General features: G+C 42.4%; 1 long non-coding RNA gene across 3 annotated transcripts; it reads left to right on the top strand.

Moving 5' to 3' along the window:
- Positions 1–56,543: 56,543 nt before the first annotated feature.
- Positions 56,544–143,965, top strand: LOC147365822 (uncharacterized). 3 transcript variants are annotated; one of them, XR_015132833.1, is made up of 4 exons: positions 56,544–56,976; positions 77,172–77,471; positions 134,955–135,117; positions 142,698–143,965. It is a non-coding gene; the product is annotated as an uncharacterized LOC147365822 (long non-coding RNA). The 3 variants fall into 3 exon arrangements; XR_015132834.1 differs by lacking the exon at positions 134,955–135,117; XR_015132832.1 differs by lacking the exons at positions 134,955–135,117; positions 142,698–143,965 and adding an exon at positions 90,875–91,629.
- The last annotated feature ends 214 nt before the right edge of the window (positions 143,966–144,179 follow it).

Here is a 144,179-nt window from a genome sequence, read left to right as displayed (position 1 = left end):
TCTGACTTTTTGCAACCCCCATGGACTGAAGCACTCCCTGCTTCCCTTTTCTTCACTATTTCCCAGAGTTTGCACAGACTCATGTCTGTTGAGTCAGTGATGCTGTCCAACCATCTTATCCTCTGTCACTCCCTTCTCCTCCTGCCCTCGATCTTTCTCAGCATCAGGGTCTTTTCCAATGAGTTGGCTCTTTGCATCAGGTGGCCGAAGTATTGGAGCTTCAGCTTCAGCATCAGTCCTTCCTATGAATATTCAGGGTTGATTTCCTTTAGGATTAACTGGTTTGAGCTCCTTACAGTCCAAGGGACTCTTAAGAGTCTTCTCCAGCACTACAACTCAAAAGAATCAATTCTTAGGCGCTCAGCCTTCTTTACGGTCCAACTCTCACATTGTACATGACAACTGGAAAAACTACAGCTTTGACTATATGGACATTTATTCATTCAGATAATGAATCTACACTAAAATGTTGCATCTTTTGGTGGGACCATGATCTTTTTTACTGGTTTTTTTTTTCCTTATCTGTATTTTAAAAATTTGCTATCAAAAATTGTCCAAGTAATAAATGAATTTTGGAGAATAAATGAGTGTTTTTCCATATTCAGAGGATAAGGTTTTAATATCATGAATCATGATGTGTCTTAGTAGACCTGTGGCCTAATTTCTGCCAGAAAAAAAATTAATCATAATTACAAAACCAAATTCATCTTTTTGGTCAGAGGTTCCTCTCTTCTCACTGATGTAGCTAGTGTCCCTTTAGTTGATATTTCATTCATTCTGTTGTCTAGAGTGAATTCTGCAGTTTATTTTAGCCATGTACCAGGAAAGACCATTGATGACAGACATTCTGTGTTTGGATGCCTCCATGAGATTTCTTTATGTAACACAGGTAGGCTTTGATTACTCCAGCTTTCAAAGTTCTTCAAATTAAAGGTTATTATAGACACACTTTATGGCATGGAACTTCAGTGCCTCAATTAGGTGTTTAAGTATGTATCAAAATGCCTTCAAGATTATTTCCTTAGAATCTCTATCCTCCTGTGGGCAGTTTCAGTTCATCTCTGAAGATGGTGATGGTGTTGGGATGGGGTAGCTATTACATGGTTTTTGTTTGTATCATAGCTCAAGTCCCATCTCTTGAAACGTAAAACCACAAACATCAACACAGTGTCCAAAAGGCGTTAGGTCTCACTTACAGTGAGTGTAGGATGAATGTCTGCTGTATTTCTCCAGGTGGGGAGCAGCTTGAGATGCAGATAAGAGACCTGCTGTGAGTCCTGACTGCATCACTCATTAGTGATGTGATCTTGGGCATTACTAAGCCTCCCTCAATTGCAGCTTTCTCATTTGTAAAATGAGGTTAAACAGGGAGCCCATTCTGGCACTCTGTGATGAACTTAGAGGGGTGGGATGGCTGGGAGGTGGGAGGGAGGCTCAAATGGGAAGGGATATATATACAGTTATGACCGATTCTCATTGTTGTACAGCAGAAACTACAGAACCTTGTGAAACAATTTTCCTCCAATTAAATAAATACATTTTAAAAAGTAAAATGAGGTTAAGAGCACTCACGTTAAAGGATCATTGGAAGGTTAAATGAAGTAATATAGACTAAATCCTAGCACAGGGCCAGGAAAGGTTTTAATACCTCAGGTAGGAGCTCAAAATATGTTTTACATCATTTCAAAATAGTGGACTGCTTTGTTTCTCTTGAAAAGACTGTGGTGATATCTTGGGGTTCTTATTCCTTATTTTATAAATAAGGAAACTGAAGATTTGAGAGGTCATTCATTTCCTTTTATTTTATTTTTTAACAATGTCTCATGTTTGGGTGTGTGTTCAGTGCCGTGCTGTGGGTTCAGTTTTAGAACCAAGACTACAACTTCCTTAGGAATATATGGCAAAACTAATACAATATTGTAAAGTTAAAAAATAAAATAAAAGAAAAAGAAAAAAAAAAGGAATGCCTTTAGCTTCAAATAACAGAAAAACTGATGAACACTGGCTAAAAAATGAATTTATTGTTCTCATATCAAGATGTCTAGAGATAGCCAGTGGCTGGCATTGGTTCATTTTCTCAGTGGGGTCATCAGAATTCCTGGCTTTTCCTGTCCTTCTGCTTTACCATCCATGACACGTTGGCTTTTCTCATCCTCTCATGATGGCAACACGGCTGCCATGGCCGAGTGCTTTGTGGCATTTGAAGGCCAAAATTGGCAGATGGTGGGTGGGTTGACCAGACCTATGTTCCTTGATATCAAAGACTGTCTGCCCAATATCTGAACAAAATGGGGGATCTGTTGGATAAGCAATGGTAGAATCTGCCAGAGTCTCCATCTCCTGACACCCAAGCCATTGCGTCTTCCTCTCTCCTGTGATGACCCTGTGTGCTGATACTACCCCGTTCCCTAGTGTATTCATCTAGACTCTGTTATCTGGCCTATTTTCCATAGCACTTCTGACAGACACCCTACAGACAGGATTGCTGAGTCTCTATTTTAAATAAATCTATTCACCAATTAGTTTAAAAAAAAATACTGTTATGTCTTCCTTTTTACCCCCAGAGTTCCAAACATTAAAAAAGCCAGTAAACCCTGAATGTTTGATGAGTGTCTTTGGTTTAAAGCCAAGCTATTAAAATTTCAATATAACTTAAAGTTTATTGAAACTTGTATATAGTCATACACATCTGTAAAATGAATCTTATCTTTGAAACCATTAAAGAAAAAGCCAATAAACCCAGATTATTTATTAAAAACCCTCCTATGTTGCCAGAACCCACACTGGAGTAAAGAAAAATATACTTCTGAATGCAATTTATTTTTCTTGATGCAGCTTTAGGGAGATTCTTGTTATAGTTCAATTTCTTCTGCTTTCTTTGCTATAGTGTATTCCTCATGAGTTCATAAGACAGAGAATAACTACTGAGGACACAGCTGTGGTCCAGTCAAGCTATAGATTTCAATATTCCTGTAAAAGCATAGTCAGAACTTAAGACAAGCCAGGCTATATATCTATAGGAAATGCTGCTGCTGCTCTTAGTAGCTCAGTCGGGTCTGACTCTTTGCTACCCCATGGACTGTAGCTCACTAGTCTCCTCTGTCTATGGGCTTTCCCAGGCAAGAATACTGGAGTGGGTTGTCATTTCCTTCTCCAGAGGATTTTCCTGACCCAGGGATCAAACCTGTATCTCCTGCATTGGTAGGCAGATTCTTTAACCACTGAGCCACCATGGAAGCCCATATGTATAGGAAATATCCGATTTAAAAAAAAAAAAATCACTGGAAAACTGTTACTTTGTACAGGATTTTGCTGCCTGAAAGGACTGAGTATAGGAAGTTATTTTAGAAATAAGATGATACAAGTTACTTTAGCAAATATTACATCATATTTATTCCAATGAACAGGGTAACAAGGTTGGATCTTGAGGTTCTCAGTAAGGCCTTGCTAACAAGAAACCATATGTGAATGTAATTATTAACTCATTTGGAATTTCTCTTCTCCTTATCTCCTATCTTACAGTGCCCAATATTGCAATTTTTTCCAGCATTCATGATCTTGGAGTTCTGCCTACATTTCTGGTAAATCTTTTTAAGACTCAGGATTGCTCCAGGATTTATTCTTTTGAAATCTATTATGAGGGTTTCCTCTCTGCTAACCCCATGGTGTGTGTTCTTTCTTTCTTTGTGTTCCCATAGCTATTTCCACTGTGTCTTTCAAGTAGCACAATGCACTGATGAGGGGAGGGAAACTGGCTGAGAATGCTGAAGATTGGAAAATTGGGTTGAAGCCAAAAAAGTGTGACCCTGGCCTGTTTTTCCCCCTTTACTCATCTACTTGCTCAGATCCCTGAAGAGGGGAAAGACTGAGTCTGAAGAAAATATGAGAGGTCTCTTTTGTCAATGAAAACACGTAAAGACAGGTTTGCACATTTTAAGCAGTATTATTCCATGGACAGAGGAACTTGGCGGGTTTCAGTCCATAGGGTCTCAAAGAGTCGGACAGGACTGAGTGACTAACACTATTAATATAGCTATTCAGTATGATGACAGGAAGCTCTCTCAAGCAGATCCAAGAAAAATGATATGTGTGGAAACAGCAAATCACCCTTAGGATTTTTAAAAGGTTAATAATAGTAATAATAATAATGTTCGGGTTCTCCCGCATTTACTTCCTGGCTCACAGTATTTTCCATCTCAGGTCTACCCTTTCTTATCTTCAGAAAAGAAGATTTGGGTTTTCTATTTAACTAGGTACTCATTAAAGCTAAGCCAACAGCAGGATGCTTCCCTATCGGAGGAAGGGGGGCTCTAGCCAGGAAAAGGACAGAGCTTCCTGAGAGCAGCCTGGGGGGAGGTAGAGAGGGACCCCAGTGGGGGGTTAACTTTTCAAAGCTGCTTTTCCCTTTTGGAGGAGAAAGAGGCAGATCAGAGGGCTGAAGTTCCCTCACAGCACTTCTAAAACCTACTTAGGATTTTATCACTACCCAACCAAGACGACAGTGTACAGCTGGGGTGCCCATTTCAGTTGATTCAGTTGAAAAGGAAGAAACAGGGGACCCACTTACAGATTTGGAAACAAAAGCCCAGGACTGGAACTGAGAAGGGCCTAGGTGATTATCACCATCATCATCTTCCTTTCAACTGAAACGTTTCATAGCTTTGCTCACGCCACCTTAGGAATGTCTGGTGGGGATACCCAATAGCTACCATCAGTGGTTACTTCTGGGGAAAGGTCATAGGACGTCAAGGCGCTGCAGGGACTTTGACTCTTGGAGCTTTTGATAAAGCTAAGAGTTGGACACAACTGAGCGACTTCACTTTCACTTTTCACTTTCATGCATTGGAGAAGGAAATGGCAACCCACTCCAGTGTTCTTGCCTGGAGAATCCCAGGGACGGGGGAGCCTGGTGGGCTGCCATCTATGGGGTCGCACAGAGTTGGACACGACTGAAGCGACTTAGCAGCAGCAGCAGCAGCAGCATGCATTATTTTTACTTTCGAAAACTAGTGATTTGACTTCTAAACTAGTGAGCAGACATGGTGATTTAAATGAGCTACTTTACTACTGTTAAAGAGAGGTGAAGAAAAGGAATAAAGGAAACCCTTTTTCTAGAGCAATGGTCCCCACCCTTTCTGGCACCAGGGACCAGTTTCAGGGAGGACAATTTTTCCATGGATGTGGCGGGGGAGGGGGGGAGGATGGTTTCAGGATGATTCAAGCACATTACATGTATTGTGCACTTTATTTCTAATCTTTATCGAGGGCTTCCCTAGTGGCTCAGATGATAAAGTGTCTGTGTGCAATGCAGGAGACCCGGGTTTGATCCCTAGTTTCGGAAGATCTCCTTGAGAAGGAAATGGCAGCCCACTCCAGTATTCTTGCCTGGAAAATCCCATGGACCACGGAGCCTGGTAGGCTACCATCCATGGGGTCGCAAAGAGTCGGACACAACTGAGTGACTTCACTTCACTTATTTCTAATCTAGTGCTGCCGCTAATCTGACAGGAGGTACCAGTCCATGGCCCAGAGATTGGGATCCCCTGGTCTAGAGATCCCCCTCAACGGTGAGACTGACATACCAGCCCTATCCATTCAGATAGAAAGATGAACATGATGGTAGCCACTGAGAAGCAGGGGAAGTTGAATTTTAATGCAGTTCTACAAATACAAATGTGTTACATTGGATTTCTTCTTCTTTTGTTATCTGTTCAGGGGTTTCTTCATTTGCTTTTGATGGGTGGTATAGCCTTCCTACATCTGAGAGGAGCTTTGGGCCTGGTTTTCCAGAATCCCACTGTTTCACCAGGTTCCTGAAGCATTCCTCCCACAGGGTTGCATGCACAGTTTCAGTGGGATTTCTTTTTTCTGTTTCAGTTTCTGCATGTAAATCAAAAAGTAAAAAGCCTGTGGGTTGGAATGAAAGAACATGGGGAATAGATGTATCTCCTTCCATTTGGGAGCTCTGAATACAAATCACTGTCTAGGGCTGAGGAGAGGGAGAGAGGAGGGTGAAGAATAATATGGGATCAGTGGGCATAGCCTCATTTTATAATTAAACATAGGAAACTTTGATTGTATAGAGATATTTCTCATAGATAATGGTGTGATGCCACAAGTATTTCTTGATTTCTACAACTGAAGTTTTTTGTTTTTTTTTAAAGAAATGTGGATCTCCTTGTTTTGTAAATCATAGAGCAATTTATGGGCCCATAAGGAGCTCCCTGAGCAGAGGACTCTAATTAGGAAGGTTTTTGTAAAACTCATTTCTTAATTATCTCTTCACTTTTCTATGCCTCAGCCTTTTTCATTCTACTTGTTTTCCCTTCTCATCAAATGGACTTATTTATACCATTCTCATCTTAGAACAAAGAGAGACCCCCTCCCTGGCAAAACGTCTCCTCCAGCTACTACCCTCTCCTCTCCTTCACAGCTAGATGGTTAGATGGTGAGTAGAGTGCTCAATCACCCCAGTTTGCCTGGGGCAACCATGGCCATGGACTTCCAGTGCATAAAACTAGTACATGCCTGCGTGCTCAGTCGTGTCGGACTCTTTGAGACCCTATGCACTATAGCCCGCCAGTGTGTCCTGTGTCCATGGGATTTTCCAGGCAAGAATACTGGAGTGGGTTGCCATTTCCTTCTCCAGGGGATCTTCCCCATCTCCTAAATTGTACCCCCATCTCCTGACTCTCCTGCAATGGCAGACAGATTCTTTACCATTAAGTCACCTGGGAAGCCCTTCAAAAGGATGGTTGCTCCTTCACCGAACCAGTACTCTTTCCCTAGGTCAAGGACTCCTCCTTGATATGAAATCCAATGAACATGGTTTCGATTCACTTTATCAAACCCTCCAGTATTCTTTCATCCTACTGGAATGTTCTTCTTCTTGGATATTTTCCTCTCTGGACTTCATTACTTCATTCTCCCCCAGGTTTACTCCTACTCCTCATTTTGTTTCTGTATGTAAGTGTGTATATATTTTGAAGTATAGTTGGTTTGCAATATTATTTTAGTTTTAGGCTAATAAGATAGTAATTCAATATTTTATGGATTATACTCTGTTTAAAGCTATATTAAATATATACAGAATATGAGCTATATTTTACTGTGTTGTATAATATATCCTTGTTGCTTATTGATGCATAGTAGTTTGTACCTCTTAATACCTCACCTTGCCCCTCCCCACTTTCCTCTCTCTACTGGCGACCAGCAGTGTGTTCTCTATATCTGTGAGTCTGCTTCTGTTCTGTTCTGTTCATTTGTTTTATTTTTTAGATTCCACATGTAAATGATAACAGGTATTTGTCTTTCTCTGTTTGACTTATTTCATTAAGCATAGTACCCTCTAGGTCCATCCACATTATTGCAAATGGCAGAATTTCATTCTTTTTTATGATGAGTAATTATATGTATCAGTTTAGTCGCTCAGTCCTGTCTGACTCTTTGCCACCCCATGAATTGCAGCACGCCAGGCCTCCCTGTCCATCACTAACTCCCGGAGTTCACTCAGACTCACATCCATCGAGTCAGTGATGCCATCCAGCCATCTCATCCTCTGTCGTCGTCCCCTTCTCCTCCTGCCCCCAATCCCTCCCAGCATCAGAGTCTTTTCCAATGAGTCAACTCTTCGCATGAGGTGGCCAAAGTACTGGAGTTTCAGCTTTAGCATCATTCCTTCAAAGAAATCCCAGGGCTGATCTCCTTCACAATGGACTGGTTGTGTGTGTATGTGTTTAATTATACATATGTATGTATAAAACATTTTCTGTATTTATCCATTTGCTGAGGGACACTTAGGTTGCTTCCATATCTTGTTTATTGTAAATAATGCTGCTATGAACATTGGTGTGCATGGATCTTTTCCATTGAGTGTTTCCATTTTCTTCCTTCTTGTTTCTTCTCATTCTTTTTTGTATGCTCACCATAAATTTTAGGAATCCCAGGTTTGGACTCGTCTTCTCACTCCCTTTGGGATTGCATTCATTCATTCAAATATTTCTTGAATTCCTACTGTAAGTAAGGCAGAGTTCCTGCTCATTGAACTTATAGTCCAGAGGTAGCAACTTTTACGTATGTGCTAATGACCACTAGGACTAGAAGTCTAACCCAGATCTTTCTTTCTATGACTCATAGAACCAATGCCTGCTGGACGTTCCTACTTGCATGTCTCAAACAGAATTGTTCCTCTTTCCGTCCCCATCCAAACATTCTCTTTGGAGACTGGTGTTCTGTCTACTCAGTCACCCAACAGCAACTTGGGAGATCTCTTGGCTCCTTCTCCTTTAGCTTATGCATCCAGTTTGTCACCCAAGTTAATTGTATCTTTTTGAATCTGACTCAGATCTGTCTTTGATGTCTTCTGTTCTCAATGTGTCCACCCTAATTAGGCCCTTGTCATTGCTTGCTTTGTAACTGTTGTTCTTGCTTCTACACTGGCCCTTTTGTTTTTTTCCGTATATTTCCCAAATATGTCTAAAATGCAAATGTAATCATGCCCTCTATCCAATTAAAAAGCTCGGTCCCCTGTTGCCTCCTGACAGTATCTAAACTCTGTGGCATGATGTGCTAAGCAACATACCAGGCACACGCAGCACGCTATGCTCTGTTCTTCACACGCTTCCTTACCGGCCAGATTGTGCATTTATAAATAAGTACTAAGGTGTTCCCTGAACATGGTGGCTTCTCCTAAGCCTTTGTGCCTGAGGCTGCTCTTCCTTTTCTTGGAATGTTCTTTTTTCTCTCAACTAATTTTTTTTTTCCTTTAAGACCTAGGAGTGTCATGTTGACAGGAAAGTGTTATTCACTCAGTCATGTCTGATTCTTTGTGACCCATGGACTGTAGCCTGCCAGGATTCTCTCTCCATGGGATTTCCCAGGCAAGAATACTGGAGTGGGTAGCCATTCCCTTCTCAAGGGGATCTTCCCAACCCAGAGATCTAACCCAGGTCTCCCTCATTGCAGGCGATTCTTTACCACCTGAGCCACCAGGAAGGCCTCATGTTGACTAGAAGCCTTTGCTAAACTACCAGTGTGGGTGAGGTAACCTCCTGTGAGACTTCCTCTCACAGAGGACTCACCACACATGCTAATTCCAGTATACTCTAGGCAGTCAATATTTGTTTATTGACTGATTAATTAATGAATAGTGAACATAATCTCCTAAATGTTAGAACCAGGGAGTTGTAATGTTAAAAGGGATCTTACTGAATATCTAATTTACCCAGGAAGAAACTTAAACTAGTCATAGTTCTCATGAGTCCTATTCCTTTTCTTTCCATTATTTCCAAAATTTATAGTTTCATATTTCTCATTTGATTAAAGTAAGGTATCTTTGTTATAGAGTTTTGCTAGAAGGTGACCAAAGTTACCTCAAAGCATTAATACAGTGACTATCAGAGGAGATACAGCATATCGGTACTACTAACTCATCAATTCCGATATATAAATGCACAAATATGTCCTACCAGTACTTAACAGCCCACTTTTCTCTCATGACATCACAATTTAAAAGCTATTCTTCCTTAAAAGAGAGCAGATAATAAGTATTTCTCAGGTAGAATTTTCCTTTTTCTCTTCCCTTTTCATTGCAGTCTTTTTCTTATCATTATCATCATTAGTAGTCAGATAATTGAACCAATGAGCAAAAAGCTCACTGACACATCAGAAACCAACCAAAAAACTACAGCATGGGTTGGTGGGCACGTGTTTAAGAAGTAACAAATATGATTTGGCAGGCACAGCCTAGAATAATGGCAGGAAAACAGGAACATAGTGATTTATAACTAAGAGCCACTAAAAAGAAAGGGAGGGATTCTATATTCAATTTGATTGAAGAGACCAACACAAGAAGAAAGAAATATGAAAAAATACAATGTCTGAAAAAGATGTTGGTAAGCAAATTTGTGAAGAAAAATAAGAAATTAAAATACAAATATCTAACATAGGCACTACTTTAAGAGTGTTACACATGTTGTAGATTCTTGTAACAACCCCATGTATTTTATTATCTCAGAAGAGAAAACAGCCTTAGAAAGCTTCAAAAACCTACTGAATCCCTCACAGATTTCACACTCAAGTGGTCCATTACTATTTACAGTTAAATAATAATTAACCTTTATAAAATTTTTAATTTTCAAAAGAATATCCATACATAATTTTATTAATCCTCAGAAGAGTCCTGTTATTATTCCTATTTTTAGATAAGGAAAGGGAGCCCTAGGGAGGTTAGGACTCAATCACGGTTGCTTAAACCTACTTGTAATCATGTACAAGTAGGTTTTAAACCCAGTCAGCTTCTTCGACTACGGCATGCAAGCCTCTAAGAAGATAAATCATAACTAAAAATGGATAACGGAGACAGGCCCAAATCCCTTAAATTCATTTTTCTCCACAAAAATATGTATTTGTTGACAGCTTTATTGAGATATAATTCACATGCCATCATGTTTTTCCATTTAAAGTACACACTTCGATGGTCTCTAGTATATTTGAAATTGTATATCCATCACCAGATTATAGTTTGGGACCATTTCAGCACCTCCACCCACTGAAACTCCACTACCATTAGCTGTCATTTTATGTTGTCTCCCACCACCCAATCCTTAACAAATCCTTAACAATCTACTTTCTGTCTCTATGGATCTGCATTCCACATAAATGGAATCATGGAATATGTCTGGCTTCTTTCCTATTGCCATATTTTAAGGTCCATTCATGTGGTAGCTGTACTTCTTTCCTTTTAGTGGCTGTGTTGTGTTCCATTGTATTCCACTGTCTGGATATTCCGCATTTTATTTATGCCTTCATCCATTGATGAACATTTGCATTGTTTCCACTTTTGGATTATCATGAATACAATGCTATGACTATTCATGTACAAGATTTTGTGTGAAAGTTATGCATTTTAAAACAAATTCCTGTTTTCACAAGTGTCCTAATGGCTAGTCCCACAGAGGACTGGCCTCATGAAATGCTCTGGAAAACAGACCAACCATTTCTATGGTCAAATAAGTTTGGTTCAAAATAAACCCTCCTTTGCTCCTTTAGAGTCACATTCCACAATAAAAGGACTAAGAAAACCTGCTCTAAGGAAACCTGCTTAACTTCTTTGGCTAGTATTCCTCCAACTTTTATAATACTGGAACCTTCCTTCACAGAACACTAGTAACATTCTGAGGAACTGGTACACTAGGGAACACATTTTGGGAAAGGCTGCTCTAAATATTTAGCAAAGAGAGCCTCTTGGGAAGTGAAGCAGAATGCTTGGCACTCGTTCTGGGATGCTCCCTTTCCTTCATGTGATCCAGCATCTTTGCCTATGACACCCACTGTATAATAATGGCTCCATTTCTATTTTGGGTTGGGGAAAATAGGTTAAAATTTTCTCTTAAAATATGGCTTTTTGGGGGTAAAAATAGTCAGCAGGTTGCTCTGACAGTATTGTCACTGTCTCAGCAGAGTGCAGGGTTAGTCAGTGACTGTCAGTGCTAGGATATAGATGCCCTGACCACGTGCTTCACACCATTGCCATCTCTGCGATTTCCCTAGCACCTGGCAGAGGGTTTGGCAGAGAGTCAGCACTCAAACTGTTGATGAATGAGTGTGTGTCGATGATAAAAATGTGTTGGGACCCAGTGTTTCACAGATGAAAATACAATCTCCCACAGGACTGTGAGGTTTTCCCAGGTGGTTCAGTGATAAAGAATCTGCCTGTCAATGTAGGAGATGCAGGTTTGATCCCAGGCTCAGGAAAATCCCCTGGAGAAGGAAATGGTAGCCCACTCCAGTAGTCTTGCTAGGAGAATCTCATGGACAGAGGAGCTGGTGGGCTGCAGCCCATGGGGTCACAAAGGAGTTGGGCACAACTGAGTGATTAAAAAACAACAAAGGACTGTGATTTGCTGAAGTTAACATAGCTGCTAGCTGTAGCACCAGAACAGGTCCAGAACACACCAGTGAATGGGTTCCCTGGCTTGCAATTCTCTATGCTCTCTGATATGAACATCTTTGGATTAAAAAACTTATTTATTAAACTAAATTTCAGATGAAACTTTTAAAATGTTTTTACATTATTTATTTATTTTAGTGAAAAAGGCTTGAACAAGGCTAACAGGGAACTGTGCCAAGAAATCAAGGTCTGAGGTTTTCCTTCCTTGGAGTGATGCAATCTGGGAAAGTAAGCCCTGGTCCCCATGGGAGGCCAAAACTGCCAGGGCCTAAGTAACAAACAGGGAAGAGAAATACGAAGACCACAGATGAGAACTGGATGGCAAACATCATGTAGCGTTTTGTTGGGCTGCCATGCATTTTCAGCACTACTTTTTTACACACCCAGTTTTCTGAGTGGCAAAATTATCATGAAAAGAAAATTGTCTAAATATGTTCCATGCTGAACACCTTGCAAAGATGAACAGCTTGCTTTCCCTTCGTGTTTTTCCTGGGTCACTCAGCCTTGCTATCATATGTGAACCAGGCTTTTTTTTTGAACCAGGCTTTCAACACTGGAGAAAAACATCACATATGTATTAGAGGAAACTATAATCAAAACAAATTAGACACCCAAAGAAGAATAAGGCTGCTTAAGTTATTCACTGATATTCATAAGACAACTCTCAAAAATCAATCAGTATCTATTTTTACGGCTTATTGTATAGGCCGGCCGTCAGTTATGTCCGACTCTTTGTGACCCCACAGACTGCAGCCTGCCAGGCTTCTTTGCCCATGGGATTTCCCAGGCAAGAATACTGGAGTTGCCATTTTCTACTCTAAGGAATTTTCCCAACCCAGGGATCAAACCCATGTCTCCTGCATTGGCAACGGATTCTTGACCACTGAACCAACAGGAGATAGGGCCTCTCAGGTGGTCAGGTGGTGCAGTGGTAAAGAATCCGCCTGCCAAAGCAGGAGACATGAAAGGTGCAGGGAAGATTCCATGGACAGAGGAGCCTGGTGGGTTACAGTCCATAGTGTCACAAAGAGCCAGAGGTAACTGAGCATACGCACATCTGTTTTTACAGGAAGACACTGTCATATTGGAAAGTAAATGTAAAGCTCAGGAATCCCTTTTGTGTCTCAGAGACATTGATTTTGATTCTGTTTGCCATTTCAGATATAATTTTAATATACTTGATATGGAAAACTTCAAGTCAGTTGATTTTGTAAAGCATTTTTTGAATCATTTTGCTCCTTTTCACTAGAAGTTATGAAAGTGCCAAACAGTTCTTTTGGGTTTGTCTCTGGGTCCCCAGATTCACCTTCGATTTATTTTCCTGAGCCATAACTGAATACCTAAAATAGAAGTTCCTTTTCTGGAAATGAGGATCAGATGTGAAAAGCAATCTTTCTACCATGTGTTGCAGAAAACCACTAGCATGGATGCCGATTATAAACCAGAGGTCAGTGCCCTTTCTGGGGTGGAGAACCGCTGTTTCCCTTCACCCCCACTCCTCTGTCCAACCCTGGCCCCCTAGCCAGCAGAGGAAAGGGATTTGATCCTCACCAGTAGAATTAGCTGGATATGGCCCTGGCCGTCTGACTCTGGGAAATGGGCAGTTTAATCCCTACATGTGGCTTTCTGTAACACTTTTCCTGTGCAGTTTTCTAGCAGTGCAGGGGCAGTTCCCATCCTTTTTTTGCTTACCATTGCTAGGTAATCCTTTTTATTATTCTGATACCCGAGGAAAGAGATTTAGGTAAAATCACATCTGACAGGTGATATAACCCCTCATTAGAGACAGCAACATCTGTAAGATTGAAATGAAGACTGGGGAAATGTGCTGAGGTGGAGGATGGCTGGATTTGGAGCGACACATTTCTGCTTTTGCCTTCTTCATCAACTGACTCTGCTAGGAGTCACCTCTGGGGAGGGCCTCAGTCACTTCTGGAGGGGGGCCTCAGTTTTTCCACTTGGTCAGGTGGGATTAACTCAGCCAGCCCTGAACCAACTCATAAAATTGTCAAGAGAATAATAATAACCTCATAGACTTGCATATCTTTAAAATCATTGAAAAGAATTGTACAAATATGACAGATATAAGGAAACATTTCATGCAAGGATGGGCTTAATAAAGGACAGAAACATTAAGGACTTAACAGGAGCAGAAGAGATTAAAAAGTGGTGGCAAGAATGCACAGAAGAACTATACAAAAAAAAGGTCTTAATCACCTGGATAGCCGTGATAGTGAGGTCACTCACCTAGAGTCAGACATCTTGGAGTGTGAAGGACCTTAGGCAGCATTACTACAAACAAAGCTAGTGGAGGTGATGGAATTCCAGCTGAGCTATTTCAAACCCTAAAAGATGATGCTGTTACAGTGCTGCACTCAATATGCCAGCAAACTTGGAAAACTCAGCAGTGGCCACAGGGCTGGAAAAGGTCAGTATTCATTCCAATCCCAAAGAAGGACAATGCCAAAGAATGTTCAAACTACTGTACATTTGCACTGGTTCCACATGCTAGCAAGGTTGTGCTCAAAATCCTTCAAGCTAGACTTCAGCAGTACGTAAACAGAGAACTTCCAGATGTACAAGCTGGCTTTCAAAGAGACAGAGGAACCAGAGATCAAATTGCCAACACTTGCCAGATCATAGAGAAAGCAAGGGAATTCCAGGAAAACATCTACTTCTGCTTCATTGACTTCATTCACAGCCTTTGACTGTGTGGATCACAATAAACTGTGGAAAATTCTTGAAGAGACAGGAGTACTAGATCACCTTACCCATTTCCTGAGAAACTTGTAGTCAGGCCAAGAAGCAATAGTTAGAACCGGACATGAAACAACTGACTAATTCAAAAGTGGGAAAGGATTACGACAAGGATATCACCCTGTTTATTTAACTTATATGCAGAGTACATCATTCAAAATGCTGGGCTGGATGAATTCCAAGCTGGAATCAGTATTGCCAGGAGAAATATCAACAACCTCACATATGCAGATGACACCACTCTAATGGCAGAAAGTGAATAGGAACTTAAAGAGCCTCTTGATGAGGGTGAAAGGGGAGAGTGAAATGCTGACTTGAAACTCAACACTAAGAAACTAAGATCATGGCATCTGGTCCCGTCACTTCATGGCAAATAGAAGGGGAAAAAATGGAAGCAGTGACAGATTTTATTTTCTTAGGCTCTAAAATCACTGCTGATGGTGATTAAAGCCATGAAATTAAAAGACGCTTGCTCCTTGGAAGGAAAGGTATGGCAAACCTAGATAGCGTATTACAAAGCAGAAACATTACTTTGCTGACAAAAGTCCATGGTCAAAGCTATGGCTTTTCCAGTAATCATGTATGGATGTGAGAGGTGAACCATAAAGAAGGCTGAGTGCTGAAGAATTGATGTTTTCGAATTGTAGTGCTGAAGACTCTTGTGAATCCCCTGGACTGTAAGGAAATTAAATTAGTCAACCCTAAAGGAAATTCAGTTCAGTTCATTTGCTCAGTCGTGTCCGACTCTCTGCAACCCCATGAATCGCAGCACGCCAGGCCTCCCTGTCCATCACCAACTCCTGGAGTTCACTCACACTCACATCCATTAAGTCAGTGATGCCATCCAGCCATCTCATCCTCTGTCGTCCCCTTCTCCTCCTGCCCCCAATCCCTCCCAGCATCAGAGTCTTTTCCAGTGAGTCAACTCTTCGCATGAAGTGGCCAAAGTACTGGAGTTTCAGCTTTAGCATCAATTCTTCCAAAGAAATCCCAGGGCTGATCTCCTTCAGAATGGACTGGTTGGATCTCCTTGCAGTCCAAGGGACTCTCAAGAGTCTTCTCCATCACCACAGTTCAAAAGCATCAATTCTTCGGTGTTCAGGCTTCTTCGCAGTCCAAGTCTCACATCCATACATGACCACTGGAAAAATCATAGCCTTGACTAGACGGGCCTTTGTTGGCAAAGTAATGTCTCTGCTTTTCAATATGCTATCTAGGTTGGTCATAACTTTCCTTCCAAGGAGTAAGCGTCTTTTAATTTCATGGCTGCAGTCACCATCTGCAGTGATTTTGGAGCCGAAAAAATAAAGTCTGACACTGTTTCCACTGTTTCCCCATCTATTTCCCATGAAGTGATGGGACCAGATGCCATGATCTTTGTTTTCTGAATGTTGAGCTTTAAGCCAACTTTTTCACTCTCCTCTTTCACTTTCATAAAGGGGCTTTTGAGTTCCTCTTCACTTTCTACCATAAGGGTGTTGCCATCTGCATATCTGAGGCTATTGATATTTCTCCCAGCAATCTTGATTCCAGCTTGTGCTTCTTCCAGCCCAGCGTTTCTCATGATTTACTCTGCATATGAATTAAATAAGCAGGGTGACAATATACAACCTCGACGTACTCCTTTTCCTATTTGGAACCAGTCTGTTCCATGTCCAGTTGTAATTGTTGCTTCCGGACCTGCATACAGATTTCTCAAGAGGCAGGTCAGGTGGTCTGGTATTCCCATCTCTTTCAGAATTTTCCACAGTTTATTGTGATCCACACAGTCAAAGGCTTTGGCATAGTCAATAAAGCAGAAACAGATGTTTTTCTGGAACTCTCTTGCTTTTTTGATGATCCAGCAGATGTTGGCAATTTGATCTCTGGTTCCTTTGTCTTTTCTAAAACCAGCTTGAATATCTGGAAGTTCACGGTTCACGTATTGCTGAAGCCTGGCTTGGAGAATTTTGAGCATTACTTTACTAGTGTGTGAGATGAGTGCAATTGTGCAGTAGTTTGAACATTCTTTGGCATTGCCTTTCTTTGGAATTGGAATGAAAACTGACCTTTTCCAGTCCTGTGGCCACTGCTGAGTTTTCCAAATTTGCTGGCATATTGAGTGCAGCACTTTCACAGCATCATCTTTCAGGATTTGAAATAGCTCAACTGGAATTCCATCACCTCCACTAGCTTTGTTCATAGTGATGCTTTCTAAGGTCCACTTAACTTCACATTCCAGGATGTCTGGCTCTAAGTGAGTGATCACACCATCGTGATTATCTGGGTCATGAAGATCTTTTTTTGTACAGTTCTTCTGTGTATTCTTGCCACCTCTTCTTAACATCTTCTGCTTCTGTTAGGTCCATACCATTTCTGTTCTTTATCGAGCCCATCTTTGCATGAAATGTTCCCTTGGTATCTCTAATTTTCTTGAAGAGATCTCTAGTCTTTCCCATTCTGTTGTTTTCCCCTATTTCTTTGCATTGATCGCTGAGGAAGGCTTTCTTATCTCTTCTTGCTATTTTTTGGAACTCTGCATTCAGATGCTTATATCTTTCCTTTGCTTTCTTATCTCTTCTTGCTATTTTTTGGAACTCTGCATTCAGATGCTTATATCTTTCCTTTTCTCCTTTGCTTTTCACTTCGCTTCTTTTCACAGCTATTTGTAAGGCCTCCCCAGACAGCCATTTTGCTTTTTTGCATTTCTTTTCCATGGGGATGGTCTTGATCCCTGTCTCCTGTACAATGTCATGAACCTCAGTCCATAGTTTATCAGGCACTGTATCTATCAGATCTAGTCCCTTAAATCTATTTCTCACTTCCACTGCATAATCATAAGGGATTTGATTTAGGTCATACCTGAATTGTCTAGTGGTTTCCCTACTTTCTTCAATTTCAGTCTGAATTTGGCAATAAGGAGTTCATGATCTGAGCCACAGTCAGCTCCTGGTCTTGTTTTTGTTGACTGAAATTAACCCTGAATATTCACTGGAAGGACTGATGCTAAAGCTGAAGCTCTAGTACTTTGGCCTCCTGATGCAAAGAGCCAACTCATTGGAAAAGACCTTGATGCTGGGAAAGATTGAAGGCAAAAGGAGAAGGGGATAGAACAGGTTGAGGTGGGTTGGATGGCATCACTGATTCAACGGACATGAATTTGAACAAACTCCAGGAGATAGTGAAGAACAGGGAAGCCTGGCATGCTGCAGTCCATGAGGTGGCAAAGAGTTGGACATGGCTTAGTGACTGAACAACAGCAACAACAGATATTATTGGTTACTATGTCAAAGTCTTTGAACTATGCTCTTACAATTTTAACAAAGAGATTTTCAGAGAATAGTAGTCTCCCTCATGTACAACATGTAACTTTAGAGACTCACCCAAGTACATTGGTGATTAAGGGAATATTCGTGGAAGGTTATGGACTTTGGAAGGACACGGACTTTGGAAGGACACCGACCTGGGTTTGAGGCCAATCCTCATAATGTTGGGCACATTATTTAACCTCAGTTTCCTCAAAGGTAAATTGAGGAATCTTTGCCTGCTTTACTTTACTCTGGTAGAGATTCAGTGATATAATGTATTAATATATACAGCACCAGTGAAGTTAGCCTGAGTTTCATGGAGCCATTGGGTCCGGGAGATGTAAATATATACATCACCTTGCGGAGAAGGACTTGGAACCCAGTAAATTTCATTCCTTTCCCATTTTGCAGATTCTTATGTAGAGACAATGCTCTGCTTTAAATTAAACACAGGAGGAATCTTTATTGTGGGTTGGTCTTGGGTTTGACTGAGACTATAATACAGTTTGTCCCATCCACATCTGACATCTAAGCTATTTGGCTCTCACTTAACCAACAAGAAAACTTCGGCACTATGGATCCATGTTGGAGATCTGATCATGAATTAACTCATTGAGCATATTCTAAGGGCTCAGCTGATTCATTTAATATTTGAGAGAGAGGATACATTCGCTATAAAATCTAGGGAAATGCATAGTTCTACCCTTCCTGTTTAATATAATCACAAATGCACACATCCAAGTGGCAGAGATGAAATGTATCTGTTCCGTCCAGCCTTTTTGTGGATGAAGAAGCTTCAGGGACTTGCTGATACGGAGCCCAGGCCTGACTCCCAGGCTTGTACTTTACAGCTGCCGAGTGTCTAAGCACCATGAGCCTCAAAAGAGCCATTTACTTAGCTTATTCTTTCCTCTCTTCCTTCCAGGAATTTGTTATATGGGGCAGGATACATACTTGCAGTAAAACCTTTTCAAGTTTCGTTTCATGAAAAAGCCTGGTGCCTCCTAGAAAAAGGCCTGTTTTTTTTTTGTTTTTTTTTAAAGCATCTAAACCTAAAAAGCAAAAAACCTGCAATGTCCTCTGGAGACCTCAGAGCTGACGTCAGGGCCCAGTTACAGAGACCAGCTCACCTCAGTGCCTGGGAGCATCTATTTCTCCCCAGCCCTTCGGTGGTGGTCTCTGTTTTGGTTTCCTAGTCATGTGTTTAGCTTAATCTGATAAGCTACCTCAAATCCTTTCGAAAGTAAGCAGGTTGTAAATCCTAGATACATAAGACTACCACAAGCCTGGCTTCTGGCTCCTGACAAGGACAGGGACCTGTAACCTACACCCTACCCTCGCCTCCTAGGTGCCTCGTGACTGTTTGTGTCCCCACTTCCGGAGCCTGGCTTACAGTCCTTGGGCAGCTGTGAACGCACTGGGGATAAACAGTGTCCCAACAGTTTGTTTTCTTCCCTGAAGATGGGACAGGTGGGGAGAGGCAGTGTGATCGTTAGAAACATACCTTATTATTGGGCTTCCTGGGTGGCACTAGTGGTAAAGAATCCATCTGCCAATGCAGGAGACATAAGAGATGTGGGTTCAGTCCCTGGGTCAGGAAGGTCCCCTGGAGGAGGGCACGGCAAACCACTCCAGTGTTCTTGCCTGCAGAATCCCATGGACCGAGGAGCCCGATGGGCTACAGTCCACAAGGTCGCAGAGTGAGACACGACTGAAGTGACTTAGCACACAGCACACATCAATCTCACCAGAACCCCCCACCTTCTGTCCTCTTTGCAGAGTTGGATGACAAGTCGCTTGCCGTATGAATTAGCCCTAAACAGATTCCCGAGCCTGAAACTTCATCCAACCCAGCAGCCAAACCAGAACTTGGTGGCAGCTCTGAACTTTTCTTCTGTGTCCTCTGACAATCTCTTGATCAGTCCTATTATTCTCATCATCTAAACCAGTGGTTTTCAAGTCTGGAGATGCATTAGAATCACCTGGAAGGCTTTAACACCACGGATGCCTGGGACACATCTATACACATTCTGATTCAGTGGTCTGGGGGTGGGACCCGGGCAATCCATATTTTCAAAACTCCCCAGAGAAGTATAGGGGTCAGCCAGGGTTGAGAACTGTTTGTCTCAACCCAACGTTAACCAATCCTACCCTTTCAATAAAGATGGCCATTTTTTTGGTCATGGTCTTGCAATGTCTCTCTTGGGCTATTGCAACAACCTCGAAGCTGACTTCCTACCTCCTGTCTTTCCCAAGCCATCAGTAATGACACAGTTTATCTCTTTGTCACACTAATTTGACCTTTTAAAGACTCATGTCCCAAAGTTCTCCTTTCCATCATGTGGAAATCATATCTTACCTGCAGAATGGCAATCATTAACACTCATTCAGGAGTTACTAAATGCCTAGGCACTGTGCCAAACATAAATATTTTATTTGATCCTCACAGCAACATAGTGAGGTAAGTAGTGGCATTATCCCCATTTTACAGAGAGGAGATAGAGCTTTCAAGAGGTAAGTACATTGCTCGGTTTTAGGCAGAGTATGTGATGAAAGCAGAATTTAAGTGCAGGTGTATCTGTACTCTTAACCATTAAAATGTTTTACCTTTTGTTTAGGTTAAAGATAGAAGAATGAAAGGCTTTGAGGAGTCTTCCCATTCTGTATCAGATTTCCAATTAATTCCCCCATTTACAGCCCCATGCCTAACTCCTGGCCAGGCTATGTATAGCCTCAAGTTTATAGCTTCTTCTTTTTATTTGGAAGGATAAAAGAGGCTTACATTTGAAAGTACAAAGAGAGTAGGAGAGAGGACATTAGCTGATGAAATATTTCAATCATGTTTTAAAAGCCAGAAAAAGGATAGAGGAGAGTTGTCTGATATAGCTGGGCTGAAGTTGCCGAATCTTAAGAGACAAGCAGGGGGTACCAACAAGGAGAGAGTAGGATAGTCCTGTAGAATCCTGGAGAAGCTCTGAAATTGAGGACTCTAATATAGGAGAGGGTATGGGGAGAAGTTTAAGAATTTGTGAACAGTCTATCTACTCTGCTTCCAGCCCCATTGTAATAACTTGGCAGCTATGTAATCGTTACTCCATAGTCAGGAGGCAGATTTATATTTTGGAGAGAGAAGAGGAGAGAAAAGGCTTAGGATTTGGAAATAACATACACAGCCTGGCCAGGGGTTAGGCATGGAACTGTAAATGAGGGAATTAATTGGAAATCTTCATTCAGAATGGGCAGACTCCTCAAAGCCTTTCCCGAATGTTCCTCTGAATGCAGTATCTTTCAGACAAGAAATAGGAGGATTCTTTGCTAGAGACACTGAGCATTTCCCAAGAAAACATGGTCACATATCAGCATTTAGAAGATCATCCCTCAAAAAAGCATAATTACCTAACCCAGCACCCCAAGTGGATTTCATGGGGAATGGCCTATGAGAGGGGAGTCCTGTATGAGAGTCCTGTTGCTGCTATAACAAATTATAATTGGCCTTTTGCATCTGTGGGGTCTGTATCCACAGATTCAACTAAAGGGAAGGTGGAACATATTTGAAAAAATTCTAGAAAGTTCCAAAAGCCAAAACTTGAATTTTGGTTCCAAAAACCAAAACTGGCAATTATTTACTTAGCATTAACATTATATTTACAGCTACTTACATATAGTTTACATTGTCTGAGGTATTATAAGTCATCTAGAGATGATATAAAGTATATGGGAGGGTGTGTGTAGGTTATCTGCAAATATTATGTCATGTTACATTAAAGACTTGTGTATCCACAAATTTTGATATCTGAACGGGGCTCTGGAACCAAAATGGAGTGGATACTGAGGATGACTGCTCTACAAATTTAGACTATTCTAAAATAAAACGGTTATTGAAAAAAATGTGTTTTGGGGGTGGAGTAGGAATGAAGTTGTGGGGTAGAGGCTTCTTGAAAATTATATTTTTAAACCATGTATATATATATTTCTAAAATATATATTTATATATATATATGGCTTATCGTCTTTTCTTGTGTTCTTCTTCTGGAAAGTCTTCCATCTCTGCCTAGTGAAATATGTCTCAAATATTTAAGACCCAGGTCAAATGCTAAGGTTTTTGAAGTTTGTGCCAGCTCCCGCAAGCAAAATTAATCACTGCCCCATACTGGGTTACCTTTGCCTCTTGCACTCACTGCTATTATAATTATAGATATGTCACACTGCATCATTACTACTTGTTTAGTATCTGTCTCCCCTACCAGGATGTGAGTTCCTTGAGGGCAGAAATTGTCTTATTCATCTTTTTATCCCCAGAAATAACACAGTACCTGGCTCATAATTGATATTCAAGAAATATATATTGAGTTGATGACTAGAGAAAAATGAATCAACAAGTGAATAAATTAATGGGAGGAGCAATTTACTAGAAAGTCAGGGTTTACTTTCATCCTAAGGTCTAAGAAAGGAGACAGAATTGTACTTAATTTTCCTGATAACTATGAATACTATTAAGTCTTAGTCCAAATAGGGGATCAGATCAAGAAAATTACTGTCTTGGTACACAGAGAGGGAAGAAAAGCTGGTGCCTCAACATTGGGCTTGTCCGCATACAACAGTGTATTTGAATTTAATATAAGCTAAAAATATAACTTCATACTATATTCATAATAAAGCAAGATAATGTACTCACCAAAATTATGAAGAAAATACTATTTTGTCTATTAAAATAATAGAATAAATTACCTGGGACAAAGCTGACATAATGATACAAAATATACAAAATAAATGTTTAACAGCTTTTTTTTTTTTAGCAGCTTTATTCATAATTGCCAAAACTTAGAGTCAACCAAGATATCCTTCAGGAAGTGAATGGATAAATAAACTGTGGTACATCCAGACAATGAAACATTATTCAGTGATAGTAAGAAATGAGCTATCAAGCCATGAAAAGTCATGGAAGAAACTTGAGTGAATATTATGATGTGAAAGAAGCCAATCTGAAAAAGCTGCATGCTGTATGACATGACATTCTTGAACAGGCAAAATGATACAGACAGTACAAAGATCACTGATTGCCAGAGACTGGGGTGAAGGGTTAAAAAGTGGAACATGGAGGATTTTGAGGGCAGGGGAAATGCTCTGTGATACTATAATGGTAAATACATGTTATTATACATTTGTTCAGATCCCTAAAACATGTAACACCAGAGTGAACCCTAAAGCAAACTATGGACTCTGGGTGATTATCAGGTGTTAATGTAAGTTCATCGGTTATAGCAAATGTTCACTCTTATGGAGAATGTTGATAACGGGGAGACTATGCATGGGATTAGAAGCAGTGGGTATATGGGAAATCTCTGTACCGTCCTCTCAATGTTGCTGTGAACCTAAAACTGCTGTAGTATTAAGCAGTATTAAGTGAAGTATTAAGTATATATTAAAATCATCTTTTCCAATAAGTGCAGTGAATCTAGCATAGTAAGAGCTAGAAACTAGCCTTGTTTAAACACCAATTTAAAGCCTGCTTTGCCAAGTCATATATTTCTACGGTGTCTGACTTCCTATTTCTTTTAGAATAAAATTCTGTCTTCACCATGGTCTCTAAAAGCATCCGAGACGTGGCCCCTTCTTGCTTCCCTCTGTCCTCACTTTTCCCCTCCCTGCTCTCCTGACCTCTTCCTTGACCACCTTCTGCTCTTGCCTGTCTCAAGAGCCCAACACATGCTCTCTTCCTGCTGTGCTCTTCCCTACTGTTTTACACATTGACCATCTTTTCTATTTCAGCTCAAATGGCCCCTCCCCAGGGACACTCTCCCTGGCCACCTTATCTCAAACAGCACCACCCCAAGTTGCTCCTTCTTACATCATTCTAGCTCCTTGATTACATGTATCACACTTGGTAATTATTATGCTAATGTATTCCCTTGTTTTTAAGATTTCAACTTTTATTTGTTTGTGTTTTGTCTGTCTCCATGCTAGAAAACAAGTACCACCTCAGCCTGAGATAGCTAGCATGTCCTGAATCCAAGTTTAAAGGCTGAGGTCTTCATGACCCTGTGCTGGGGGTCCCTGGAGAGGGATCAGGGAAGGTGTACAAAGAAAGGAAAGATGCTTGACTCAATATTCTCTCTTTAGTCCACTGAGTGGCCCAGGTCTGAGAGAGGCTGTGCCTCAGGGATCGTTATTAGGGATTCACTATTTTTTTCCTCTTTGGGTATAAAACAGTTGTCTCCCAATCCATAATACGTGCCCTAATGTGTCGTTTTCAGACATTCAAATTCGAATGACTTTTCAGGAATGCTTCATGTGCAAACCTAGGAGACCAGCCTTCAGTTCAGTTCACTTCAGTCACTCAGTCGTGTCCGACTCTTTGCGACCGCGTGAATCGCAGCACGCCAGGCCTCCCTGTCCATCACCAACTCCCAGAGTTCACTCAGACTCACGTCCATCGAGTCAGTGATGCCATCCAGCCATCTCATCCTCTGTCGTCCCCTTCTCCTCCTGCCCCCAACCCCTCCCAGCATCAGAGTCTTTTCCAATGAGTCAACTCTTTGCATGAGGTGGCCAAAGTACTGGAGTTTCAGCTTTAGCATCAATTCTTCCAAAGAAATCCCAGGGCTGATCTCCTTCAGAATGGACTGGTTGGATCTCCTTGCAGTCCAAGGGACTCTCAAGAGTCTTCTCCAACACCACAGTTCAAAAGCATCAATTCTTCGGCGCTCAGCGTTCTTCACAGTCCAACACTCACATCCATACATGACCACAGGAAAAAACATAGCCTTGACTAGACGGACCTTTGTTGGCAAAGTAATGTCTCTGCTTTTGAATATGCTGCCTAGGTTGGTCATAACTTTCCATCCAAGGAGTAAGCGTCTTTTAATTTCATGGCTGCAATCACCATCTGCAGTGATTTTGGAGCCGAGAAAATAAAGTCTGACACTGTTTCTACTGTTTCTCCATCTATTTCCCATGAAGGAGACCGTCCTTAGGGGTGACAAATGCCTGCATCTCAGGCACTTAGCACAGTGGGGGGTGGTTTCTTGCCTTCTTTACTAGTCCTTCATCTTGCATTCCCATTCTGCTGCTCCCGGATCCCGTGTCCTGACATTTCTGCGAGCTGCAGAGAGAATTTCTGAGCCAGCTCCTTCTAATAGGAAACACACCTTCCTGACTTGGGCCCCAGCAGAGGAGGCATTCCCAACTGAACAAAAATACATGCATCGTTGTGCTTTCTAACAGAGCTCGCTTTTTTAACCCTTTCACTGTCATTTGAGCCACGATAAGAAAAAAGAAAAGTAACAGAGGGAAAAATCGTCTCTCATAAAAATGATGGCAACAAATTTAAGATTCAGAAGACAGGAAGAATCAATGCGAACTTACAGCAACGGTTTCCAATTGTCCAAATAGCTGTCTATGTTCCTTAGTTTTAAAATCCTTAGATTTTAAATACTGTGGTAAAGTACACATAACACAAAATTTACCATGTTAATCATTTTAAGTATATAGTTCGGTGACTTAGTATAGTCACATGGTAGTGTTACCATCACCACTGTCCATTTTGATTGTTTCATCCTCATAAATGGCAACTCTGCACTCACTACACAATAACTCCCCTTCCTTCTCCCCCCGAGTCCCTGGCAACCACCATTCTGTTTTCTGTCACTATGGATTTGACTGCTCTAGGTATCTCATATAAGTGGAATCACATAGCACTTTTTTTTTGGTGACTGCTTATTTTACTTACCATAATGCCCTCAAGTATCTTCCATGTTGTAGCATATGTCTGAGTTTCCTTCCCTTTTAAGGCGGGATAACATTCCATTGTAAGTGTATACCACATGCTTATCCATTCATCCATCAGTGGGCACTTGGATTGCTTCCACCTTTTGACTACTGAAAAGCATGCTACTATGAACAAGGGTGTACAAAAATCTGTTCAAGTCCCAGCTTTCAATTTTTTGATATATACCCAGAAGTGGAATTGCTGGAGCACACAGTAATTCTATTTTAAAATTTTGAAGAACTTGTTTTCTATTAGCATCCAAACCATTTTACATTTTCATCAACATCACACAAAAGTGTTAATTTCTCCACACATTTGTCAAAACGTGATTTTCTTTTTCTCTTCCTTCCCTTCCTTTTTTTTTCCTTTTTTTATACCTGCAAGGAATTTTATTATTTTTTTAATTTTATTTTATTTTTAAACTTTACATAATTGTATTAGTTTTGCCAAATATCAAAATGAATCCGCCACAGGTATACATGTGTTCCCCATCCTGAACCCTCCTCCCTCCTCCCTCCCCATACCATCCCTCTGGGTCGTCCCAGTGCACTAGCCCCAAGCATCCAGTATCGTGCATCGAACCTGGACTTGCATCTCGTTTCATACATGATATTATACATGTTTCAATGCCATTCTCCCAAATCTTCCCACCCTCTGCCTCTCCCATTGAGTCCATAAGACTGTTCTATACATCAGTGTCTCTTTTGCTGTCTTGTACACAGGGTTATTGTTACCATCTTTCTAAATTCCATATATATGCATTAGTATACTGTATTGGTGTTTTTCTTTCTGGCTTACTTCACTCTGTGTAATAGGCTCCAGTTTCATCCACCTCATTAGAACTGATTCAAATGTATTCTCTTTAATGGCTGAGTAATACTCCATTGTGTATATGTACCATAGTTTTCTTATCCATTCATCTGCTGATGGGCATCTAGGTTGCTTCCATGTCCTGGCTATTATAAACAGTGCTGCGATGAACATTGGGGTACACGTGTCTCTTTCCCTTCTGGTTTCCTCAGTGTGTATGCCCAGCAGTGGGATTGCTGGATCATAAGGCAGTTCTATTTCCAGTTTTTTAAGGAATCTCCACACTGTTCTCCATAGTGGCTGTACTAGTTTGCATTCCCACCAACACCTTCCTTTTTTGATAGTTCCATCTTAATGGATATGAAGTGGGATTTCACTCTAGTTTTTATTTGCATTTCCCTAATGATTAGTGATGTTGAGCCGCTTCTCTTGTACTTGTTAGCCACTTAGATATCTGCTTTGGAGAAATGTTTATTCGAGATCTTTGTCCACTTTTTATTCAGGTTTTTTTTGGTATTGTTTTTGAGTTATAGGAGTTCTTTGTATATTCTGAATATAAACCCTTTATCAAGCATATGATTTGGAACTATTTCCTTATTTCATGGTTTGTCTTTTCACTCTAGGTGGTATCCTTCAAAACATAAAAATTTTTAATTTTGATAAAATCCAGTGTATCTATATTTTCCTTTTTGTTGCTTGTACTTTTGGAGTCATATCCAAAAAATCACTGCCAATTCCATGTTTTCTTCAAAGAGTCATATAATTTTAGCATTTAAGTTTAAATTTTGATCTATTTTGATCTGATTTTTGTATATGGTATAAAGTAAGGATCCAACTTCATTGTTTGTCATGTAGGTACATGCCGTAATGAAATTTCTCTTCCCTACCTACTACATTTATATTTTCCAACTGCTTTTCACTGGCTAATAGGAAATCTATTTTTTCCATCATGGGGAAAAATAGCTATATAGCTGAGTGACTATATAGCTGAGTCCTCTTATTAGTTTGAATTTTTCAGTCGAATGTCCTAGAATTTTTAGGTAGACAGAAATATTATTTGCAAATACCTTATGAGATTTGGGAAACATTTGTTTTTAACCATGTCTTACTGAGAAGATGAACTTTCCTATTTTCAATAAAGAGAGGTTGTGATTAAAGTCAAAGATATATCTCTTTGAATTGTGTATCAGTTACTCTGGCACATCACAGCTCCTCTCTCTAAATATACTTCTAGCACCTGCCCTACTCAAAGTGCAGGCTCCAGACCAGCAGCTGCAGCATCACCTGGGAGCTTGTTAGAAATGCAAATCTTTGGGCTCCACCCCAGATCTCCTGAATCAGAATATGCTTTTAAAATCCCTGCATAATTTGCACGCATGCTAAGATTTGATAGTAGTGCTTTAGAGATTAATGAAATAGCATCTCTTCCTTTCCTTTTAAGCTTTTCTTCCATTTCCCAACCGCAAGTCATTAGGTACTATAAATCCTAGAAAAAGGTCTTTCAGAAAGGGCAATATATCAACACATCTTTGACAGGGACACCAAGAATATGCAACGGGGAAAGAGTAATCTCTTCAGTAAATGGTGCTGGGAAATTGGATATCTACATGCAAAAGGATGAAACGGGACCCCGATTTTACACAACACCCAAACATTAACTTGAAATGGATTAAAGACTTAAAGTATAATACTTGAAACCATAAAAGGCCCTGAAGAAAAATAGGAAAAAGCTTCTTGACATTGGTCTTGGCAATGATTTATTTGAATCTGACATGAAAAGCACAGGCAACAAAAGCAAAAATAAACAAGTGGGACTACATCAAACAAAACCCTTCTGTACAGCAGAGGAAACAGTCAACAAATAAGAAGGCAATCCATGGAATGAGAGGAAACATTTCCTAGCCATTTATCTGATAAGGAGTTAGTATTCCAAATATATCAGATACTCATAAAATTCAATGGCAAAAAATCCCAAATAAGTGTATTTAAAAGTGGACGAAGGAACTGAACAGACATTGCTGCAAAGTAGATATGCAAATGGCCAACACGTAACATGGAAAGGCACTCAACATCATTAATCATCAGGAAAATGCACATCAAAATTAGAATGCAATAGTGATATTTTCTTTCTTTGTGATATTTTTGAGGCAGTGCTGGCCTCATAAAATGAGTTCAAAAACACTCCTTCCTCTTCGATTTTTCCTTGGAATAATTTGAGGAGGAGAGGTGCCAACTCTTCTCTAAATATTTGGTTCTGGACTTTTGTTTACTGAGAGTTTTTAGATTACTGACTCAACTTCATTACTGGTAATTGGTCTGTTCATATTTTCTACTTCTTCCCGAATCAGTCTCTAGAGATTGTGCCTTTAAAATTTTGTCCATTTCCCCCTAGGTTGTCTATTTTATTGGCCTGCAGTGGTTCATAGGCCCTATATTACAAACCCACAGCTAACATCATACTCACTGGTAAACAGTATGGCACTCTCTGGGGTATAAACCATTATTGATCTTACATCTGGGTCTCCCTTCTAGAGTATCCACAATGTTTATTTCAGAAAAACTGAATTTTGAATTATAAAAATACATTAACCAAAAATGGGTGAACATATGTGCTTTTTTGACAACTAAATGTAGTCCCGGAGTCCCGCCTATATCATGGAAGGGAGGGAACAGACAGTCTCTAGACAATCTGAAAGTGTATTAAGTGGCTGTGTCCTCAGGGTTAAGCCTTGTATTCAAGAACCTGCTTGGTGGTCTCAAGGACAGCGGAGGTAATTCTCCCTTTTCAAGCTCTGGCTCTTTTCCCTTCCCCTGCCCATGTGCCCTTTCGTCCAGCGTTTGCCTGGCCCCAGAGCCTGGAGGCCCCACGGGAGTGTCAGATGCCAGGAGAAGACTAGAGTCCTGAACGATGATGTCTTCTCCGGGAGCTGAATCTGCAAAATAATCAGGCTTTCATCTTCCTGGACGAACAATCCTATACATTTCTCTCTTAGGCTCTTATATCCAAAAGATTGCCTGACCCAGGGCGGGAAGGCAGAAGGAGGGGGGAAAAAAGTACGTAATATGGCATAAACATTCAGCTGGTGGCTGCAGTCGAGTGAAGGCCCGTTATACTTCGGGGAGGAGCGGCTGATGAGGGGATGTTTGAGGATCAGTTTTGGAAAGGGTCACTTCAAAGTTTAGGCTCTAGAGTCAGACTTGCAAGTAAGTTTAGAAAATATCCATCACCAACCAAACAGGAAGCCTCCCTGGGGCTGTCCTCTCTGAGCCGTACCTGACCATTCATTCACTCATTCAACATATTCAAGTGCCTGCTAGCACCAGATACACACCCAGGACTGCATCCTTTGGCTCAGCTCCCAAATCTGTGAGTTCAGGCAGATGTTGGGTTTCTGGGGCTGCTGGTCACCAACTTAATTAAAAGCCTGGTTAAAAAAAAAAAGAACACCCCATTTCCCAAGCTTTCCCTGCTCTGAGGTAATTAAATGCATATCACTTGAGGAGAATCAAAACCTGCTTCGTTTTGTGTTGATAAGAGCTAGCTAGTGGTAAGTACTTGTTTTGTTGTACAAGTGCTTTTTAATTCTGCATTTAAATTCTGAGAGTCCCATAGATACTATCATTTGGAAACATGACTCTAAAAATAACAAATTATAAAGAAATTATAGCACAATAAGTATTTTTATCACTTTTTATGGTTTGCAATCAAGTTGACAAATTAAAAAATTGCTTGAGTATTAAAAAAAAATCCTGTAATTAGTCCTCTTGTTTTCCATCTTCTTGAAAGAGGATGAGCATTGCTGTGCATGATGCTTAACTATCAAGGAATACGTGAGAGGAGTGGTATCTTCTAGCTGAATAACCTTTATTTTAAAAAATCTTCATAATGGACGGGTGCCTTCTTGAAATAACTTTCAGCAGTGTTTTATGAAACTTTCTTAAACATAATATAATCAAATACACACCTTAAAGGTGCCTCTTCAGCTCTCCACTATTCATCTCTGACTGTTATCACCAGAAATCCATTGTGGGCGGGCCCGGTCATCTTCCCAGTGGGACTGACCCCAATCCACCCTCCTTTGCCTTAACACCCCATTGTGTCTCTTCCATTCATTAATTTATTTTCCTTAAACTTTAATAAAAACAGATTTAAATAATCAACAAGAATGATTAATAGTCTAGGAGGGCATCTACTCACCATAGTTTCCAGAATTATAAAAAAACAATTTATTTTTAGTTTATTAGGTAAACATTTCCAGAGCAGTGACATTATTTAATGTCTGCGATCGATGACATCAGACTTTTGGAAGGTCCATGGTCACAGTCTAATTTGAAAGTTACAGTTAGAATCTGATGAAATCACAGTGGGTGTTGCAAGAGGCACCCTTACTGAAATTTGAAGATTATTTTGAAACTGCTTAGTTAGTATATTCTTTTAAGTATATATTCCTATGTACTGCTCATAAATTATAATTAGCATGGATGTTCTTTCATACCATAAGTATTGTCAATGTCTTTTGTAAATACACATTTACTTCATAATTGCTCCATGTAACTGAACACCAGCCACGTACATGATCACTTTAACCACCTTACAACTCTGCCAAAGACTAAATTACAAAGGGAAAGGTGGGATTCTTTTCAACCAACTCTGTAATCCTCCATCAGGTACATTGCATTGTGGGATGTTTAGAATTCCAAGTTGTTCATTTCAATTTCTGTTTGATCTATGTACATTGTATTCATTTAATCTTCCTCTCTCTCCCTCCTTCTCTCTCTTCCTTTCTTCCTCCCTCTCTCTCCTCTTTTCTTTCCTTCTCTTTCTCTCCTGACCTCTAAATGTCAGGTACTGTTCTATGTTCTAAGAATATGCAGAAGTGTCAGAAAACAGTTTCTCAGAAGACGTCGGTTCAAATCCAGTTAATCAATGTCCTCAATTTGGAACAACTCAAAATGAGCCATATATTATTGAGCGGGAGTTGGCAACCAATCTTGTGAATAAATTTATATGCATCACAACTTCTGTGTAGCATTTCTAGGCAGGAATTTCATGTAATTGTGGGTGATCACTATTGGAAATTTATTTAAAAAGGAGAAATATTTTTGCCTTTTTTCATCTAAAGAGATGACGTGTTTTGAAATGTGCAAACTCTGACATGCTACAGAATGTAAAACGTTTTTGTTGCTGTTATTCATCAACACTGAGATGCTCTGATTTTTTCTATTTCTTCAGACTCTTGATCTGATTTTTTTTTTTCAAAGACAAATATAGGGGCCTTATTGTTTTGGAAAGTAGCACATAGATGAAAGTAATCTTCACCAATAGAACCTGGCCATGGTGAGACCTGAACTTTTCCCTCTCATTCCTTTCTTGGATAGTTACAGTCTCAATCCTGTAAACTTTCTTCAAAGACGCTATTTAAAGGGAAACTACAACCACGTGGCTCAAACCATCCCTGTGAAATAGACACTGGCAATTCTATAGTATTTGGTTTCAATTACACAAAAATAAACACAAATTATATCCATTTAACTTTTATTTTAAATCATCTGCTGAGATTCTAGTCTTCTAGAAACTTAATTGTATATCAGATAACAATCCAAGTTAGAAAGATTATAGGTATAATGTAGGGCAGGGCAATAAAATGAATGAGGAACATTTTCTATAACTGTCAATGGAAACGAAATCCTTAGAAACAACTAAATGACTTTGGCCAAGTTAAACCTTGGCCAAACCAACTGGAGTTGATTGGTGATCTATTTGTGTAACTAGCTCTCCACATCAAGTGTCTGTTATGTATTGGACTCTTGACTATTGAATGACAATGTCCTTCACTTACCTGTTTAGCTACACTGGTGATCTACCTATCTACCGTATTTCCTGGCATTCTAAGGTATTTTTTTGGTATGTATCTGTTAGGATGTAGGTTTGGCTGCAACTGACAGAGACTCAAAGTAACAGTGGCTTAAATGAAGATAGAAGTTTTTCTTCTATATAAAAGTCCAGGGTGGTTAAAAACTGTCTTCCACTAAGTCATCAGTGGCCCCTTCTCCTTCTGCAGAGTCCAAGGTGACTTCACCCCTGTCTGTATTCCAGCCAACATGGAGGAGGCAGGTGAAGGGACTGCCATATCCCTTTAAGGGCACAACCCGGAAGCCACATGCATCACAACTGCTTGTATCCTCTCACTCTAAGTAGACCGTATAGTCTACCAGTGACCATCTGGCTACAAAGGACATATAAAATGTCTATATTTTGGTTGGCTATGTGCTCAGCTAAATAATCAAGTCCTACTAAGACAGAAGAAGGGGAGAATCAATATTAGGGAGCAACTAGTGGTTTTTTGGAGAAGGCAATGGCACCCCACTCCAGTACTCTTGCCTGGAAAATACCATGGTTGGAGGAGCCTGGAAAATACCACGGATGGAGGAGCCTGGTAGGCTGCAGTCCATGGGGTCGCTAAGAGTCAGACATGGCTGAGTGACTTCACTTTCACTTTTCACTTTCATGCATTGGAGAAGGAAATGGCAACCCACTCCAGTGTTCTTGCCTGGAGAATCCCAGGGACGGGGGAGCCTGGTGGGCTGCCGTCTATGGGGTTGCACAGAGTCGGACACGACTGAAGCGACTTAGCAGCAGCAGCGGCAGCAGTGGTTTTTTTTTTTTTTTTTTTTTTACTAAATATCGTATTAAATACTCACCCATCCTCAAGATCAGTGCTATATACCAATAGTTCTTAAAAATATGGCTCTCAACAAGCAGTATCAACATCACCTGGGACCTTACTGAAAATTCAAAATCTTGCACACTACCTTCCCCAAACTTCTAAATTAGAAGCTCAGGTAGAACCCAGCAATATGGGTTTTAACTGGCTCTGCAAGGTGATTCTGATGCCTCTAAAGTTTGAGAACCACTGGACCAGGGTATGCTGTTTTTCAAAAGCTACCTGGGAGGCCAGGCGTTAGAGGAGGAGGTGAGTTGGGAAGGAAAGACTCAGCAGTGGTCAGCTTCTGATCCTTGACTGCTCTGATCCCTATGAGGTCACCTCTTGTAAATCCCTCATCCTGAGGCTCTGTTGAGGGACCGGCAGCCAGGGCCATGCTGTGTGGTGGGAAGGCTATGGAATGACAGGTGGTCTTTCCGAGCTGCGCACTTAACCTTTTTTGACCTGCTTTTCTTCTATATAAAATGAGCTGGGGGATGAAGAGGGAGAGCAAATGACCTTGTTGATCTCTTCCAGCCCTGCCACCTCATGGTTCTATGCATTGCTCTGCTGGCTGCTGGAGTCATAGTTTCATCCTTTTCCATCAACAGCTCAGATGGTGCAGCATGAGACTTAAAAACAAGGGCCAGGCAGGTTTGGGTTTGAATCAAGGCACCTCTGCTTGCTGGTTGTCTGATCTTGTGCCTGTCGCTTAGCCTCTCTGGCTCTCAGTTGCCTCCCCTGTAAAGTGAGGGTAATAAAGTTAACTCATCAGACTGCTTTAAGGATTAAACACTCTGTTTGTATATATGTAGGGGACTTCCCAGCTTGCACTAGTGGTAAACAACCACCTGTCAAAGCAGGAGGTGTGGGTTTGATCTCTGGGTTGGGAAAATCCCCTGGAGGAGGGCATGGCAACCCACTCCAGTATTCTTGCCTGGAGAATCCCATGGACAGAGGAGCCTGGTGGCCTAGTGGGCTACAGTCCATAGGGTCACAAAGAGTCGGACGTGACTGAATGACTTAGCATGGCATGGCACTGTGTGTAAAACCCATAGCATCATGCCTGGTATGAAGTAAACACTAAATAAATGGCTGCCAGTGCCATGGTATATATTTTGCACCTCATTGGGATACATATAGATGGAACAATTGCTTCTTCTCAGGAATCTCTTTTTGTGGATAATCTCTTTGTTATGATTATTTTCCTTTTTGTGGACTTACACACTTCAGAAAAGAGAGACCAAGGTGATACATAATCTTCTGGAAATCTGAAGACTTCTTTATGAAGAAAAAGACACAACCTCCTTGGTAAAACCCTACACGTTGTACATCTAGAGATCTCTCATAGATACAGTCTCCCTTGAACTTTCCATAAAGGGAAAAGCAACATCATTCCCATTTTACAGGTAAGGAAACAAAATCTTAGGAAGACTAGGTGGCTGTAAGAAGGTTACTCAGAAAGTTGATAGGGAGCCTATATTCAAATACTCATGTCTGAGTATTATCACTTAGCAGAAACCAAGGTTTAGCGATATTGTAAAAAAAAAAATTGTTCTTTTCTGTTTCTCCCCATAGCCTTTAGACTCATTGCATCTCCCAGTTCTCACATTATCTTTGGATTCCCAGCACTTCATTTGGCACCTGGCGTGGAACAGGTGCTACACAAATGGCTGTTGAATGACAAAAATGAATGAAAGAAATGAAGCTATTGGACTGTGCATTCCATGCAAGACTTTTTTTCTTTTTGCAAGTGTTTGGAATCATGGCACATGCTTTATAGATGGAAAGGCTTTCTCTGTTACCCTGGAAACATGGCTCAGCCTGCCCCTGACCAGTCCATTGCTTGCCAGCATGGATGGATGGATGTGGTCAGGTGGGTATCTAACTCTCCACCTGTCTTTCCTCCTCCTCCTTCCCATTGGAACTCACCAGCCTCAGGCATCCTTCATGGTCCTTGAGTTATTTTTGTAGGTGCTCTGCAGAGCAGATGTTCCTGAGTGGGCATCTGCCTTCTCTTACTGTAATATCTTTTATCCAAATGGCCAAGTAGGTTGCTGATGTCCCTTGGCTCTAAAGCTGAGGGAAGGGGAAAGGCAGAGTCCATGTAATGAGAGAATCTGCCTCTCTGACATCACAGCTCCCCCTCCCACCCTCTCAGACTCCCCCTCCCCAGTGGCGTCTGTCAGCTGGTGGCCAGACACTTGAACAGACTTTGCCAATTAGAGAAGTCACACCTCTTAGTTGACAGGTGCACTATTGTGCCTGGGCCCCCAGCAGGGAGCCATATGGCTTTCAGGAGAAAGAGTTTCCAGAAAGGAACAAGGGAGTACCCCCAAGGGCTACTGCTATCACGGGAGAGGCCCCTCTGAATGCTTCTCTCAGGTAAGGATGCAGGATGAGCTGTAGTTTCTTGAGGTTGTAATTTGGAGGTATTGTTGCTCCATCTCCAGTCATCTTTCATTCTGAGGGAAGTTACACTGAATTTGTCTTGGCAGAATTAAAACCATTCTGTGGTTCTGTTGTTTTTTATTTCCCCCCACCCCTGTCCCCCACATCCACCTCTTTGGGTGACTCTGAGTTTAGTCATCCAGTACTGGGTAAATGAAATGGGAAATACAGTAATAACTTCTTACAGTTGTGGAGAGTTTTATAAAGCCCCCTCACCTCCCCAGGGTAAGTCTGAATGAATCAGGTAGACTAAATACAGCATTTTCATTTTAAGGTTAATGACACTGGGTTCCAAGAGGATTCAGTAATTGGTCTGTCACCAGGTGGCGAAGAAAGAAAGCTGGACTGAGAGTCTGGATTTCATTCCTGCTAGTTCACTGGCTGGTGGTAAACCTGGATCGCTCACTTACCTTTTTGGCATCAACTTTCTCATCTGCAATTCAAGGGAAAAAAATATCCCTGGGGTCTTGTTGGATTCCAAGAGTCTTTATTTCCGAGGCTACTGAGTTTATAAGTGACCTGAATGAGATTAAACCATGTAGTTATGTCCTGCCACAGAAATCTATCCTTAAGGGAGTTCATTTTTTCCCCTTAATTTTATGATGGAAAATTTCAAACACACAGAAGTAAAGAGAATAGTATAATGAATCTTCATATGCTGTAAACTAGCTTCAACATTTTGCCCATCTTGTTTCCTGTAGCCTTAAAAAAAAAAAACTGCCATATTTTAAGAGTAAAGCCCAAATATCAAATTATTTCACCTGTATAAATCTTAGTATGCATCTCTAACCTATTGAGCTGTTTTTTAAAAAATAAAGCCACCGTGCTATTATCAATGCCTAACAAATTCACCACTACTCCTTAATAATTAAGTTAATTAATAAAATAAAAATCACCATGCTACCCTATTCAGATTTGCTTATTGCCTCAAAGATTTTTTTTTTTTTTTGTAGTTGGTTAATTCAAATCCATTTGCAGAGAAGTTCCACACATTATATTTGGTTGTTGTTGTTTTTTAGTTGCTGAGCCGTGTCTGACTCTTTGTGACTCCATGGGTTATAGCTCGCCATGCTCCTCTGTCCAGGGAATTCTCCAGGCAAGGATACTGGAGTGGGTTGCCATTTCCTTCTTCAGGGGATCTTCCTGACCCAGGGATCCAACCTGCATCTCCTGCATAGGCAGGCGGATGCTTTACCACTGAGCCACCAAGGAAGTCATAGTTGGTTGTTAAGATTCCTCTAAATCTCTATCATCTCATCCCTCCCTCTTTTTTCTTCTTCTCATGCTATGATTTGTGGGAGAAAGCAAGTCATTTGCCTAAAGAGTGCCCTATATTCTGGATTCATCTAATTGCTTCTCTGTGGTGTCATTTAACTTATACCTCTGTCTTCTGTGTTTCCCGCAAGTGACTAGTTCAATCCAGAGGCTTGATCAGATCCCTTATTCAATTTTTTAATGTCTAGGTGGTGTGAGGTACTCCTATTGCATGTAAGGTCTGATTGGTTCTCTTTTTTTGTGTGTGATTTTGAGACTGGGATCTATTAGAAGATTCAGACACTATCAAAGGCATGCCTCCATGAAATTATTTTTAAACTGCATTTTTCTGTTGTATTTAGAAAAATGTATCTGCCTTTATCCTGTTCTTTTTTTTTTTTTTTTTTTTTTACAATTTTCAGCTTTTTCCTACTGCCCATGGTAGATACTCATTTTCTTTCTCTCCTACCACCAAAATAATAAAGAAAAATGAAAAGCAGTATTCTTAAAAAACAAAAACAAAAACCTTCAAATGTATACCCAGACATTTGATTTGGTGTAAGGACAACCTGCTGCTCATTACAACAGTTATTGACACAAATGAATTTCACAAAGCTGTTTTGTAAGCCTGAAGGTGGAAATTCTTAAACGTTGTTGAGGATTTATATTTAGTTATATTTAAGTAAATTATGTGAATGAAGGGCCTGAAGAAAATAATAAATAGCACATTGCTGTTAGGAATGCAGTTAAGGATGTTTTATTTATTTATTTCATTAAGGGTGTTTGGAGTGTCCTTTTGCTCAGCAGGCATGCTTCAGGTTTTGTTTCCTCTCTATGCCAGGATAGAAGCGTTTCTGGGGGGCAATGATCTGGAGGTGGGCAGTGCAGCTGGGCTGGACGGCACTTCTCATTGGGGAACCTGGCTGGGAATCACATGCTTTCAAGTGGTACAAATGGCGCTGGAGTGGCATCTATTACTTGTGTATTGTCATTATATGAATTTAGATCAAGCCCACTGATAAACTTCACAAGGCACATGCTGTTATGGAGAAAGCAGCAGGAGCCTGTCAGAGTTACTTTGAGTCCTCTGTAATTACAGTGGGTCTTACACACATATGTGTGAACCCATACGTTCACTCCCCTATGGAAAGGCAACATGCTTTTTAAAGGAAGTTTATTACAATAATAGATAGTTGAAGCTGGTTTTTAAAATACAATCCTGTCCTTTTTGCTGTCCTGACAGACTAGTTCCCTGCCTATCGGCCCTTTCTTTACTCCCTCTTCCTTTCTTCCTTTTTCTTTTTCTTCTTTGCTTTTAAGTCCTAGTTCTGCCCCTTGCAACTAGTGTGTGATGCTATGTGAACACAAAACTCTCAATCGAGGAGACTCGGTTGTCTCTTCCTTTCAGAGGTGTTAATAATACCTACCTGGGGATTAATTGGTAGGATTAAGGAGATGGATTATTTTTGAAGACCCAGTAAATTGAGAAGCAGTATGCAAGTCCATTCTGAAGGAGATCAGCCCTGGGTGTTCTTTGGAAGGAATGATGCTAAAGCTGAAGCTCCAGTACTTTGGCCACCTCACAAAAAGAGTTGACTCATTTGAAAAGACTCTGATGCTGGGAGGGATTGGGGGCAGGAGGAGAAGGGGACGACAGAGGATGAGATGGCTGGATGGTATCACCAACTCGATGGACATGAGTTTGAGTGAACTCCGGGAGTTGGTGATGGACAGGGAGGCCTGGCGTGCTGCGATTCACGGGGTCGCAAAGAGTCGGACACGACTGAGCGACTGAACTGAACTGAACTAAACTGCTACATTCTAATGGCATTGCTCCCGCCTCTTATTCTGCCAAAACTTTGGTGTTTAAAGCTCTTTGGTGGTTTCCTCTCTCTCTTGATGTAGAGCAGACTCTTCAAAGGACTTTCAAGGTCTGCAGGTCCCAGCCTCTCTTTCCTCTGCACCTTGCTCTCTCTCAGTCCAAACTTCCGGACATCCTGAACTTCATTTCAGACACTTTGTCCTCTTCCTGCCTTTGCACATGTTGTTTCCTTGGCTTGAAGCATTGTCCCTCATCTCCTCCTCTTTGCTTGGCTAATGCAACCCCAAAGTTCATTTCTGCTTAGATATTGCCTCATCTGTGACACTTTCCCAAATCTCCAAAAACCGTAGGGTACTATCAGAGCACACTTATCACCCGTATTGTCATTCTTTGTTTACTTGTTCCTTTCTCCCGTAAAACTGCGACTTTTTGGAAGGCAGGAATCATTGCTAAGACATTTATCTTTGTAGCTTAATTTCCCAGCTCAGGGTATAGCACATAGATGGCGCTCAATTTATTTGTTGTGTGCATGAATAAAGCACTAAGTTCCGACCCTTTGGAAAATTGATGGCTTTCTTCTCCAGCTTGTTTTTCATGCTTTAGAATTACCACCCCCATTGAGCACAGCCCTGTTTCCTACTGTAGACAGTTTGCCCCTCATTACATCTGGTCTGTTCTCTATTTTGTGTGTGTATGTTGTTATTATTCTGAATTGTAAGTATAGGTAGATCAGGAATTCCAACCCTATTTTATTAGCTATCTACTGCTATGCAGCTAATTACCCCAAAATTTAGCAGCTTACTTCAACAAACATCTCACACAGCTTGCCAGGATCAGGAATCTAGGAGCAGCTTAGCTAGGTAATTCTGGCAGTCAAGGTGTAGACCAGGACTGCAGTTATCTGAAGACTTGACTGGGGCTAGAGGATCTGTTCCCAGGATGGCACATCCACATGGCTGTTGGCTGGAGACCTCCGTTCCTCCCCGTGTTTACCACTCCATAAAGCTTTGCAGGTGCCCCCACAGCACAGCATGTGGCTTCCTTCAGAGAGAGGGACCCAGGAGCAGACTACAAAGGAAGCAGCGGTGCCCTGTGACGGGGGCTTCAAAGTCTCACACTGTTACTTTTTTTCTTTCAAGTTTTTTTTTTTTCTATTATTTTGGGTTTTTTTCTGTTCGAAATGAGTCACCAGGTCCAGCCCACACTCAAGAGGAAGTGAACTGTGGTCTGAGAATATGCTCTGTATGGTTTTAGTCCTCTGAAAGTTAAGACTCTTTTAAAGGCCCATTACGTGATCAATTTTGTAACTCTTCCTGTATGCTTGAAAAGACAGCTGTTGGGTTCAGTGTTCTATATGTGTTTCCCAATCGCTTGTTCATATCTATATGCTTACTAATTTTCTTTTGTCTGTTTGATCAATTGATTACTCTGAGAATCATGTTAAAAATCTACCAGGACTGTAAATTTGTGTATTTTTCCATGTAATTCTATCAACTCTGCGGGGTATATTTTAAGATAATACTGTTAGGTGTACCAACACTTAGAATTGCTGTATTTTCCAAGTGAATTTAACCTTTTTCCTGTACAGTATTTCTCTTTATGTCCAGTCATGATTTTTGGCTTATTTTTGCCTTAGGTTTTTGAAGTCAATTTTGGTGACATTAAAAGCAGTTTTCTTTTGATTAGCATTTGCCTGGCATGAATCTTTCATCATTTCAAGTTTTTTTGCATTCTTGTATTTTAGAGGTACCTCTTGTTAGAAATATATAAGTGGATTTAAAAAATCCAGTCTGACTTAACTTCTTTTATTGAAACATTCAATTTAATATAATTATTGATATATTTGGATTTATTATAAATCTTATTTTGATTTTATGATGTCTTACTTTTTCTGTGTTTCCTTTTCCTCCCTTCTTGTCTTCTTTTATATTGATTATTTTTTCTCATTACATTTTTTCCTCTATGAATTTGGAAGCTACTAAACACTATATTTCTATTATTTTAGCACTTAATCTGGAAACTTTGCCATGCATATTTAGCTAATCAAATTTAACATTCTGCAGGTTCAGTGATAGATTCTAGGTCCCTGTTTCTTTTTAATTATTCTGCTTGGGTTTCCCTGGGCTTCTTGAATATGTAGTATCTTTCATTAGTTCTGAAATCTTCAGTCATTATCTCATCAGATTCTGCCTCTATTCAACCAGTCTCTCTTTTGCTCTCTTTCTAATAAGATGTATGTTAGGCACTGTCCTCACTATATTTTCTATGACTCAGTTTCTTTACTGCTTCCCCCCCCCACCACTTTGTACCTCTTTGCTTCATTCTAGATAATTTGTTCAGCTTCTAGTTCTGTAGTTCTCCTGCTATAACTTTTCTGCTGTAAACCTATCCATTGAGTTTATAATTTCAGTTATAAACTTTTCATTTTTGGAAATCTATTTATTTTTCTAACTATCTCCTTGGTTATTTTAATAGCCTCTTGCTTCAGTTTCAGCTCAGGGATTTTCAGGCTACCTGGTAGTGTGATTTGGGGTTAAAAAAATTTAGGTGAGAACAGAGTATAGTATGAATTAGCAGGGATTATTCCTCCATTGTACTCAGTGCTAAGTTTGAGACAGGTATTTTTCCTCTCAGTGTCCGTACCAGGGTGAGTATATTTCTGGTTTAGCCTGACACTGCAGCCTTCTAGGCCACAAAAACTAGAGATCAGTCTGACTGGCTTAGCAGGAAAAAAAAAAAAAAAACGAAAGAGAGAAAAGATTAACTTTCAAAATACTTTAAAAACAGAAAAAATACACCAACTAATTTAAGCTGTTAACAAGGCATTTATTTAAATGAAATAAAGTGATGCAGGGCCAAACTTCACACAAAACAAAAACTGAAATGCAGCAATTATAGATAGCCAAGAGCAATTATCAGGAAGATTTTTTTTAAAGGAAAGGTACCAGCAGTTACGACAGCAACCAAGTTTCTCTTAAAAAAGAAAGAATAACATGATAAGGCTTGTTTTAGAGGAGGGCTCAACAAATGAGAAATCACAAAGTAAGCGATCCTGACACTTTTCTATAATATGACTGCCTCCAGGGAAGAGACTATTTCTGCTTAGATGAATTCTTTTTGAATTTGCAAGCCTAAGAACTTTACGTCATTTGAGTGGGGCCGAACACTCATAGAGCACAGGGACCACCATTCGGACCCCTCTGGAGACCTTCAGGAAGCACTGGGCAGGGGCAGGGGTGCCCAGTCCAGCCCTGAGCTGCAGCATCTGTGTGAGGGGCCCAGGAGTGGCGGTGGGACCTGAGGGTGTCTCAGCAAGTTCTTCACTAGCAATGCTCGCGTGGGGATTCCCATAGTTTGAGCAGTTTTTGTTTCCTCAGCCCTGGCAGAACTGCTCATTGAGCTTATTTTTCCTGTCAGCCCTTTCTTTTGTTAGCAAACAGGTCCCCTGACATCATTTAACCCCGGAAAGGACATTGGCGATAATAACAGCAAAAAAACTGGTTAATACTTCCTGAATGTTCATCACATCTCAAGCACTGTTCTAAGTGCTTTGCTTGTATCATTGGGTTGGCCAAAAAATTCACCTGGGTTTTCCCATAGGTGGTTATGGGAAAAATCTGAATGAACTTTTTGGCCAACTCAGTAACTCATTTGATTTATAACAATCAGAGAGATCACCTCATATCTAGATAAAGAGACATATCCCAAAGCTATGTTTACCTAAGATCTCCCCAAAAGGATCTCTAATCAAAATCCTAATGCACTTTGAGATTCATTACTCTTTTTACTACAACGGAGCGACACTCAGAGAGTAGATAATGCACTTGGAGAATCTGGCTCGTATGTGTGCAAATCTATTTATATACACATACATATAAATATATGACACCTGTAATAAATGAAGACTATAGGCCAAATACTTCCTAACATCTGTAAAATTAAAAAACAACAACAATACAACAGTAGCAAATTTCCTCTTAAATTTACCTGGGAAGCTGCTTAAAAATATAGGAGTTACCTTTGTCTTTTCTGTTTCATTTAGGCAACTCACCAGAGGTTTCAGTTAGAGGATTTCTGTGTTCTATTCCTTGCCCTCCTGTTGAAATATTTTATTAAACACATATACTACTTCTCATATATTCGGCACTGTTCAACCTTGGTTAACTTTATTAGCTCTTTATCAGATGCTTAATCCTCATAATGGTCCAAGGAGGAGGCACTATTGTTCATTTTATTGATGAGGAACTGCTCTGCAGAAGTTAAATAACTTCCTAAGGTTGCCTGAAGTTAAGGGCAGAAGCCAGACAGCCTCACCCCACTGCCCACATAACCTCACCACGTCACCTCTCCCATCCATTTGGTTAAGTCAAAGTGTGTGACTCTGAAAGTATGTTGGAACTCCCTGATAAAATGAGACATGATGTTGTATTGACTTTGGTTGGCGGGGGCAGGGAATCCTTCTCTTGCTTCACTTTGGTAAGCTCTCATCCTCTTCAGTTAATGGGTGTGCTAATTCCCAGCACATACTTTGCATTGTTGAATGAACCCTGCTTTGTACCGGACAATGGACAACCCATCAGAGCCTCTGGGCTTCACATGGCTGCATGTCTCTCCTTTAAGCATCAATCCCTTTACTCAGACCCTGTCTACTGGCAATTGGCCAGTGTCTTACACTTCTCAGGAGTGACTATTATGTAGCATCCTTGGACGAGCTGGTGTCTATCCTTGGATGAAAGTCACTTTCAACAGTGATAATGATAATCTTCCCCTCCTCCTTTCATCTCCTTGCTCCTCAATTATTTTGTATTAAAATAGCATTTACATTTAAACAGGAGAGATGAACTTCTCTGTCTACTTCTGCTTCCTGGCTGCTACAGCAAGAGGGGGACTGACTTCCCAGAAGTGCACACCAAGTTTAATATTCCCAGAGCTTCAGTTCATAGGCATTTTTGTCATTTAGCAAAGATGTTTCCATTCACCAGTGAAGAAGTTTCCTCAAGCAGGTTTAGCACCAAACATGACTCAGGTGGTGGGAACGACTGTCTCTAGGTGGAGGAGGGAATGGCAAACCAGTCCAGGATTCTTGCCATGAGAACCCCATGAATGGTATGAAAAGGCAAAAAGATATGACACTGGAAGTTGAGCCCCCAGGTCAGAAGGCATCCAATATTGCTACTGGGGATGAGCAAGGGCAATTACTAACAGCCCCAAAAAGAATGAAGTGGCTGGGCCAAAGAGGAAATGATGCTCAGCTGTGTATGTGTCGGGAGTGAAAGTAAAGTCCAATACTATAAAGAACAATATTTCATAGGAATCTGGAATGTTAGGTCCATGAACCAAGGTAAATTGGATGTTGTCAGGCAGGAGATGGCAAGAGTCAATACTGACACTTTAGAAATCAGTGAACTAAAATAGATGGGAATGGGCAAATTTAATTCAGATGACCATTATATTAACTACTGTGGTCAAGAATCCCTTAGAAGAAATGAAGTGGCCCTCAGAGTCAACAAAAGAGTCTGAAATGCAGTACTTGGGTGCAAGCTCAAAAATGACAGAGTCATCTCAGTTCGTTTCTAAGGCAAACTATTCAACATCACAGTAGCCCAAGTCTATGCCCCAACCGCTGATGCTGAAGAAGCTGAAGTTGACAGGTTCTATGAAGACCTACAAGACTTCTAGAACTAACACCGAGAAAAACAAAAAACAAAAAAACAAAACTGTCCTTTTCACTATAGGGGATTGGAATGCAAAAGTAGGAAGTCAAGAGATACCCAGAGTAACAAGCAAGTTTGGCCTTGGAGTACAAAATGAAGCAGGGAAGAGGCTAACAGAGTTTTGCCAAGAGAACATACTGGTCATAGCAAACACCATCTTCCAACAACATAAGAAACAACCCTCACATGGACATCACCAAATGGTCAATACCAAAATTATAGATGGATTATATTCTTTGCAGCTGAAGATGGAGAAGCTCTATAGAGTTAGCAAAAACAAGACCTGGAACTGACTCTGGCTCAGATTATCAGTTTCTTACTGCAAAATTCAAGTTTAAATGGAAGAAAGTAGGGAAAACTACTAGGCCTTTCAGCTCTGACCTAAGTCAAATCCCTTATGATTACACAGTGGAGGTGACAAATAGATTCAAAGGATTAGATCTGGTAGACAGAGCACATGAAGAGCTATGGACAGAGGATCATAACATTGTACAAGAGGCAGTGACCAAAACCATCTCCCAGAAAAAGAAATGCAAGAAGGCAAAGTGGTTGTCTGAGGAGGCTTTACAAATAGCCGAGGAAAGAAGAGAAGTGAAAAGCAAGGGAGAAAGGGAAAGATATACCCAACGGAATGAACAGTTTAAGAGAATAGTAAGGAGAGATAAGAAGACCTTTTTATTTTATTTTATTTTTTTTTTTGCCTTTTCTTTTTTTTTTAATTTTATTTTATTTTTAAACTTTACAATATTGTATTAGTTTTGCCAAATATCAAAATGAATCCACCACAGGTATACATGTGTTCCCCATCCTGAACCCTCCTCCCCCCTCCCTCCCCATACCATCCCTCTGGGTCGTCCCAGTGCACTAGCCCCAAGCATCCAGTATCGTGCATCGAACCTGGACTGGCATCTCGTTTCATACATGATATTTTACATGTTTCAATGCCATTCTCCCAAATCTTCCCACCCTCTCCCTCTTCCATTGAGTCCATAAGACTGTTCTATACATCAGTGTCTCTTTTGCTGTCTCATACACAGTTTTATTGTTACCATCTTTCTAAATTCCATATATATGCGTTATTATACTGTATTGGTGTTTTTCCTTCTGGCTCTTTTTAAACGAACAATGCAAAGAGATAGAGGGAAAAATAGAATGGGAAAGATGAGATCTCTTCAGGAAAATTGGAGATATCAAGGGAAAATTTCATCCAAGGATGGGCACGATAAAGGACTGAAATGGTAAGGACCCAACAGAAGCAGAAGAGGTGGCAAGGATACACAGAAGTGTACAAAAAAGATCTTACTGACCCAGATAACCATGATGGTGTGGTCACTCACCTAGAGTCAGATATCCTGGAGTGTGAAGTCAAGTGGGCCTTAGGAAGCATTACTATGAACAAAGCTAATGGAGGTGATGGAATTCCAGCTGAGCTGTTTCAAATCCTAAAAGATGATGCTGTTACAGTGTTGCACCCAATGTGTCAGCAAATTTGGAAAACTCAGCAGTGGCCACAGGACTGGAAAAGTTCAGTGTTCATTCCAATCCCAAAGAAGGGCAGTGACTAAGAATGTTCAAACTACCATACACTTGCATTCATTTCGTGTACTAGTAAGGTGTTGTTAGTTACTCAATTGTGTCCGACTCTTTGGGAATCCATGGACTATGGTCCACCAGGCTCCTCTAGTAAGACTATGTTCAAAATTCTCCAAGCTAGGCTTCAACAGTACATGAACTGAGAACTTCCAGATGTTCAAGTTGGATTTAGAAAAGGCAGAGGAACCAGAGATCAAATTGCCAACATTCGCTGGATCTTGGAGAAAGCAAGGGACTTCCAGAACAACATCTGCTTCATTGGCTACACTGAAGCCTTTGACTGTGTGGATCACAACAAACTGTGGAAAGTTCTTAAAGATATGGGAACACCTGGCTGCTGAGAAACCTGTATATGGGTTAAGAAGCAACAGTTAGAACCAGACGTGGAACAAGTGACTGGTTCAAAATTGAGAAAGGAGTATGTCAAGGATGTGTATTGTCACACTGCTTTTTTAACTCATATGCAGAGTGCATCATGCAAAATGTGAGCCGGTTGAATCACAAGCTGAAATCAAGATTGCTGGGAGAAATATCAACTTAAGATATGCAGATGATACTACTATAAGGTCAGAAAATGAAGAGGAACTAATGGGCCTCTTGATGAGAGTGAAAAAGGAGAGTGAAAAAGCTGGCTTAAAACTCAACATTCAAAAAACTAAGATCATGACTTCTGTTCCCATCACCTCATGGCAAATAGAAGGGGAAAAAGTGGAAGCAGTGACAGATTTTATTTTCTGGGGTTCCAAAATCACTGTGGACAGTGAATGTAGCCATGAAATTAAAAGACTTTTGCTCCTTGGAAGGAAAGATATGACAAACCTAGATAGCATATTAAAAAGCAGAGACATCACTTTGGCAACAAATGTCCATATAGTCAAAGCTATGGTTTTCCAGTAGCCATGTATGGATGTGAGAGTTGAACCATAAAGAAAGCTGAGTGCCAAAGAATGGATGCTTTTGCACTGTGGTGCTGGAAAAGATTCTTGAGAGTCCCTTGGACTGCAAGAAGATCAAACCAGTCAATCATAAAGGAAATCAACCGTGAATATTCACTGGAAGGACTGAAGCTGAATCCTTTGGCCACCTGATGTGAAGAGTTGACTCATTGGAAAAGACCCTGATGCTGGGAAAGATTGAAGGCAAAAGGAGAGGAAGGTGGCAGAGGATGAGATGGTAGATAGCTTCACTGACTCAACAGACCTGAATGTGAGCAAACTCCAGGGGATAGCGAAGGATAGGGAAGCCTGGCATGCAGCAGTCCATGACGTGGCAAAGAATTGGACCCGACTGAGCAACTGAACAACAACAAGAAGGAAATCTCTCCTAATACTAAGTACAAGCCTAGTTCATACAGATGACTCCTCTCTCTTCGTATAGTGCTGACCCTGGGAGGTGCCTTAAGGATGACCAGAGTGAGGCCTTTCTGGGAAGAGTAAAGAAACTGATGTCCACAGAGGCCAAAGGACTCAGTCAAGGAACACATTGCAGCAGCACAACCAGAAGTGCTGGATATCTTCTGTTCACCTGTCCAGGTTCACTGTCCACTGCCCTCTATCCTGCTCTCCACCCGGGAAGCTGACCCATCTAGGCTATATCAAGAGACTCTCTTGCTTCTTGGTTTGGCCAGTGGGAGATGTGGGAAGAAGAGGAGGTACCTGGATAAGGTTAGGTTTTATTTCCTAATTTGCCTTGAACTAACTATATCCTTGGTAGCTCAGATGGTAAAGTGTCTGCCTGCAATGCAGGAGACCCAGGTTCATTCCCTGGGTTGGGAAGATCCCCTGGAGAAGGAAATGGCAACACACTCCAGTACTCTTGCCTGGAAAATCCCATGGATGGAGGAGTCTCGTAGGCTACAGTCCATGGGGTCACAAAGAGTTGGACACGACTGAGCGACTTCACTATGTCCTTTCCCTGAAGGCATAGCTTCTCTCAAGTTGGCCTGCAGTATTCTCTGGGTATAATCACTGCCTGTGAAATCTGCTTCCTCAAGTCCTCATACTCAATACACAACTTTCACCTTCTCCCAAGAATGTCTTTGTACTGCGTGTATTTGCTATATTTTTTGTCTTACTTCAACATTTTCCTGCACACTTCCAATTCCACATTTACTTTTACTTCTCTTTCTTAAGCCTCATGCATAGCTTGCAAACGCTCCCCTGTTTATCAGCTGATTGCAGACTCCTTGAGAACAGACAGGGCCTTTGCATCATGATTGGGACTGTGTCGGTCTTACTCCTGGTAACTGGCACAGCCTGGCACGGAAGTATGGATGTGTTGAATACATGAATGAATCAGTCTTTGATTCCTGCAAAAAGACTGATACAAAGTAGGACCACAAGATATGTCTCTTAAGTTAAAGAATTGTTGTCTCAGTTCCATCAGCTCCATAAATAGAGAGATGTTCAGATGTCTCTGATAGCTGTATGATTTTGAGGAAATCATGTCTCTGAAGCTTCCTCAACTCTACAGGGAGATAAGTGATATCCAGGCCTGTGTTTTCCTCTTAGTGATGGTGAAAGAATTTAAATGGAATACTTGATGCAAATGGAATGCCTTGAGATTCTTGGAAGAGAAAGAATCTATTTTCCAGAAAAGATAGAATCTAATAAGAACTCTGTGTTAGAGAAGGAAAATGTTGCTTTGTCAAATTGTGTATTTTACATTAAAGTAAGTAAAGGAGTCAGTTCAGTGTCTGGCATGGATTAAGTACTTTGTAAATGCTTGCTATAATCTTTCGTGATTATTCTGCAAAATTTGACTCTGCTATTAGCCAATGAATTGAAGAATTTGTTTGTCATTATATTATTAAAATGGAATGTTATGTGCTTATTTGGAGCATTCTGTGCTGATTGTATCATTGTTATATTAATAAAAATTACATAAAAATAATTCATGTGGATATGTAGGTATATGAGTGGATGTGGGGTGAGTGGGGATGGGATTTGTTGCAGAAGATGTAGCAATGGAATAAAAAGAAGGAAACAGGTTGTGAAATAACCCATTCAGGAAACTTGGCAACTTATTTGCATTTTGGGGTTTTTGAAATTACAAAAAAAATTCTCATATTGCAAAATCAATATCTGTCTATTATAGAAGAATTTTCAAAACATAGATAAAGAATAAAAAGGAAAGTACTGTACCTAAAATCCCATCATAGTGAACATCTATTGACTTCACCTTTCCCCTGGCTTCTTTCTCTGGTGCACTGCAGAGTTCCCACTGCATGCAGGATTTATTGCTGCAGCCGCCAGGATGGTGGTTCCCCATGACCTAGTCTGGCCAATCAGACTCTTTCCCCTGGAGAACTGAATCTGAGAAAACACACACACACACTTACACACACTCACACACACCAATAGACTGAGCTGACTTTTACTATTTTTTTTTAAAGTCGCTCAGTTGTGTCCAACTCTTTGCGACCCCATGGACTATACAGTTCATAGAATTCATTCTCCAGAATACTGGAGTGGGTAGCTTTTCCCTTCTCCAGGGGATCTTCCCAACCCAGAGATCAAACCTAGGTCTCCCACATTGCGGGTGGATTCTTTACCAGCTGATCCATCAAGGAAGCCCAAGAATACTCGAGTGGGTAGCCTATCCCTTCTCCAGCAGATCTTCCTGACCCAGGAATCAACCCGGGGTCTCCTGCACTGCAGGCAGATTCTTTACCAACTGAGCTACCAGGGAAGCCCTTTACTAGTGCTATAGCTTACTGGAGACCATCCTGTCATTTCTGTCACCTGGATGCCAGATCCAGGTGGTTCCTGCTCTACCCAAAGCCAGGTTGTTCAGCTTTCTCTTCCTTCTCTGAGTTACTTCAGCTTCTTCCAGTAAATTCTGCCCTCCGCCCCACCCTCACAATAAGTTTGCCAGAGTTAGTGTCCATTGATTCCTAGTAGGCATTTTACTTAGAGAAAATTCCTATTAATACCTTTGTTTAAATACTTCAATTCTTGACTTCCTATGGATTAGTATATGTTATTAGCAAAAGCTCTTCACATGCCCTTGGATTGCAAGGAGATCAAACCAACCAATCCTAAAGGAAACCAGTCCTGAATATTCATTGGAAGGAATGATGCTGAAGCTGAAGCTCCAAAACTCTGGCCACCTGATGAGAGGAACTGATTCATTGGAAGAGACCCTGATGCTGCGAAAGATCGAAGGTAGGAGGAGAAGGGAACGACAGAGGATGAGAAATGGTTGAAAGGCATCACTGACTCGATGGACATGAGTTTGAGCAAGCTCCAGGAGTTGGTGATGGACGGGAAAGCCTGAAGTGCTGCGGTCCATGGGGTCACAAAGAATCAGAGATGACTGAGTGACTGAACCGAACTGAACTGATTCACATGCATAATACTAAATCTCATCTTATGTCAATAAATAGAATTCCTCTATATCATTTTGATGATTGCATGATGTCTCATCATATATGAGTTGTATCATAATTTATTTTCCTATAGGACACTCAGGTTGCACTCAACTTTTCAGTAAGAGAAATAGCTAAAACCTTGCATGTGTTTGTGGTTATTTCTTTAGGATTGAATTTCCAGACATGTAATTGTTTAGATAAAAAGTAGGGACATTTTAGAGATGTTAGATAAAAACTGTCAATTTAAACCTTTCTGGAGGTTTATTCCCTATCTCTAATCCTATGAAAGTGATGTCTGTGTCTATTTTATCATCATCCTCTCTGTATCCACCACAGGGACTGGAATAGCAATATTGATTTAATGATTAATAAACATTTATTGAGTACTTATTATGTGACAGAAACGGATATGTGTATCAATTAACTGTGACAACTATTATTTATAGAGAAGTTAAATAAGTCACCCAAAGCCCTCCAGCTACTAAGTGCCAGGGCTGGATTTGAATACGCAATTTAGCTCCAGAGTCTGTGCTCGAAACCATGAAGCTCTTCAAGGGCTCTTCCGTGACTGACTGAATGATCCTTTGTGTACCAGTTGAAACATAACTTCCTCAGAGATGATTTCCCTGGTTCCCCAACCAGACTAGATCTTTTTCTTCTGTGCTACTTAACGCTCCATACTGCTCTTTCACAGGACTTAACCTTACTTGCAATTATTTATTTAACATCTCCCTTCTCCACTGTAAGATCTGTGAAAGCAGGAGCTGTGTGTATGTTCACAACTGCATTTCTAGGACCTAGCCCAAGATGCTCATGTATTTATTAATCAACTGATTGACAACTGAGCAAATGAAGGTGGGAAGCAGCCAGAGGATGAATGCACGTTACTTCTACCTTCTACTTCGCAGGATCCAAATAGCAGGCTGGTATGGAGTTAGGCCCTTAATGGTTCAATTGCAGTCAACCTATTTTTTTTAAGAGTTTAAAAAGCTTGTTTATTTATCCATTTTTGGCTGTGCTGGGTCTTCGTTGCTTTGCGGGCTTTCCCTCGTTGCAGGACACAGGGGCCCCTCGCTAGCTGTGGCTTTCAGGCTCCTCGCTGTGCTGGCTTCTCCTGCTGCGGAGCACGAGCTCAGGAGTCGTGGTGCACTGGTTTAGTGGCCCTGCAGCATGTGGGCTCTTCCTGGACCAGGGATCTAACCCAAGTCTCCTGCATTGCAAGGCAGATTCCTAACCACTGAACCCCCAGGGAAGTCCAGCCTGTCTTTCTGATTTCACAGAGTTCAGGTGGTATGCAGCTGCCTTTAGAGGTCGGCGTGCTGATATGAATTCCCATCCAAGGTAGAGAAAGAGCGAAAGATAGCAGGAGGGGCCACAAGCCCCAGAGACTGATCAGGGAGGTGAAAGTCTACCTTCAGTCTCTGCTGAGATTTAAGAAGCAATTTGTCAAGCAATAAGGGTTATTTGCTGGGCAAAAAGATACAAAAAACAGACTATGTAATAGTTATTATTTTTTACACACACAAAAACCAGTATCAAATATATAAAGCACGGTTCCTGACTAGAGTATAAGAATGAAACCACAGTTGTAATGGAAATTACAGAAGTCTTTGACAGATCGTTCTAATAAGGTACTACCTCACATTCATTAGGATGATTACCATCAAAAAAGAAACAAAATCACAAGTGTTGGTGAGGATGTGGAGAAATTGGAACCTTTGTGCACAGTTGTTAGGAGTGTAAAATGGTGTAGCTGCTATGAAGAAATGATATGGCAGTTCCTCAAAAATTAAAAATAGAATTACCACATGATCCAGCAATTTCACTTCTGGGTATATACTCAAAAGAATTGAAAATAGGGGCTCCATTATTATTTGTTCACCAGTGTTCATAGCAGCATTATTCCCGATAGCTAAATGGTAGAAGTAACCCAAGTGTCCCCTGGAGAAGGGAATGGCAACCCACTCCAGGATTCTTGCCTGGGGAAATCCCATGGGCAAAGGAGCCTGGTGGGCAACAATTTGGGTCACAAGAATCGGACATGACTCAGTGACTAAACAAAAACAACAACCCAAGCGTCCACTGATGGATGAATGAATAAACAACATGTGCTATATATGTACAATGGCATATCAGTTAGTGCTTAAAGGAAGGAAATGCTGATACATACTGTGACACAGATGAACTTTGAGGACATTCTGTTAAGTGAAGTAAGCCTGTCATAAAAGGATGAATACTGTATGATTTCACTCATGTGATGTACCTGAAACAGTCAAACTCATAGAGACAGAAAGCAGAATGGTGGTGGCCAGGGTCTGGGGGGAGGAGAGGGTAGAGAATTATTGTTTAATGGGTACAGGGTTTCAGTTTTTCAGCGTGAGAATTCCGAGGATGGGTGGTAGTGACGGTTGCACAGTGATGTGGATGTAGACGTGCCACTGAACTCTATGCTTGAACATGGATAAGACGGTACATTTTGTAATATATATTTTGCTTCAATTATAATTTTTGTAAAAGGTCTTTGACAGAAAAGGTTAGATTTTTTTTTTTAATTTTAGAGGATTTGAATAAATAGGCATGTAAACTAGGCATGGAGAAAACTTTGTATAGAAACTGGTATGCCTATGTTCTCCTCTAGGAGTTTTATAGTTTCTGGTCTTACGTTTAGATCTTTAATCCATTTTGAGTTTATTTTTGTGTATGGTGTTAGAAAGTGTTCTAGTTTTATTCTTTTATAAGTGGTTGACCAGTTTTCCCAGCACCACTTGTTAAAGAGATTGTCTTTAATCCATTGTATATTCTTGCCTCCTTTGTCAAAGATAAGGTGTCCATATGTGCGTGGATTTACTCTCTGACATACATCACAGCAGGATCCTCTATGACCCACCTCCCAGAATATTGGAAATAAAAGCAAAAATAAACAAATGGGACCTAATTAAACTTAAAAACTTCTGCACAACAAAGGAAACTACTAGCAAGGTGAAAAGGCAGCCTTCAGAATGGGAGAAAACAATAGCCAATGAAGCAACTGACAAACAACTAATCTCAAAAATATACAAGCAACTCCTACAGCTCAACTCCAGAAAAATAAATGACCCAATCAAAAAATGGGCCAAAGAACTAAATAGACATTTCTCCAAAGAAGACATACAGATGGCTAACAAACACGTGAAAAGATGCTCAACATCACTCATTATCAGAGAAATGCAAATCAAAACCACTGTGAGGTACCATTTCACGCCAGTCAGAATGGCTGCGATCCAAAAGTCTACAAGCAATAAATGCTGGAGAGGGTGTGGAGAAAAGGGAACTCTCTTACACTGTTGGTGGGAATGCAAACTAGTACAGCCACTATGGAGAACAGTGTGGAGATTCCTTAAAAAACTGGAAATAGAACTGCCTTATGATCCAGCAATCCCACTGCTGGGCATACACACTGAGGAAACCAGAAGGGAAAGAGACACGTGTACCCCAATGTTTATCGCAGCACTGTTTATAATAGCCAGGACATGGAAGCAACCTAGATGTCCATCAGCAGATGAATGGATAAGAAAGCTGTGGTACATATACACAATGGAGTATTACTCAGCCATTAAAAAGAATACATTTGAATCAGTTCTAATGAGGTGGATGAAACTGGAGCCTATAACACAGAGTGAAGTAAGCCAGAAAGAAAAACACCAATACAGTATACTAACGCATATATATGGAATTTAGAAAGATGGTAACAATAACCCGGTGTACGAGACAGCAAAAGAGACACTGATGTATAGAACAGTCTTATGGACTCTGTGGGAGAGGGAGAAGGTGGGAAGATTTGGGAGAATGGCATTGAAACATGTATAATATCATGTATGAAACGAGTTGCCAGTCCAGGTTCGATGCATGATACTGGATGCTTGGGGCTGGTGCACTGAGAAGACCCAGAGGGATGGTATGGGGAGGGAGGAGGGAGGAGGGTTCAGGATGGGGAACACATGTATACCTGTGGCGGATTCATTTTGATATTTGGCAAAACTAATACAATATTGTAAAGTTTAAAAATAAAATAAAATTTAAATAAAAAAAAAAAAGAAAGTGGTATGCCCATACTTCCCCATTGTCCATGGAATGCTTAACAAATCTGATCACATGGCAGACCATGAGAATCAATAAATTGCCATAAAAATAAGTTATTCAGGCTGCATTTTAAACCAACTTATAGAATTACTAGGAACTACCAGTCCATTCTGAAGGAGATCCGCCCTGGGATTTCTTTGGAGGGAATGATGCTGAAGCTGAAACTCCAGTACTTTGGCCACCTCATGCGAAGAGTTGACTCATTGGAAAAGACTCTGATACTTGGAGGGATTGGGGGCAGGAGGAGAAGGGGACAACAGAGGATGAGGTGGCTGGATGGCATCACTGACTTGGTGGATGTGAGTTTGAGTGAACTCCGGAAGTTGGTGATGGACAGGGAGGCCTGGCGTGCTTCGATTCATGGGGTCGCAAAGAGTCAGACATGACTGAGTGACTGAACTGAACTGAACTGAACTGAATAATACATGAGATGAAACAAACCAAAACAGAATGACCAGTCAGTATCAGAGAAGATATTTTCAATACCCCTCTGATCATCTCCCAGGATGGGACCAAGCCCTTCGCTGGTGGTGTCTGTCTTACCTAAGATAAGAAGGTACTTGTTTTTCCTTCTGGGTGACCTGTGGTCGATACTCAGTAACTGGGGAGTTGAGAATAATAAACAGCACATAGAAAGAGGCAAGGGGTATAAGGAATAAATCATTTCAGAAGAATTTTTCAGACAAGAAGGAAAACAGTTTAAAGGAATGAGGGAATAATTTCTAGGTAGTAATAATGACTAATATAAAGAACAGATTGGTGCTGAGAGTTGAAGTAAGTGAAGCAGAGAGAATCATTCCCACAAGTCTTGGACCTGTCATTCCATTTGAGGTCATCCTAACCACCGTGTTCAGTATGACATGTGAACTTCTAAAGGGAAAAAAAAAATTCATTTTGTGATTTTAGAGGGCAAAATTTGTTTGGCAGGAAAGAGTTCCTTCATTGTATCCCAAGGTCTTTCAGCTTCTTTCTTATCTCTCTGATTCTCCCAGGGAACTCCGCATAAAATGGCACTTGATAAATGCAGCCAACTGAGACTCATTCCCCAAATGAGTCTAACAAGGCATGTAATTCAATGATGTCTTCTTACTTTGAAAAGTATGAAGTGCTACTATGCAAAAGTGGAGCATTCATTTGTCACATTACTGCAAGGAAAAATATCTGTCAGATATTCCTAAGAGCTTTTCTCCAAGACCCTTGGAGAACCTCACCTCAAAGAGAACCGTTGCTTTTGGCTGGGGCGTCAGTTTTCTAATCTGTAAAATCGGCAGCAGCATGTTGCCCAAATCCTGGTTTTGTTTTTTGGAAGTGGCAAAAGGGGCATGAAAATACCCCAGTCACTCTGCAGGGTTTTACTTGGTTCTGGACTGTTCTCTACTGACCGCCTTGTGGGACACTGTTATAAACGTTCTCTCTTGGAGGGTGGTATACGGAAGTGTACAAATCCCCGGTTCTTAAGAGAAAAACCATACAACTCTCAGAAGTGTACTCATGAACTCAAGCTAGTCCCTAGTTCTATTTGCATAATGTGAACATTATTGATTTTTAACCCCCATGGGAAAAAAAAGGACAAAATATGAACACGTACACCAGGCTGCTGTTCCTCTTAAGCTGTTAGCTTTATTGGGCTGGTTTGTCGTTTGTCTGCTAGTGATGTGTGGGACTCTCCTCACTTCACTTCCCTTCGTCCCTCTTCAAGGGTTTCTCTTGTGATCTCTGCCCATCTCCCAACAACCTTTCCCTCTCTCAGTACAGCTGCTGATTTCAAAATGCTGAGCCCTCTTCTGTAGGAGCCTGTCCCCCTATCATAGCTGATGGATGGGGTTGGATGCCTGACCCAAATTAGCCAATCAGAGTTTCTCTCCTGAGAATGTAAAGAGGGACAGAGATAGGTGGGGACCAAAAGTTATGGGAGCTGAGCCCTGTGTGGTAGGCAGAATTTTACATAGGGCACGTGTAATATGATGAGAAGCTGAGCTTCTCACTCCCACAATTGCTGTGTTACGTGGCAGGGTTGACCTTAAGATAAAAGACTCTCAGGTGAGCCTGATCTAGTCATCTGGTTCTTTCAAAGCAGCAGGAGTCAGATTTGAAGCACGAGGGACTTTGCTGGCTTGAAGATGGAGGGGGTCATAGGGGAAGAAAGTGCTGTGGCTTCTAGGAGCTGACGGAGTTTCCCAGCTGAGAGCCATTGAGGAAGTGGACACCTCAATCTTATAATCACAAGGACGTGATTCAGCCAACAACCTGAAGGAGCTTAGAAGTGGACTTTCCCCTCAAGCTTCCAGAGAAGACCCCAGCATGGCTGACACCTTGGCTTTGGTCTTGAGCAGAGGACAAAGTTGAGCTGTGCCAGACTTCTGACCTACAGAACTGTGAGTTAAGAAACTTGTGTTGCTTTAAGCCACTACATTTGTGGTAATTTGTAATGGCAGCAATAGGAAATTAATGCACAGGTCACAGGGCCATTGCAATACATTTGGAGGGGGGTATGACCTCCTGCAACCAAGGGCCTCAGCACACCCAGCCCCCATTCCTTCCTTCCTTCCTTCAAGTTCTTTACTTGGTTCTAAAAGTATCTTTTCTAAAAATTTCCCTTTTTCTGCTTAAGTTAGTAGGTTTGATTTTCTGTTGCTTATAACGAAGGAGTAACAAAATGGAGTGTAGACTGGTGTGACCTGCAACAACATTGTAACTGTTCCTGGCAATGTTGCCATGTGAAAACTCAGGAGAGATTAAATGAACTCTGGGGAGTCTCGGAATTTTAAACAGATTGAAGGTTATTGAAAAAATCTATTATTTTGTTGAATATTTATAATTGCATTTTGAAGATATTTCTTAGATGGAATGGCAATATTGACTTTGGTCTACAGATATGCCCAAACACATAAACCCAAATGGTTGTTCACTAACAAGAATATTTTGCAATAGGGCTGTTCATTTGGTAGGACACACACTCGGAAGCTATAGATTTGTTTACCTGAGGTAAATAGCTAGGTGAAGCCAGACCACAGTCTGGGGCTTCAGGAATTGGTGTCCTCCCCACCTCCACCCAGTTCCAACTGGCTGCCTGCAGCAGAGCACAGACCCCAGTAGGGACCATGCCAGCGTGGCCTCTGGCCAGGCAGAGTGTGGGAAGAGAGTGACAGAGATGTCCAGGTGCAGACAGCTGGCTTGGCAAGGGAGAAGCGGCTGATAGAGAGGAAGAACAGAGGCAGCCATGAACACTGTCCAGAGCCTGGGACTCTCTGCCCATGCCTGGACTCCCCAGGCTGCAGTGGCCTGTCACCCTCCAACCTGGAGGGTGGGTCATGGGTAGGAGGGCACAGACAGTCAGCTCCCTTTTCAGTCTGCTGCTTGAGGGTGGGGCTGGGAGTGGGATAGAAGTAGTGTGGAAGAGAAAACAGCCAAAGGAAGATGCATTCCATTTAACATTCATTCCGTAATGAAGTCCCTCTTGGCTTGCAAACAAAGTCCCTCTTTGCTTGTTTGGAGAGGAGAGCGAGACTGAGGTTCATGAGATTTCCTTTCAGATGTTCCTGCAAAGACCACCAAGAATTAGGGGGGAAATTTTTTTTTTCCCTAAAATGTCCTTGGTGCAGAAAGCATGACTGAGTTAGTTACAGACAATGAAATACAGTCCTTTCTGGGTGGGGTCAGTGGAAAAAGGAAGAGAATAAGGCCAAGGGCAAGGAGGAGAGACTGTGTCAAGCTGTGTATAAGCAGGAACAAAGTGTAACTGGATCATGGACATTCAAAGAGGGAGCAATTCTAAAAAGAAGAGTACACTTCAATTTGGGGAGGGGGTCTCCTTTGAGCACAAGGACAGAAAACCCAGATTGCTTATACAAGGTTTATTTGGTGCCCTGTTAACCAGCTGGTGCAGACTGGAGCTTGCAGGCTTAGCCTGGCTGCCTGGGGACAACCCTAGCTAATGTCAAACTGCAGCCAAGCCTCACGCATAATGAGGTGAATTTGGATAGAAACCCGGCAAACTGCTCCTACTTGTCTGCCTTTCTCTGCCTGGGTTTTGCTTTCTCTTTGCCCTCTAACTAGTTTCTTTAAGTCTCAGTGTGTCCATATATAGTATTTCTTCACAGTAGGAAAGAAGTACTAAATTGGCTGAGTTCCTAGCTGAAAGTCAATCTTGGCCCTCCACTGATAGGAAAATCTCTTATCAACCATAACCCCTTTCCCAAGAGAGCCTATAGATCAGGCATGTTGCCATCTTTCAGATCTTTCTCCAGGCTGAAGGTAACTAGAGAACCATCATTTTAACTTAAAGGATATGTTTTCTGATGGACTGACCAAGGAATTAAAAATATTTGTGATTTTTTTTTTTTTTTTGCTCCTGTACATCTACTTAACATGTTTCATCCATTTACTCCTCTCACATCAGTTTCTTTGACTATAAAATGGAGACACTAATTCCAATCATTTCCCTCATAGTTCCAGACAGATTTAATGAATGTATATGGACCATATAAAATAGTTTTTTTTTTTTTAATACCCTTCCCCTATCCCCATAACCACATATACGTTTCCTGCACTATTCGACGGAGCTTGAATGTACTCATTGTGGCTTTAGCCCTAGCAAGTTTTGCTCCTTAAGGAAGAAAACAAGTTATTATTCATGGCTGACTTGGGTTGTCTTTTGCTCTATGGTGCCTTTGATATTTCAGAAGCCTTTCACTCTGTTGATCACAGCAATCACTTAACCATTTAAAATGCTCCATGGGTCTTCTGACACCTGGTTCAACTCACATTTCTCAGTGTGCTTTTAGATGGTGTCTCTGGGGATGTGTTCTTCTGACCCATTGAGTCAATGCTTTCATCAGCCCCAGGGCTCTGCCAGGGAGCACAGTTCCTCTTGCCTGCTCCAGCTCTTACTCATTTAATTGAGAGCAACGACAGCATGTGTTTAGGGAGAGGAGACCTCTTAGTATTTTTAAAATGGTGAGTATAAAATCTGTATTTTGATATATATAGTACTATAGAAAGATTTTCAGTTATAAGGGAAATTAGTTTTGAGATTGCTTTATGGATGGGAATGTAAGAAAGTCAGAGGTGAAATGTTTCTGCTCTTTCTAGTTCAAAGAAGGGGCTAAGGCAGGCGTGTGTGCGATCCCACATCCACTGCTATGCACAGAAGGGGGTCTCATCTCTCCCTGCCTCCCTCCTCTGCCTGAAATATACATCAGTGGGGGAATGCTACCTTGGCACGTGTCGTGGAGGGGTGGGGGGGTGGAAGTGAGAGCGTGGCATCACAACCGCCATGTTCCCAGGGCTGTGCATGGCTGGTGGGGAATTGGGGAGGGAAGGATTGACCCCTGGCACTTGCACCTTGCCTGACCCATTGCAGGCACTCCATGCGTATTTATGCATTAATTTGGTTTAGAGTCAGAAAAGTCATCCTCTTTTGTTTAGTGAGTCCAAGATTCCTAATCTGTGAAATCTCTTGCCCTGGATACTTACTTCATGGAGTGGTTTTGAGAATAAATGTGAAAAAGTCTGGACCATAAAACACACCACACATTTATGGTGTTTCTCTTAGATCCAGCCCTTGTTGGGAAGGCCATGATAGCACAATTAAAGACAATTTGTAAACCATCTCCTAAATGGCCTCATTGCATGAGTATAAATCTTGTCTACACTTCCCCACACACTCTTGATGTTGTCCTCTCACAGCTGGTTTCCCTACCGCTTATGGTACCACAGTTTATGGGATTGGGTGAGAGTCAAACACAAATCACATTCTTCCCAAGTGGCCAGGCTCTTCTCTTTCTACATTACCTATTTCAAATGTTCTCCCCTTGTCTCATTTGCTTCTGATCTAGACATATGTTTGAATGGTTTTTTTTTTTAATTGAATTTTTCCTCACTTAGGACATTTTCTTAGGGGTTCCCTGGTGGCTCAGCTGATAATCTGCCTGCAATGTGGGAGACCTGGGCTCGATGGCTGGTTTGGGAAGATTCCCTGGAGAAGGGAATGGCTACCTACTCCAATGTTCTGGCCTGGAGAATTCCATGGGTTCTCAAAGAGTCAGACATGACTGAGCAATTTTCACTCACTCACTCACTCAGGACGTTTTCTTATAGACTTTAATTCAAAAATTAATATATGTAGTTGATCAAAAGAGCGCCTGGCACATAGTAAGTACTGTGTAATAGTGACCTTCTACTAACACTTAATGGTTGCTAACCTGAAATGTGTCCTCAGAAAGGTCTTCTCTGATTTCTGTATGTAAAAACAGTACTGCCCATCATTCTCTGCTCTTTGCCCTGTTTTATTTTCTTAATAGCACCTTTCATTACAGTATATCCTTTGTTGCTTATTATCTGACTCCCCCATTAGAATGCAAACTCTGAAGCCAGATTTTGGATCTGTTCTGTTCACCTCTCTTCCTAATGTCTCGTACATATTGGGCTCTCCATAAATATTTATTGGCTGGACAACCATGCAGAATTTTCTTTTTCAACTGGTCAGTGTTGTTTCTGGAGCTAGCTTGTACTGGCTTGTAAGAGTCAATTGTTGTGGACACAGAGGGGGAAGAAGGTGGGGGGATGAATTGAGAGTCGTATTGACATATATACACCTCCATGTGTAAAACAGATAGCAGGAAGCTGCTGCAAAGCACAGGGAGCTCAGATCGGTGGTCTGGGATGACCTAGAGGGTGGGACGGGAGAGTGGAAGGGAGGCTGAAGAGGGAGGGGATATATGTACACATACAGCTGATTCATGATGTTGTAAGGCAGTAACTAACACAACATGGTAGAGCAATTATCCTCCAACAGAAAACAAATTTTAAAAAATTGTAATGGATTACAATTCACTTTCAAAGAGGAAGTCATGAGTCTATATTGATATAAATTAACAAACTCAAAGTTTAATGAGAAACAGCATTCCCTGCCTCCTAAAATTTCAACTGATGTGATTTCTTTGATGGGTTATAATTCATTATAATCAATACTTATTTGATTGCTAAAAAACAAACAAAAAGAGCTGAATAATTGTGTGCATTTCTTCCCAGCTGTGTGTTTGGTGAGCCTGAAATCAGTCCTCGTGGAGGTGTTTACACCATGACAATTGGCAAATACTATAAATCAACACCTGCTTCCCCTTGCTTCCCTCCAGTCAGTTAACATTTACCAGTATGCCCTGGTTTCTAAAGAACCAAATCAACTACAGATCTGTTACACCGTTGGAAGGGCTGCTGTAGTGGATTAAAGATGGTCACAGATTCTTTGCTATTCCCCCTTGCTTGGCAGTAGAGTCTATTTATCCAACCCTAGAACTTTGGCTGCCCTGTGACTGACGAAGAGGGTACAACGGAAGTGACCCTGTACCGATTTCAGACCTACTCTTTAAGTGAAGAAAAGTGACTGGCAGCCTGTGCTTCCTTCTTCTTGGAACTCACTCTGCAGTGGGGCAATCCAAGCAGTTTTGGGAAGAAGCCCACTTACAAGAGAATTGAGGTCACCAATGATCTTTGACTGAATGGTCAGTGTCAACTTGCCAGGTCTGTGAGTGAGACCAAGGTGGGGGTAGACCCTACAACACCAGCTGGCTCCACAGTGGTTGCCTTGGGGATCAGAGATTCCCACCAGAAGCTGCCTAATCTGCCAAAGAGTGAGCACATAAACAAGAGTTTTAGGTTAAGTCACTAAATACTGGGGTGGTTATATGGTGACAGACAACTGAAACAGCTGGGTAATAAATTCTTTGTGGGTGTCAGGAGATGGTTGGGATTTGGTAAGTTCTGTCTGGCTGGATTCACTTACAGTCTAAGCCTCAGTCAGTGACACACATTCACAAGAGTAACTTTGACAACAATTAGATGCTATATGTTTGTATTTCCCATAGTGAAAAACAAGTCTGGTAGGTAGGGTCAGAAGGTTTGCTGTTGGATTGGATGTGAGGATGAGGGGAACGGATCAGTTCAAGATGACTCCTAGGTTTTTGATCTGGGAAACTGGGTGGATGGTGGTGCCATTAATGGTGATTGGGAAAGATTGTGGAAGAGTAGGCTGTGACAGGGTGGGGGCATCAAGCATTTCCTGCTGGTTACGCCGAGTTTGAGGTGCCTATTAGGCAGCCCCAGCCTGTGTGAATGCTAAGTCACTTTAGTGGTATCCAACTCTTTGCGACCCTAGGGACTACAGCTGCCAGGCTCCTCTGTTCATGGGATTCTCCAGGCAAGAATACTGGAGTGGGTTGCCATGCACTCCTGTAGGGAATCTTCCTGACCCAGGGGTTGAAACTGAGTCTCTTATGTCTCCTGCATTGGCAGGCAGGTTCTTTGACCACTAGCACGGCCTGGGAAGCTCCAGGCAGCCCCAGAGGAAATGTCAAGTAAGTAGTGAGAGATATGCACCTGAACCCCAGAGAAAAGTTGGCACTAGATGTATAAACTGAGGTATAAACTGAGGTATGAACTGGCTTGTAGGTGATATTTAAAGCCATAGATCTCAGGGTAGGCCGAAGAGGAGATTAGAACTAAGCTCAGGAGACTTTGGGGTTGAGCAGAAGAGAGGACTTCCCTGGTGGCTCAGATGGTAAAGCATCTGCCTACAATGTGGGAGACCTGCATTCAATCCCTGGGTTGGGAAGATCTCCTGGAGAAGGAAATAGCAACCCACCTCCAGTATTGTTGCCTGGAAAATCCCATGGACAGAGGATCCTGGCAGGCTACAGTCCATGGGGTCGCAAAGAGTTAGACACGACTGAGTGACTTCACTTTCACAGAAGAGAGGAAAACAAAATTAAGAATGAATGGCCAATAATAAGATGAAACAAGATAGTGTAGTATCCTATAAGCAGTGAAAACATGCTTTAAGAAGGACGGACATGATGTATTAGGTAAAATGCTCCTGAGAGGTGGAATAAGATTGAAGACAGAATTATCCATTGGGTTTTAGCCAAATGGAGGTCATTGGAAACCTTCATAATATTTGTTTCAGTGCTTTGGTGAGGATAAAATCCTGATAAGATGCAGAATGGAGCGAGAATTATTGAGAGAGTGGGAAGTGTAGAAACGGAGACATCACGCAGGGACAACTTTTGAGTTTGGCTGTGAGCAGGAGCAGAAAAACAGGATGGGGGCTGGGAAAGGATGCATTTAAGAGCAGGGCACATTTTAGAGTAGGTGTGCATGCAGGCTGTTGGGAAGGAGAAGAGAAAATGGTGATTCATAGGGGAGGGATCATTTTCAGGATGAGGGAGACTGTAAGCAGTCTGAGAATATGGACAGTTCATTCATTTTGCATTAGTAAAGATGTAACATGCATACTGCCTATAGATAGGTTGTTAGATTTAGTAGTGGAACAAAGAAATCAAAGAGAGAATCCAAGAAAATTTGATTCTCATCAAATTTTGTCTATTGGATGGATGAAATAAAAGTTCAGCTCATCATCAGAGGGTGAGGAGGGGAAGCTGCTGTTGGTGATTTGAAGACAGAAGAAAATGTGACTGAGTTACCTTAGATAGTGAGAACATCAATTTCCTAGACATCTTTTAGGATTACATTATCAGTGTGAATGAGGTGAACCCCCAGTTGAAGCTTTGGTCATAAATTTAAAGTTAGACCAGTTTGCAAGATGGTGCGTTTTTCTCAGCTACATTCAGCAGGAAGTGAAGCGTTTAACTGGAATTGGAATTTTATCAGACAATAAAATGAACAGAGCAAGCAACAAAAGAGTTATGAATGTGGATATGGATATATAAATGTGCATGTGTGTTTATGTATAATTGTATAACATGGGATCAAAACTTGGTCAATAGTAAGGACAGAGGTAAAATAGAAGGGGGCAGAAATGTGGGCAGGGATAGAGAGAGAGCAGAACAGTGATAAGTCCAGTGAGTCGGGATCCCAGTGGGGTAAGACATGTTGGAGGGAGGACTCTGGAGTGAGTGAGCTGGAAAGACAAGCAGTAGTCAGAGAGTGGAGGCTTTAACCTGAGATATTAGAGGTGATGCCCTCACTGGTGGTGATGAGCATGGCATATAACCGTGGTAGTAGGTGGCTAAGGTAGGGTGGAAAAAGGTTTTTTGGAAGTGAGGAAATGAGAAGCCTGCAAAGCCAGGGCAGGAACGATAGAAATGTTAGTAGAAAGGAAGAGTTGAGCCCCGTGTTAAAAATCAGTCAATGAAGGAGAGTGACTTGGGAATCAGTAGTTGAGAACACCGAGGTGTGGGGGTGGGGGCAGGTCATGGGTGCTATAATCTGATGGCATGGTCTTTGGAAAGAATTAAGATTTTTAATAGAGAAGAAAGCAGATGTGGTGGGGAGGCAGCAGTGGAGAACCAGCTGTGGCTCTGTGTGAGAGGAGGGAGGAACAGCAGTCTCCACTTGCACGCGCTGCACCGGAAGCTTCATGCTCATTCCTATGAGACCCAGGGCTCCCTTTTTAGAGAAAGACAAATCACATATGAGATCATTTATACTGTGGAATCTAAAATACGACACAAATGAACCTATCTACAAAACAGAAACAGAATCTCAGATGTAGAGCACAGACGTGGGTGCCAAGAAGGAGGGGGTTGGGGGTGGGATGGAGTGGGAGGCTGGGGGTGGCAAATGTAAGCTTTTATATATAGAATGAATAAACAACAAGGTCTTATATAGCACAGAGAACTATATTCCATATCCTATGATAAACCATAATGGAAAAGGATAAAAAAAGAATGATATATATGTATAACTGAATCACAGCAGAAATTAACACAACATTGTAAATCGACTATATTTGAATAAAAAATATTGATTAAAAATGCTCCTCTTCTATAACAAATATTCAAATATTCTGAATATTTGAATATTCAGATAACAAATATTCAAATATTCTGAAATATTCCCTAGTTGTAATATAATGCAAAAAAAAAAAAGGATAATAAGTTAGATAATTTCATTTGAAAATGGAAAAAATGTTTGGTCATGACTCCACTAAAAGACCTAATGAAGCTGTTTGCTCTTTGGATCCGTTAAGGAAACACTGTGAACAGGACAGCAGCAGAGGCAGAGCATAAGAGGTGTGTAGCCTTCTTGGATGTGATTTTCCAAAATGTTGTACCACTCATAGAAGTTGCACAAAATAAAGCATAGTGTTCCCCCAACTTAACACGGAAGTTTTATTTCTGAAAAATTCAGCATATTTTAACACTATATAAATAATCCTTTGGGTTTATATGTAGAAGAGAGTTAAATTCTAGCTTCAGATGATTATAAATGGTGTCCTAAGTTACAGGTCCACATGGCAGGATACAGAGCAATTCCTCACTGCGAGGGACTGTTGCGCTCAAGGCGACAAACCCGACCCCTGGCGGAAGGAGCACCCAGTCACTTTGATGATTAACATTTCCAGTTTCTAAAATACTTGCTGACCACTGAGTTAGAATCACTAGGTAAGGCTCAGAGATAGTGTCAGGGGTACAAGGTGATTGCTGCCGACACCTCACGGGCTCCAGAAGACAGACTGCAAGGCGTTGGAGGTGGGGGTAGAAGGCTCAGTGATTCAAGGGGACTTTCAGAACTCTGGGGCTGAGCCTGGGAGAGCAGGAGGCTGGGCTTTCCTGGTGATGGACTTGAACAGAGACGTGAGCGCTGACAGGAGCCACATCCGGTGGTCTCTCAAGGGAAGCTGGGAAATCAGGTCAAATTACAGCTTCCTCTTCAGACTGGCCCTCACAGGCAGACTGCTGTGCAGAGGAGGGGCTGTGCTGAGTCCCAGCCCTGGGGTCCCTCAAGGGAGCATTTTTTCCCCCCACGTTTCCTCGCAGTTTTCATAGTTGTCAGCTTAATGACTGCATAATGTTCTGTGGTGCTGCTATTCCATGAATTATTAAACCATTACCCTGAAGTTGGAAATTTAGGTTGTTTCCATATTTTTGCTATTTAGAATTTGTTGCAGAGATTGTTGTCAAGTGTATTTCTTTTTGCTTCAGCTTATTTTTAAATTTTTTGTTGAAGTATAGTTGATTATGATAGTTTTTTTTAAAGATAAACTATCTAATTCATTATTTGAAATTTATTATTTCTACTTTTCCCTCCCTGCTATTCTCTGTGAGTGTATGTGATCTGTATACAGATTTCTTTTTTCTAAGTTAATTTTTATTGGAATATGGTTGCCGTACAATATTTCTGTAAAAAAAGTGAATAAGCTATATATACACATATATCCCCTGTTTTCTGGATTTATACTGCCTAAAGATAAACCTCTAGAAGTCCATGGTCCCAAACACCTTTCTAATTTTTTTTATGCTGTCATTTGCTATCCAGAAAGAGGTTTTTAAAACCAATTTACAGTACCATCAGAAATTGTGAGCATATTGATTTCACTGCAATCTCATCAAAATTAAGTGTCATTTAAGCTTTTTCTTCTTACATTAGTGGTTACAAGATGGAATCTCAAGATTGCTTTTAATTTAGGTTTTTGAATTATCAGCAAAAAAAGATATTTCTGTGTTTGTTTACTCTTTGTTATTCTCTATGCATACCTTTGTGCATTTCCCTTGTAAGATCTCAGTGTTTTTGTTCTATATTTGTATGAGCTCTTCACAGAACACATTGGTCACACATACACACACACTGTTTTCATTATTGATACAAAATTCTCATTTCTATATTCCACCTCTACCCTATGCTACCAGTCTGCTTTTCTTTTTGACACTCTGCTTTTGAAGAAAAGCTAGGCAGTATTCAATTCATTATTAATCAGTTGTGTTCCTAAAACAGAGGTTCTCAACTTTGGCTGTACACTGGAATCACCAGGAGAGCTTTAAAATCTATTGATGCTTGGGCTTCAGTTCTGATTTAATTGGCCTGGGTATTGGGATTTTTAAAAGCTCCCCAGGTAATTCTAATATGCAGCCAATGTAGAGAGCCATGATACTAAAATTTGTAAACTGTTTATTGGGTTAAAATAAAGTGGGAGGAGGTAGGTGGATGAAGGGGTGAGCATGAGCCTGCAGGGGTGATGAGAGAGCAAGTTACTGTGGAGGGGAGAGGTGGCAGTTGGAGTCCAGGCTGCACACTGGCATAAATAAGTCTGGGTATATTTCTTGGTCCTAGTCAATGCCAGCTTTCTTCTGACTTCATCCAGAATCAGGCTGCCCACTTTTTCTGATTTCCTAACACTATCCCTTCTTATGTAGTCCTTTCCTCTAAGACCCACTGTGGGACAGAACATACTCAATCTTGTAACTTCATTCCCATATGCCCAAGTGTGAAGCAGTCATGTGGCTTTTAGAAGAGAATTTGAGAGTAAAAGGCTCTCTCTGAGGATTTTCCATGGAACTCTCTGATCCCTTTTCTCTTTTTGATTTGCATTTTGGAGACAGGCAAAATATATGTCCTGAATGTCCCCGGTTTTTACTAGCTTTGGCTAACAATGAGATTGCCTTGACCCTGAAAGCCTACCTTTTGCTGGTTTGTTGCTCCCACTGACTGATAAGGACTTCACAAATCCCTGGGATGTGTCTCCTTTGTGCGTATAAGCAAGTCCACTCACATTCTTCCACTTTAGCCTTCTCACTGATATCAACCCTTGCAAACTCACTTGAAGATGAAACTGCTCTGTGAGGAGGATCTCTGCTGCCTTGGGTGCGACCAGATGGCACTAGTGGTAAAGAACCTACCTGCCAATGCAGGAGATCTGACAGATGCGGCTTTGATCCCTGAGTCGGGAAGATCCCCTGGAGGAGGACATGGCCACCCACTCCAGTATTCTTGCCTGGAGAATCCCATGGACAGAGGAGCCTGGCAGTCTACAGTCCACAGGGTCGCAAAGAGTCAAACACGACTGAAGCGACTTAGCACAGATTAGCACAAGACCATCATATAAGCATCCACATTTCAGAATAAAGCCTGACCAAGATGCTACTGGGTTCCAATGTGTGAACTCTGGAATGAGGCATAGGAAGGACTTCTAGAGAAGGTGATGAGGAAATGGGACCAGGCTGGCACTTCGGCCAACAAAGCAGATGCTGGCATGAGGGGGCCACCTGATTCCTGTTGTATTCCCTAAAACTGTACCCTAGCTTACAATGCATATGTGTTAAGTTTCTCCCGTCGTGTCCTAATTTTTGTGACCGTAGGGACTGTAATCTGCCAGGCTCCTTTGTCCATGAGATTCTCCAGGCAAAAATACTGCAGTGGGTGGCCATGTCCTCCTCCAGGGGATCTTCCTGATTCAGGGATCGAACCCATGTCTGTTATGTCTCCTGCACTGGCAGGTGGATTCTTTACCACCAGTGCCACCTGGGAAGCCCATCTAGCTGACAACAGGCAGTGGCAATTGCTGAGAGCAACAGAAGACAACAGGGAGGTAAGGAGGTGGAGAAAGAAAACCCCATTGCCACCTCCAGGGATCTTAGACTACCTTAAAAAACCATGTCCCTGGAGGGAAGATACTCTGTCTTGTTTACTGTGTACCTACACTGTTTGGTGTAGTCTCCAAAGTAGGGAACACTTAAATAATTGCTGAATAAGTCCACTGAGTAGGAGGAATTCCTGAGTTCTACTCTACTGCTTATATTGATTTGTTGGACTTTTCTGGCCAGTTGAATTACCACAGAAGCCTTCTTTCAGAGTTTTAAAAATGATGGACTTTTGCTCCGAAACTGTGTCAGGGGAAATAAAAGCAGAGTTCCACCACCTAAACATTGAACTGATCATTTACTACTTGAATCAATTGGTAGCATTCTGCTTGCTGATCTGTGGAAGAGGGATGATATTGGCCATTTTTACAAAGCTGTGTGAAAAATAAGAACTGTTTGGAAGTAAAAATCAGAATTAACTGACGTACACCTAATTTATTAGCCTGAATTAACCAAATGCTACTTGCTACCTCTCTTTTGACTTGGATGACAAATAGATAAACACAAAATAAATATTAGATGGGTTTGTATATTAAATGTATACTTTATATTTTTTGGAACAACTTCTAGAGGATACTTTGGAGGAAATAAAGGTTATAAAATGCCTTTGAGAGTTTTTAATAACAAATATTGTAGGAATCTGAATCATCAAACTGTATTTTGTGTATATAACTAATGTATATCTATACATTTAAGACAATTTTAATAATAAAGATAAAACAAAAAGACCATATTTTGCTTAACCATTATTATCCAAAAAAATGTAACCACTCAAAATGTTTATTCTCTGCTTCTCCTAGGAAGTTTAGATTTCATTAAAAATTATACACATGTAAACCATCAATGTCTAAAGTCTTATCTTCCAAGATTTGCCACACACTTATTGTTGAGATCATTGAACATATTTTGAACAAGAGCTTTTATAATCAAAAGCAAACAACTTGGAATATTTAGGAATTGAAAACTTTTAAGCAAGTAATTTTTTCAAAATAGAACAATCATGTGATGTTTGAGAAGTTGCTCAGTTACTGTAGATTTAGAGTTCTATTTCTTAGAGTACAGTTCAGTTCAGTTCAGTTCAGTTTAGTCGCTCATTCATGTCCGACTCTTTGCGACCCCATGAATCGCAGCACACCAGGCCTCCCTGTCCATCACCAACTCCCGGAGTCCACCCAAACTCACGTGCATCGAGTTGGTGATGCCATCCAGCCATCTCATCTTCTGTCATCCCCTTCGCCTCCTGCCCCCAATCCCTCCCAGCATCAGAGTCTTTTCCAATGAGTCAACTCTTTGCATGAGGTGGCCAAAGTATTGGAGTTTCAGCTTCAGCATCAGTCCTTCCAATGAACACCCAGGACTGATCTCCTTTAGGATGGACTGGTTGGATCTCCTTGCAGTCCAAGGGACTCTCAAGAGTCTTCTCCAACACCACAGTTCAAAAGTATCAATTCTTTGACGCTCAGCTTTCTTCACAGTCCAACTCTCACATCCATACATGACCACTGGAAAAACCATAGCCTTGACTAAACCAACCTTTGTTGGCAAAGTGATATCTCTGCTTAGAGTACAGTGGGCTAGGTATTTGCACACTCACATTAAAATAAAATTTTGATAATATGTAGTCTGAAATATTTTTTAAAGCATAGAAGAGTTGTTGTTGTTGTTCAGTTGCTAAGTCGTATCCAAATCTTTGCAACCCCATGGACTGCAGCACACCAGGCTTCCCTGTTCTTCTCTGTCTCCTGGAGTTTGCTCAAACTCATATCTGTTGAGTTGTGATGCCATCCAACCATCTCGTCCTCTGTCATTCCCTTCTCCTCCTGCCTTTCATCTTTCCCAGAATCAGTGTCTTTTCCAATGAGTCGGCCCTTCATGTCAGTTGGCCAAATATTGGAGCTTTGGCTTCAGTGTCAGTTCTTTCAGTGAATATTCAGGGTTGACTTCTTTTAGGATTAACCAGTTTGATCTCCTTGCAGTCCAAGGGACTCTCAAGAGTCTTCTCCAGCACCACAGTTTGAAAGCATCAATTCCTTGGCACTCAGCCTTCTTTATGGTCCAACCCTCACATCTGTATATGACTAATGGAAAAGCTATAGCTTTGACTGAATGAACCTTTGTCAGCAAAGTGATGTTTCTGCTTTTTAATATACTGTTTAGGTTTTTCATAGCTTTTCTTTCAAGGAGCAATAGTCTTTTAATTTCATGGCTGCATATGCAGTGATTTTGGAGCCCAAGAAAATAAAATTTCTCACTGTTTCCACTTTTTCCCCATCTATTTGCCATGAAGTGATGGGACCAGATGTCATGATCTTAGTTTTTTGAATGTTTTAAGCCAACATTTCACTCTCCTCTTTCACCCTCATCAAGAGGCTCTTTAGTTTCTCTTCAATTTATGCCATTAGAGTGGTATCATTTCCATATTTGTGGTTGTTGATATTTCTCCTGGCAATCTTGAGTCCAGCTTGTGCTTCATCCAGCCCAGCATTTTGCATGATGTACTCTGCATACAAATTAAATAAGCAGGATGACAATATTCAGCCTTGATGTACTCCTTTCTCAATTTTGCACTAGTCCCCTGTTCCATGTCCGGTTCTAGCTTTTGCTTCTTGACCTGCACACAGGTTTCTCACGAGGCAAGTAAGGTGGTCTGGTATTCCCATCTCTTTAAGACTTTTCCATAGAAGTGTTAATAATATTGTAAAAAAATTACTAGGCCAATCTTAAGTGAAGGCAAAACAACTGAGAGGAATGTAATTTTGCCCTAAAGTTATTTGGCAAAAGCTGCTGAAGCCAGCAAGCTTGGGTTTGTTTTAATAGTCCAAGAGACTGAGAGGACTTAGAACAAAGCCTATCAAAAGTAGGGAACTATCTGATGAGACCCTGCCCATAAAACTAGGACCCCAGAGGGCTAGATCCTTAGGGGAAGGGTCAACCAGAAATGAATGTACACTTCCTACACCTACCTCCAGTGGACTGTGAAGAAAGTGGTTTTGGTTCTGACGAGAGCCAGTATTGGAAGGGACTGGCCTTAACACATCTCAGCCCACAAAAATCTGCCCTGGTGCATTTTTTAACACACATTTTATATCATTTGGGTAGTTAAACTTCCAGCCTAAATTTAGATTAAAGTGGTCTGACGGTGGCAGTGGCCTCGGGCAGCTGGGTAGAAGCAATAAGAAATTCTCTCTGGATGAAAACATCTTCATAATAGGCCACAAAGAAGTCCCACAATTAAGTTTCCATGAAAAATGAGCTGCTCGCAGTAAAAAATAACTAAGCACACAAGGAAATTGGCACCATGAAGGAAATCCAATAGGAAAACAGATAGAGAAACAATATCTACAAAGGTTTCATATGCTTCAAGGAATATAAAACCACCATGCTTACTATATTTAAAGAAATAAAAGACAAACTTGGAAATATCTACATGGAATAAAAAATCTTAAAAATTAGCCAAACAATTTTGAAAAAAATCCAAGTAGAACTTCTAGAAAAAACAGAATTGGAATTTAAAACGCATCATATGGGTTAAAAATACTAGATGAAATAAAAAGAGAATTAGTAAATTGGAAGATAATTCAGAAAAAAATTACCCAGGATGATTTTCTTTCTATTTATAGCATCAGATGCAGTGCTGTGTCTTGTATGGAAGGGATAAATGATAGCAGTAGACTTTTCTGCATTAGAAATTGAATGTGGCACCTATGTGTACAGTGAACACGTGTAATCCTGGCGAACTTTCAATGGTAGATGAAACTTTTAACTTTGCTTGAGATTATAGTTTGGTTTTTGACTTTTACCAATTATCTTCCAAGACATCAAATGTCCAGCATTTACTCACTCTTCCTTTCTTTCTTCTTTAAATTTCCGAGTCACTTTATAACTTTGTAATATTTAGTCTACCTTGGATTATGTACCAGTTTCTTACTAGACTGAGGTCAGGGAATCTACTGATCCACTGTCTGGCCTTGCAGGTACTCCAAGACATACCTCTCACTTGAAAGAAAGAAAAGCAAGAAGAGAAGGGGTGAGGGATGGAAGAAAGAGAGTCAAGGGTCGGGAGAGAGAGAGAAAAGAAAGTGAGAGGGAGGAGAAAGCCTTCCTAACTAAATATAGGGTGACTATAAATGACTTTTTTGGAAGAGAATGTTTCTAGAAGAGGATAAGGAGTATATAAAATAAACTCAGGATTATAAATTTTGCAAAGAAATGAAAGAAATGTGATTTAAGTGGAGTTTGCAGATGCTGCAGGTTAGGAGGAATGCAATATCAAAAAGAGTCAATTACATGCAAAAGGACCTAAATAAAAAAAATGGATTGGAAAGGGTAAAATGACTTCTCACTTTGAAGTAGAAAATTATGTATCTGTAGGAAAATAACTTGGGAGACATAAAATTATCTAAGAGTGGGTAAAACCTGCAAAGAAATGTAAGCATGAAAAAAATGACATTTATAATGTTAATCAGACTTCCCTGGTGGTAGTGGCTAAGACTGCACTCCTAATGCAGGGGCCCAGGATTGAACCCTGGTCAGGAAACTTGGAGAAGGCAATGGCACCCCACTCCAGTACTCTTGCCTGGAAACTCCCATGGACGGAGGAACCTGGTGGGCTGCAGTCCATGGGGTCGCTTAAGAGTCGGGCATGACTGAGCGACTTCACTTTCACTTTTCACTTTCATGCACTGGAGAAGGAAATGGCAACCCACTCCAGTATTCTTGCCTGGAGAATCCCAGAAACAGAGGAGCTTAGTGGGCTGCTGTCTATGGGATCACACAGAGTCGGACATGACTGAAGAGATGCAGCAGCAGCAGCAGCAGGAAACTAGATCCCATGTGCAGTAACTAAGATCTGATGCAGCCAAATAAATAAACATTAAAAAAAAGCAATTATCCTTCAATAAAAAAATAATTTTTTGTAAATTTATTTATTTTAATTGGAGGCAAATTACTTTACAATATTGTAGTGGTTTTTGCCATACATTCACATGAATCAGCCATGGGTGTACATGTGTTCCCCATCCTGAACCCTCCTCCCACCTCCCTCCCCTCAGGGTCATCCCAGTGCACCTGCCCTGAGTGCCCTGTCTCATGCATCAAAACTGTACTGGCGATCTATTTCACGTATGATAGTATACATGTTTCAATGCTGTTCTCTCAAACCATCCCACTCTCGCCTTCTCCCACAGAGTCCAAAATTACATCTGTGTCTCTTTTGCTGTCTCACAGATAGGGTCATCATTACCATCTTTCTAAATTCCATATATATGCGTTAATATACTATACTTGTGTTTTTCTTTCTGGCTTACTTCACTCTGTATAATAGGCTCCAGTTTCATCCACCTCATTAGAACTGATTCAAATGTATTCTTTTTAATAGCCAAGTAATATTCCATTGTGTATATGTACCACAGCTTTCTTATCCATTTGTCTACTGATGGACATCTAGGTTGCTTCCATGTCCTAGCTATTGTAAACAGTGCTGCGATGAACATTGGAGTACATGTGTCTCTTTCAATTCTGGTTTCCTTGGTGTGTATGCCCAGCAGTGGGATTGCTGGATCATAAGGCAGTTCTATTTCCAGTTTTTTAAGGAATCTCCACACTGTTCTACATAGTGGCTGTACTAGTTTGCATTCCTACCAACAGTGTAAGAGGGTTTCCTTTTCTCCACACCCTCTCCAGCATTTATTGTTTGTAGACTTTTTGATAGTAGCCATTCTGACCGGCATGAGGTGGTACCTCATTGTGGTTTTGATCTGCATTTCTCTGATAATGAGTGATGTTGAACATCTTTTCATGTGTTTGTTAGCCATTTGTATGTTTTCTTTGGAGAAATGTCTGTTTAGTTCTTTGGCCCATTTTTTGATTGGGTAGTTTATTTTTCTGGTATTGAGTTGCATGAGCTGCTTATATATTTTTGAGATTAATTCTTTATCAGTTGCTTCATTTGCTATTGTTTTCTCCCATTCTGAAGGCTGTCTTTTCACCTTGCTTATAGTTTCCTTCATTGTGCAAAAGCTTTTAAGTTTAATTAGGTCCTATTTGTTTATTTTTGCTTTTGTTTCCATTACTCTAAGAGGTGGGTCATAGAGGATCCCGCTGTGATTATGTCAGAGAGTGTTTTGCCTATGTTTTCCTCTAGGAGTTTTATAGTTTCTGGTCTTACATTTAGATCTTTAATCCATTTTGAGTTTATTTTTGTGTATGGTGTTAGAAAGTGTTTGAGTTTCATTCTTTTACAAGTGGTTGACCAGTTTTCCCAGTTCCACTTGTTAAAAATAAATTAAAAAAATAAGTAACCAATAAAAAAATTAATAATGCTAATCATAACTACCACTTAGTTGAGCTCTTTGTATATACCAGTTACTGAGCTGGTCACTTTGTCTACAGTATTCCCTGAATGCTCCCAATCACCCTGTATCAGGGATTAGAATCTCTTTTTTTTTTAAGTTGAAGAAATGGGTGCTTAAAGAGGTAAGATAAGTTTCCCAAGCTTGCGTCGCTATTAAGAGGCAAAGCTAGGATTCAGTCTGAATTGCTGAGGTTCCCAAACCCTTGCTTTCCCCTCCACCACATGTTTCCATCATGTGTAACTGTAGTTAGCAACAAAGTGGTGACAACCGAGAAGAGTTTCCCAATAAAAGTTGATCAAATTCAGGGAACTGACCTAAGATGTTTAAAAAAGATGGAAAGTTCAGACCAAATGCAAAAATTAAAAATCTCACTTCTTTGGTGAATTCTGGAACTGCCTCTCAGGAAATGTAAATTCACATTTGACAAAGCAGATAATATACCTTGTAGGAGGAAGGTATACAGGGATTAGAAAAGCAAGAATGACTTGGTAAGCGAAAAAAGTTAAATGTTTAATGTGGAAACGATTATAGTGAATAATGGCAGGAAGGAATTATAACAAATAAAAGAGAATCCATGAATCCTCACTGACTAAGAAGTTTATAAACAGTGGGAAGGTAAACCATTTTACAGAAGAATGTCAGCTAATAAATGTGGATGCAATGATAACAGAAAGACACTGTTTTATATAGCCATGGTATTAATACATTCAGGGAAGAATCATCAGTGGAAGATAAAATAATTGGGTGAAAGACCATGGGGAAAGAGAATACCTACATAGTCTCAAAGGATCCATTGATAATAGATTTCTCATTAATAACAAAGAGAAAACAATACCTTTACAATGGAGAAATCTAGTGGACACCACCTTAATCACACGATCAAACATCACTAATAATGAGACAAACAAGCATTGTGTGTGTCTTTGATGTGATATAATAAGAATACAGTATCCCTGTGTGTTAAGTTGAACCACATTTAATTGCTGATATCTGACTCGTTTTGGTCTATAAAAATGACAATTTCACTTGATTCAAACTAATTTCTGGTGCATCACATGAATTTATTTCTGAATAAACAACTTGTGCTCATTTGCTTAATCGTGTCTGACTCCTTTGCTACCCTATGGACTGTAGCCCACCAGGCTCCTCTGTCCACAGAATTCTCCAGGCAAGAATACTGGATTGGGTTGCCATTTTCTTCTCCAGGGGATCTTCCCACACCAGAAATAGAACCCAAATCTCCTGTGTTAGCAGATAGATTCTTTACCATTGAGCCAATAAGGAAGCCCTTGAAGAAACCGCTAGACAAATGCAAATTGAAGTCATTCTGCAAAATAACTGACCTGGATTCTTACAATGTAAATTTCATGAAAGAATTTTTTTTAAAGGCTGAGGGAACTCCTTTAGGTTGAAGGAGACTAAAGAGACATGATAACCAAATACAATGATTGCTACCTTTTCAGATCCTAAATTGGGAAGGAAAACTCAGCTATGATGAATATTATTGGGATAAATGGAGAAATCTGAATGTAGGCTGTATTTTATTAGATAATAGTACTATGTCAGTTGTGAAATTTTATGAGTATGATCATTGTACTGTGGTTATGAAAGAGAGTGCCTTTGTTATTAGAAGATATATGCCGAAGTATTTGGGGTGAAGGATTATAAGAGCAGCAAATAATTCTTTAAAGGCTTGCAGGTGCTGCACAAAATGAGTGTGTATGTGTAGGTATCACGCATACACAAAAAGAAGGCATAAATGTGGCAAAATATTAACAACTGGCCGATCTAGTTGAATGGTATATGCTATTTAATTGTGCTTTTCTTTCAACCTTCCTGTAGGTTTGACCTTTTTCAAAATAAAACTTTGGAGGGGAGAAAAAAGAACTGTCATGATTTTTATTCAGAATATACATGCTAGGCTTTTGGGTGCTTTCCTGAATGGAATCTTTTGACACTATGACCAGCTGTATTGTGAACGGGATAATTTTTAAAAAGACGGAGTTGAAGTAGAGATGACGTCCCTTACCCAGAGGAAAACGATGAGTTTCCACTTTGCTGCTAATGGAATCGCTAAGCACCCTGTGGCGTGTCGGTGCATTTGTGAATGGAGCCTCACTTTGCGCAACGACGGAGCTGCAGGTAGGCACTCTCTTGGGTGTCCATGAATCCATCTTCATCTGTGCATTAGTATAAAGCTCCCTCAGGGATTTAGAGATTTTTTTTTTAATATTGAGTTTTACTTGGATCTTAGAGCTGTTGGGAAAATTATGAATTTGTAGAACAACTGCATAATTGGAATTAAAAAAAAAATCTCTTTAGTAAAAATAGAAACATCTAGCTCTCCAATTTAAAAAAATTAGGGTCTTGAGGACTTAGAGCAGATGCTGCGTCCCTACTGCGCCTTGGCCACCCTGACCCCTGCTGTGAACCCAGAGCAGAGCAGATGGAAAAGCCTTCCCTCTTTATGTCCTTAGAACTTCATCTTTCCTGAGCATCTCATTGTTACTGTAGCTGGAGTTTGCCACTCCTCATGCCAGGCTTGCTGCCAAGACTGTCTTTGTTTTCTCCCTGGCCTTCAGTCAAGGTTTGGGTTCTTTGCAAGCATTTCTTCCCGTCTGCTCTCCCTCCGTTCACTCTTTTCCTTCTGTCTTGTCAGCGTTCCCTTTGTCCTTTTGGCTTTCCTGCTCTCTCTTCCTGCCAGCAAGTCTGTGCCATTTCCCTCCCATTCCTGATCTCACTTTCAATGTAATTCCATTTCTCTGGGAGACAGAAATAGATGGATGAAGGGGCGAGTCAGCCTTTATAGCACACACATGTACCCCCTTCCAAGATGATAGTGAAATAAAAGGTTATTTAAAAAGAAAAAAAAAAAACCTCTCACCTGGAGTTTTGATTTCTGTAAAAAACTTCAACAGTCCTTTTTCAAGAGTCATATTAATCTTCAACTATAGGCTTGTGGTGTTTAGCAAACAGATCTGGATTAAAAATTAGTTTCACTGCTCACAATGTGAACTTGGATGAGTTATTTCCCCTTTCTATAGTCCTGGCATTTTGTTTATTTTAAATCTGAGAAATGGGTATGATGATAGTGCCTTTCTCAAAGGGTTGCTTTGAAGAGTGAATGAAATGATGCATTTAAAGTATCTGGCAGAACATGGAAGCAGCCTAAATGTTCGTCAACAGATGAATGGATAAAGGTGTGGTACATATATACAATGGAATATTATCAGCCATAAAAAGAAATGAAATCGGGTTATTTGCATAAACATGGATGGACCTAGAGACAGTCATACAGAGTGAAGTAAGTCAGAAAGAGAAAAACAAATATTGTAGATTGAAGCATATATGTGGAAGCTAGAGGAATGGTAGAGATGACCTTATTTGCAAAACAGAAATAGAGACACAAATGTAGAGAACAGATGTATGATACAAGGGGTAAAGGGAAGGGATCAGAGGAGTTGGGAGATTGATATTGACACATACAGACTATTGATGTGTGTGCTCCGTCTCTCAGTTGTGTCTGACTCTATGGACAGCAGCCCGCCAGGCTCCTCTGTCCATGGGATTTCCCAGGCAAGAATACTGGCATTGGTTGCCATTTCCCTCTCCAGGGGGAGAAGGGAACATAGACGACTGATGGGAACATACTGTATGGCGTAGGGAGCTCTACTTAACGCACTGAAGTGACCTGAGTGGGAGAGGGTGTGTGTGTATGTATGGCTGACTCCTTTTGCTATGCAGTAGAAACTAACACAACATTGTAAAGCAATTATACTGCAATACAAATTAGTTTAAAAAACTGAAACATAAAAAAATAAAGTACCTGGCAGAGGGCCTTGCAGACGGTAGCTCTCTGTAAAAGCTTGTGCTATCACTGACTTCTTCAGGCCATCAGTGTCCAAAACCATCAGCCACAAGTGATCTCTTCCCCCTTGAGACCCCTGGCCCAGCTCTGACACTATTTATTATGCTGTCCTTTATTGCTTTTCTGCCTGCCTTTTCTTCCCTTCCCACCATTCTCTTTCTCTCTCTTTTTCCTTTTACATTCTCTTTATCTTCCCCATCTTGTTTTCTCTTTCCCTCTTCTACTCTCCCACAAAGACTTCAACAACACACCCAACATAAAAATAGTTGAAGACTATTTTAGCAATAGTTGAAGAGAAAATAGGTGAAGGGAAGATGAGGACAGAGATGTCATAAAGCCAGAGTTAAGAGGAAATGTATGACTGCATAGTGTGGATATACATAATTGCTAGTTGAGGTACCATTTTACTGAGCTTCCTGGCAGCCAAAGGAAAAGAGACAAAAAAAATTAGGAGTAGTGAGATTAAGGAAACATATAGAAACTGTAGTTCTTTTTCTGAGCACTTTTGTGGATTCTTATAAAAGGAACACCGAGTAATATAAATAAATGATGTCTAGCATAACAATGTGTCTACTTTCATAATAGTTATGATGATAAACTTCAGAGAGTTGTTTCTTGTGATGCCAATAAGACTGAAGATATAAAGCTGAGGTTCAATCCTGTAAACACATTTTTACAAGGAGTTAAAATAGCCTGCTCAATGTCGGCAATCCTCCAAGGTCTGGCATGCTGCAAGGACACAGTTTAGAGTAGAAAGAGGAATAAACAGGCTCGTGTCCTTCAGGCAACCCTCTATAGATCTTATCTCTGTCAACCAAGCTTTTGAAAAGGATATGAAAGAATTCAAGGCAAGGCCCTGAGTTATGGGTACCCTCTGCTGTTGGTGAAGGACAGAGAGATGTGACTGGATGATCAGGCAGGTGGAGATTAACACTAAGGTCCTTTTCAAAAACTGAAAATTAAGAGTCAAGCAAATATACTTGCCTAAACAGAACGATCCCATTTCTGTGTGTAGAGAGTTGAATGTTTACCTGCAGGCAGGGTCAAAATAGTCTTTTGTTCTGACATTGGATGATTTTTTATGGTACATTATTAAATATGAGAGAAGTTGTATTCCATTGTGAGGACAAAGGGCACAGATAAATGTACGAAAAAAAAATACGCCAAAAAGTCTGTGGAAAAAATCTCTGAAAAGTGGGATTCTGGGTGATGTTTTTCTTTCCTATGCATTATTCTATAGTAAGCAGATGTTATTTTAGCTATAAGGAAAAAATAGAGCAATGAAGTTTGTTTTCAGAGAAAAAAGTTACCCTGAGCTTCTTTGACACATGGATGAGAAGCTAAATGCAGCCACAAAGTTCCACAGCACTGGTTCTAAACTAGCTGTGTTTTGGAATCCCCTTGTTGTTTAGTTGCTAAGTCATGTCCAACCTTTTGCAACCAGGGAAGCCCTTTAGAATCCCTTCAGATCAGATCAGTCACTCAGTCGTGTCCGACTCTGCGACCCCATGAATCGCAGCACGCCAGGCCTCCCTGTCCATCACCAACTCCCAGAGTTCACTGAGACTCACGAGTCAGTGATGCCATCCAGCCATCTCATCCTCTGTCGTCCCCTTCTCCTCCTGCCCCCAATCCCTCCCAGCATCAGAGTCTTTTCCAATGAGTCAACTCTTCACGTGAGGTGGCCAAAGTACTGGAGTTTCAGCTTTAGCATCTCTTTAAAAGATAGTGATGGCCTCAAAGGCACATGAAAAGACATTCAACATCACTAGTTATTAGAGAAATTCAAATCAAAACTACAATGAAATATCCCACCGCCCACCAGTCAGAATGGCTGTCATCAAAAAACCCACAAACAATGAATGCTGGCGAGAGTGTGGAGAGAAGGGAACCCCACTATACTGTTGGTGGGGATGTAAATTGGTACAGTCACTATGGAGAACAATATGGAGGTTCCTTAAAAAGCTAAAAATAGAGCTACCTTATGACCCCACAATCCCACTTCTGGGCAAATACCTGGAGAAAAACATGATCCAAAAGGATACAAGCCTCCCAATACTCATTGCAGCACTGTTCACTGCAGCCAGACAGGAAGCAATGTAAATGTCCATCGACAGAAGAATGGATAAACAAGATGTGGTAAATATATATGATGGAATATTACTCAGCCATTCAAAAGAAGGAAATAATGCCATTTGTAGCGATGTGGATGGACCTAGAGAGTATCATAGTGAGTGAAGAAAGTCAGACAGAGAAGGAGAAATATCATATGACATCCCTTATGTGTGGAAACTAAAAAGAAATGATACAAATGAACTTACTTACAAAACAAGAAAGAGATTCACAGACTTAGAAAATGAACTTATGGTTGCTGGGGGACAGGGATAGTTAGGAACTTTGGGGAGGTCATGTACACAGTGCTATATTTAAAATGGATAACCAACAAAGACCTACTGTATAGCAATGGAACTCTGCTTAATGTTACGTGCCAGCCTAGATGGGACAGAAGTTTCAGGGAGGATGGATACGTGATGTGTATGGCTGAGTCCCTTCGCTGTTCACCTGAAACTACCACAAATCGTTAATCAGCTATACGCCAATACAAAATAAAACGTGTAAAATTGAAAAAGTTAGTGATGGTCTGGCCCCACTTCAGATCAGCTAAGTTAGGATCTCTGAGAGTGGAACCAAGAATTGGCATTTAAAAGAATCCTAGGTAGTTATGCGCAGTTGGGTTAAGAGCCACCACACCATGCTGTAGAACACACCCAAAATCATTGAACCCTGGACAATGTTCCAAGCAGGTGTACTCATTCTTGGGGTCTATATGGCCCTCCGCCATCTGTCCTCTGCTCTCTTCTCTCACATCAGCTTTCACTTCAGTCTTATTTATTCAGCTCCCAGAGCAGTGTGTGGCACATAGTAGGTTCTAAATTTAAAACAAAGTAGGACTGTATATTGTCACCCTGCTTATTTAACTTCTATGCAGAGTACATCATGAGAAACACTGGGCTGGAAGAAGCACAAGCTGTAATCAAGATTGCAGGGAGAAATATCAATAACCTCAGATATGCAGATGACACCACCCTTATGGCAGAAAGTGAAGAAGAACTAAAGGGCCTCTTGATGAAAGTGAAAGAGGAGAGTGAAAAAGTTGGCTTAAAGCTCAACATTCAGAAAACGAAGATCATGGCATCCGGTCCCATCACTTCATGGCAAATACATAGGGAAACAGTGGAAACAGTGTCAGACTTTATGTTTTGGGGCTCCAAAATGACTGCAGATGGTGACTGCAGCCATGAAATTAAAAGACGCTTACTCCTTGGAAGGAAAGTTGTGACCAACCTAGATAGCATATTCAAAAGCTGAGACATTACTTTGCCAACAAAGGTCCGTCTAGTCAAGGCTATGGTTTTTCCTGTGGTCATGTATGGATGTGAGAGTTGGACTGTGAAGAAAGCTGAGTGCCAAAGAATTGAGGCTTTTGAACTGTGGTGTTGGAGAAGACTCTTGAGAGTCCCTTGGACTGCAAGGAGATCCAACCAGTCCATCCTAAAGGAGATCAGTCCTGGGTGTTCATTGGAAGGACTGATGTTGAACCTGAAACTCCAATCCTTTGGCCACCTCATGCGAAGAGTTGACTCATTGGAAAAGACTCTGATGCTGGGAGGGATTGAGGGCAGGAGGAGAAGGGGATGACAGAGGATGAGATGGCTGGATGGCATCACCGACTCGATGGATGTGAGTCTGAGTGAACTCTGGGAGTTGGTGATGGACAGGGAGGCCTGGCGTGCTGCGATTCATGGGGTCACAAAGAGTCGGACATGACTAAGCTACTGAACTGAACTGAACTGAGGACTGTATGAATCTATGGATATGGCAACTTGACTGTGGCCACAGAAAAAAATAAACATCTGTGTTTAAGTAGCACAGTTTTCTATGAATTGTATTGATATTGTTTGGTTTTGATGTCTCAACTGATTTTGGGTATTACTGAGAATAAAAAGTGTCGTTTTTTTAAATAGTTGATTTAATCATTCTTTTTGTAATCACTGGATATGAGGACCATTTAGTCATTAGGCCAATTTTTTAATGCAAGACCAGAATGTATGCTTCATGAATACAGGGTCTGCCTTTCTTACCACTATATCTCCTCAACCTAGGAAAGTGCCTGGCTTGTAGTAGGCAGCCAGTGAATATTTGCATTAAATAATAATGAGTGTAATATGAATATAGAGGAAAGTACTTATTTCCCATGTGATAGGTTAGGATTTTTGTTTGGGGGTGAGGTAGAAGCTATGCACACACTCATGCAAAAGTAGTATCCAATTACTTAGACAATTGTTGAACAAAGACATGACTGAAAAGTTATAAAATCATGTTGAGATGTTGTTTGAAAATCCACCTTTTGTATGAGAGGATTGAATAAAGCACAGCTGGCAGCACCCTGGCCCCAACATGGCCGCCAGAATAGTATTTAAAGAATGGAAGCCAGATCATGTTTCTCCTCTCTTCAAGACTTTCCAATGACCTTATCTCACACCATATACAAAAATTAACTTAAAATAGATCAAAGGCCTAAACATAAGAGCTAACACTATAAAACTCTTAGAAGAAGACAGAGAAGGAATGCTTCACAGTGTTGGATTTGGCAATGGTATTTTGTATATGATACCAAAAGCAGAGGGATCAAAAGAAAAAATTGATAAATTAGAATCCACCAAAATTAAAATCTTTCGGACATGAAAAGCATTATTAAGAGAGTAAAGAAGTAATTTCCAAAACAGGGGACAATATTTGCAAATCATATATCTGAAATAGTATTGATCTCCAGAACATATAAATAACACTTACAACTTGACAGCAAAAAAAACAAAGAGCCCCATTGAAAAAGAGTCAAAGGACTTATAGCTGTTTTCCCCAAGAAGATGACAAATGGCTGGTAAACATGAAAAGGTGTTCAACATCACTAACCTTTGCTGCTGTTGTTATTTAGTCACTAAGTTGTGTCTAACTCTTTTTCAACTCCACGGACTATATCCTGCCAGGCTCTTCTGTCCATGGAATTCTCCATGAAACAATACTGAAATGAGTTGACATTTTCTTCTCCAGGGAATCTTTCCAATGCAGGGTTTGAATCCAAGTCTCCTGCATTGGTAGGTGGATCCTTCACCACTGAGCCACCTGGGAAGCCCTCATTGGTAATTAGGGAACTCTAAATCAAAAGCATGAGATACCACTTCACAACCATTAGGATGACTATTATTAATAAAAATATACATACACACACACACACACACAGAAAATAGCAAGTGTTGGTGAGGATGTGGAGAAATTAGAACCCTTGTGCATAGGCGGTGGGAATGTAAAATAATGCAGCTGCTATGAAACCATTATGGTGATTCTTCAAAAAATTAAACATAGAAGGAAAAACACTAATACAGTATATTTAACGCATATATATGGAATTTAGAAAGATGGTAACGATGACCCTATATGTAAGATAGCAAAAGAAACATAGATGTAAAGAACAGACTTTTGGACTCTGTGGGAGAAGGTAAGGGTGGGATGATTTGAGAGAATAGCATTGAAACATGTATATTATCATATGTGAAACAGATCGCCAGTCCAGGTTCGATTCATGAGACAAGGTGCTCAGGGCTGGTGCACTGGGATGACCCTGAGGGATGGGATGGGGAGGGAGGTGCAAGGGGGTTCAGGATGGGGGACACATGTACACCCGTGACTGATTCATGTCAATGTATAGCAAAAACCACTACAATATTGTAAAGTAATTAGCCTCCAATTAAAATAAATAAATTTAAAAAATCAAACATGGAGTTGCCATATGATCTAGCAATTCCATTTCCAGGTATTTATATAACCAAAAGAATTGAAAACAGAAATTCAGAGATATTTGTACAGCCCTATTCATAGAAGAATTACTCAGAATAGCCAAAAAGAGGAATCAACATGTGCCCATCAATAGAAGAATGTATAAACAAAATGTGGCATATACAGACAATGGAATATTACTCAGTCTTAAAAAGGATGAACATTTTGGCACATGAAGCAATGTAGATGAACCTTGAGAACGTTGTACTTAATGAGATAAGCCAGTCACAAAAGGATAATTCTTGTATGATTCCATTTATATAAGGTACAAGAATAGCAAGATCAAAAGGCTGAAAGTAGAGCAATGGTTGCCAGGGGCTTAGAGGGAATGGGGAGTTATTGTTTAATTGGTACAGAGTTTCAATTTGTATTGATGAGAAAGTTCTGGAGATGGATAGTGGTGATAGTTGAACAGCAAGGTGAATGTACTTAATACCACTTAACTGTACACTTAATGTAAAATTAATCATTTTAACCATTGTTGTGTATATTTTCCCCTGGAGAAGAGAATGGCAACCCATTCCAGTATTCTTGCCTGGAGAATTCCATGGACAGAAGAGCCAGGTGGGCTAGAGTCCATGGGGTCACAAATAGTTGAACATGACTGAATGACTTTCACTTTACCAAAATAAAGAAAATCTTTACAACCATGCTTAGTGTAGGTACTGTTATTCTATTACTGTCCCCATTTGACAGATGAAGAACCTAAGGTTCAGAATAGATAATTGATTTGCCTAAGGTTGCCCACGTTAGTGAGTAGCAAGCAAAATAAAATGAACTCTCCACTGACTCCCCATTTTAGAAGGAAGATCACGTCCTTTAAATGACCCTCCATAATCTGGCTCATACCCTGCCCAGCCCATAGCTCTCTAAAGTCTTCTTTTATACTTTCCTTGTATTTGCTTTGCTCCAACCACACATGTTGGAGAAGACTCTTGAGAGTCCCTTGGACTGCAAGGAGATCCAACCAGTCCATCCTAAAGGAGATCAGTCCTGGGTGTTCATTGGAAGGACTGATGTTGAAGCTGAAACTCCAATCCTTTGGCCACCTCATGCGAAGAGCTGACTCATTTGAAAAGACCTTGATGCTGGGAAAGATTGAGGGTAGGAGGAGAAGGGGACGACAGAGAATGAGATGGTTGGACGGCATCACTGACACTATGGACATGAGTTTGGGTGGACTCTGGGAGTTGGCGTTGAACAGGGAGGCCTGGCGTGCTGCGGTTCATGAGGTCGCAAAGAGTCGGACACGACTGAGTGACTGAACTGAAACTGAAAACCACACATGTGGGTGACACCCCATCACAGGACATCTGCACTTGCTATTCCCTCTGTCTGGCATGGTCTTCCTTGCTCTTGTTTGACTGTGGCTCCTTCCTATATTGCTTTCAGGATTCTGCTCAGCTGTCATCTTCTCCATGAGGCTTGCCCAACAATGTTTAAATTTCAAACTCCTCACCCCACACACATACCTCTCATTCTACCTTGCTTTTCTTGCTTCATTTTGCTCCATATCACTCATCTCCACCTGACACAATTTATCTCTCTGTGTTTTACTTTTTATCATCTGACTTGCTGTATTCTTGGGTAATAACTATGCAAACTGAGATTCTTATCTGTTCTGTTCTCTGCTCTATTCCTGGCACCTTGAATAGTGCCTGACACATGATATTAATAGGTGCCAACTTAATATTTGCTGAATGAATGAATAAATAAAAGATTAAAATATTGTATGCTTATACCCTCATGAGTTATGACATCTCACTCTGGTTCCCTTTGTGTTTTTAGCTATTCATTCACATGTGAATCAATGCTAATCTCTGCTAGCTTATCAGTGTGAAGAGTCTTTACAGTTTTTGTCTCCCTAAAGTGTCTGCATGATTCAAATCACATTGAAGAAGTTTCATATGCATGTAGATTAACTGACTATTTGTGGAAAGCAAGACTCAGATGCTAAAGAGATCAGCGGGTCTCTCACTGTGTCCCTATCAACATGTCCCATTAAAGTTTCCCAAATAAATGTGTGTTCTGCTCTTGGGACAAAATGGAAATGATTGGTACCTACTAATGTAGTCCTATTCTTGTGGTCTGGTTTCAGATATAGAAAGTGGTGTCAATCAAGTGAGAGGTTAAAAAGTTTAGCGAACAACGTCTCTGAATTCCTACATCTGGAGGCTCAGAGCCAGAACAGAGAAGACACAGCATCATGCTGTTCAGGGCTCAGCCCTGGTAACTCCTTAACTAGGCAAAGAAACCCCTCATAGCCTTCCAGTAAGGCAGGCTAGGCTTTGTTCAAGAGTTTCCCGTAATGGTCCAGATTTCCATTTCAGAATCCCTCCTTGGTGCTATTGGGAAACTCTTGGCATTTGTTTCCCCACCAGTGAATGGGTCCAATGGTGAGAAAAGGAAGATACTTGGTAATGAAGGATCTGAGGTCTGGAAGAGATGTGTTCCATTTGCTGAAGAGATTTTCCCACACAACTGAAGGGTTTTTTTTCCTATTAAAAAAAAAATTCTTGCCTATTTGTGCTAATAAGATGACAGTCTTCAAGGCCACAGACTAAGGACATGAATTATCTTCTGGAAATTAACTCTAGCGTGTATATATATATATATTTTTTTTTTCTTCTTCCTCTCCTCCTTTCCAAGGTCACACATATACCACACACACTTGCACACTCATAAAATTGGGCTTTCCAAAATTTCCCGCTTGCCTAAGAAGCAAAACACAAAGTTGGATGAGGAAAAGTGACTCAGCCCCTTAAGTTTGGTGTTTACTGCCAAAGAACAGATTTTCAGGAAGCAAGACTGTTTCCCAGACCACCACCAAAATAAAAGAAATCAAGTCCTTAGTGCCTGCCGCAGAAACTCCATGAGGCTGTGGTCCAGTGAGGGGTAGTGGCTGGTGGTGTGGGCCCCACAGAGCTTGGCCTCCTCTTGAGGGATGACATATTCTGACAGCTATGGGCAATCTTCATTTCCATGCTACAGACAGAGTCCATATGGTCAAAGGAACTTGACCCAAGCCTTATAAAAGCAAGGGTGTGATGTTTTCATTTGAGAGCATGTACTGTGCAGGGCAATCTGAGTGGAACCGAGAGCATGGTGGGCTGTGACACAAACAACCACACTTACATGATATTTTAGAAACAACACAGCCTTTTCTGAAGGACATTCTGATTTAATGGTAAGAAAATAGCCTGGGCCCCGGAAGTCTGGTCCAAACAGGGTCCCTGAGATATGCACATCTATGACTCTCTTTGGTTCTGGGTTTTCTTATCTGTGGAATCAGGTGTCAATGTTTAGCAAACAGAGGAGTTACAAGGATTAACATTTTGGAAATGTTAGCCCCACTGATAACTGTTCTCCCTGAGGTTCTGCTGGACTTGGAAAGTGCTGGTGTGATAATTGCAGGGAAAAACCTCTGCTTCTGAAAACCATACATTACTGCACATCCATGGAGCTTTACTCTGTTTCCAAACCCTCAAGACTACTGTGTCACTTAAAACAGCTCCCACCTCTTCATTGATGATATCTAAAGTGAGCAATAACAAAGTTAAAGTGCTAGTAGCCCAGTCATGTCCAACTCTTTGTGACCCCATGGACTGTAACCTGCCAGGCTCCTCTGTCCATGGGATTCTCTGGGCAAGAACACTGGAATGGGTTGCCATTCCCTTCTCCAGGGGAATCTTCCAAACCCAGGGATCGAACCCTGCATTGTGGGCAGATTCTTTACCTCTGAGCTACCAGGGAATAAGACGATATGAAAGAGTAAATACAGTGCTTTGTGGAGGTCAGTCTTGAGTTTTGCATGGTGTGCACTAATAAATATCTCCACATTTCTCTCAGCACTAGATAGGCTACTCAGTGTAAGGAAAGCGAGCGAGAGAGAGATGAATATACATTTTTCTTTTGCAGATGTTACACTTCTGATTATGTTTACAGAGACATTTGTTCCTGGGGGTGCCACGAAACAAGGCGGTTAGGTTTTCCGAGGAATAAAAACGGAAATAGGGCTGTCCTCCGGTCTCTCTTTCCAACCACTGTCTGCGTGTTCAAGGAAAGGCATCTCAGCTTACTCACAAGTGGCGCTATCTTTCCACAGGATATTCATTGTTTTGAAAATAGGAGAAAACCTCACCAGCTCTGAAGCATATAATTATGCTTTCTTATTACCCAACAGAATGTTCTCCAGAGCGCTGTTGTGATGATACACCCACAAGTGACTAGGCGGAGGGACGGGTAGCTGGCGGGGGTCGTGGGGAGTGTGGGAGGGCAGTGAGCAGAGTAGCTGGCCCTCTTTTTAAAAAAATTTTTTTTAACTGCCTTCTATTCTACTTCTGTCTTGGTTGTCCAACAGCTCTTACAGAGTTGGGGCTCTTCCTCAAATAAACTAGGTAGGGTTTTTGGTTGTGGGTTTCCCAGGCTTCCTCTAGTTATCAGAGTAATAAGTGATTTCAGAGTATTAGCGCAGATTCCACTGTCACTGAATCATTTAGAGACTCAAAGCCAGAAGATGACATCAGAAACATATGTGTTAGTCTGGAGGCAGAACTCGGCCTAAGAAGCAGAGCAAGATCTCCAGTGGGAGAACTGGCTTTCATTGGCCTGGAAAAGACTCCAAGAGGTGAGCGTCTTTATCTTTTGCCTTCAGGCAGGAAGTTACCTAAAAAAAAAGTCCCCCTTAGATGGTTGATGTGTTCTTGTCAAATATTTCCAGGGAAGCTCTTTCAGAAAGCTAGGACTTAAGTGCTTTGTAAACAAGGCAGAGCTTTGCATGTGAAGGATAAACTCCATATGCTATAAATCATAATTAATGTGATTTTATATACCTGGAATTTCCTAACCAAGCTATATTCTCATTCAGAGTAGCATCTAAAAGACATTTATTCATTAATCATGTTGGCCCACCCAAGGGTCCGCCCATTAGAAGAAAAGGTATATTCCCAGATATGTGTTTTATATGGGCACATGACCATATTAGGGTATGAGAATTCCTCCAAATGCTTTTTGTCAGACCATGGGACACATTTCAATCACTTTATAAGTTAACATCGTATTTGAGCTTTATGCCAACCCTGTGGTTTCCATAGCAACAAAAATCACTTCACAATGTAAGAACACATGGAAGATTATAGAATAAAAAGAAGGCATCTGAAGGGAACAAAAGGCAAGAGCTAAAGTCAAAATTTCTTTGGATGCTGGAAAAATTTTATTACTGTTTTATTTATCTCAAAAGGCTGGTACAAATCCCCTTGATGTTACTAGATGTAAAATTGTGTTAGCATTCTCATAATCTTTCAGAATCTGAGATCATCTTACTCTAAGCCATAGTCTTACCCATGCCTACACTCCCACCCCTCACTGTGTGTGTGTGTGTATGTATCTATGCATACACGCAAGCATAGACTGAAGATCTGTGTCTTTAAAATAAAAAAAAGAAACTGGTTTCGTCATGTTAGACTAGAAACTGATAGTAAGAAAACTTCCCTCATTTTCTTTCTCATGCATGCAGAAGCACTAAGACAAGCTAAACTCATATTCAGAAAAACAGTATAATTACCTGGCAGTAGAACTCATTCATTCACTTGCTCATTTGTTAGAGGCATGTTTATTGAGCATCTATTAAAATGGATAGGTTTCTTGTACTAGAGACTGCTGTAAGTTGACAATTAGGACTCCTGTACGTGCTCTGTGGGTTACGTCTGAGGGTTTAGTGGGAACCTTCCAGGTCTCTCACCTGGTCCTCTTTTTTACCAAGATGTCACATTCTTTCTCCAAGGTCCCTGCTGCTGCTGCTACTGCTGCTAAGTCGCTTCAGTCGTGTCCGACTCTGCAACCCCATAGACGGCAGCCCACCAGGCTCCCCCGTCCCTGGGATTCTCCAAGCGAGAACACTGGAGTGGGTTGCCATTTCCTTCTCCAATGCACGAAAGTGAAAAGTGAAAGTGAATTTGCTCAGTCGTGTCTGGCTCTTAGCGACCCCATGGACTGCAGCCCACCAGGCTCCTCTGTCCCTGGGATTTTCCAGGCAAGAGTACTGGAGTGGGTTGCCATTGCCTTCTCCTCCAAGGTCCCTATCTGTGGGCAACACAGCTGGCAACTTGAGCCCCTTACTTAATGGGTTTCAGGCTCTTTTGTTAGAGGGCTGGCCTGCTGGGTTTTTTAACTTCTTAACTTCCATGGTCGAGGAGTCTTGTGTTTCTAATTCTGTTTCTTCTACTGTTCTAGTTAGATGACTACAACATAATCCTAGCACTTTGGTCTTAAAGTGATGAGAACCAGGACAGGATTAGCTGGGAATTTTAAGACAGCATCTATGCTTGTGATCCATCATTAAAAAAAAAAACAAAAAAACAACTTGCCTGGGTGATTAATTTCTCTTTTTGTTAAGCACTGGAACCAAAGGGAAGCCCTTTGCTCCAACCCTTCTCAGTGATAGGAGTCAGGACCCTTGGTTCCAGGGCCAGGAGAGATGTCCAAACATCTCCTCAGAGACTGACAACCAGTGAACTCAGATACCCTCTTCAGTTCTGGCCAAACAACCTAAGTGCTTCTTTTAAGGTTTCTTAGGAGGTGGCTCTTCGTGTGACGGCAGGCCCATGATGGCCAGCGGAAAGGGCTTAGTGGGGATGCTTCAGCCTGTGAGGTGAGGTGGGTGTGCCCAAGAATACATCAAAGGCATTGCAACCCATCTCTGAAGGAAGTTTTGGTAATTAAAATCTCTTCCATCTTTCTCTTTGAGAAGGATTTTTGTCCCATGACAACATAATAGCACTAATAAGTATGATCTGTCTGAGTTCGTGGCTAGAAATACACACGATGGTAGGGACACAAAGCTTTCAGTCCCTCTGCCTGAAGCAAACCTCCCCCCATGCATCCACGTCTATCCCTGTGTCCCGTCCAGGGCCCACTCTCCGTTTCTCCTGGCCTATATCTTTAATTACTTACTTTTCTCTGGCTTCTTTTCACATACAAATATACACGAGTCTTCCTAAACCTCCTCTGTCCATGGAATTCTCCAGGGAAGAATACTAGAGTGGGTAGCCATTCCCTTCTCCAGGGGATCTTCCCCATCCAGGGTTTGAACCTGGGTCTCCCACGTTGCAGGTGGATTTTTTACCGCCTGAGCCACCAAAGAAACCCCTAAAAAACAACGCGTATAAACAAAACCTTGTTGCCAGCCATTCCTTTTCAACTTCTTATCTCATCATTCAGCTGAAATTCCCACTGAGGTATAGTCACCTCCCAAATGCCAGACTCAGGCCTGTTTTTTGGCCTCCTAGCTTGCATCCTCTGTGCTCTTTGAGGCTGTTGGAAAACCACTCCTTTCTGAGAAGCAATCCTACTCTGGCTTCTCCACCATTCCTCCTTCTTCAGTTTCCCCCATGTTGCTAACTTCCACCAATCCTTGGCAATTTTCTTCACAATTTCTCCTTCTCTGCCCACTCTTGGAAGCCAGTGTCTCCCAAATAATACCCTATCCTTGGGATTCTCCCCTCTTATTCAATATATGTGAATATAAAGTATTCTCCCCAATGAAACTGCTATTTTTGTAGGTAAAATGTGATCAATTGTGGGCAAGTACATATGGCTAAAGTCACAGTACTTTCTGGATTCCTATTTCCAGTCCTGTTCTTTCTTCTAAGCTTAGGCACATATTTCCAGTGACCAACTCGACACTTTCAGTTGGACCGCCTTATGTCACCTCAAAATGAATACATCTCAGATGGAACCCTTTTCTCCATCACCTATTCTTGATCTTAATTCACAGTGTCACTGCCTCCTCAGTTTCCCAAGTTAGAAATTTCAGTCATTCTTGAATTCTTCCTCTCTTTCGCTTTCCTAGTTAGTCATAAAGCTAGAGACTTCTACCTCAGAAATACCCACACTGTGTTATGTTAGTTCAGGCCATCACCACTGTTCACTCTGCGGGGGGTGGGGGGTGGCAATGACTCCATCTATGGAGTCCCTGATTCTACTTGCACTGCGTTCTGGCCCATCCTTAATAAACCAACAGAAATATCTTTCTAAAAAGCAAACCTGATCACATGACTCTAAGACTCAGCAAAGCCCAGTTCCAACCTACAGCTATGGCTCCCCTCCTATCATTTTGACCCTTCATCACAGTCTTCCTGGTGGAATGGCTTGCTGCTTTCTGAAACACCAGACTTTTTCATGACCTTGTGCTTTCTTTGGTCTAAAATCACCTGTACAATCCCCAAGAAACTTCTTTCAATCTCTGAGAGCCAGGTGAAATTCCTTCTCTTAGATCAAGCCTTCCCCAGCTCTCCCAGCCAAGCCAGTCCTTCTCTGATTTCTAAAAGTTTAGCCCTGAACAGTTATTGAATCATTACATGAAGTGATTGGAAGAGACTTGGGCCGAGACTTGAATTCTAGGTTGAGATGGAATAAGGAGTTCTCAGGCCTAGGGTTGTGTTTTGCGTATAAACTCCTATTGCTGCCCTGGAAATCCATCTACTCTGCGTTTGCAGATTGCACAATGAGAAAATAAATATTCACTATTTGTGGTATTTGATTAGTAAAACACAAAATAGAAGTTGAATCTCCAAAGCAGAGTTATAGTTGAGAATGCCCATATTGCCATGAAACAGTATATTTCATTTTCAGTGGAACTGTGCAATGTTCTGGCAGTATTCTATATTCAGAATGTATCCATGTCTTCTCTTGTTGAAGTGACTTGAGTGAGCATGTGCCATGGGATTTCACAGGAAGTTGTATAGCAGAGAAGGTACAAATAATTCAACTTTTCATTTAGCATTTCTCAACAAATTAGAGAGACTCCGTCTTGACACAGGGTCCCAGTCTACTCTTGATGACCAGAAAGGATGGGAATCCAAAGTCGTTGTTAGGTCACTGGTCCTTAGGGTGCCAGGTGTTAGCAACACCCCCTATTATCCCAGAGGAGAACAGAGAAAGAAATCACATTCAAGTCAGTAACTTGAGTCAGTGGAAAGAGCTGACCCTGTGACCCACTCCCCCTGGGCTTGCTGGGCTGCTCTTCACGTGGCAGGCCCACTGCTACCTTGCTTGGCCCCTGCCCAACACGTGGACTGCCATTCCTGGCCTCATGTTTAAGCTGGTGCCCAATTAATGGTACTTTCCTGCATTGAATGTGCTCTTTCCTGCCTCTCTGCTTCTGTTCATGCTGTTGTCTCTGCCTCAAATACAGTTTCAGATTCTCCCATCCATTTTGATGAATGAATCCCTGATCAGAATAAATTCAGCCATCACTTCTCCAAACCCATCTCTGACCAGGGTGGGCGATGCTGTTCCTTCTCCTCTCCAGGGTGGGCGATGCTGTTCCTTCTCCTCTCCAGGGTGGGTGATGCTATTTGGAGGTTCCACTACATATAGTTGTGCGGGTTTCTCAGTGCATAATGTCACCTGCCTAAGGAGTTAGACTCCTGAATTCCAGCCCAAGTCCCACTGCTTAGCATGTGTCTTCAGGGCTAGAATTGTTTCCAAATTCACACAAAGGCACACTCATAGTGCCCTGTGCGTGTCCCCATCACACCTGGACCACAGTGCACAACGCATATCTGTCTGTCTCCCCAACTAGATTCCCGGAGGGTCAGCTCCTCACTCGGCACACTTGCAGAAAGAAATGTTGGCTTCTGACAATTATTAAGAACTAATACTGTTCTAAGAACTTTGGGTGCCTTTTTGTTGTCGTTTTTGTTCAGTCGCTCAGGCATGTCCGACTCTTTGTGACCCCGTGGACTGTAGCCCTCCAGGCTCCTCTGTCCATGGGGTTTCCCAGGCAAGAATACTGGAGTGGGTTACCATATCCTCCTCCAGGGGATCTTCCTGACCCAGGGATGGAACCCAAGTCTCCTATATTAGCAGGAGAATTCTTTACCACTGAGCCACCAAGGAAGCGCTTAGATGCCTCAAGTCATTCATTTATCATCACAATCCTGAGGAGGGGGTACGATTTTAGCCAGTTTGCAGAAGAGTAAATTGCAGCCCTGAGTGATGAGGAAAGGTACGTGTCTCACGCTGGTCGCAGTGGAACCAGGGCTTGCTCTCAGTCGGGCTCTGTAACATATTCCCCTGGCCACTGCACCACACTGCCTCTTTATGGATGAAAACTCATCAGGACTCCACTGCATTGCATTTCTCCTCCTTCTGGGGGAGAAAAAGGGTCCTTGTTTGCAACAGCTAGGAACCCAGCTTCCAAGCAAGGTGCTTTCTTAGGCATCCCTGTGCTCCCTCTACATGCTGTCATATCCCCGAGAGCTGGTTTCTAGTAGAGTGGGTTCCTGGCTTCCTTTTCTAGGGACTGTCAGAGATTCCATATACAGAAGGTGAGCTGGAGGGCCAGGCCTTCAAGGCAAAGGAGTGTGGGTGTGAGGGTTTGTTGGAAGAGAACTGCCCTAGGAGTGTCTGTGGGAACAGGGGATGGGTGAGAAAGGAAATCAGTGGCTTTGCCACATTAGTGGGGGCTCCTTCCTGCAACATCTCTGTTGCTGAGGATGAATATGGAGAGAATGTGAGAACTGTCTCTCTCAGGAAGGCAAGGGACACGTTTTGCTCACATCAAGGACTGTCAGCAGGAGAGGGTACAGTGGGAATGGAGGTGTTTCCAGAAGGGATGGCATGGGATTGAGGTGTTGACATAAGAACTGAGGCTGTATCTAGTGAGGCAGGGACCAAGTCTGGATGGTGAGATATCTGAAAGGCTCGGGGAGTGAGCTGAGGCGTTGTGGTCTGATGTTCATGAGAGAAAACTTCCACCTCAGGCCCACTTTCTTGACTATGTCTGGGGCCTCAGATGCCGTCTGATGTGCGTTCCACCACTGCTATCTCCTGTTCTCCGCCCCTCCTGGGCTGCCACATCCTTGCTCTCTGTGGCCTCAGAGAAGGTGTGGGTTGTAGCGAGCAGCTTCAAATAATACATGCCTGGCCGTGAGCATGGGGCCAGCCAGTGGTGTGGGTGGTTGGTGGCCAGGAATTTAGACTCTCCCTCTCATCCTGACTCAGCCTGTGGCCCGTGGGTCATAGCCTGTGGTGACTCGATTCCTCAAACCTTGAAACAGGGATAATGAAACTTGCTACTCTGCAAGAGGGTATTAATTAATGTTTGCAAACTGCTTGGCAATGCAGGGATGAAAGGGGTTAAAAGCAAAGTGTCACAGTGACGCTGGGCCAGCTGGGCCATGAATGTCATGATTAGGATGGAGGTAGACAGATAACAGCCACCTGAGAACTCGGGCCCCAGGGAGCACAGCTCGCGTTGGAGAATATGCAGTGGGAGCCACGCTGGTCTCTAAACGAATTCCAAAGTAACATCAAGAGGGACGTGTGGATTTGCCTCTGGGAGGGGTTCCGAGGCCGACGCTCCCCTACAGTTTTGTCAACAGTGAGGAGAGCTGACTCTCAAATGTCACAGGTTTCAAATTTTCCTTCAGAGACTTCACCCCTTCACCATTCAAACCCCACAGAGAACTTGCTGACAAAAAACACGTCCCCAGGGAGCACCGCGGGGCAGTGGGTAGGGGATGAGGGACATCTTAGTGAACAAAACCCAGGACTTTTTCACTCTCCAGAGTGGCTTTATTCAGAGGCTAGAGAGTGTGAGCTCAATTAACCTGGGTCTCAGAGGCCTGCCGCCAGCCCCTCTACCTTCTGGCCGGACCCCGCTCCACTCCTTGGGAGCACCTTGCCACAACAAGCCACAATGACCATGGTGTGGCTGTCACAGGGCCATGACTACATGATGGCCCTCCTCTCTCTGTCTCCCCTGCCCCGGCTCAGATCCTGGAGCGGCTTCTGTTTAACCAGTCAACATGGTGTCATGTGTGAGGCTAATTTTCTGGAAATGACAAAGTGTCTTGGAAAGACCAGAATGCCTTTACAGATCACAGATTGCCAGCATCACATGGCCGTGGATGTGGGGACTTTGGCAATGGTCAGCATGGTGAATGTGCTTCCTCTGGGCCTCAAAGTTGAAGAGATTGAATAATTCCAAAAAAATCTAAATTGTGAAGTACTGAAAAGCTTTAGATTCTCCCAGTTTTGTCAAGTGAGGCAATAACTGAACCATCAGAGCAGGGAATCCATGCCTTCATTCAGGAGCTATATTGACTTATTGAGTGTTTTGGGGTGTGTGTGTGTGTGTGTGCCAAGCACTGTTCTGGGTGCTAGGATACAGCAGTGTACAAATCAGACAGAAGTTCCTCTCCCTGTGGATATCTTTCTGGTGGAGAAATGTCCAAAGCAGAGGAAAATGTTTATAGCATCGCCACTTGGATGACCGATTCTGTTTCTGGCTGCCCTGCCTTCGTGTGGGATTAGGACTTGGTCCAACCCCAATCCCATTGCATCCTTCTCTATTAATTTGTTGTTGTTCAGTTGCTCAGTCATGTCTGACTCTTTTTCGACCCCATGGGCTGTAGCCCGCCAGGCTCTTCTGTCCATGGGATTTCCCAGGCAAGTATACTGGAGTGGGTTGCCATTTCCTCCTCCAGGGGATCTTCCCAACCCAGGGATTGAACCCACGTCTCCTGCATTGCAGACAGATTCTTTACTGCTGAGCCACCAGGGAAGCTTCCTCTTTATAGATTAGGAAGGATAAAAATGTCTAAAATGAGGGTGGTGGTGGTGGTTGTTTCTACCTTAGAAGTGAGATGTGCAAGTCAGGGGGATAGGAGAGAGATGATAGAGTATTTAACAATTGGTATAGCACAGCTGGGCTTCCCATAGAGGAGACATAAGAGACGTGGGTTCGATCTCAGGGTTGGGAAGATCCCCTGATGGAGGGCATGGCAACTCACTCCAGTATTCTTGCTTGGAGAATCCCATGGACAGAGGAGCCTGGCAGGGTATAGTCCATGGGGCTCGAAGAGTCGGACATGACTGAAGGGACTTAGCATGCATGCCCTCATAGCACAGGTGCTGAGCCATCACTACAGATACCTGTGGTCCCTGTGGGCCAGCATTAACCCTTTCATCCTGAGTCATGCCAAGGTCCAGAAGTCTGGGAGGAGGGGCTGAGATGGCTGGGGACTTTGGAGAGGGGGTGCTTAGGGCACTGGCTACTTATTAAATCATACAGAAATATTTCAGTAATTTAATTGCAGGAAGGCTGTTCCAGGCAGCACCAGATGGATATAGATTCTAATCTTCAAAGTATCTAGAAAAAGCCTATGCCCATGTGAGGTCTCAGTCAACACCTATTGCTAAAATATCCAATATCCAATAGAGGAAATACTGTTAATTTAAAATTTTGAATCTGAATGGGGACTCATAGCTCCTGAGTCTCTACAACCTCATAAGATGACTTTGAAAACCAGGTGGCCCTCCAAGTCTTCCTAAGCAGCAGTCAGGTGGAGGAGAGGTCTCAGGGCCACCCAGCCCCGGGGAAAATAAAGTCTTTGCCAAAATGAATGCAACAGCCCTGGGATATGCTTTGATGTGGTGAGGCTCTCTTTTGGGTCTGCCCTGGCCTGGTCACATAGGAGTTGACCCAGGAGGGAGTCACACCCCATTGGCAGGTAGACTGAAAACACTGGGTAAGGAGCACTTGGCAAGCCATCCAAGTTGTGGCTGCCGGGGCACTAGTGCATTTCTGGTCCTTCCAGTTCCTAACGTGTCATCATGGCTGGTAACACCCCCTGGCTTTTATTGATGGTCTAATTGGAGAGTGTCTGATGCCTGAAGGTCTTTGCCAGTTGACAGTCTTGAAAGTGATGGAAGAGACTAAACTGAGGCAAGCTGTTCCCTCTGCAGCCTTTCTCCCCTCTCAGGTGGAGCTTGGTGAAAAGTAGCTTCTATATGGGATGCACAGTAACTCCAGGGATAGCTGGAATAACCAGAGGCTCTCCAGGAGATTTATTCATTCACATAAGAAGAAACCTAGCCTAATCTCATCACACTTGGTAACAATTTACTGTGGAAGAGATGCCATTCACTCACACCCCTTTCTAAGGGAAATGCCCCACCTGTTGGGGGCCCAGTTTTGTGTCACATGACCAGCAGTAATCAGAAGACCCTGGGGAAGTTAATTCACAGCCTTGCCAGGATACTGTGACGTGGCGCACAGAGAGCTCCAGCAGTCTGGTTTTGCCTCTGTGACTTGGGAACTCCTGAGAGTCTGGGAGGGGGTCAGGTGGCTGCTGTGGCTGACACACACTGGGTGGAGTCAGAGTAGGGGTGCCTGGGGCGTTTGGGTGCAGGTCAGATGGTGGGGGAGATTGCAGGGAAGAAAACACGTGGCATTGTGGTGTACCAGCTTCATTATATCATTCAGCCATAGTGAGTGAGCATCCACCATGCACCAGGTACTCTGGCAGGCGCTGGTGAGAAAGCAGTGAGCAAAGCAGACAAACACCCCAGCCATCGGGGAGCTGACGTTCAAGTGGGAGAGACATAAAATAGCCAAGAGAATAAGACATATACATATTGGTGACAGTGCTGGAGAGGTTTGGAAATACTGCAGGGGGAAAAACGAAAGCTTGGTAAACAAGAAACAAGATCAGCAAAATGGAGACATCTATTTGATGGTGGGATTCATTATCCAGTTTTCGAGTATGTTTAAAATCCTTCATAACCCTTGGGGCTTCCCTGGTGGCTCAGTGGTAAAGAATCTGCCTGCCAATGCAGGAGACACGGGTTTGATCCCTGGTCCAGGAAGATCCCACGTGCCGTGGAGCAACCAAGCCCAGGTGCCACAACTATTGAGCCTGTGCTCCAGAGCCCAGGAGCCACGACTACTGAGCCCACGAGTCACAACTACTGAAGCTCACATGCCCTACAGCCCATGCTGTGCAACGAGAGAAGCCACCTCAATGAGCAGCCCAAGCACTGCCTCTACAGAGGAGCCTAAAAGCACAGCCACAAAGACCCAGCCGGGCCAAAAGTAAATAAATAAAATTTACAGAATTTCTTTCATAACCCCAAATTTTAAAAAGAATACAGACAGGTTGAACAGGAAGTACTGGGGTTGAGAAGGACTCACAGAGAAGGTGACATGTGAGCAGAGATCTGGAAGACACAACAGCAGGTGTCAGGGGATGAGCATCCAGGCAGAGGGAACAGTAAGGGCAGTGTCCTTGAGGCAGGAGTGTTCCTGGCGTGTTGAGGACCACAAAGTGGGCAGCGTGGCCCCAGCAGAGTGACTGAGGGGGAAGCAATGGGTGAGGGAAGCAGGGCATGAGAATCACATAGAGTCTATGGTTGTGGCAAGAACTTTGTCTTCACTCCGAGTGAGAGGGGGAGTTCCTGGAGCATTTTGGGCAGCGGGGTGACATCATCTGACATGGGTTTTGGCCAATCTTGAAGTTTTTGGAGCAAAGATCCATTAATTCTTACCTCTGGGGTTCACTGAGTGTCCTTGAAGCCAGGACCTCCCCTCAGCACTTCTGAGAACTAGCTCTATTACAGCCTTTCTTCTCGGATGTCCTTGGAACCCGTTTCTTTTTCATTTCTCATGTACTCCCACAATAAAGTCTCCTTTATTTGACTTGTCTCCAGTGGGTCTCTATTCCTCAAACTGAAGCAGACCACAAGGACAGCCACTTTTCCTTCTGTGGCTGCCTCTCTTGGAGAGAAGGCCACGCATGCAGCAGGTTATCCCTCGCCTCAGCTTGGGAGGTGGGGGGATGATACCACAACGTCTATTTGAGATGGCACTTCTCCATGATTTCACAAGCCCCCAGGCAGTCTAAATTTCTATGGTATTTCAATTTGGAAACTTTAAAACAAAAAGCAATCTTGAACCCGAAACAAATTTAGATCTCTTTATTTTAAAATCCCAAGTTATGAAAAATAATAAAATCCAAAGGCATTCCCTCTGCTCCTCAAGTACTAAAAGTTGAATTTCTAGCTGGAAGTTAAGAGGTGCAACCAACTGAGTAAAGGTGGCCCTCAAGGAGAAGAGCTTTTAATTATTATTCTCTGCTGCATTTAATGGTTAAACTGGGTGCCTTCCTTTAGGGTCTTATTTTGCTCAGCATTCATCATGTCAGTAAGACTGAAGTGGGATCTAAAAACAGCACCCGGTGCTGAGGCTGTCAGGTTTCCAAGCCCTCCAGTGCCCGAAGCCAGCTTCTCTCCTCACTCCCATCTGAACCTCAGAAGGCCACCTGCATTGCCTTCATGTGGCCCACAAACAACTCCACCAAAGCCAGACTCACACTTGGAAAGGTCTGCAGGTGCCCACGTGACCTCCTTACCTGAGAATGCCACAAAACCAGTTTGCTAGAGAGCTCGCATGCTCTTCTGAATGAATGAACAAGCGTGAGCTGGAAAGCTTCTTCTAATGAGATTATTTACCTTGGAATCCTTTTGTACTCAGGATAAATGAGCCAAATGCTACATTTCTCCCCCCATTATAAAGTTTTACTGAGCAAGGAAAAAATGTTTTAAGTTTTTTTTTTTAAATCCACTAGACTCTTTTCCTTTTTTTCTTTTCTATATATGATTTCATCTTTTCCCAAACTCTAAGCTGTTTATTTTGTATTGTTTGTGAATGCTAAGTTGCTTCATGTCCGACTCTTTGTGACCCCATGGTCTGTAACCCACCAGACTTCTCTGTCCATGGGATTCTCCAGGCAAGAATACTGGAGTGGGTTGCCATGCCCTCCTCCAGGGGATCTTCCTCACCCTGTGGTCAAACCCGTGACTCTTATTCTCCTGCATCGACAGGCGAGTTCTTTACCACTAGCACCACCTGGGAAGCGCATTTTGTACTGGGGTAGAGACTTGGCACCCCACTCCAGTACTCTTGCCTGGAAAATCCCATGGACAGAGGAGCCTGGTAGGCTGCAGTCCATGGAGTCACGAAGAGTCAAACACGACTGAGCGACTTCACTTTCACTTTTCACTTTCCTGCATTTGGCAACCCACTCCAGTGTTCTTGCCTGGAGAATCCCAGGGACAGCAGAGCCTGGTGGGCTGCCGACCATGGGGTCGCACAGAGTTGGACACGACTGAAGTGACTTAGCAGCAGCAGCAGAGACAGAGAAGGCAATGGCACCCCCACTCCAGTACTCTTGCCTGGAAAATCCCACGGATGCAGGAGCCTGGTAGGCTGCAGTCCATGGGGTTGCTAAGAGTCGGACACGACTGAGCGACTTCACTTTCACTTTTCACTTTCATGCATTGGAGAAGGAAATGGCAACCCACTCCAGTGTTCTTGCCCTGAGAATCCCAGGGATGGGGAGCCTGGTGGGCTGCTGTCTATGGGGTTGCACAGAGTCGGACACGACTGAAGCGACTTAGCAGCAGAGCCTATTAACAATGTTGTGGTAGTTGATAGAACCGTCTCAGCACCGAGGCTCATAACGCATCTGTAGTGTTTATTATCTAGTCCTGTGTATTTCTCTCATAGCTGCTGTCTATAATCATTTGCTATCTAACCACCTCTCCCCATGAGATTGGCCCATTTTATCAACCTTATTTTAAAGAGGCTTGGTGGGGTCAAATGCTTTGCAGCCATCGTGTGGGTACCGGGTAGTGTCGGAATTAGACAGGGTACCTCTCAGTGCCACGTTCTCGGGCTGGGAACCAGCATGGCAGTCCTTAAACACATGTGGTCCCAGGAAGCCTAGTAAGGACATTGTACCTTGATCAACACTATGTCCTTCTCTACAATGTGATAGAAACACAGGGGAAAGAGGGCTCTCGCCTATCCTTGTGGCCATGTTCTATTTTTTCCTTTGACTCAGCTTAAACACTCACATTTAGAGAGGCAAAATTGCAGGGCAGGCTCCCAGAGTGAGGGCTCCTCTGCACCAAGGGCATTCATTTTTTCGGGCCCAGGGGGTGTTCAGAGGGGTGCCAAAAGACATTATTCTCCTGATCCTGCAGCAAGTTTAGTCTAGGAAGAATGGCCCAGGTACTGAGGATGGCTCAAATGTGACTTTGCCCCTATCTTTCTTTGCATCTGAGTACATAAATTAGAGTAATCTAAATTTATTACCATGAGCAAAGAAACAATGCCAACTATCAGCCTATTCAGAGCTGCCAAAACCTTTCCCAAGAAGCAAACTGGTTCTCAAAGGATGATCAGCTAATAACACGTTCTATAAATAGCTGCCACTTTATTAATATGCCAAAAGTCAAATTAGTTTGTCCTGGTTTCCCCATCAAGGTCACCCACAGCTTGAACTGGATATTCTTCACTGTGGTGTGGTTTTTAGTTCAAAGCAACGATGGGATCATTTTCTTTGACTCCCTATGGGAGTGTTATTGTCAGTTTACTTCCCGAATTAGTTGCTGTAACAAGTAGACCAAACATTTCTCACAGTTAACATAATAGGAGTGTATTTCTCCCTCACTTCCTGCATGACAAGTGGCTTTCCCCCATCTGATGCTCTTGAGACTGCGGGCTCTTTTATCTCTTGACGTCCCCTGGGCCTTGCCTTATCCACACCAAGCTGGCGCAAGGGCAAGTAGAATATGAAGAAGGTACACTCACTTCATCAAGTGGTGACTTAGAAGGATAGGAGTCATTTCTGCTTATTCTTCAGTGACAACCTGCCACAGGACTGCACTAAGAGGCCAGCAAAGCTGGGAAATAGAGTCCCTGGCTGGGCAACCGACACTCAACAATAACTCCATACTGTGAAAGGGAGAGCGAAAATGTTGGAGGACATCTAGACATCTCTTTCCCATTTCCCTCAGTGCTTGCGTGCTAAGTCACTTCAGTCATGTCCGACTCTTTGACATCCTATGGACTGTAGCCTGCCAGGCTCCTCTGTCCATGGGATTCTCCAGGCAGGAATTCTGCAGTGGGTTGCCATGCCCTCCTCCAGTGGATCTTCCTGACCCTGGGATTGAACCCAGGTCTCCTGCATTGGCAGGCAGGTTCTTTACTATTAGTGCCACCTGGGAAGTATTAGTGTGGTACTTTTGAACTTCGTGCCACTTTAGATGTCCAAATTTCACATCCTGCCTCTTATATAAAATCTTCAAGTGTCATGAGAGTTGTAGAGCCAAGGCCAAGAGTGCATACCTGCTGTGTGTGATTCAGGCCTGTCAGGGCCTTCCCAGAAGGCTGAAAGGAATTCTGTTTCCATGATATCTGGATGGGCTTCCAGGAGAGACAGTATGTGGCTGATCTGGGGATGACAATAGGTATCCTTTGCCTTGCCAGATGGCGAACAGGATGAGAAAGGAACTAGAAGATGGACTAAATCTTCTAGCTCTGCAGATTCTGAAAGGAAGAGTGGGACTGGTTGTGCAGGATGAGAATAGAGGGAGATGAGTCAGGACCACACTATGTGGGTCTTACTACTATTGAGGATCAAACCTCCCACTCAGCTTACTCTGCACACATGACTTTACTCTTCAGCATATAACATATAACTTCATTCTTCTAGGAAACATTTGGCCAGGGAGATGAAAGGACAGATAACTTTATTGATCATTACAGGAACTTTCTGCAAGAACTATCAACTCTTTAATTAAAAAAAAAAAAAAATCCAGTGACAAGAGACCCTTTGAGTCTCTAGCCTTGAAATCCTTGCTGTAATTTGTCTACCGGTCCTAAGTTGTATCATGATCCTTCCTCAGTCTTGACCATACTCCCACTTCGAAACACCTGTCTTAAGCTAGACTTCAAAATCTCAGTAAATATATTTCTTTAGCCCTTCCCACTTAGATATGCTGCTAAGACTCTGACGGAAAGGGCTCTTCTTCTCTGCTGTAAGCCATATATTCAGTCTTATTAACAAAACTTTGGTGATAAATTTATTTTTTGGTTTGGTGCTATTCAGCATTCCACAATATCTCCTGGTCTAGAGGATTTGAACCAACTTCCAAAGGGAAGGGGAACAATAAATAAAAATTGTACTCAAATTAAAAAAGTGGTCCCATTGGCAGCTCCAAGCCACTCAGTAGGCCCAACTGTCTCATATTTTGGTTTATGAAAGGTATTTTTACAATGGTGGGAAACAGACCTCACCTCTAGACTATGATTCAGAGAAACACATGGAATTAGAGGAGCTACAGGACAGCCGGGAGGCAGGGGTCTCTACAAGGGGAATCTTGACGGTAAAAAGTGGAAGAGGTAGGAGAAAAGTAAATGCTGTCTGAAAGCACACTTAAGACATCCCAGGGCCTCTTGAACAGGCAGTGATCATGATTTCATGAATGGGACTCCTAGCCTAGATCCTAGTTACTTTTCTCTACACTGTGCTCCCCAAGTCTGCCATGGAAGGTCGGCATCTCGGAGACCTAATAGTAAAAGTAGGTGCCCTCGTATGATCTGGGTCATGGGGAAAAACAGAGGAAGGGAAGGGCAGCTTATGTGATACCAAACAGGAAGCAGTCAGGACCACAGGAGAACAGTCTACCAGGAAAGAACTGCCTTTCTCTTGATGAGCTGAGATCTTTTCAGCCCTGAGGACCCCTCCCACAATAGGACTGTACACCGACATCCAATCTGTGCTCAGTTAGGAAAACAGAAAAGAAAATGTGGAGGATTTATAATCTCAGCTGGGTAAAGGTTTGCAATAAATGCCTCTGATAAAAACTGTGTTTTGGGGACTTCCCTGGCAGTCCAGTGGTTAAGACTCTGTTCTTCCAGAGCAGGGGATACGGTTTTGATCCCTGGTCAGGGAACTAAAATCCCACATGCTGCACAGCGTGGCTAAAAAAAAACCAAACTGCACTTCCCATGAGAAAATTATCAAGCTATCAGTCATTTACACTATAAGCTAAATTACTCAATCAGCTACTTCCCTTCTGATGTTTACATGAGGAAGGAGAAATGTCCAGTTTATATGAGAATCGGAGAGTTTGGGTGGTGGAGGGGTAAGTGGGGAAGGAGAAGGAAAGGTTGTGTAGAGCTTTGCACACTTCAGAAGAAATCAGGTGTGGCAGGATGTCACAGTGGGGCCCTGAAGCCAGAGGAAGTAGTGTGACATTCAATATGTGTGTGTGGGATGTTCACAGATGACAAAGGGACCAGACGGTCCTATTTACAAAAGTATTTCCTAGGCCAGAGATCCTGCATCTTTAACTAGTATTGGCTAGAGTGTTTAATCTGTGAGTTGGGAGTATTTGTTCAGCACTGACCTGCGTACCTGAAAAATGAACACTTTATTTGCAGGCAGTTAGGAAAAGAAATCTTAAGAATAAAACCGAGAAACCTCCAAGATCTGAGCTTTATCCATAAGGACAGCAGCATTTTTTTCCTGAAAGTGAAATAGATTATCTGCTTGGGGATGTGAACTCTTTTCAGTCTCCAACCCAACTGCTATGAAATCTACATGGAAACCAGAGAAGCTGAGTTTGTGTCCTTGGAGAACCCTGATGATATGTGGCTGAGCTTTCGGTTAAATGTTTTGAGACCTGGTAAGAACTGTAAACTCCTCTTTCTCCTAGTTCCTCTGCTATAAAATGGAGTAAAATAAAAACAAGGGTCGGAGGGTTATTTCACTTGGAGAAGATCCCAGGAAGGAGCAAGTCATTCATCAGGTGCAACAGATGTGGTCCAGAAAAAAGATGAGCCAGAGCAAATCCATCTGAAGGGCCTGATCCTTGTTGATAGCTGGCCTGAACGACATGCCAGGATTCCTCCACCCTCTGAAAGTGATCTATCACCACTGCACCATCGCCTTCTTATGGTAACAATTTCTTTACTTACCAAATACATATAAAGGACAGAAAAGTTTTACATTAAAAATAACATTTATTGAACTCACCTTTAATATAGAGAAGTATGAAGGGATAAATAAAAGATAGGCTATAATCTCTCTTTTGATAAAATAAATCAATGACCAAACCTATCCATGGTCACAAAATACAGATATATGGAAAGGCCTAATGCATGATTTATTTATTCATTTCCTGATTGCTGGACACATTCTGTTTATCCCCCTACCCCAACCTCTTACTTTTTTTTTTTGGTATGGCAAGAATACACAGAAGAACTGTACAAAAAAGATCTTCACGACCCAGATAATCACGATGGTGTGATCACTGACCTAGAGCCAGACATCCTGGAATGTGAAGTCAAGTGGGCCTTAGAAAGCATCACTATGAACAAAGCTAGTGGAGGTGATGGAATTCCAGTGGAACTATTCCAAATCCTGAAAGATGATGCTTTGAAAGTGCTGCACTCAATATGCCAGCAAATTCGGAAAACTCAGCAGTGGCCACAGGACTGGAAAAGGTCAGTTTTCATTCCAATTCCAAAGAAAGGCAATGCCAAAGAATGCTCAAACTACCACACAATTGCACTCATCTCACACACTAGTAAAGTAATGCTCAAAATTCTCCAAGCCAGGCTTCAGCAGTACATGAACCATGAACTTCCTGATGTTCAACCTGGTTTTAGAAAAGGCAGAGGAACCAGAGATCAAATTGCCAACATCCGCTGGACCATAGAAAAAGCAAGAGAGTTCCAGAAAAACATCTATTTCTGCTTTATTGACTATGCCAAAGCCTTTGACTGTGTGGATCCCAATAAACTGTGGAAAATTCTGAAAGAGATGGGAATACCAGACCACCTGATCTGCCTCTTGAGAAATTTGTATGCAGGTCAGGAAGCAACAGTTAGAACTGGACATGGAACAACAGACTGGTTCCAAATAGGAAAAGGAGTTTGTCAAGGCTGTATATTGTCACCCTGTTTATTTAACTTCTATGCAGAGTACATCATGAGAAACGCTGGACTGGAAGAAACACAAGCTGGAATCAAGATTGCTGGGAGAAATATCAATAACCTCAGATATGCAGATGACACCACCCTTATGGCAGAAAGTGAAGAGGAACTCAAAAGCCTCTTGATGAAAGTGAAAGTGGAGAGTGAAAAAGTTGGCTTAAAGCTCAACATTCAGAAAACGAAGATCATGGCATCTGGTCCCACCACTTCATGGGAAATAGATGGGGAAACAGTGGAAACGGTGTCAGACTTTCTTTTTCTGGGCTCCAAAATGACTGCAGATGGTGACTGCAGCCATGAAATTAAAAGACACTTACTCCTTGGAAGGAAAGTTATGACCAACCTAGATAGCATATTCAAAAGCAGAGACATTACTTTGCCAACAAAGGTTCATGTAGTCAAGGCTATGGTTTTTCCAGTGGTCATGTATGGATGTGAGATTTGGACTGTGAAGAAGGCTGAGCGCTGAAGAATTGATGCTTTTGAACTGTGGTGTTGGAGAAGACTCTTGAGAGTCCCTTGGACTGCAAGGAGATCCAACCAGTCCATTCTGAAGGAGATCAGCCTTGGGATTTCTTTGGAAGGAATGATGCTAAAGCTGAAACTCCAGTACTTTGGCCACCTCATGCAAAGAGTTGACTCATTGGAAAAGACTCTGATGCTGGGAGGGATTGGGGGCAGGAGGAGAAGGGGACGACAGAGGATGAGATGGCTGGATGGCATCACTGACTTGATGGATGTGAGTCTGAGTGAACTCTGGGAGTTGGTGATGGACAGGGAGGCCTGGTGTGCTGCGATTCATGGGGTCGCAAAGAGTCGGACATGACTGAGTGACTGATCTGATCTGATCTGATCTGATTATACATTTTGCTGCTATGAAAATCCTTGTATTAACATCTTGGTGAACTTTCATTCAGATAATGAGTAAGTGGGTGAAAGTCACTCAGTTGTGTCTGACTCTTTGCAACCCCATAGACTATACAGTCCATGGAATTCTCTAGGCCAGAATACTGGAATGGGTAGCCTTTCCCTTCTCCAGGGGATCTTCCCAACCCAGGGATCAAACCCAGGTCTCCCACATTGCAGGAGGATTCTTTACCAGCTGAGCCACAAGGGAAGCCCAAGAATACTGGAGTGGGTAGCTTATCCCTTCTCCAGCAGATCTTCTCGACCCAGGAATCAAACCAGGGTCTCCTGCATTGCAGGCAGAGTCTTTAGCAGCTGAGCTACCAGGGAAGCCTGATTCAGATATGAAGAGGGCAAATTCTGACCACTAAGGAGTTAATAGAAATGCATAACAATCATGGTAGGTCATAGCTACCTTTTACTAAACAACTACTTTAAGCCAAGAAAAGTTCTAGATGTTATTTTTAAAGTTAATAATTAATTAGCTAATTTGTCTGTGCTGGATCTCAGTTGTGGCATTCGTGGTCTTTTAGCTGAGGCACATGAATTCTTAGTTTGTGGCATGTGGAACCTGGTTCCTTGGTCGGAGATCAAATGTGGGCCCCCTGCACTGGAAGTGTGGAGTCTTAGCCACTGGACCACCAGGGAAGTCCCCAGGTATTACTTTTAACCCTCACCGTAACCTTGCAAAGTCATTGACTTCATGGTCACAGGGGAGGGTGACCTGAAATTCAGGCAAGAGGAGGGTCTTGCCTCAGGTAACAGCTGCCAAGGATGGAGCTGGAATTCAGTCGCAAGTCCTTCTGACTTGAAACTGATGTGGCCATCTTAAGGTTACAAATACCATTTGAGAGGGGATTATCAAACTTATGAACATGGGAGAGGGGAGGAGAGGGTGAGATGTAAGGAAAGAGTAACATGGAAACTTACATTGCCACATGTAAAATAGATAGCCAACGGGAATTTGCTGCATAGCTTAGGAAACTTACACAGGGGCTCTGTATCAATCTAGAGGGGTGGGATGGGGTGGGAGGTGGGAGGGAGGTTCAAAAGGGAGGGAATATATATATACCTATGGCTGATTCATGTTGAGGTTTGACAGAAAACAACACAATTCTGTAAAGCAATTATCCTTCAATTAAAAAAATAAAAAAACTGGAAGGGCCTTGGCCACCTCCTTGTCTAAAGCTTTCAATTCTAGCCATGGCAGGGAGTCTTCAAGGTCAATGTTGTGCCAAAGGCCACAGAGCCAGGCCCTGCCTTCCAAGATGGAGCCCTTCCAAGTTCATTGCTGGGTTTGCATGTTGGGGACCACAGATGCCCTTCTTCCAAGGAAAAGCTTCTATGAAGTGTAGAACTTCAGAGCTGCTCTGTTTGAATAGGAGAAGGTCCAGCGCCCACCTCTCCTTGTTCTCCAACTCTGTCATGGAACCTCTGGGGAGCACAGTTTGACAACCACTGGTTTATACCACGGCTGGCTTCTGCAGGCAGAGTTAATTATCCTTGTGGTACTGGGTTCCTCCCCATGGCTATGTAGTGCCTGGGGGGCCCCCTTCCTGCTGTGGCTCCTGTGGCCTTGTGATGGTGCCAGTTCGTGCTTCTTGCCTGTTGGACCATCTATTACAGATGCATTTAGGACCCTGGGGTTGTAAAAACCCACTATTACTAATCCTAGAAGAGACGAAAACGTATGAGGAAGAAGAAATAATCAAAACAGTTTAAAACGTGAAACTATCTTCTTCTGCCTGGGGTGGTGTGGGCAGAGAAGTACAGCTGCTAAACTGACAAGCCTGATAAGTGTTCTTAGGCCGGATGTACCACACGAAGAAGAGTGAAAACACCAGGAGCCGTGTGTCTATAAAGGAAGCAAACAGGAAATTTGATGTGAATCATCAGAACACAGACCGCGCAGAGGGGCGTGTGGCTTCATCAGAGATGAAGCGCATGGCGCTGTGTTGTTTAGGGCAGCGGGCGGGAGAAAGCACATTGGCGGGATCTAAGATAGAGACGCGGGGCGGCTGGGTTTACCTAAAGCTGAAATGAACAGATTCTGCTGCTGGAGGCGAGACAGTTTAGGAAATTGGAAATGAACTTCAGCTTCAGGCTCTGTGAGATGAGCCAATACTGACACACCAGGGGTAATGCGAGGAGCTCTGTGTCTGAGGTGCTGTAAAAACCTTCAGCAGACCATGTGACCTCAGCTCATTTTCTGGTCATTTATGCAACAATTTCTGTCACCTGCCACCATGGGGGCGGGGAGGCAGCATCTTCATCCTTGAGGTAGGCATAGAATAATCAGAATTACACAAGGTCAAGCAGATCTTCTGTTCAGTGAGACCACCATCTGACTAGAGTGAGGCTGCCTGCACTCTTGGACCCTGGGTGGAGTGGGTGGGTGGGGGTCCCATGGTCCCTGGTCTTCTACTCTAACTGGCTTCCCACACATGCAGGAGGTAAGGCAGAAGGTTGGGAACAGGTCGTCTAGGCTGTGGTGCCATCTGAAAACTGGAGCACCCTGAACACTGTGAGAGCCCAGGGGTCCTTTTCTTCAAAGAGGAATTCTGGATGCAACACTACCTCTTGCTCACATCAGCTCCCCTTCTCAGCCTCAAAACTGACAGCTTTTGCAGGCCTATGGATGCCAGCTTGTGACACCAGTAAGAGGAGGTCCAGGTGGTTTTGAAGATGTTCAAGTCACTTCCCACGAGGACATTAACAAATGCTGCAGGCTGAAACAAAGGCAGAGAAGGGAAGAGTCCAGGATTTGGACTCTAGAGAGGAGGCTTTGAGAGCCTCTCTTGCCACTGGACACTTGGCTTCATTTTTGTCTCTTTCCTCTCCTGTTATATAAAGAGGCTAGACTATGAGATGACTGAGGCCATTCCCATCAACCTTGGTGGCAGGACACTGTCTCCTGACTGCTCTCCACTCCTTGGGTCTCTCTCCTCTCCCGGACACCTCATATCTTCCTAAGACTAATACTGACTGCCTGTCAGCTATGGCACTGTTCATAATGTGTAACAGATACAAATTGCTCAATGCTATGGGGAAATAGATGGGGAAACAGTGGAAACCGTGTCAGACTTTATTTTTGGGGGCTCTAAAATCACTGCAGATGGTGACTGCAGCCATGAAATTAAAAGATGCTTACTCCTTGGAAGGAAACTTATGACCAACCTAGACAGCGTATTAAAAAGCAGAGACATTACTTTGCCAACAAAGGTCTGTCTAGTCAAGGCTATGGTTTTTCCAGTGGTCATATATGGATGTGAGAGTTGGACTATAAAGAAAGCTGAGCACCGAAGAATTGATGATTTTGAACTGTGGTGTGGAGAAGACTCTTGAGAGTCCCTTGGACTGCAAGGAGATCCAACCAGTCCATCCTAAAGGAGATCAGTCCTGGGTGTTCATTGGAAGGGCTGATGCTGATGCTGAAACTCCAATACTTTGGCCACCTCATATGAAGAGTTGACTCATTGGAAAAGACCCTGATGCTGGGAGGGATTTGGGGCAGGAGGAAAAGGGGATGACAGAGGATGAGATGGCTAGATGGCATCACCGACTCAATGCACATGAGTTTGGGTGAACTCTGGGAGTTGGTGATGGACAGAGAGGCCTGGCGTGCTGCGATTCATAGGGCCACAAAGAGTCGGACATGACTGAGCGACTGAACTGAACTGAACTGAACTGATGGGGTAAATGATCTTTTCTCTACCTTACAGGTGAAGGAATTGAGGCACAGAGAAGTTATGTAACCAGTTCAGGGTCACATAGGTAGGAGGTGGCCAAGCTGAAACAGAAACATACTGCCTCTAAAGTGTACGGTCATTCAAAAATGGGTAAAGGACTTGAATGGACATTTCATCAAAAGATATACCAATGCTCAATAAGCACATGAAAAGATGTTCAACACCACTAATCATTAGGGAAATGCAAATAAAAACCACAATGAAATGCCCCTCTAGACTCATTAGAATGGCCATCATCAGAAACCTAGAAAATTACAAGTGCTAGTGAGGACGTGGAGAAATTGTGCTTTGCTGGTCAGACTATAAAGTGGTGTAGCTGCTGTGGAAACCAATTTGGTAGTTCTGCAAAAAGTTAAACATAGAATTATCATAATGACCCAGCAATTCCAATCCTAGGTATATATCCCAAAGAATTGAAAGCAGGGGCCCAAAGAGATACTTTTAAACCAATGTTCATAGTAGCATACTCACTATAGCCAAAAGAAAGTAGAAGCAACCCCTGTATCCACCAACAAACGAACAGATACACACAGTGTAATATGTACATACAATGGAATACTATCCAGCCTTAGAGGGGAATGGGGTTCTGACACACACTGTAGCATGGATGGGCCTTGAAGACATTATACAACATGAGATAAGCAAGACACAGAAGGGCAAATGTTCTATGAGTCCACTTGTACGTGACACCTAGATCAGATGAAGTCCCAGAGACAGAAAGGACATTCCAGGTTATCATGGACTGGGAGAGGAGGAGGTGGGGAATTATTTTCTAATGGGTACAGAGTTTCTGTTTGAGACGATGATAAAGTTCCTGCGATGGATAGCTGCAATGGATGTACAATCATGTGGATATGCTAACTGAATTGTACACTTAAAAATGATTAAAATGGTACCTTTTATGTTCTGTATATTTTGCCACGATTAAAAAAAGTGTGCTTCCAGACTCTTCACCACGACACACGCTGTGCTCCTCCCGCTCTGCCACCTTTAGCGGTTCCCTTGTTCCTTTCTAACTCAGCAACAGCACCTCAGCCTGGGGCAAGAGCATCGCCTGGGTCTCCCCACAGAAGCCAAGCTTCTGTTTACTTCCCTGCCCTTGCCAAGCTGCTCCTGGCCCCACATGCTCCCACCTCTGCTTGCGACCCGCAAGCAGAAAGGTTTAAGACCCTACATTACTTTGCCAACAAAGGTCCGTCTAGTCAAGGCTATGGTTTTTCCAGTGGTCATGTATGGATGTGAGAGTTGAACTGTGAAGAAGGCTGAGCGCTGAAGAATTGATGCTTTGGAACTGTGGTGTCGGAGAAGACTCTTGAGAGTCCCTTGGACTGCAAGGAGATCCAACCAGTCCATTCTGAAGGAGAATCAGCCCTGGGATTTCTTTGGAAGGAATGATGCTAAAGCTGAAACTCCAGTACTTTGGCCACCTCATGGGAAGAGTTGACTCATTGGAAAAGACTCTGATGCTGGGAGGGATTGGGGGCAGGAGGAGAAGGGGACGACAGAGGATGAGATGGCTGGATGGCATCACTGACTCGATGGACGTGAGTCTGAGTGAACTCCGGGACTTGGTGATGGACAGGGAGGCCTGGCGTGCTGCGATTCATGGGGTCACAAAGAGTCGGACACAACTGAGCGACTGAACTGAACTGACTGAACTGAACTCTTCAGCAAGAAACCGTCTCTGTCTACACCAGTGCTTTGGGCTCTGTCTTTTAGGAATTTCCCTAAGAGATGGAGTCAGGGCTATAATCTTCATACTGACATACATTGTCTCGTAGCAGCACCTGTATGGGTAAGGACTCTGCATCAACATCTATTAATAGATTCTACTCTGGATCTAGAGTAAAAGACAGAAGTGGAAATGCAGCAAATAATAAAGAAACACTTTGTGACTTGCCTGGAAACAATGATATTGCTGACTTTTTTGGTCAACTCCAGCCTCTATATTGCCTTTGAGATGGGTCTGTGTGAAATGAACTGCAACTTACAAAGTCAGGACTAAAGCAGGGACAGGTGAACACAATTAGGAAAATTAGGAACAGAATAATAGGAATCAGCCAGCCTGTGATCTGGTTCATGGGCAATGGCCTTCGATTAGAATAGTACTGCTCCTTGAGTGGCAGTTCTAGAAATCTCAGCATCACGAGAGGCTGTAATTGCTTCCAGTGTTATCTGCTTTGTTGTCTTGTCATTTTATTTCTTAGCTGTTTTATATTCTGGGCACAGAACCAGCTGGGGAAGATACCAACCCAGTGGTGTCATTGCTGGTGGCTCGCTGCTGGTACCGTCTGTTTAAACCTTGGCTTTTAATCCAGGTCCTTCTTATTGTTCATGGTGGGTCACTTGGAAGGATGTGGTTCCATTTGCTAAGTTGGGGAGGAGAGGGCAAGTGTTTTAAAGGTCACCAATTAGGCAGTACTTTACAATTGGAAGTACCTTTGGCAATTTGCTTTTTTCCTTTGTTATACTTCCGCCTGTGTCAGGAAGAGCAACGCACTTGCCGGCTCTGGCCTCCTGACATACCTGCTCTGGGTGTGACCAAGCAGATTTCCCAGCCGCCGGAGCCTGCAGGTTCCTCCCACTACATGGAGAAGAGAGGCGGTCAGCCCTTCCCCCACCCACCTTGAAGATGAGGTTGGAGCGTAATGAACAGCGACCTCTAGTGTATGGTTCAGGGTTTGCCTTTGGCTAAGAGCACAGAATAAAAGAGCAGAGATGGGAATTCTGAAATTCCCCGCAAACAAAGGCAAGATGGACCGTTTCCTCCTTGTTTTTCCCGGGTAGAGAAGCTCAGGACGGAGGATTTGTTTCACTTACATTGCACACAACCATCAGGGCTGCAGATGCTACTCAAAGAGTTACGTTTTTATTTCTCCAGCAGATTTCCTCAAAATAGATCACCAGGATTTTTTTTTTTTAAGCCTTCTTGGTTGCTTTTAGAGTTCAGTCAGGTTAGCATCAACCTCTGCAACTGTGGGGAGTGTATACCTGCTGGAGAGAGCGTTGAGCAGGGGAGATCGGGGTCGGGGGATGCTCAGAGAGGGGGGTCAGGCAGGGTCTGTGGGGAAACTCAGGGTCTCCAGCTCGGCCTTCCTCGGGGGCAGCGGCTCTCCAAGGGCGGCTGACTCTCCATTTCTTCATCTGGCTATCGGCTGTGGAAGACTTCCTTCCCCTGACCTGGTCCTTCCAATAACAACCAGTGAGGTTCCTGCCCTCTCTCTCTCCTTTCCTTGTCTCCAGCCCTTCCCACTCTTCTGAAGCCGGGTTTTGAGTCTCAGGGGTGATGTTTAGGCCAAGTTAGCTCACAGGCTGATGGTGTTCGTTCCCTCTGAAGAATGAGGTCAAAGGATGATCTCCAAACTCTGTCAGGAGCCAGGGGGAAAGTGTTCAGAGAAAGGCTAAAATCACAGTGCCTGGTCCATGACTTTGCTGTTTTGCAATGGGAATAGGGGTTTGGGGTGTGGGGAGGGAATATATTTCCCTGTAACTTCAACACACTGAAGGCTGTTACATTCACAGGATGTTTTTACAATAAGAACTGGGTTTGCCTCCTGCACCCCCCCTCCATTGCCTTTTAACAAAACTTCAAAGTAGAAATGCCGCATTTTTATTACTGCTTTTACTTTTTAAGTTATTTATTTTTTACTGCTTTGGGTCTTAGTTGGTGCATGTGGGATCTTTTGTTGTGGGCAGGCTCCAGAGCCTGTGGGCTCTGTAGCTGTGGCCCGAGGACTTAGTTGATCCAAGGAATCTATGATCTTAGTTCCCCAACCAGGGATCAATCTGAGTCCCCTGCATGGGAAGGTGTATTCTCAACCACTGGACCACCAGGGAAGCTCCTTGGCTGTTGCTTTTAAAGCTGTGAGCACATCATTGTGCGTGAGCCTTCCTGGTTTCATGAGTGCTTCCTCCTCCCTGCATTTTTAGAGTACAGACCTAAGCAGATGCTTCAAGTAAGAGCCATTCTTACAGCTGACAAACTAGATCCTGGACTCAGGCTATCCCTGGCCCTGTGTGTTCCCTTAACATCACATTTATATGCCAGGATCGGGAGTGACAGATGAGGGTGAGCCCGTGAACAGGAAGATAAAGGGAGTGGTGGGAATTACACAGAGTCAGGGCCAGGGAAGCCTGTGAGGGTACTGGATCGGTTCAGCAAGTTTTCCCAGGTGGCCTGGCTAAGCCTGTGACACAGCTTAGGAACAGGTTTGGGGCAAGAAGAAGGTCAGGCCAAGGGGGAGGGACATAGTGAAGAGGAAAGGTGGCCAGAGCTCCCTGGCCTCGGAAACAAACGATCAGCACCTTGGCTCTATCTTTGGTGATGTGGAAAGCTGCTAGAATCCCAGCTCAAGAAGAATAAGAAAAGTAAAATAAAAATGATGGTTCAATAAAAACAATATTACTCAGCCATAGGAGGAATGAAATTGGGTCATTTGCAGAGGCGTGGATGGACCTGGAGTCTGTCATACAGAGCGAAGAAAGTCAGAAAGAGAAAAACAAATATTCTATATTAACACACGTATGTGGAATCTAGAAAAATGGTACAGATGACCCTAGTTTCAGGGCAAGAGTAGAGATGCAGATGTAAAGAATGGATGTGTGGACATGGTGGGGAGAGGAGAGTGAGATGAATTGGGAAATTAGGTTTGACATAAATACACCACCATGTGGAAACCATAGCTAGTGGGAAGTTACTGTATAACACAGGGAGCTCAGCTTGGCGCTCTCTGATGACCTAGATGGGTGGGAGGAAGGGGCCACATGTATATCACAGCTGATTCATTTGTTGTACAGCAGAAACTAACACAACTTTGTAGAGCAGTTATACTCCAATAAATAAAAAGAAAAAAAAAATGACACCAGTAGGGGAAGATAATTCTGGTTGACGTGGCAAGGGTCGGTGGAGGAGGGTAGCAGATTTAGAGGGAAGAAGTCTGCGGTGGAAGATTGTCCCCATGGTAATTTATCAGTGTCTCTTCTCAGGCTGTGATGGTACAAAAAGAAAGGTAGAAAGGCTCAATAGTAAGAGACAAAAGTGGCAGCAGGATTTGCTAATGAACTGGACTAACGAAGATTGGAAACAAACCAAAGATTTCTCAGAAGTTCTCGGTCATGGAATAGGCAAATGGTAGCATGGATGAAGGGAGCACTCAGGAAGGGCTGGCTTTTCCTGAAAGTAGATGGTGATCCAGGTAAGGGCTGCACCCTGCAAGCAGAGTGCAGGTCAGGCTCACTTTCAGTTCTCACTGTCCCCCTTCTACGCCCCTCTGCCTTTGCCTGGCATGGTTGCCGTTCATCCAAAATGTGTGTTGGCCCAGCAGATACTAATGACCTTGTCTCCTTCCTCAAACCTCCAAACCGCCTTCTTCATCTCATGCTCCTACCAGTTACCTGCAGGAGCAGGTGCAGACGGAGGTAGCTTTGGTTCTCCCATGACCTATAACTCTTTGGAGGGGAGTGAACCATATCTTATGTGTCCTTCATTTCTCATGTTATATGCTCGGCATGTCACCTGAACACCTAGTGTGCTCTTTACATGCATGTGTCAGTCAGGGCTCTTCAGAGAACACACACACATACACACACACAGACTTAATTTAAGAATTGGCTCACATGATTGTGGGGTTCTGGAAAGTCCTGACTTTGTAGAGCAGGCAGCAGCTAGGAAACTCAGGCAGAAATAGATGTTACAGTCTTGACAGCATTTCTTCTTTGAGAAGCCTGTTCTTGCTCTTAAGGCCTTCAGCTGATTGAACAAGGCTCACTCACATTATTTGGGGTCATCTCCTTAAGGTCAACTATTGTAGATGTTCACCACATCAACCAAATGCCTTCACAGAAACACCTAGATTAACATTTGATTAAATAACCAGATATCAAACTGACATATATTAAAACCAACCGTCATAGAGCATTTGTTAATGGAAGCATGTTGAAGCGTCCAGACACAGCTCGTTTCCTTGTGCTTTGCTTTATTGTGCTTCCGGCTTCCCTGAAAGCTCAGTTGGTAAAGAATCTGCCTGCAGGATTCTTTAGGAGACCCTGGTTCAATTCCTGAGTTGGGAAGATCCCCTGGAGAAGGGAAAGGCTACCCACTCCAGTAGTCTGGCCTGGAGAATTCCATGGACTATACAGTCCATGGGGTAGCAAAGAGTCAGACACGACTCAGTGACTTTCACTTTCACTTCACTTATTGTGCTTCACGTATACTCTGTTTTGTTTTGTTTTTTTTAACACATTGGAGGTTTTGGGTAATCTGTGTCTAGCAATCCCATCGGTGCTATTTTTCTAACAGCATTTGCTCACTTTATATCTCTCTTTCACATTTTAGTAACTTTTAATTATTATTATATTTGCTATAATAATAATATAATTATATAATAATTATATATATATATATAAAATCTGTGATCAGTGATCTTTAATTTTACTACTACAACTTAGCAATATTTTTAAATTAAGGTGTGTACATTTTTTTAGGCATAATGCTATTGCACACTAAACGACCACAGTATAGTGTAAATGTTAACTTTTATATTCACTGGGAGACCAAGAAATTCGTGTGACTCATTTTATTGAAATATTTGCTTGACTGTGATGGTCTGGAACCAAACCTGCAATATCTCTGAGGTCTGCCTATAATGCATTGTATAGGATTCAACAAAGTGGAGTCTTCAGGGTGAGAATGGAGAAAGATCACTGAGAGAACTTGATAAGGTGCAGCAAATCTCTGGGGTGTGCAGAGTAGAAAGCTACACTGTGCTCCTGGCCAACTGCTTCTCAAGAAATTTTATGAATCAGCGGGAACTTGCAAGATGCTGGCTATTTGAGGATTAAAAGGAAGAGGTGGGGAGATCACTCTTGGAAGGTGCTGGAAATATTTCAATGCAAAAGAGTGGGGTGGGCTTGGGGAGAAATGAGGAGAGAGAGAAGCAAGGGAAGAGAGAGAGAGAAGGAAGGTGGGGAAGGAAGGGGGAGAGAAGAGGGGGAGAGAGAGGAGGAGGAAGAAAGGAGAGGCAGGGAGGGAAGAGACAGAGCAGAGTTTCAAAGTCCCAAGTCGCTGTTTGTTGTCTATGGCTAAGTGAAACTGAGGTTAAATTTAAGTGGCTTCAAAATTAGAAAGAAATGTTGTCTTCTTCTTAAACTGATAGAAACTAGTGAGAGACTCTGGAAATGTGAGAATAAAGTCAATAGGAATCTAAGAAAAGCAAAGCAGATGCTCTAGTGAGGAGAAGGAGCTTTTGACAGATTTTCAGATGACAAAAACCCAATTTTTATCTGGAAATTGGTTTTTTAAAAATAAATTTGTGTAGATAAGACCTTGCTGGAGTTAAAGAAAAAAGGAAAAACCCAAACAATTAGAAAAGCCAAACAAAACTGCTTACAGCAGAACTCCAGATATCTGCTGCAAAACAATTAGTATTAGCATTGCTGGAGCATTCCCGAAATAGATGAGCTTCACTATTAGCCTTCTGTGAATTCAAGCAAAGAGGCATCATTATCCAAATTATATGCCTGGAGAAGGGGGCTTCTGCACCAAGATGAACTTGTGAAAAGAACGTTTAAACTCAAGGCAATTTTGCCTATCTGTAATTTGTGCTATTCCCCTTGCTATCGTTGAAGATATTTATGCTTGAGCAAATTTCTCACTCTCAATCTGATTTCTCCTTTTTCTTAATCCAACCATGAAGTCATAAAATCCCCTGTTTGGGACAATATGATTTGCTGCCATGGAAACAATTACAATATCATAAATTTATCTTGCCCTGTGATATCAAAGAGGAAAAGCAATGATACTAATATTTTGCTGTTAAATAGTGCCATTCATTCAGCAGTCACTGGCTGGTAAATATCATTGATTTGCAGATGGGGAAAACTGAAGCTGGGAGCTCTCAGGCTGGGATCTAAAACTCCTGAATTTTAGACTGTGGCAAGAATGTCCAGCTCTTTTTGATTCCCACCCAGAGCAGCAGTTAAGGGGCCAGACTCTTGGTCTCCATGTCTCTTTTTGGATGAGGGTGGAAAACTGCCTCCTCTCCCAGTGCCTGTACTTTACCAACTGTTCCCAATTATGAAAGTATTGGATGGAACCTAGTTTGATAAAATATATAAACGAAAAGCCTTTGGCAATTGCCACAATAGTGAAAACAATTATGTACATAGGAATAAGAAAGAGGTTCTGAAAAGTGCATTAAAAAGTAAGCACTCATAACCAGCCCAGCCTTGGCCTGACATTCCCCGAGTCTTATCTATATGCTCATTCTCTTGGTTCCTTGCCATCCGTGGATTTACCTAGAAGCTAATGGCACTTGAACTTCAGGGCTCCTCACCTGTACAGACTCTTCTCAAGGCTCTAGGAAGGGGTCCTAGCATTGTGTTCACTGGACAGACTTTTAAAACAGATCTGCACTCTTACTTCCTCTTGTGTTGGGTGTTGTTGGCCTTTTGTGTTCCTGGTAAAAGGAGGTGAGCTAGGGATGCCTTTGTATTAAGTGGTTTGCACTCACTTCTTATATGATTAAGTTACAGGTAGCCATTTCTAAGCAGCAGTGGCTTCCAGGAATGCTCTTATCATCCCATGTGTGGTATAAAGTACTAATAAGTCTCAGGTACCCATTACTGGAAACAGGCATTGTTGGCCTTCTTTCTTCATGGAGCCATGCACTCGATGCGATAATTTATCCCTTATTTTGGATGCCCTGGCATTCCTCAGATCCCTGGGGACCTAAAAGTCTTACCAATGTTCCTGAATCTTCATAGGATTTATTGCCCACCCTCTAGAGTGCATGTTGCTTAACCAGGCCTGCAACATGTTAGCCAATTCTTGTTCATCCAATCCAATTAGCATGATGTCACTAGTATAATGAACCAGTGTGATATTCTGTGGGATGTCTAACCAGTCCAGGGTTTTATTCTGAACTATATTATACTTCCCTGGTGGCTCAGATGGTAAAGAATCTGCCTGCAATGAGGGAGACCCAGGTTCAGTTCCTGGGTCAGGAAGATCCCCTGGAGAAGGGAATGGATACCCACACCCATATTCTTGCCTGGAGAATTCCATGGCGGGCTACAGTCATGGGGTCGCAAAGAGTCGGACATGACTGAGCAACTAGCACATATGTTACGACAGCAGGTGGGAGAGTTGATATAGCCCTCAGACTAGAGTTTGAATATACACTGTTTTCTGTTTCTGATCCTCTTTTTTGTATTTGCCAGTTCAGTGGCTACATTCCATGTACCCAAGGCCATGTTCATCTGGTTCAACAAATATCCCGCATCTGGTACAGCAGCTGTATTTGGGTTTGGTTGAGTGGTATCATCTACAGTCATATTTTAGGACCTGTCTGGTTTTTGTAGAGACCAGACTGGTAAAGTAAATGGATATGCTTCCTTTACTTTTTTTTTTTTTCTCCCATTCCCCTAAGAAACTATGTTGCCTTTGATTTATTACTATTTTGAACTGGGTTTGGTAAGAAATACCATTTCAAAGGTTTCCACTTGGATTTCCCCACAGTCCAAGGCAATAGTGTGGGTGTATGTGCATTGAATTGTACATTTAGAGACTTGGGAATAACCATTGAATAGGTTCATGGATTCAGTAAGCCAGACCTACGCCAGGCTGCCTCTTGGATGTGTCCTCACTCAAAACAGAAGGACCATGTTGATACTTTGAGTCTCCAGTAATCAATGTTGAGTCAGATCTTAGGTTCAATAGACCTCAGAATATTTGTGCATTTTCCTTGCCTCACTTCTCTTTGGGAAAGGACCGGAGGAATCATTACTGGGTACACTTGCTGTGACATTTCAGGGTCCTTCCTCCTGGGGACCTGACCTCTCCTTCAATTATTAGGTCTTTAAAACTTGCTAATGTCTGGAAATGGGGCAAGGGATCATGGCTTCTTATTGGTATGGTAGCCCTTAGCTTCCTGGTCATTCATCCTTGATTTATCTTTGTTTTAGACTAAATAGCATCCTTGCTGGGTACCCATTAATTTTGTCCTAGGGATATAGAGAAGTGTGGGGGTGCTTCTGAAGTCTCAGAGAGTTCAGACCAATCAAAGAATTCAAGATTTTGAGGGCTCCACCTTAACTATCCCTGTCCGGGGTATCACTTGTATTACATGGACTCCAAGGTCTATTTTACCCCTGAAACATCTTTCAAGAATGACATTTTAGGGACTTCCTTGGTGGTCCAGTGGTTAAGCACCTGCCTTGCAATGCAAAGGATGTGGGTTCGATCCCTGGTTGGGGAAATAAGATACCACATGCTACAGACCAACTAAGTCTACATGCTGCAACTACTGACCTCACGTCCTCTGGAGCCCCTGCCCCATAACTAGAGAGTCCATGCACCACAATGAAAGATCTCACCTGCCGTGACCAAGACCCAGCACAGCCAAATAATTAAGTAATTAATTTAAAAAGAATGATGTTTTAGATCTAATTCTTTAAGCAGCAAGGCACAGGCTCTGGGAGCAGACCACAAAGGTTCTAACTGTGGCTCTGCATTTAAGTAACAGTGGGACCTTGAGCAACTCACTTAATATCTCTAAGCCTCAGTTTCTTCATCTCTAAAATGGTAATAACAAAATACTTCCTTCAGAGGAGGAAATGAATTAATGTATATAAATAAAGCATTGATCATGATGCCTAGTGCAGGTTAGGTAGTTTTGTGTAAGTATTTGTTATCCCGGCTCCTGTGTGCAGCAAGCTCACGCTCATTTTCAGATCTGAACATCAACTCTCTGCTGCCCCTGGGCCCTGTGTGTGCTGCAGGCCCTGTTTACCTTTAGCGCAGCGCTCAGCACATTCATTATGGTGACTTGGGCCCTTCTGATTGTCCTGCCTCAGTTTGAGCTCCTCAAGGGCCCAAGTATGCCTTGTTTTCTCTCTGCTCCTGACAGAGTGCAGCTGTTTAATAAATAATCCTTTGAGTGAATCAGTGAGCCTGCAGTCCAGAAACTGGCCTGTGTTAGCCTGGGTCCTAAAGTGATTTTAGGACCCAGCTTTTTCTTAGACAACTGCAGCTGCATTCTATCAAACCTGCACATCTGCATGCCTTGGTCACAGAGCATTTGCTGCCTGGCTTCTCTGGCCAGTGAACCATCCTCCAGGCACACATGCATTCTGATCGTCACTACAGTCATTCATTTCCCTATTTATAATACCTACGTTCTGGCCCCTGGCTTATTTTGGTGATTGAGAACCTACCATTTTCCTAGCTTGTAGGCTATCAATTAGCTTCTCAAAATCAGCACCTCAGCTTTTCACGTCTCTGCTTTGACCTCCATGCTCCTAAGCTTTTGTTTTGCTCCCTAGGCAAATAATGCAGAATCTCTTGTTTCTGTTCTGGCTTCTTGTACTAAGACTCCTCACCTAGCTTCTGGCTTCTTGTAAAGCTGAAGCACGTTTGATATTTCTCATCTCCAAACCTAGGTATTTGATTGGTACTGCCTGACCTCCTAGAGCAGGGATGACACAATCATGGCCACTCCCCATCCTGTGCCCAGGGCAGACAGGGCTAATCAATCACAGCACTCTTTCCTTGTGTCCCCACAAGGCTGCAGGTCATGTTCAACTCCCAGCTGCCACTACCAGTCAGAGTTGGCACATGAGCGCAATCCTGTTTGGCCTCCTTGAATTAGATGATGGCCCTTGCCCACATGGGTCCGGTTTGCTCGTTTCACCTCTGCCTCTCTGGACTTGACCTTTCTCCTATCCCTTTGGCAGATGAAGCCCACCTACCATTCTTCTTAGTCCTTGGTCCCCACCAGACAGCTCTGGGCTGGTTGGACTTTAGCTACCAAGACTCTACAGAATCTAGGAGAGTTATGTTACAGGGTCAGATGTGACTCTTAGCCCGCAACTCCTCTACCCAAGTGTTTGAAGGAAGCCCAGAGACATCACAGATCTTTTCTGAAATGTCCTGGTTTCTTCTCTGTGCCCATTTACAGGGTTTTCTTGGGTACAGATCCAGGTCAGAGTGATTGTGAGAGCTTTCCTGATGAGCACTTGGAACTGGTCTTCTTAGTAGGCTCTGTGAGGACCCAGTCTCCCATTCATCCCTGTGTCCTCCACCATAAAAACCCTTATTCCATCCCTCTATTCCCGAGGACAATAGTGCTGATGTGGGTCAGTGAAATTACTGAACCCTGGTGCTAGGGGTGAGCCTTGTGGTGTGAAAAGTTTAAATACTTTGGCTTCCATATAGTCATTTGTTGAGTTTCCACTTTTCTCTTTGGCTGCTTGTTGTGGGGTGCCATCTCCGGCCCGGAAAAACTCAAGAAGAATCAGGGGCCTGGGGCAGGAAGTTACACCCCAGGGCCCCCGGCTTTAGGGTATGCTCTTTTTCTTTCCACTCTTTGCTGAGGTTGGTCTTTGCTCAGCCCTCTCACCGTTGCAAGGTCAAGGTCAGCATGTTGCTGGGAGAAGAGCCCACAAGGCTGGCCCACGTGCCTTTGGTATCAGCTGCTTGGGATGCCTAATCTCTAGCATCTCAAGTGGCCATTCCTGCTGCGAGGTGCCAAGGGAAGCCACATGCCTCACTGAAGAGCTCAGAAACTGACTGCCTGGTGGCACCTACAGCCCACATGGTGTATTTTTTTTTTTTCCATATAATTTTTTTAAGAAAGAAAACGTAGTTGTCTACATTTTAACATTGACGATTTCATGTGAAATCCCAGATTTCTGCTTTCTCCTGAGAAATAAGATGTACCATCCATGTTGGGCCCACGTTATGATGCACACTTTAGTGGAAGTCAAGTAATGGCTCCTCTTTTAGAGGGTGTCATGGGCTAAACTGTGCCCCCCCAAATCGTCTGTTGACATCCTAACTCCCAGTACCTCAGAATGTGACTATATGTGGAAATTAGCATCTTTAAAGAGGTGATTATAAAATGAGATCACTACAGTGGGTCCTAATCCAATATGACTGGTGTCTCGTTAAGAAGAGATTAGGACACAGGGAGATACAGAGGAAAGAACGTGTGAGCACCCAGCAACGGACAGCCATCTGCACGGCAAGAAGCGAGGTGGTAGAAGAAACTGAACCTGCTCCCTCCTTGATCTTGGAATTCTAGCCCCCAGAACTAAGAGAAAATAATTTCTGTTGCTTAAGCCACCCAGTCTGGGGCGCTTTGTTATGACAGGCCTAGCAGACTAATACAGACTAACATAGCATGCTCTCCAGTGGCCACGGTTCCCACCACTCCTCTTCCTGGTTCCTTTCAGCCATTTCCACTGTCTCTCTGACCCCTGGGGGCATATTGTTTGTGACCCAGTTCTTATCAGAACAAAGCGAGTGCTTTTTCCTTTTGAGGGGAGGGCACCTCCATCTACTTCCCTCACATTCTTACAGAGTGGAGGGTTTAGAGATTCTGAATCTGGGCCTAAAGTCTATACTTTGCATCTTGATGACCCTTCAAGATACTTTGAATTCATTTATATCCACAGTGGGTTTAGTCACTAAGTCATGTCCACCCCTTGCGACCTCATGGACTGTAGCCCACCAGACTTCTCTGTCCATGAGATTTTCCAGGCAAGAATACTGGAGTGGGTAGTGATTCCCTTCCCCAGGGGATCTTCCCTACCCAGAGACTGAACCCTGCTCTCCTGCATGGCAGGCAGATTCTTTACCGACTGAGCTACCAGGGAAGCCGATATTCAGGGTAACCTTGGGTAATCCAGCATTCATGCAGTCCCAGGAAATCCAAAGGAAAGCACTGAGGCAAAGTCTGATCAAGCGCAGACAATACAAGGAGCGTTAATCTGAGGAGACAGTAGTGTGCCTGTAAACTAGGGAAGAGGCAGCTGGACAGAGAATGCAGACACTGGGCAGAACAGACATGCCCGGGGTGAGGGACCAGGGTGGGAGAGCAGGCCTGAGCGGGAGAAAAGCCATGAGGTTTCTCTAGAGTGACCATGACTGTGTCCCTGGTGATGTATGGGAGCTTAAACAACCAGACGAGGGCCATATTGTGCTGCATGCTATTGAAAACAAGCCTCCTTTAGGCACTCGAACAACTTGTATAGGTTCTCAGCCTATATTGGGGAGGCATAAACCAAACTAAAGTGTAAGTTCACAGAGGACAGAGATCCCCACTTGCTCCAGCCCCTGGAGGCCTTACCAATTTACTTACACAGGAATTAGGGAACTGGCATTGCTGGTGGCCGCATAAACCTCTCCACTTGACTGATTTTTCCTAGAATATATTAATATTTTTATTTTGATAACTTCTGTCTGTCTGTGTGAGAGGATAAAGAATTGTTTCCTCCTGCTGAGGTTTCTATGAAGGTAGATTTTGTTTATGCTAGTAGAGGAAAAACACTCAGTTGTGTTGCCTCTTTGCGACCCCATGGACTGCAGCACGCCAGGCTTTCCTGTCCTTAACTATCTCCCAGACTTTGCTCAGACTCCTGTCCATTGAGTCGATGAGGCCATCCAGCCATCTCATGCTCTCTTCTCCTCCTGCCCTCATTCTTTCCCAGCTTCAGGGTCTTTTCCAGTGAGTCAATTCTTCGTATCAGGTGGCTGAAGTACAGCTTCAGCTTTAGCATCAGTCATTCCAATAAATATTCAGGGTTGATTTCCTTTAGAATTGACTGGTTTGATCTCCTTGCAATCCAAGGGACTCTCAAGAGACTTCTCCAACACCACAGTTGAAAAGCATCAATTCTTTGGTGCTCAGCTTTCTTTATAGTCCAACTCTCATATCCATACGTGACTACTGGAAAAAACCATAGGTTTGACTAGACAGACCTTTGTTGGCAAAGTAATGTCTCTGGTTTTTAATATGCTGTCTAGGTGGTTCATAGTTTTTCTTCCAAGGAGCAAGTGTCTTTTAGTTTCATGGCTGCAGTCACCATTTGCACTGATTTTGGAACCCAAGAAAATAAAGTCTGTCATTGTTTCCACTTTTTACCCATCTATTTGCTATGAAGTGATGGGACCCGATGCTGTGATCTTAGTTTTTTGAATGCTGAGTTTTAAGCCAGCTTTCCTACTCTTCTCTTTCATCTTCATCAAGAGGCTCTTTAGTCCCTCTTTGCTTTCTGCTATTATAGTGGAATCATCTACATCTGAGATTAGTGATATTTCTCCTGGCAATCTTGATTCCAGCTTGTGATTCATCTAGCCTGACATTTTGCATGATGTATTCTGCATAGAATTTAAATAAGCAGGGTGACAATATACAGCCTTGATGTAATTTGAGTAATATGTTGACTAAGGGCCAGCTTCTGCCCCAGGTGGAGCAGACTGCACTAATGTTTGTCTTCATTGCCTACATCATGGCTTTACTGGTGCTCATGAAGCAAAGTCGACACCATGCCTTTATTATTTCAAGTCTCCACTGTATATGGAAAGTTGTGTTATGCTATGCTAAGTCACTTCAGTCGTTTCTGACTCTGTGAGACCCCACGGACGGCAGCCCACCAGACTCCCCCGTCCCTGGGATTCTCCAGGCAAGAACACTGGAGTGGGGTGCCATTTCCTTCTCCAATGCATGAAAGTGAAAAGTGAAAGTGGAGTCACTCAGTCGTGTCCGACTCTTAGCGACCCCATGGATTACAGCCTAACAGGCTCCTCCATCCATGGGATTTTCCAAGCAAGAGTACTGGAGTGGGGTGCCATTGCCTTCTCCGGGAAAGATGTGTTAGTTTCTGCTATACAGCAATATATATGTGTTCTTTTCCATTGTGGTTTATCACAGAATATTGAATATAGTTCCCTGTGCTATCTATTTTATATATAGTAGTCTGTATCTGCTAATCCCATACTCCTAATTTATCCCTCCTCTACCCCTTTCCCCTTTGGTAACCATAAGTCTGTTCTCTAGGGTCAGTGAGTCTGTTTCTCTTTTGTAAATGAGTTCAGCTGTGTCATATTTTAGAGTCAACATGTAAGTGATCTCATATGGGATCAGTCTTTCTCTTTCTGACTTACTTCACTTAAGAGAATAAATCAGGACTTCCCTGGTGGTCCAGTACTAGGACTCCAGACTCCCAGTGCAGGGGGCCCAGGCTCCTTCCCTGGTCAGGGAGTAGCTAGACCCCACACGCTGCAACTAAGAGTTCACTTGCTGCGACTGAAGAGTCTGCCTGTGCGACCGAAAGATCTCGAATGCTGCAACAAAGAGCAGTCAACTAAACAGATATTTTTTAAAAAAGAAATAAGAAATCATTTTATCCTCTTTGTAAAGTAATTTTACGCACCTAAAGATTCATGACTCCCCTTCATCTGTCTCCTTAAAAACCAAACATAGGCCATCTTTTTTGTATTTTCTCCTAAGACTTGTTTTTCGAAACTTTTGTCATTCTCATTTTCCTCAGAAGCTTCTTTAATTGGTTTACATTGATATTGAAATTTGGAACTTGAAGAATACACTTAGCATCCCCACCGGGTTTGTACTTAGTGAAGGCCAAATCAAACATAATGAACTCATGCCTGTTTGACCTTAAAGTTCCTGCAGCCCAGGCCGATACATCAGGCTCTGCTGTTGCCTCGGGGCCCTCCATGGACTTCCAAACCATTCATGACTCATGCTCAGCCAGGTCAACAGTGCCAGTCCTCTGCTTGCTCCATATCTGTCCATGTGGAAACCACTTTGTTTTTCTTCACTGAGTCTCTGACTGATCTGAGCCCAGTCTCTAATTTGGACAAGGCACATGTTTTATATCCTCACTCACGCAGGAAACCATCACTTTTAGTGCTCAGATACTTCGTCAACAATGTTTTGGTCTAACAAGAATCACATCTTCTGAAAATTCACATAATAGAATTCCAAATTACAGAATAAATATACCAAATGTTTTATAATCCCCTGGCCACATCTATTTTAGGAAATGAAGCATTTACTTCATTAGATAGATATTAAAATACATGATAAAACTCAAAAAACACATATTTTGAGCATATATTAAGTTGGCTAAAGAGGAATATTCACTAGTTCATTCATATTTTCAGTAACTGTTGATGTTCCATTCTGTGCAAGTATATGGGGGATATAATGCAGAAAGACATAACTGCTCTGGCCTTAGGGATGAGGCTCCTTCTTTCAGTTGACCAAGAAGATAATCATGATTGAGTCTATATTTTCTCCCCTCCTTGGAGATCCTTCAAATTCAGAATATTCAATAAAGGTTTATTCTGGGCTTAGTGAACTGACTGCTTTCAATAAGTGACCCTCTCCTCCACCTTCTCCCCCAAATACATACCACCACTGTGTTTGCTTCTAATGTAACACATGGGAATTTTGATTTTGCAACTGGGAGCAAGAAAAGAAGATGAGGTAGAGGTGATCCTGTAACATCTGTCCCCATCCAGTCCAGGGAGCAGGTGAGTGCTGTGTTCAGGGGTGGAGGAATCTTGTCAGGAGCTGGTTGGAACCACTCAGACTGTGGACATAAACTCAAGTTACAAAGCCTGGACCAGAGGTGGGAGAGAGGGCCATTCTCCTAGACACATTAGGAGCCTCTCCTAGTTTTTGAGCTCTGAAGATTGGACACGTCATGACCATTAGAAGATGTAAGCTTCAGGTTGTTGTGGTAAGTGTACCCATTTGGAGTACATGGGAGAGTCTAATTCCTGCTAACTTTGCTCCCCTCTTGAGAATTCCTAACAAAAGCAGGAAATGAGAGCGTGACAGCTAGCTTGGAGATGTAATGGGTTATTATTTGATATATAAATTGAGGACTTCCCTGGTGGTCCAGTGGCTAAGACTCTATGCTCCAAATGCAGGGGGCCCCAGGTTCAATCCTGAGTTGGGGAACTAGATTCTACATTCTGCAACTGAAGATCCTGCATGCTGCAATGAAGATCAAAGATCCTAGCTGCTGCAACTAAGACCTGGCACAGCCAAATAGTATAAATAAATAGAAATAAATATTTTTTAATTGAAAATTTCTAGCTAGAGTGGGCATTGCAGGTAAGGAGGAGAAGGAAAAAGGGAAGATGAATATTATATTGAATTTATATAACACACAACACATTGGGTGTTTGAAAAATGTTTTGTCTTACCTTATCCAGACAATAACCCTGTGAGACAGAGATCATCATCTTTATTTTCAGATAAGCAAAACAAGACCAAGTGAGGTTAGGTAACTTGACTAAACCAGGATTTGACTCTAAAGTCTGTTTGACTCAAATACTATATTCTTTCCATGATGTTAATACCATTGAACTGTTATTATGAATGAGATTTCCTTTCACACTCTTCTGCTGTCATGTCATATGACCTAACCACATAAACTTGGTCTACTTTGGGAGTCAGGCCTCCTTCTCATTATTTTGAGATGATAATGTGACTCACCATCACACTCCCTATACAGAGAACTTCCAAGGAAACAGTGAGAGAGCATGACGCTTCAGTGCACTTCTCTTCTGTAACAGAAAATTGTTCCAAGTCTGGTTTGGGGTAGAATCTTTCTGTGTGATAAAAGCCCATAGCTTCCTCCTAGAAAAGAAATGCTTATGCGATTTTTTGCTGAATTTTAATGAGATGAAAATTGGGTCTAGGAAATTAGTTACTACCCACCCAGCTGACTTCAGCTGGTTGTCAGAAAAGATTTCAGAGACCTTTAATCAGGGATTCTTTTTCTTTTGTATCTGACAATGTTATATGCACCGTTCTCTTTGCCAATAGAGTATCTCTGATTTGGAGTACTAGGGCCTTTTTCCCTGTAAGCATGATTGTGGTAATATGTTGATACTTTCTCATAACTAAAGTATCTGAAATTTTTTCTTTAACACATAGATAATAGATATAAACATAATATCTACTAACAGCATTTGTTGAACTCCCACAATATGTTAGGCAAGTTTTAAGTATGGGGTTAGCCAAAAATTCATTTGGGTTATGCCTGAATGAATTTTATGAAAAACCCAAATGAACTTTTGGTCAACCCAATTGATTACATGTATTATCTCATTTTATTGTCAAATGACCATTTTATTGTCAAATGATAAGGTAGGTCCTGTTAGCACCCTCATTTCACAGATGAGAAAACTGAGACTTAGGGAAGTGATTTGTCCAGCATCTCACAGCTAGTTAAAGTGGTAGAGCTAGGGTATAAATCCAGACAATCCTACACTAGTCCAGTGCTTCTTACTTTATCCCCATGATGCTTCAAGTCTCCTCTCCTTTGTTTTAAAATGTTTGATAGCTTTTGCTTTATGAAACTTTGAATATCAGTGTGCTTGTATTTTCTGCTGGATTTTGCACTCACCTTTCAACTAGGTAAAAAAAAAAAAAAAAAAGCCAAAATGTTGCCCTTTGATTTCACTTCTTTATCTGGTTGAAATGTGTCGTAATCATTCTTTGTTCTGACCCTTCAAACTTGCTTTTCCTGGGGGAAATGGAGAGATTTTTAGCCAAGAAATGACGTGATCTGACTTGTACATTTATTTTCTTTCATTTTATCACTTATTTGTTTTATTTTCAGTTATATTCACATGAAAAGAATAATTTTCAATAGCAACTATAATAATCAGAGATATTGTTCGACAATTATGTACTCATATACAATCAGACCACTGAGTTCATACAGTAACATTTAAGTTGATGCCTGTTATTTTAAACATTTTAAAGCTATTATTGGGCTTTCCTGTTAAGGAAATCAGTTGGTAAGGAATCTGCCTGCAATGTGGGACACCTGGGTTTGATCCCTGGGTTGGGAAGACCCCCTGGAGGAGTTACTGGCAAGAATACTGGCAACCCACTCCAGTATTCCTGCCTGTAGAATCCCCATGGGCAGAGGAGCCTGGTGGACTATGGTCCATGGGGTAGCAAATAGTTGGACACAACTGAGTGACTAAGCACAAAGCTATTACTACTTTTCCCTTCAGAAAATTACATTAAATAACTGAAAAATACTTCTTGATGAGTAGGCATATTCATATGGCCTAGAATATTGGAAATAACTGGTGTATCATGTTTTCTCTTAACTTATAAAATTAATATATTCAAAAATAAAAATAAATAGTATATAACAAAATATATTCCAAAAGTAACATATTCACCTATTTTTTGTTGTTTTTTGCTTTGATCTTCCTTAATAAATAGCAAATATGTTTATTTGCTAACCATATATATGTATACACACAAAGTGGTGTTGGAGAAGACTCTTGAGAGTCCCTTGGACTGCAAGGAGATCCAACCAGTCCGTCCTAAAGGAGATCAGTCCTGGGTGTTCATTGGAAGGACTGATGCTGAAGCTGAAACTCCAATACTTTGGCCACCTCATGCAAAGAGTTGACTCATTGGAAAAGACTCTGATGCTGGGAGGGATGGGGCAGGAGAAGAAGGGGACAACAGAGGATGAGATGGCTGGATGGCATCACCGACTTGATGGACGTGAGTTTGGGTGAACTCCGGGAGTTGGTGATGGATAGGGAGGCCTGGTGTGCTGTGATTCACGGGGTCGCAAAGAGTCAGACATAACTGAGCGACTGAACTGAACTGACTGATATATATTGCTGAGTCTCTTTGCCTGAAACTATCACAACATTGTTACATTGTTACTCTGCCATACCCCAATACAAAATAAAAAGTTCAAAAAATATATATAGATGATATTTAGAATTAAGACTGGATGAGAGATGATCCATGAAGTAAGTTACATAACAAACAACATTAATATTGCCATGGTTGACTTGTGTCTTTAAAGGCTCACTCTGTGGTCTACAGAAGAGACTGTAGGAGGGCAAGGGTGGAAGCAGGGAAACCAACCAGGAGATATAGTAATCGATATGCCAGCCATGGTGTCTAGGACATAAGGGGGAGAATAAGCTAGGGTCTACATATATCTTGAAGGTTAAGTCAAAAGACTTGGGTAGATTGGCTCTGGGTAAGGAGTCACAGAGTCTGACGGGAGGCTGTCTGCACAGAAAAGGAAAGATGGCTCATCTTCTAAGCATGGAAGCCACGCTCCTCCCCATAGACCAGAAGGTTCCTCCTGTGGGAGTCTTCTTAAACCCTGAGATAAAGGATATTAGGTTTTTCATGGTTCAAGTTAGCCATGGTTTCCTTTATGTATGGTCCTGTCTACTGCTTGGAGCAGTTTATAAAAACACTTTTCTCATTCAACTATTTTTAGCAGCATACATTCTTGTAATATCTATGGTTTTGATTTGATTCTCTTCTTGTTTAAATTTGCTCCCTTTAAATTGCATTTCCCATATTGTATGAAACCTCTTTTGAGCTGTCTTCCCAGGGCATGGTCCCTCCTTCTGAGAACTGTTCACCCCTGATCTCAGGCGATGGCCTTGTCTGCCATTTAATTATTTATAGACAGCCTGTGTAATCTTTAGCTAATAAATTACTCCCTAATTTATCAATTGATGAACCTGGATTTTCTTATGTAGGTTTCGCCCATCAATGAGATAGACTTTCTTACTATTACCCATAAGGACTGCCTTCATGTTAATATAATTATCTATATGTATACCCAGATCTGTATATGTTTATGCATATTATACATATTTATGAACATTTACTTATTTAAACTGTCAAAATTTAAGGTTAGGGGTTCGAGCATGCTAAGTCGCTTTAGTCGTGTCCAACTTTTTGCAACCCTATGGACTGTAGCCCGCTCAGCTTCTTTATCCATGGGATTCACCAGGCAAGAATACTGGAGTGGGTTGCCATTTCCCCCTCCAGGGGATCTTCCCTGCCCAAGAATCGAACCCACATCTCTTCCTTGGGTTGTCATTTCCTCCAGGATATCTTCCTGACCCAAGGATCGAAACTGCATCTCTTACTTCTCTTTCATTGGTAGGCAAATTCTTTACCACTATTGCCACCTGGGAAGCCCAAGGTTAGGGGTACCATGAATAATTCTCTGTTAGGATCCCAAGTTAAGACCTCAGCTTTAGCAATAGAAATTCTCACTCAAGTCCCTGTGGGAGCTCTAGAGCTGAAAGTGAGACTGGAATCATACCAGAGGGATGAGATGCTGCCCAGCCTGGGCTCTGTGATTGCTTAGGCATAGGGTCCTAATCTCCCCATGTTCTCTTGCTCATAAATTTAAAATCAGATTTGTTTCTATTACACAGTGATGTAGGCTATCTGAGCAGGAATCATCAGTCCATCTGGCGGAGTGATTCACTGAAAGTGACAGAAACCCAGCTGAAACTGACTTAAGCACAAAAATGAATTAATTGGCTTATGTAAAAATTGTTGAGGTTAGTCTGGCTTCCCTGGTGGCTCAGATGGTAAAGAATCCACCTGCAATGCCAGAGACTTGGGTTTGATTCCTGGGTTGGGAAGATCCCTGGAGAAGGGAAGCACAACCCACTCCAGTATTCTTGCCTGGAGAATTCCATGGACAGAGGAGCCTGGCAGGCTACAGTCCATGGGGTTGCAAAGAGTCAGACATGACTGAGCAACTTGCACTTCACTCCAGTCTGGCTTCAGGAATGGTTGAACCCAGGCACTCACACTACACAATTGGGAGGAATCTGGAGCGTTCTGTTTCTTGGCTCAGTTTTCCTGTGCTCTTCATATGTATAGCTGCCCTGGATCTTCATTGCTACACAGAGTCTACTCCCTGGTTGCTTCTCATTGCAGTGGCTTCTGTTGAGAGCTTCCCTGGTGGCTCATACGCTAAAGCATCTGCCTACAATGCGGGAGACCCAGGTTCAATCCATGGATCAGGAAGATCTCCTGGAGAAGGAAATGGAAACCCACTCCAGTATTCTTGCCTGGAAAATCCTGTAGACGGAGGAACCTGGTAGGCTACAGTCCATGGGGTGGCAAAGAGTCGGACACGACTGAGTGACTTCACTTTCTTTCTTTTCTTTCTTTCTATTGTTGCAGAGCACAGGCCCTAGTATGCAGGGGCTTCAGTAGTTGGGGCTCATGGGCTTAGTTGCTCCAAGGTATATGAAATCTTTCCAGACCCTGTGTCCCCTGCATTGGCAGGTGGATTCTTTATCCCTGGACCACCAGAAAAGTCCTCCAGTGTTCTCAAGGCAGGATCTCCTGACCACATGAACACCAGCAGCTCCAGGCTTATATCTCAGAGGCTGGAAACGTCAGTGAAAGAAGAGTCAGTTCCAGCAAGTGGGTCTCAGTGGGACTTGGGTTATATTCCCAACCCTGTTCCCATCATTGTGGATGGTGGGACATAATAGCATTTGTCTGTATGACATGGAAGTTGAAAAGACATAGTACCCCAAAGAAAATCACTGGAGGCAGGGAGACAGATTCCAGACCTTCCCAGCACCAGGTGCCCTATCTTAGATTTAAGCTCGGTTTCTGCTCCCTTGGGCTCTATTCTTAGTGGACAAGCATCTTCACTGAGGCTTGAGTTACCAGTGCCCATTGAATTCCCAACTCAAGAGAGAAAGCTCCTTTTGGAAAGTGAAACAATAAGGTTGTTTCTTCAGGAGCTTTAAAAAAAATACTTCCTCCCCCACTCCGTGCATGAATTTAATCTTTATATTTCCATCAAAAATAATTTCTAGTGTTCTTTCATCCACAAATAAGCACTGGTGTTGTCTTTGTCTGCATGTATTATTTATCATTCAATTCATGGTCTCTCTGTCGATCAGCCTGTGGGTGTGTGTGCCTGAATTTAAATGAAATTTATCTGTGTGGTCAAAGAAGTCCTTTAGGAAATTAAAAAAGAGGCTGGGAGTGGGGGTGCAGCAGCTTGGCCACGTGTTGCCCAGGGAGCAGGAAGCTGACTTTGGAGCAGCTGCCTCTACAGAGCACGTGCGGCCCTTCTCAGCTCTAAGGTCACCAGGCAAGCGGATCTAGAAGCCTGGAAGGCAATTCATGGATCTACTACAAAAGACTCGGTCAGCCCAACGAAGACCTTCGAGTACCTGATAGCAGGGATACAGCATAGATGGTTAGCTTGCAACTCACAACTGACGAGAACTCATTGCCCATTCTCCTGCTTTATAATTTCTAATTTCCCTCAAAAAGGACAACTGCAAGGAAAAGAAACTGAAAAGCAATTTATTTGTTCCCTTCTACTCTGAAGTGGTTATAGGTTTTTAGAATTTGTTGGTGGAAATTATAGATGCTATTTGCAAAATAATAGTAATAATACTAGCGTTTCCCTGCATGTAGCCAGCCGCTGGAAACAATAGTTGAAGGGTTTTCATTCCCATGGCAACAGGATGTACTCCCGGAAATAAGGCGGAGGGGCCAACACCTTGGGGGCCTTTTACTCTCTCTGTGGACCCTCGGTCTGGCTTTGTCCACTCGGCCAGGAAACATTCACAGGGTGAACAGCTAATAGTTTTGGTCCCTGGAGCTGCTGTCTAAAGGTGGAGAAGCCCAGACTTTATCTTGATGAATTCCCAAGTGCAGGCTCTCCTCTTTTGATGCAACTTTAAAGAGATTTTGTTAAAAGACGAGATGCTTTTGAAAAGAACCACAAGTTGGAAAATTTCCTTAGAGTTATTGAAAAGAAAATTTTAGGCGAAATCTCCACAAATGATATTCTCTTTCCCCTCCTCCTCTCCTGGCCCAAGTATCAAATGAGTGAGTTAAGTAGGAGGCATACATAGCAGCATCCAAACTGGAGAGACAAGGCTTGGGCTTGAATAAATACAGCCAGTGGGAATATACACTAATCACTGCCCTGTGGCACACAGCAATTCGCACAGGTCATTGTGGCCTAACAAACCTGAAGGAACGTCAAACAACAAGAATTCCCTTTGTGAGTCTCGTTCAAGAAAACATTTCAACATCCTACAGGTCCTTAGAGCATTGTGTATTGTGTGTGTTATTGGACAGGCTGTTACCATAAATGTTGCCAGATCCTGAGCTGCGTGTGAATTACAACTGTAGGACTATTACTCCCTTCCTCCTCCCCATTTCCTTTTCCCCTCCTGCCCCGCCCTTCTTTCTTTAGCACTTTTTATAGAATATCTCTTTCGTCCCTAACTTCATGGTGACCTGTGTTCATTTCTGGTGAGGAACACCCTCCCCTTAAATCTCATAACTCTGTAGAAACTCAGACCTTGGCTTGCAGATTTGAGAACCGCTCCCTTCCAGCTGGCATGTGGAGTTGGTATTCTCCCAGTGGACGTCTCCTCTAGGCTTGAGAATTGCTTACTCTCTGTTTTCCTTTTGGGGACAAAGTTCACATATAACCTTCTCTCTGCCTCACAACTTTTCCTTGATATAAGATGGGGGTCAACTTGGTGTGCCTTCAAGAAGCCCCCATCCAGTGCCATAGAGCTTGGTGGCTGTGGTAGAGAGTGCGGACCCTGGAGCCCAACTACTAGGGCTTGAGTTGTGCTTTCCCATTTACGTGCTGTGTTGCTTTGGTAAATCACTTAACTTCTCTGTGCTCCTCTTAACTAAGTAAATCACTTAACTTCCTTTGCTCCTCCTTCAAATGGGGACAACAGTACCGATATTGTTCAATCACTCTGCCGCATCTGACTCTTTACAACCCCGTGAACTGCAGCACTCCAGGCCGCCCTGTCCTTCACCATCTCCCTACTATACATTGTAGGGCTGTGAAAATTAAATGAGTTAACCTATGTTCCAAGCTTCCTTCCTTAGAAGAGTGGTAACCAATGTGTGAACTACACAATAAGTATAGCTATTATTATTCAAAGAGTGATGGTCCTGGGGCTAACATCTTCTGAAGCCAAGCATGGTACTGAGTCAGTACATCTGATCTGCACAAAGCCCTTTTGGGGCATGAACTATTACCACCTTGGTCTTGTAGATGAGGAAACTTGCCACCTAATGTCAGTCAATTATCCGTTAACAAGTAACAGAAACAGGTAACTGACCTGGTTCTGTGTGATACTGAAGTACAGACACTGAATTACAGTGCTGGGCTGTGTGTATATGAGTTTGGCTTTTGTTTTGCATTGTGGGCGAAGGTTTGGGTAGGAAAAGCAACCTTTTCAGAGATTAATTTTTGTCTTATTAGTCTCTCACTTGGATTTGAGAAACTAATTCCTGTTAAATAATGGCCAGATCCATGAAGATCATTTTATATAAGTGGATCCTCTGCATGCATGTCTTTCTTGGCATATATCTCTTAGATGCTCAATGGATTATACACGGCATGGGAAAGTATGGCCAATTTCAGAGGTGGGTCCAAAGCTGGATAAAGGAAGATAAGCCACTGCTATTGACTGTGGCTTCCACAGCACCTGAAAGTGCTTCTCTTCCCTGAAAAACACCAGCCCTCTGTTCTAATCAGTTTACTGGTCAACTCGGAGGAAGCTCAAAAAATCGAGTCCAGGACACAAATTCTAATGAGAGCAAGAGGGGGCAGGACTGGGGCCTCCATAGGTGAGGGGCCTGGGTAGCTGGGATTACTTGCAGGTTGTTGTTGTCGATCAGTCACTAAGTTGTGTCCAGCTCCTTGCAAGCCCACGGACTGCAGCACACCAATCTTCCCTGTTCTTCACTATTTCTTGGAGTTTGCTCAAACTCATGTCCATTGAGTCAGGATGCCATCCAACCATCTCATCCTCTGTCACCCACTTCTCCTCCTGTCCTCAATCTCTCCCAGCCTCATGGTCTTTTCCAATGAATCAGCTCTTCACATCAGATGACCAAAGTATTGAAGCTTCAGCTTCAGCATTAGTCCTTCCAATGAATATCCAGGGTTGATTTCCTTTAGGATTGACTGGTTTGATCTCCTTGCTGCCCAAAGGACTATCAGGAGTCTTCTCCAACACCACAGTTAGAAAGCATCGATTCTTTGGTGCTCAGCCTTCTTTATGGTCCAACTTTCACATGCACTCATGACTACTGGAAAAGCCATAGCTTTTACTGTATGGACCTTTGTTGGCAAAGTGATGTTTCTGCTTTTTAATACTCTGTCTAGTTTTGTCATAGCTTTTCTTCCTAGGAGCAAGTGTCTTTTAATTTCATGGCTGCAGTCACCATCTGCCATAATTTTGGAGCTCAAGAAAATAAAATCTGTCACTGTTTCCACTTTTTCCCCTTCTATATGCTATGAAGAGATGGGACCGGTTGCCGTGATCTTTGTTTTTTGAATGTTGAGTTTTAAGCCAGCTTTTTCACTCTCCTTTTTCACCTTCATCAGCAGGCTATTCAGTTTCTCTTCAATTTTAGTGGTATCATCTGCATATCTGAGGTTGTTGATATTTCTCCCAGCAATCTTGATTCCAGCTTGTGAGTCATCCAGCCCAGCATTTTGTGTGATGCACTCTGCATGGAAGTTAAATAAGTAGGGTAACAATATACAGCCTTGATATGTTCCTTTCCCAATTTTGAACCAGCTTGTTGTTCCCATATCTAGTTCTAACTGTTGCTTCTTGACCTGCATACAGGTATCTTAGGAGATAGGTAAGGTGGTCTGGTATTCCCATTTTCTTAAGAATTTTTCACAGTTTGTTATCATCTGCATAGTCAAAGTCTTTCATGTAGTCAGTGAAGCAGAAGTTGATGTTTTTCTGGAATTCCCGTACTTTTTCTACTTGCAGGTAGCAGACACCTGAGGCTGTCTGGGGTTTCCTAAATAAAGAAGGTATTGATCAAAAGAACTATTGCAGATCACTTTTATTTGACAACTTTTGCCTAAATCTGGCCTTGGGTAACCCATTAACTTTCTGGAAACCAGTAGTTCTTCCCTTCATATGCCAAAGCACATGCACCACTTACTCTCTGGGGGTATTTAAACACTGGTGTTGTATTAAATTTCACCTTATTAAAACAACTGCCATGGGGGGGAAAATCCTATTGGGCACACGGGCTGTAGCAAATGGAAGCTACATTTATTCTTTCCCTCTTTAACATGCACAGTCCACTGGGCTGATAACCAAACCCCAGTTTCCCTCAATAAACTCAGAGGACTGCTCTGTCTAGAAATGAATATCTGTAATTACAAGGTTTCTTTTCCATAAGGAGCACCCCGAATCCCATACCTTCTAGGTCACTTGTGGCTCTGTCTCAATTCACAAAGGAAGAATTTCATTTTCTTTCTCCAGAGGAGACTTTTAAAGGATGTTGGCTATCGCCAAAGCATTTTCGGAAGTAGGACAATGAAGCAGGTTGTTTTTTTCCCTGAAGCCCTGGTTCCATCTTCCTTGGTGAACTGCAGGCATTTCACCTCCATAGACAAGGATCTACCTCCTGTGGTTTTGCATTCACCTGCAGTTCCCATGGGAACGGCCTGAAGCCATGTGACTTCTCTGAACCTCATTTTCCTCTAGGTTTAAAATGAGTTTAACAGAAGTAAAAGTGCTTCACAAGACTCTTATGAGGATTAAGCAATAAAGCACACAAAGCATCTGGTGCTGTGCTTGTCATAGAAAAAGCACTCAATTAACGACAACTAGTAGATCCCTCCAGCCTTGTTGGATTCTGGTCTTGTCTCCTTAGGTGTCAGGGTTCTGAAAAGTACACTATGGTGTCTTCTAGAAACTCGTGAGAGAGTCGTATAATTTTCCTTAACTAACTCCTTGCAAGCCTGTGCTAATTTACCCATGCCATTCTCCGTCAGCATTAAAGGAATGCCTCACACCTTCTCAAATGTGGAATTAAAATCAAAGACTGTAGTCATTGCCCTCAGTTATATGAGGCATAAATAAACTTCTCTGAGAGACTTGGAAAGTTGCCTAGTTCAAGGCTAATTAGCTCTACATCTCCAGAGTGTGTGTACTATGGTGCATGGCTCCCACCAGCTTGGAAATTTTGTTATTTAAAGATCTTCAGTGCCTGGGAGGGGGTTTCACAGCACATCTCTAAGAGTCAGGGCCTCCCTGCTTGTGTTTGGGGTTTGGGAGAGGGTGTGGTCCCTCTGACCCCAGAGACTAAGCGTTTCAACTTCAGCACAACTCTTTCATGGGGAGTTTTCAGAATGCAGTCAGCCTTCGTGGTAAAGAAGGACTCACGAGGCAGACCTTGGATGAAACAGTCAGGTGAAATCTTCAGCATCCACCTATTTTCTGAATCCTAGAATTTCAGCCAGAACATTTCCAATGGCCGTTCTCACAGTTATTCTGAAAGTGAAGACAGGTAAGGGGATTGTTTAGGGTATTGCCTTCCAGGACAAAGCATCTCGAAAAGTTGTCAGTGCTTGCTATTTCCTGTTCCTTTCTCTATTCTCTCCTGAGACCTCTCTCATCAGACTTTTGACCCCTTCTCTGCATTCAAACTGCCCTTGCTGAGATTGACAGTGACCTCCACATTGTTAAACCCAGTACTCTAGATCTCATGTTACTGGACCCATCAGTGTATTTGATATAGTCGATTATTCTCTGCTGTTTCAGAAGCATCCTATGGGTACGTCTCAGAAGCCTCCCAGTTTTCCTCTGGCCTCTCCATCTGCTCCTTCTCAGTCTCCTTTGCTGACTTCTCCCAATATGCCACACTTGTGAACACTGGAGGGGCCCTGGCCTGGGTTTCGGACATCCTGTTCTTTTGCAGGCACTCTCTGGGTGGTCCAGTCTCACGACGGTAAACACTGATGACTTGTAGATTTATGCCTCCAGCTTGTACCTTTTCCCTGAAATCCAGACTCATATATGGAATTTCTTATGCAACATCTCCACTTGGATGTCTGGTAGGCTGAAGCACAGCCCTCCAAAACATATCCGCCTCATAGCTCCTGCCACCTATGTGTGCTACTTTAAATGTCAAAGGGCAGTTGATGATTATGTGATTATGTTAAAGGTACGGAAACATGGAGATGCTCCTGGTTTATCTGGGTGGGTCTGAGATGCGATCACCTGTAACCTTACAAGAGGAAGGGGCAGGGAGACCTGACACACAGAAGACGAGAAGGCCATGTGACCACGGAAGCAGAGCTTGAAGTGCTGCAGCCACAAGCCCAGGAATGCCAGCAGCCACCAGGAGCTGGAAGCTGCAAGGAACTGATTCTTTCCTGAAGCCCTGTGGTGGCCCTGCTGACACCTCGATCTCATCCACTGAAACGAATTTCGGACTTTTGGTCTGTAGAACTGTGAGAGGATACATTTGGTTATTTCAAGCCACCAGGTTTGTGGTAATTCATTAGGCAGTCATAGAAGGAAATCAAATACCATGCAACGGACTTCCCTGGTGATCCAGTGGTTAAGACCCTGTGCTTCCATTGCAGGGAGCATGGGTTCGATCCCTTGTTGGGGAACTAAAATCCCACATGCCATGCGTTGTGGTCAGAAATAAATAAATTAAAAAATAATAATTTAAAAATTGAATACCAGGCTTAATAGGTGTCTAGAACCCAACCCTATGGATCCAAAATTGTGCTCCTAAGATTGCCTGTAAGTCTGCTATGAAACTTGGATTCTTCCAACTGCTCAGACCAGAAACCCTAGAGTTAGTCGTAACTCCTCTCTTTATTTCATATTTCAGATCCCATTTAGTGAATCCTGCTTGCTCTACCTTCAGGATATATCCATCTGCTGCCCCTGCCATCCTGTCCAGGCCATTGCCACCTCTTGTCTGAATCATCACAGAGCCTCTAACACGTCTCCCTTCATCCTCTTGCCCCTGACACGGTGGAGAAGAGACCAAACAGCTGCCAGAGATCCTCAGCATGGCGCCCTGGGGCACCGAGGACACGTGTGCTGTTGTGAAAGCAGAAGCCAGAATTCTCATGATGACTTCAGGGCACCCTGTGACTCAGCCCCTACCTCCTTCTCTTCATGCCCTCCCACACTTCTCACCTCTCATTCTATTCCAGCCACAGGGGTCTGGCTTCCGTTCCCTGAACTCTCATGCCCTGAGGCCTTTGCACTTGCTGTCCCTTCTGCCCACAATGCTTTTCTCTAGGGTATCTGACAGCTCACTCCCTCACCTCTTTCAGGGCTTTCAAATGCCACCTTCCTCATGGAGCCTTCCTGGTCATTCTATTCATAATTTCTCCCCTAATGGAAACCCTTCACCCCACTATGTCCCTGATTTCATTTTCTCTTTAGAACTTATGATGATCTGACATACATATTTATATTATATATTTTATATACTTATTGTGTTGATTGTCTTTTTCCCGCACAAGAATATGAAGTCTATGAAGAAATAGTTTTTTTAAAAGTTCTATCCAGGGCTTCCCTGGTGGTTCAGTGGTTAAGAATCTGCCTGCCAATGCAGAGGACACAGGTTTGATGCCTGGTCTGGGAGGATCCCACATGCCACTAAGCCCATGTGCCACAACTACTGAAGCTGGCACACACTAGAGCCTGTGCTCAGCAACAAGAGAAGCCTCTGCAATGAGAAGCCTGTGCACCACAACTTGAGAGAGCCCACGTGCAGTGATGAAGACCCCGTGCACCCCAAAATAAATAAATACAAACATATTTCCTTAAAAAAAAAAAGTTCTATCCATTGCCATACGCCCAGTGCCTAAAATAGCACCTAATACATATTGAAAGTACTAGCTGCTCAGTCCTGTTCGACTCTTTGCAACCCCATTGACTATAGCCCACCAGGCTCCTCAGACCATGGCATCCTCCAGGCAAGAATACTGGAAGGGACTGCCATTCCCTTCTCCAGGGGATCTTTCTAACCCAGGGATTCAACCCAGGTATTCTACATTGAAGGCAGATTCTTTACTGTCTGAGCCACCAGGGAGGCCCTAACACATATTAAGTGCTCAATAAATACTTGTTGAATGGTTGATAGATGAATTAATTTTCTGGTGGTCATTTTGGCCAAGAGAGTAGAGATATTCACACTCCTTTCCCAAAGAAACTGCACAACACTCCCACATCGTAATTAAGCTTCACTAGTGGTGTGAAGTATAAGAGATCCTTTGTTTAGGAAAGAATCCTTTGTTTAAAATGAAAAGAGAATAGTAATTCCTTAATTTTCTTTGTCCTCACCCACTAGCCCATT

This window comes from Bos grunniens, chromosome 9, assembly GCF_055505025.1.
Source record: "Bos grunniens cultivar Pamir isolate PY7600 chromosome 9, Bosgru_T2T1.0, whole genome shotgun sequence".
NCBI lineage: Eukaryota > Metazoa > Chordata > Mammalia > Artiodactyla > Bovidae > Bos > Bos grunniens.
This window is presented reverse-complemented; position numbering and strand designations above follow the sequence as displayed.